Raw genomic sequence first — 144,179 nt, 5'->3', positions numbered from 1 at the left:
AGTAGAGACGGGGTCTCACTCTTGCTCAGGCTGGTCTCGAACTCCTGACCTCGAGCGATCCACTCACCTCGGCCTCCCAGAGTGCTAGGATTACAGGCGTGAGCCACCGCGCCCGGCCTATAGTATAGATCTCAATAAGATCTTTGCAAACACTCTGTAAAGATGCTACCTAAATAGAATTTGTGTTTGCCAGAAGCTTAACCACTGGCAGTCGGGGAAGCCTATGGGCCCCTTTTCAGAATAACATTTTTTAATGCATAAAGCAAAATACAAAGCATTACAAGGAAACCAAATATATAAAAATATGCTTATCAAAATATCAAAAAATTTGTGGTATAGTAATATATGTGTTTATTAATACATTTAGTAGCATAATCTAGCAGCAAGTCTAGTAACATTTGAATGGGGATAAGAATAAATGATATTTTAAGATAGCCACAACACCATAATAGGAGGTGAAATCACCTGTGATTTCTATGAGAAACAAATATACAGATACTGTTAATACTACTGTGGTTTGTTGCAAATATTTGTATTTAAAGGAAATGTTAAAATTCAGAAAGAGATTAGTAAAAATGAAGACATATTTTTTCCCATCTAAGTGTACGGATTTCCTGAATTCTGTCCACAGGCACTTGGAGGATGTCCATGAGCCCCAAATGAAGGACCCCTAGAACAGGATCACTTTCACAGAATTATGAGCATGGTTGAGATCAATTAAGTTTCTTTAAGTGTATGATTACATATAACCTCAAAGGCAGTTGTGAATATTTGTTTGATTCTCAAATGGAAATGTCATTCATTTATTCACGTATATTCTTACTTTTAATGTGCCTTGTTTCTGAAAGGAATTGAGGCCACCTGCATAAATGTATACAGCAAAATATAATAAAATTACAAGTAAGTGAATGAGGAAAAAGGAACAAAAAAATAGTATGAAAAGTAAGAGGTTATACAAAGTGTAAGTGGGAAGGTTCTATACTTTTACTAGAGTCTGATGACAAATTTGATTTTCAGTTTTATGACATTCAATGCAAAAGGTAAGAAATAATTTGGTATAGACAATCATCCTGTCTTCTGTAAAATGAAATGAGATGTCTGGCTCTTTCTCTACTGACCAGAGAAAAGTTTCTCCCATAGGCCTTGCCTCATAATGATCGTCCTAGTCCGCTCGGTGTGCTATAGCCAACGCCATAGACTGGGTGGCTTGAAGACTAGACATTTACTTCCCAGTTTGCGAGGCTGAACTGTCTGAGATAAGGGTGCCAGCATGCTTGGTTCTGGTGAGGGCCATCTTCCTGGCTTGCAGATGGTCATATTCTTGCTGTGTGTCCTCACATGTCAAATGGAGAAAGAGAGAAAGAGAGAATGCAAGAGCGTGATCTCTCCTATGTCTCTTCTTGGAAGGGCACTAATCCCATCACGAGGGCTTCACCCTCATGACTGCATCACCTGCCAAAGACCCCACGTCCAAATACCATTGCACTGGGGGATAGGACCTCAACATAGGGATTTTGGAGGGGACACAATTCAGTCCATAGCAATAACACACTGTGTAATAAAACCAACTTTTAAAAACTTCCTTTTCATTGGTCTATCTCTTATAATTTCTCAGTATAAATCAATGATACACATTTCTGCTGGCCCAGCTTAATATAGGAATGGGTCTTAAAATATCTAGTGTAAGTTTTTTAATCTTTTGGGGGTGTAAGGTATTATTTATTTTCATTTTATTTATTAATACCACCTCCTTGGAGGTGCTTAATCTTGAAATGTAGATTAGTGCTTTTTATTTTTTTTTATATGTCCTGGACCAATTTGAGATTATGATGAAAGCTATAAATGCACACATCACAAATTCCGCACACAATTTCATACATCGCAGACCTCCTGGAGTCCCAGGACTCAGCAAATAACTCTGGGATAGAGAGTAATAGATGTGCCTTTAAACATATTATATAAACGTTGTTTATTGTAACTGAATCTTTGGCATGAATTGAGGACCAGCCAGTTGGATTTCAATGCTCCTGACAAGTTCTGGAATGCAGCCTATTCTAAGCTGCAGATTAAACAAAAGCTTTAACAGCTTGGGGAGCAGGAAACCCATAGACACATTTAACAAAACACAACACTAGTATTTCAAGGCTGGAGGGATGCCTGCATCAGATAACCACAACCCTTGCGCCCTAAAATCTCCTGCCTCCTGAGTAACATCACAAATCTGCAGCTACCACCAGTGCTTGGCCCTAGGAGATGACCCTGCATGTGCACACTGCCCCTCCCCCGTTATTCCTCATGTCCCAGCTGAGTCCAAACTGTGATGTGGGGGACCAGGGATAACCAGCATAGATCCAAGAGTGTGTGGGACCTGATGCTTATACAATTTGAGGGAGCTGCTCTTTAGGAAAAATGATATGAAATTATAAAGAGTGAGTTGTAAGAAACTTAATATTTAAAAGATCAATATAAATAAATAAATATATTATGGTGACACCACTGCCCCACTGCAGTCCAGCCTGGGCGACAGAGAAAAACCTCATCTCTAAAAAAAACCCCAAACCAAAGCAAACCAAAACAAAACAAAACAAAACAACAAAAAGAAAGAAAGAAAGAAAGAAAAAAGAAAAGACATGACAGAACTGACAGTAAATTTCAAATTTTTAAAAGCTGACAAAAACAATCAACAGCACATTATTCAGCAAAATAACTTTCTTTTAAAACTAACTGTTTGACAGACCTCTAAAATAATTTTCCCCTACAGTTTTAGCTGCAGGCTTTTTGATTGCCTTTTCATATGACAATGATTTTATAATGTCATATTCTCTAGAGAACATAGAAAGCCAGCCTTTCCTCTAGGATAGTTGATCAGAATTGATTTTCTTTTCTATTGATAGTTTAGAAAAACTTCTTTTGGCTTCACAATTTATTCCTAGTCATGTAAACTTAGGATTTATTCCTCACTTTTTTTTTTCAATTATGAGCTTTAAAATTTAGAAGGGTTTTCTATAAACTTGTTTCTGGTTCTGTTTCAAGACTTGTTTTTCCTTTGCTATCCATAGATATCCAGTGTTGGGAGACACAAATCTTCTCATATGGGAATATGACCTCTGGTCCTGGTCCACTTGCCTACTGAGTTGGCACAGTGAGCAGCAGAGTTTCATTGGAAGTTATTCCTACACTTGGACAGCGAGCAATATCTATGCAAGGAAGAGACTGCAAGCAACGTTTAAGTGTATTCCATTAATTACAAAACAGGTGTGTCCCCATGTCTAGATATTCCTGCTCTCAGAACTCATAGGCCACAGTTCACCATCATGGGATCCTCCCTTTTCTTTCCTCTCTCCCTGCCTGCTCCAAGAGCAGCCTTCATGCAGCACATGCCATCTCTGCACCACTGCAAGAGAACCTTCTAGTAAGATTTTTTGGAGTACAGGCTCAAGAGAACAAGGCCTAGAGAGAAGGAGGAAAAATTTTTCTTACCATGTCTCAGAGGTAAAATTTTTCCAAATTTATTGACAATGGGAATATATATTCTCTTCTCAAAAGACCCCATTCCCAATTTCAGGGGTATGGTACCCATTAGATGATCTAATAGGGGAAATATCGTAAAACACACCTGTCCAAGACCAGCAGGTGAAAGCACCACTTGGAACAGTTTGAAATCTATTTTCATTCATCTACTCAGGGTGTTTAAGGCTATATGCACATAACCACAGAGTAAGATAAGAAATGATTTTAACTAGAAAATCTAAATAGAAACAACCATATGTTAATTTCAACTATAAGACTTTTTCAATACAGCACACAGAATATTTTAACTGTGATTGATATAACTTTCTAGTGTATGGGTCTAGATAATTGTCTGTGAAATATCTGCTTTGGTAAGTGGCTGAGTTAACTTGTTTTATGGATTTATCGATCACAAGCCATTTAAATGTGGAGCTAAGTCTAACAAAGATGGTAACTCTGGGTTTAGAGTTGTGGGTCTATAGCTTTTCTTTTCAGTAGTCAACAATGCAACTGCTCCATTAAAGCCACTCCTAACCCTTAACAATAAAAGCCAATGTTTCAAATATAAGAACTTATTTTATTACTTATAGAAGTGGAGTATCTGTCCATTTCATCCAAGAGAAGAGTAAGTTGCTAAGAAGCATGACATATCTGCTTGGGAAGTGCAGTGTTTATGTGTTTGACATTATCTTTTTTTGGTAGGGGGGAGTCTACTTTGCTTGTTGGTTAAAGAAAAAAAAGCCATGTCTCTGAATACCTACATTTAAATATTAATAAATTGAAAATAAATATTTTCAGAGGCTCAGTTAAAGAATCAGAGTAAGAAAGAATACTCTACGTTTAGCCTAAAATTTCTTCTGCTTTGAACTTTACCCACAAAGAAGCCAGGCCTGCGTTTTATTTTATTCTATTCTATTTTATTTATTTTTTGGGGACAGGATCTTGCTCTGTTGCCTGTGCTAGAGTGCAGTGGCATCATCATAGGTCATTGCAGCCTCAAACTCCTGGGCTCAAGTGATTCTCCTGTCTCAGCCTCCCAAGTAGCTGGGACTACAGGGGTGTGCCACCACACCCAGCTATTTTTAAAATTTTTTTTGTAGAGACGGGGTCTTGCTATGTTTCCCAGATAGGTCTCAAACTCCTGACCTCAAGCAACCCTCCTGCCTGGGCCTTTCAAAGTTCTGGGATTACAGGCATGAGCCACCACACCTGGCCCATTTTATCTTTAATAAAGCTGTAAAGTAGTTGTTCATCCCTTCTGGGAAGGAATACAAAACACCACAAACAGTTGTGGGAGAAATGCCCTCCTCCAGGCACAGGGGGTTGGAAAATGAGTGGTGATGTGGTATTAAGTTGACATTCACTTCAATTGTTTATAACAATTCTAGAAATGGGTTTTCATTTTTTAAGTAATAAGCCAACTGATGAATTTTATAAATTATTCAGGTACAGAATTCCTAAATTTTGGAAAAATAAATTGGAAGAGTATAGATTCATAATTTTGAAAGGAACCTTTTTTAAATTTTAAAGTCATAAACCCCTTTCTTTGAAGAACACTATGTCATGCAGCCGAAGTGAGCCACGAGTATGGAGCCGCCCACCTGGCCCAGGCTCTCAGCAGCCCTCCCCGGGTCTCTTTTCCCACCTGCATAGAGCCCTGCTTATCACTGGGCATAGGGTAGGGGCCCAATTTAATAAAGTGCTGATGGGAGGACTGGTAGTTAGAGATGTTAGGACACTAACCACTGACAATAGCATTTTAAGGCTTGGATAGTTCAGAACCTTTCTGTGAAAGCAGTAGCAGTATTTCTTATGTACTGTCTGGGGTGATAGACTGGGATAAAGAGAAACGCTGGCATCCCTCTTCCTTTGGTTACGTGTGTGTGTGTGTGTGTGTGTGTGTATGTGTGTAAGGCTAATGTTGGTAACCTCAATGGAGGTTACTCATTGTTGAAAGAAGAGACCCTTAACTGTTCTTCATTCTTGAAAGAGAGATTACACTCCATTTCCTTTGCTTTCTTTGGGTTTGAGTCATTTTTCCAGTTGAATTAGCAGGGCACAGTCCGTTTCTTACATGAACAAGTAAAGCATGTCCTCTTGATTTGAGATTATGTAATTGACTATAATAACTCATGAAATGTTTGGAAAGTTAGTGAAACTGTCGGCTTAAATTTCATTTAAATTGCTATTAAGAAGTTTTCTACAAACCAACTCTAAAAAGACATATTTTGGGGACCATTTGGGAAATGTGTTATGTATGTGAAAGCTCATTATAATATATCTTGTAATGCATTCTCAAAATTTTTTCTTAGAAAAGTTTTTATAGTTCTCTAAAATTAAGCCAGAGGATCCTGAATCCTATATTTTCTTACTGAGTTTTTAGTTCAAACAATCTTTACATTATGTCATTTATGTAGCTTTTTTCTAAAAGAATGTAGAAATGTTAAACAAGGAAATAAAATATTTGAGATACCCATACCCATTGAGCCTCAAAAAGTATTCCAGGTCTTGCTCTTGGGAGCACTTCTGTGATGTATGTGCTGGTTTTCAAACACTGAAAATATACATGTGAACTTTGACAATATTCTGCACCCTAGAACCTCATGCTCAACAACTGAGATAAGAAAAGAATGCTCTTCAGATCAGTACAGCTCATTAGGGCGCTGTCCAAAATTTCATACATGCCTGATAAGGTCAGTGGAACGGCAGGGCCTCTGCTGTGATGAAAGGATCTCAGTGTGACTTGCCGAGCAGCTCAAATATTAGCTATAATCCCCGTCCATGCAGAGCTCTAAGATTAGGCCTTGCAGACACAAAACTGCACGTACAGAATAACCCTTGCAATGTTAAAAATTTTCTAAATGAATAGAAGAAAGCGGAGCAGGAAATACACATCAGGAAATAAATGGGTACCTCTGGAGTTGGGGATTATGGGTGACTTTTAGATTTTCTCTGTATTAACCTTTTGTTTTGCATTTTTAAGTTTACTATAATGCAAATATGTCTTTGTAAATATCAGAACTACTTAATTTTCTAAAAAGTAGAATAGAAGCTGTAGTTATTGGCTGAGCCACCCTCCTAGTGAGGACATGGTGAGTGTGAGCCCTGGAATGTACCTTGCTCCATAGCATTGCCAGACCTGCACCTCAACTTGGGGATTAAAAATATGCTCATGGTAGTGGGGCTGAAATAGGAGCCTGGTCCATGCCAGAAGGACTGAACAACTAGAAATGTAATGACTTTGGACTAATAGGGCACGGGGCAGGGCGGGGGGCGGCGTGGTTGTGTAACATGCATTTGGGGTGGCACCTGCCGGCTTCTCTCACTTTAATGTTCCTTCTGTCTGCACCCGAAGCTACTGACATTGATATTCATGTTAGCAGTATTTTATGTGGTACACATGTTTTGGTCAAGAAGAGGCACAGAAGGAGTTTTTCCTGGGTGTTGATAGTTGCCACAAATGAATCAACTCTGGGAGTTTCCAGGGAGTGTGTTGGAGCACTAGGGTGGGCTGAAGAGGTGAAAAGACATGACACTGGCATCAGGGAAGAAGCAGAGAGGCACTGGCAGCACTGAGAAGTGGCTTTTGTGTTTAGCACTCTCCTGTCGTCTTTATGTCCTAGTCTTACGGCAGCCCTGCCCCCGCCTGCAGTGTTCCTGTCCTCATGGTGGCCTCTGGCTGATCAAAGCCCCACAGTAAGGCACTGTCAAACCTGCTTGCCCCGAAGGGCTCCCTTCCCTCCATTTCCCTCTTCTTCTCTGGCTTTCTTCTCTCCCTGTGCTTCGCTTCATCCTCATCAAATATATGCATCGCGCTCACAGCATAATTTAGACTCCAAAACTCTCAAAACTGAAAAGTTCGAGAGTAGTAACTTTTGGCTCCTTCATGTAGCTAATGATTTGGAAGCAAATATCTTGAACACTGTCAGGGAAGAGAATCTGTTAACACAACCTGCCAGTTAGGCTGCAGCCAGCAACTGATAATAAGAGAGTGTGTGTGGGTGGTCTCCTGGCTGTCAGAGAGCTTCAGAAAGTGCAGGGCACAGGCATGACCAGGAGCACTGCGTGGGTCTAAGAGCTCTGGGAATGAGGCGCTAAACTTCTCTGCAGTTGTGGTTTAGACATGTACAGACTTAGCTGATGGACTGAAGGCCCCCAAAGGGCTGGCCTGGAGGGAGAGCCGTGGGGCCCCTGGCCAAAGCCAAGACGAGCAAGGATGTCTAGCAGCGTGGGAGGCGGTGGCAGCTCCTGGTGGGAGGAAAAGGAAAGTGTGTGTCACTGTGGAAAGTCCTCATCCAAGTAATGAGCAGAAAGAGGGGCACACACATGCCTGTGTGTGTGTGTGTGTGCGTGTGTGTGTGTTTGTGTGTGTGGTGTGGGGTGTCTAGAGGGGGTTGAGGACAGTCCAGCAGCAGCCCATGAGCAGTGGACACCAGCCAGAGCAGCCAATGCCAGGGCAGTAGTCCTCGTCTGTAAAAACAGCATCAACTGCACAGGATTGTTATGAAAATTAAATATTTAATGCATGTGTAGCATCGAGCACATACCTGCACAAATTAAATGATTCTCAGAGCTTAATTACTGTCGGCTATTATTACTTTTAGCATTGGTGTTTTTGTGAGGTTCTTTCTCCCTACTTATCTTTTCTCTGTCTTCAACTTATTTTCACATGGTTACATAGTTTGATTTTAAACAACATAATAAAATGGACTTGGCCTTGTTTTTGTTTTTAAGCAGAGAAATTGCTTCTTAAGATGTATTAAAAAAGAGTTAAATTAAGCCAGAAGTGGGTTAAACGTCAGCAAAATTTTAAAAATAATTGTGTCTCAAAGTTGAATTTTTATCAACTAAAAAACTTGGGTCCTAGTGTTATTCTTTGCTTTAGGATGATTGTGAGAATAACTAATAACACTTAGGAGGTTAATATATTATTGAAAGTAGTAATTTTAACAGTTTTGAACTCATGTTCAAAGACATAATTGGAATAATTTTCAATAGACATCAGTCTTTATTTCTTAGGAAATTATAGTGATTAAATTAACCACAGGCAGCTTCTCTTATTATTATTTGAGGATAATAGAAGTCTGTTGAGGATTAGTGGGGAAAAAAATGAATGATACATGTTCTATTAAAGACTTCACAGTTGAAACATTTCTTACTACTCTCTTTCTTGCCATGATTTACGTATTCTAGGCATAATCATTAATGCAGCTTCCTTTACTGTATTTGGCCTAAAAACTAATTCAAATGAAGAATGAGAGTAATGCTTTTTCTAGGATTAAAGTGTAGATTTTTAAAAAGGAGGTGCATAGCCAGGTGTGCTGTCTCTTGCCTATAGTCCCAGCTGCTCAGGCAGTTGAGGTGGGAGATCCAGGCTGCAGTGAGCTATGATGGCGCCGCTACACTCCAGCCTGGGCAACAGAGCAGACCTCGTTTCTAAAAAAAATTAAAAAATAAAAGGGTGTATAATATGCCAATTCAAAAGAAAATAATGTTACACTTGAAGAACTCTGTGAAAACTGAAAAGAGTTCAGTTCCTTCTTTGGGTATTATTCAGGATTCTGTCTCTGCTTCTTTATGAAAGTGAACACTGGACAAGGACAATAATATTACACTCATTATTCAGACATTTTAAACTACTCTTTTACTTTGAAATGAGATATTCAAATCCCTGAGTGTTAGGGAAATTGTGCATGGATGCAGAATTAAATGGATCTTGATCTGTCATCTCAGCTTGAGGCTTGGTAAAGTGGTTTTTGTCAGTGGAAAATAGCACCCTATTTTCTTCAAGATCTTTCTGAACTCAAAATGATTTAGATGGTATATCTCAGTCTGATACCACCAGATAAGCATCTGCAGTCATCCTTACCTGGACTCGGGTAGTGTTGCTTTTTAAATTTCAATATTACCCCCTCAGTACCCATGACCTACGGGTTGCAGAAACATGTTTGTTTCTCTCTCTGGCTAGAATGTCTACTTAGAGATTCATGTTATTGGTTGTGACTCAAGTTACATACACCGATTCCCAAATTTTCTTGACTTGTCCCTAAACTAAACAACACTGGGGTTGTGAGGCCCAAGGGCAAAAGAAGATAAGAAAAACTATCAAATTTAATGTGCTAAGAAGTTCTTGTAAACATGCTGATTATTACATCATGAAATGCTGTTTTCACTGCTTTGAGAAGTAGAAGGAAGTGATATAAAATCTTGTTGTGGGGAGAAGGAAAGAGCCGGTACATTATTAGTTTAGTTGCACCAATGCAACTTTAACATTATCACTCACATTTAAATGAACACCCATTTACTTTTACATTGATTCTGGTTTAACTATTTATAATTTCAAATTATTATAGTTGTAAATGTTTAGGTAAAGCATAACATCCCATTACCTTATAATATAACACAACAAAATAAGAATGGTATGGTTCAGAGTTTGGACAATGAAGATTACAGGTTGCAAAAGAGAAAAAAAGTCTAGATTTATTTGACATAAAAATAGAGGGCTTCTTACTCTAGGGTGAACTTTACAGTATTTCTGTACTTACATTTTGGCCACAGAAGTAATCTTACTGGTTATATGAATTTGGATAAATTTCCATTCAAAAGAGAAAAAATGACAACAACAACAAAAAAACCCCTACCTCATGGAATTATAGTACAAATTGAATAAATTAATCCATATCAAAAGCATTTTGTAAATTGCTAACTGTGACACTAAATTTAGTTTCTAGCAGGCAATCACTAAGTGTTATTAAGCAACTGGAAGAAAATATTAACCCAACCTATTATGTGCTTTTTCTAACATGTAAAAAGAAGAAAAGCATTCCAACCTCTGTGAGTACCTCTGCCAAAAATGTTTAAACTGAATCTAGTTGTAAAGGTCCAATTGGACAAATCAAAATTGAGGGACATTATGCAAAGCAACTGGCCTGGACTCTGCAAAAATGTCAGTCCTAAAAGACAAAAGGAGACTACAGAAGTGTGACAGTGATCCTTGACTGGATCCTGGATTTAAAATAAAATAAATCCTCCACACTGAAAAGGGCATTATTGAGACAATTGGGAAATTTGGACTGTATATTAGATAATTGTATTATACCAACTTAAAATTTCCTGAGTGTGCTCATTATTATGTAATTGTGGTAGGATAATTGCTCTTAGGAGGTAGATGCTGATATATTTAGGAGGGAACCGTCTTTCTGTCTGCAAGAAATTCTCAAATGGTTCAGCAAAATATTTATACATATAGACAGAGCAAACGTGGCAAAATATTAATAATTTGGGAATCAAAGTATTCATTGTTAATTATTTATACAACTTTTCTATAGTTTGGCACATTTTGAAAATAAAAAGTTGGAGAAAAATTTAAAAAGTTAGAAATCCAAATACTTAAATTAATTGAGTTATTAAAAAACAGACCTTGAAATATGTCCTTTACAAATCATGTTTTCCTACCATCCTATTTTACTGTGAGATACAAATATATACATTAAAAAAAAGAAGAATCTGCATTTTTATAAATTTATACTTTTAGGCTACAGGGATTCTTATTACTAATTTGAAGCATTTTCCCACTGGCAAAATTCCAGGAAAACAGATGGAAGTTCTCAATCCATGTGCACATCGTTCATGGCATTTAAAAGTGAAGAAAAATGTATCTTGGGGGATTTTCAAAGGGTTAGAACATTACTTTCACTTTATCTTTTAGAAAACATTCAATTTCAGGGATCTCAGTTTAACGATTTCCCAATAACTTACTACCCAGGTCTTCTTTCCTAAGAGATAGAACTTCCTATCTCGTTCTCTGGGAGAGACACTGGGGAGTTGAAATGATGACCAACTTCCTATCTTATTGCCCCCTCTTGGATTCCATGTGGCAAGATTCTGATTTCCTGCTAGGAGATTGAGGCCAGGCAGACTGATGACATGCTTTCTTCTTCTTCGTCTTCTTTCTTCTTCTTCTCCTTTCTTCTTCTTCTCTTTTCTTTTCTTCTTCTTTTATAAAGGTCAGAGGCAACAGAACTGGACCAAGGAAGTTCCTAACTTTTTGGTACATAACTGAAAACGCTTTGAACCAAATTCTTTCTCTTAGTGATATTTGTGGCCCTAAAGGCCTAAACTCCACTTTGTTATTTTAATTTGTAAACCAAATTAGTAGAGCCTAGATACATGTATCCCTAGGCTAGGATTTATGCAGAAGGAAGTTAATAGTATTGATAAAATACCAACTATATTTGGTCCTCTGGAGATTACTTTTCAGGGGAGAGGGTGGTTTACTAAAGTTATTTATTAATTTACTTAATGAATTAATTTTTTTTGTCCCTCTTAGGGCAAGGAACATACTATAACTATCAAAGTACCATAGAACTATAAGGATGTGAAGAATCTATTTTACAAGCAACTGTGTGTGCTCATGCCCAAGTGTAAATTGAATGCTCTAGAAATGGAGCACTTACTGATCTAAACTTATTAATAATATAATAAAATATTTATATTTAATAATTATAGTATAAAAGTAAGATAATCTTAAGATGTTCCCACCTCTAAAGTTTATCCCTAATGATCTAAGCAAGTCTGGAGTTCTGTGAATACGTGTGTAATTCTTCTCATTATTTCTTTGATTTTCTCTTTATAAAATGATTTAAAAAGAATTACATGTCTTAGCTCCTCACCGGGACATTTATCTCTTCTTTGGTTTTATTTATTTTTTTAAGGTGAAACATAATGCTAAACCTGCTGGGGAAGTCAAGGGAAACATTCTTTTCCCAGCTATCTAGCAAAGACACATCTTTTTGCGACTCTATGAATATAACTGAAATTCTGGTTATTTTCCTGAAAGTATTAGTACATTAGTTTAAATGCTATTATTTGTCTATGATCCAGACAATAATCATTATTCTCCCCAGTGTGTACTTTCTACCATTTCCAATTATGTTGCAACTATCTTTGAAACATTGTTACTCATAACCCATTAGTCACTGTGGTGCTTTTTGGTGACTACTGCCCTTCTCCTTTTCCTTCTATAGTTATTAAAACCCATTGTCCTGGTTGTACAACTTACTGACATACAAATTAGTTTTGGTGTATACCTTAGCTGTTCAGATGTCTTCAGATGTATAAATTCCTATTATTTCAACACGTGTACAAAAGATGTGCGTTTACTGATCTGACAGTCCAGGGGACTCCTGCATTGCCGTCTGTGGTCAAGAATGCTTTATTTACCATCAAAATTGATGTTTTGTTGAGGAATTTTAAGTGATGCTTTTCATATTCATACTTTTCATTGATGGTTTACAAAATTGGCTACCCTAAGGAATTGACAAAAATGGGTGTGTTTAATGTCTTCAAAATTTGTCAAATACTTTTGCTCTGACTCTCAGATGAGGGGCCTTCCTATCATGGAAGGTATCTGGTAAGAGGCTTGTTATCAGAAAAAGGTTGTTGTGAGGGAATCTGCATTGATTGGAAGGCTGCATTAGATGAACTCTATAGTCTCTTGTTATATAAAACTTTATACTTAGATAGGATGATACCCAGCTATATCACTAATGACCGAATTGTATAATTTAGTCTTGGTAAGCATTATAGAAATTCTTGCCCTGAATCATATGAGAGATACAGCATAATGGTGCAAAGGGCAGGCTCTGAACTCAGATGGTTGGGGTTTGAATCTTGCCTCTGACACAACTTACTATTTGTGTGACCTTGGGCATGTTACTTAACCTTTATGTGCTTCCCTTTCCTCACCTGTTAAATGGAGGCAGGAATAGTACCTCCTAAAGCTGGTGCAAGGACTTAATGTGTTAATATGAATATAGCACTTAGAACAACATCTGGTACATCATTAAGTACTGAATAAATGTTAGTTATGGTGGTGGTGAATTGTATTGTCATCAGCCTGGGGCATCTGTGTCTCTTGGAGATTGTTATACATTTGGCACTAATCCTTTAAGAGTAGAGTGCATTTTGCAATGAATCCTATGAACTCCCAACCACTTAGCTCTTCATGTATCCTTACATACTGCCGTGGTTCCGCCTGAAGCCAACATGAAGGCGAATCCAGATTCTTTACTGCTTCCTACTTAAACTGACATTGTGGTATCACTTTTTTGATCACACTGTGGTGTCGCTTTTTTTTATGTTACAATTTCCTCCTCCCATCTTCCTCTCATCACCTCATGCAGGCCTTTCTACACCCATTCAAACACTTCTGGATCTCAGATTTTACGACAAAGGGGCTTGGTAAGATATTTTTCTAGCAAAGCCAAATGTTTACTTAGGAGGAAGTCTTGAACCAGCTACTAAGATGATAAAATGTCCTCCACCTTGACATAAAAGCATATTAACAATTTTCATCTTTACTACCATCATTAAGCAATAGCGAAGGAATCTTGCTTACCCAGTCACTCTGATATATTAAAGGCATAGTTCTTAGTCTAAGTGAGTGTAGTGGGAACGAACAGTTCATATTTAGTTCTCATTCACATGTGCCTCAATTGCTGGCCCTCTGATTGTTTCAAGTTCTGCACAGAATTCTTAAGTACCGAATAGTTGTCTAATTATTTTGACATATTCTTGCTGGGCTGTAAATATCGTAAAGATTTATGTGAATGCATTTTGAACATAAGGTTATATTTTTCCTATTATTTTTTACTTGCTGTGCCTATGAAAGTTATGTTCTAAGACCTACTTAATTTTGATTTATGTCACTAAGTGATTCAAGGTGTCAATGGACTTTTTCCAGAACACAAACGTGTGGGGCCAAGCCTCCTACCTCTAACTGAGAAACAACTTGGACTCCAAGGATTTCTTGGCTTATTTTAAAATAAACTCTATGTTAAAATATTGTATGTTGGCAATGAAGAAATAGATGACCACATATGTTTTCCTCTTGAAGGCTCGTAGTTTTTTTGTACAAAATATACCAATGTGAACAGGAACGATGACAGCTGGATTACAAAGGCAGAATTGGCTAGCTGAAAGAATACTGACGTGGAGATTATTGTTTGAAAACAGAACGTGCAAGCTTTTCAGATTATCTGTAGGGAAGGTTAACATTGGAGCTACTGTTTTCCTGGTGAATAATATTGGTGCTTTTTAAAAATTTTAGTTCAAAACCATGAGTATAGCTTCCTAAGGGACAGAGTCCAATTCCAAGAATAGTGAGGTGTTAGCTGAAAATCAAAAATATTCTGAGGTTATTTCCACAAATTAATAGGACATTTTCCCAGAAAATTTTCTGCATTTATTGTTTGTAGACAGTGGGGAAAAAGGGGGGGAGAGGAACAAGCTTACTCAGGGAGGAAATGGTTTCCTGTGGGCATTTTCATTTTCCCTTAGTTTGTTATCCTCAGTAGAGATATCAACGTCTTTCCTGATAAAATCACCTTCCAGCCAAAGTGTTAAAAAGGGCAACTAACTACCTTGGGTACATGTCAGTTTACCCTACACAGAAAAAAATGTAAACAAAACTTAAAGAGATTTAGAAGAGATTTTTGTTAATAATTAATGAGAAACAAGGAGCTCTTGTTAGGCTAGGCTAGGCTATGCCGAAATTAATCCTGAAGTCTCAGTGGCTTAACACAGCAAATTTATATGTCTTTTTCACACTACATGTTCGGTGCTGGTTGATGAGGAGGGCCAGGCTCCCCTACTCCATATAGCCACTCAGGGGTGCCAGCTGATGGAAGCTTCACCATCCTGTGACACCAGCATCTCAGTAGCTGGCTTCAGGGTTTGCAGTGACAGGGGAAAGGGGTGTGGGACACTCGTACTCTTCTCCAGCCTGGAAGTGACAGGCATCACCTCTGCCCAGACCCCATGGGCTAGAACTACTCACATGGCCTCTCCTAACTGCACGGGGCTGAGAGGTCTTCCTGGGGGCCTAGGGCAGGGAGGAGAACTAGATAGAGAGAGAGCTAATAATTTCTTCTTTGATGAAATTTGCTGTAAAACTCTCTTATTTGGCATCTATAGACAACAACTTTCCTTCCTAAATCAGTCACACTTATAATTCCTATGTTTTACTAGGTAGGCAAGTTGTTTTAATATTTTTAAGTCAACTTCACATTTTTTACTTAGAGACATTACATAGAAATAAATAAAACAAGAATTATTGAGGAGGAATTAGTGAAGGTATAGCTATAATCAGCAATGGAAAAATGTCTAGTAATATTTTAGCCCTTATATGTCTATGGACTTTATTTCTATTACACATAGTACTTTATTTTTTTCTTTTCAATAAAACCATAACTTGAAATTAAGTGTCACTCCAAATACAGTGAGGATTGATTGCAAAAATCAATTCAAGGTATATCAAACTAGGAATATAAAACTATGCTTGAATAGTTTCAATAGATTGCCTGTACTTTATTTGTACTTTCTTTTTTTTTTATTATATGCTTAGCTTTCTCTGAATCTTAATCTCACATTCTTTTCCATCTTGTATCTCATGTTTTTCTCTTTAAATTTCTTTGTCAGTTTATTAAAGTATTTTATCAAGCAATGTTTTCACACAGTAGACATAAAGAATAGACAAACATGTATAAAAATATGTTTATTTTGCTCTCATACTTGATTGTGTTTGACTGGATTTAGAACTTTATGTACAAATTTATTTTCACTCAAAGCTTCAAAGTCATTTCCCCAACATCCTTCAGCATCCCATGTTGCCTATGAGACAATCAGATGCCACTCTTGTTCTTGTTTCCTTGTAGATGGAAACTTTTAGAATTTTCTTTGTATCTTTGTAATTCTGAAAATTCACAAGACATATTCAGGTGTAAATCTTTCTAAATATGCCTGATGGAGCATGTTGTGCCATAGATGATTTTCCTAGTCTCCCTCTGGGTTTTGCTTCTTCCTGTTTTGGCTTCATTCTCCATCTATTCTTTCCACCAGGTGACCAAAATAGCCACTGCTAACACCAGGTTTGCAAAGCATTCATGGCTAACACCCCAGGAAAAAAGGACAAGTCTCTTTCCCAATACTTAAGGCAGAACTTCCTGATTAGCTTGAGTTGGTTCATGTTCTCTTTTCTGAATTGGTCGTTGTGGCAAAGGGGATAAGACTTTGATCCATCTACTTCTTACGTCTTACACCACTGGCACTCTGGTCCAAGACATTATCATCTCTTCCGGATCATTCATTCCGGTAGCATCTTATCTGGTTTGTCTGTTTATGTCTTCTCGCCCCTTCAGTCTGTTCTCAATGCCGGAGCCAGAGCTGTTAATGTGTTTGTCAGATCAGAACCCTGCAAAGCTTGCCTGTTTCTCTTCAAGGAAAGCTAAACTCTTGGACAATGGCTTAAAAGACCACCCATGATCTGCGTGCTCTGGCCTCCCCTGACTCCTGACCTCATCTCCTCCCACTCTCCTCCCACTGTGCTCGCAGCCTCAGCCACGCTGGCCACCTTGCTGCGTCTCACACAAGCCACATACGCTCCAGTCCCCACTCGGGCCTTTGCTGTGGCTGTTCTCTAGACACTGCTGCACCCTTGCATATCTACATGCCGTTTCCCCGACCTCTTGCAAGTCGTTACTCAAATGTCAGCTATTTAGTGAGATTATTCCTGTCCACCTATTTAAAATACTCTTCTGTATTTTATTTTTCTTCATTTATCTCCTTCTAATATACCATGTATTTTATATAATTACGTTGTTAATTATCTACCTCCATGAAATATAAATCGTATGAGGCAGGAAGTTTTCTCTATGGTGTTCACTGTTGAATCTTCAGGTCTAAAACTGTGCCTGGCAAGTAGACACCAACACATATTTGATGAGTGAATGAATGATTGGCCCACTTACGTCCCATGCTTACACCTGTGCTGGGGAGGTGGGGCCCATGACTGGGTGCCACAAAGAGAAGAGGCAGCTCCTTGAAATAAAAGGAGCTGGCCAGACACAAATGAATAAATGCCCCAATAAAAGACCTTCTGGTGAGCTTGAGAAATGGGAGCTTGTGCTCAACGAGGACAGGACTAATAGGTAGAAGAAAACAGTAGACTGAAATCTGACAGGCATTTTCCTATTTCTTTGATTTGGAATTTCAAGTGTATATAATTGTCTATATATTTGTAACAGTCTTCAAATGTTAGATGATGCGGTGCCTGGAAAAATTATGGGGCAAATAATTTTCTCTGATTTTTTGAATAATTTGTTTTTAATTTCAATTAGATATTTTACTTCCAATGACCCATATATGAAAAAATAAATGAGACTTAGATAAAGAATATTTCATTTATTTCAAGAAAGTAGGATTGCAGGATGGATTATCAGGCAATCTCTCTATAGTGTTAGATTTCTTCTTAACTATTTACTTACATCTAGATGAAATTTTTGAAGTTAGCAATTACAGGCTAAATAGTTGGCAGATTAAGAGCTATAACTTGGAGGGTTTTATTTGTGTCTAATTTTTCCCCCTCATTGTCCTTCTGGAATTCTGTCTTATAAATTTTTTCCCCAGAGCACCAGCTTTTGGTTTTAATAATCTTCTCTGTATTTTTCTATCTCATTGATTTGTTCCTTTATTTTTATTATTTTCTTCTTTGGTTATTTTTCTCATTTTGTGTGTTAAGCCCTTAGCTTATTTGTTTTCATTCTTTCTTGTCTTTTGATAAATGTATTTGAGGTATAAATTTTTCTCTAAAAATGCTTTAGTCACGTCCCTAAAAATTCTGACATATGTTTTCTTTGGTGATAAATTCTATTTATTTATATATAGAAATATGAAAAATTTCACATTTCATTTCCTTTTTAACACCCAATTTTTTTAGGAGTAAGAAATTTAGTTTACATACATATAGACTTTTTAAAGCTATGTTTTCATTATTAATTTCTATAGTTAAAGCTTTATATCCAGAGAACATGATCTGTATTACATTGAGTCTGTGAAATTTATCAAGGCTTCCTTTGTAATACAGTACTTTGTCAGTTTTTGACAATAGACAATGTGTGCTAGAAAGGAGGGCACATTCTTTGCTTTTCAAGTGTAGAGTTCTATGTATCCAGTAAGCTGAATTTACTAATTTGGTCATTTGGGTCATCTGCATCTCCCTTTACTTATTGTCTGCTTGAGCTATTGTTTCATGGGAGATGTGTGCCATAATCTTCAACTGTAATTGCTGTTATTTATTTCTTTTTATTTATTGCTTTATTTCTTTCTAGTTCTATGAGTCATGGTTGCTCGATATATTTTAAGGCAATATATTTGTATGTTTATGAAGGCTGTATTTTCTGCCTTTTTTAAAACAAGCTATAACATATTTCTCTTGTATATACATTTTTTTTGCCATGAATTTTTTATTTCAAATATTAAAAATTGTTACCACAGCTTCCCTTTGGTGTATGTTTGCCTGGGTATCTGTTTCTATCTTTTTATTTTTAACCTTCTGTGACTTTGTTTTCTGTGTTTCCTCTTTTAGATAACTCATTGCTAGTTCTCGCTTTTTAAAATAACTTTTATTGTGAAATATATATTCAGTGGAGTACATAAAACAAATTTAAATAGCTGGATAACTTATCATAAAGCATAAACTCTTGCAGCTACTACTTGAGTCAAGAAATAGAATACTGCTGAGACCCCAGAATCCCCTCTTGTGCCCCTTCCAATACATAATCCTTCCAAATCCAATACATAATCCTTCCTTCCAAAGATAACTGCTCTCCTGCCATTTGCTGTCATTATGTCCTGTGTTCCTTTATAATTCTGTGACCCAAGTACACTTCCCTAAACACTGTGATCTAGTTTTTCCTATATTATTATTTTATATAAATGGAATCATATTGTCTATACTCTTTTGTGTCTGGCTTCTTTCTCTCAATGTTATGTCACTGTGGATGGACGTAGTCTTTTTTTTTTTTTTTTTTTTGCGAGGTAGTCCATTGTACGACTATATCACAATTTGTTTATTTGCTTTCCTGTTGATGGACATTTGGGCTGTTTTTAACATTCTAGCTATTAATAAAGTGGATAGAAATATTCTTACACATGTTTTCAGTGTACATGTGCATGCATAATCTGAGCCATGGACACCTAAGAGTAAGGTGTATGGGCGTAGACTGTGCATGTGATCAGCTTTAGCAGATATTGCTGATTTTCCAAAATGGTTTCCCACTGGCAGTGTTTGAGTTCATTGGCTTTACAATTTTGATGCACTTGGAAGTGTCAATTTTTAAAATGTCACTATCTTGTTGGGTGTTTAATGTTGTTTCATTGAAGTTTTGCCTTGAATTTCCCTGACTGGTAATGAGGTTAAGGACCTTCAAATGTATATTGGCTAATTGATTATCCTCCTTTGTGAAATGTCTATTAAGTCTTTTCTCATTTTTTTCCTTTTGTTTTTTGCCTGTTCCTTATTGATTTGCAGGAGTTCTTTATATATTCTGGATATATAGCCTTGTGCAGGTTGTATGTTTTGCATGTATCGCTTCTCATTCAATTTGCTTGTTTTTTAAATTCCTGAGGTTGTCTTTTGGTGAATAAGACAATTTATACTTTTTCCTTTATGGTTAGAGCTAGTGGGGAAGTGATATTGTTTTCAATAAATGATACTGAGACAATTGGTTATTAACTTAAAAAATGAAACTTGACCCTTATTTGAGACCATAATAAAAAATCAATTGCAAGTATATTATAGATCTAATACAGAAGGCAAGACAATACAATTTCTAGAATAAAAGGTAGGATAACAACCTTATAACCATAGAATAATAAAAATAACAGCAAAGGAAAATCGCTAACCACAGTCATCTTTACAATATTGAGTCTTCCAGTTAATCAACATGATATATCCTTCCATTTACTTGGATCTCCTTTAGTTTCTTTCAACAATGTTTTATAGATTTCTTCATAGAAGTCTTTTACTCTTTTATTAGATTCATTCTAATGTACTTGAAATTTTATGATACTGCTATCACAAAATCCTCTTAGAAATTTAATTTTCATCTCTTCTGGTTGGTGTTCTCAAAAAAAAAAAGGAAATTTAATTTTCAAACTGTTGCTGGTATCTAGAAATTTTAGTGACTTAATATATTGACTTTGTGTCTAGCAACTTTCCCATATGCACCTTTTGCTTTTAATAATTCATGTGTAGATTCTTTCTATATGTAAAATAGTATAATATGAAAACACTGACAGTCTTAATTTCTTACTTTTTAATCAGTATAAATTTTACTAGATTTTCCCCAGTACTTCTGATACAATGTTGTTAAATGATGAAGATCATATTTGGTTTATTCATAATATCAAAGGAAAAGATTTTAACATGTTGCTATCAAATATATAGTGGAGGAAGTAAGGACCTCCTTACTTACTGAAAGTGGCAGGGTAAGGACCTCTTTGTTTTGCTCACGACAGGAATTTGGGGAGGAGTTGGTCTGGCAGTTCATCTTTCATTTGTGTGGCTTTAGCCGGGGTGGCCAGGACTTGAGGATCTTTTCAAGATCACTTCTTCATCCACACAATTGGAGCCTTGGTGTCGCTTGGCTTCTTACTCTCCTGGGTCTCTCCACATCGTTCTCTACAGCATGGCACTCTCAGGGGAGCTGGACTTTGTAAATGTCAATCTGGCTGCTGGACCACATTTCCCTTCCAGATCTAAAATCTTATGAGTTTGAGCCCATGGGGTTATATAAATGGCAATTAAACTTATCTATTACATTTAATTAAAAATCAATTTCTAATCTAAACTTTCGACATAACCATGTTAGTACTACAGAGTAAGGAAAAAAATAGATGATTTCTTATATTTTGTGCTGTCTGACTTTTCCTTTTGAGGTGAGATCTAGGGCAGGAGTGAGAGTGGCAGGTGCGTGTGTAAGTGGAAGGTGAGCATGTGGGTGGAGCACGGTGTGTAGGTGACATGCGAGTGAGAAAGTGAGGATGTAATGATGAGAGTGGGTAGACCACAGGAAGCTGGGGGGACCACAGGAAGCTGGCTGGAAAAAAAGAGAAGTCTTTGACTTTCCTTAATTAAAAGCAAGAACAAAACAACCCAAAGACAAATGGAAAATCTCAGACGGAAAGTCTATAAAGGGATGGAAACAAAAAATAAGCACCTATGTGTTCAGGGAAAGGTGAAGTAAAGTGGCTGGCCAATTGCAATCAGCTCTGTAATGTTTGTATCACTCCTCAGAACTTTATACGGTAAGATAGTCTAACTAAAAAAAAACAAAAACAACAACACAACAACAAAAGAGCAAACACTTCCTGGAGAAATAAGCACAAAATTTTCTTTTAGAAAACTTACATTTCCGTGTTTATGATTCTAGTATGTTCAAAAATTCTCTATTGAAATCAAAAGAATGTCAAATTGTCAAATTAGGGAGTCAGAACGGTGTTTTTATTTTTAGTTTCAGGCTAAATATTGTAGTTACGCGTTTTTCCACTAGGTGTCTCCTTGTACACATGTTATGATTTCAGAGACAGCTAATCTATTCCTGAAGGCATTAGCTTGTGTGGATTGTGTCACTAAATATCTCAGTTTTGGGGGGTATTGAAAAATGGCCTTAATTTAACAGTTCTTCCTAAAGGATGAATAGGTGTATTTTAGCTATATCTCTTACTCTTGCTTCAGAAAAATTTTGGAGACACTAACCCGGAATTGTTAGCAGATGCAAAATTCAGGTCCCTGTGGCTGCGTTGCTAGTAGGATGATGTGGACAGAAGCCTGCCCATTTAGGATTCTACCAGGAAGTCAGCCCCACAGGATTTCTGAATGAAGCCTCTGCTAGGATGAGAAATTCCAAACCAAGCTGTGTTTGGCTCTCCAATGTCTCTTTCCAAGAGCAATACACGCCTTGCTGATCAGATCCTTCCAAACCAGGCAGTGGCAGCTGATCTGTGATCCCACGTGTATCCATTTGGGCAGCCACATTATAACTGTGAGTCACGTTAGGTCTCTTCTGAATTGTCCACATTTGGTAAATAGCTTACCCCCTGTAACTTGTCTTTAAGTTGTTGCAGGGTCATATAAGTCAACAGATAGTAGGTGCCTACTGTGTGTGTGGCCCAGAGTTTCTGTAAGAATTATTAGATGCATTCGTTCTGTAAGAACGTAATGAGCTCTCCTGTTTACAAAAAAGTTACGTGTGCTGCTAAGGAGCTGTTGAAAAGGCAAAGATCACTTTGGGACAGCTGCTGATGACCAAAGGGCTCTGGACCTGGAGGCTGAAGATCTGAATTCACATTCTGTCTTTAGAACTTGTTAGTTCTGTACACTGCTTAGTCCACCTGCTCTTTAGGTAAGTTTCTTCATCAGTAAAAATGTAAGTAATATTACTTTACAGAGTTGCTGTGAAGACTTGGATAATGATCTTTGGCCGAATATGATTATAAGAGCCTCCAAGGGATGTCGCCGTATTCTTGGTAAACCTTTCCCTCTCTTCTGCCCAGCAGTTTGGCTCCTGTGGTCTCTACCTATCCTGTCTGGTGAGGCTGTGGGCACTACCTTTGCAAAACCATAAGGCCCATTAAAGTGATATTTTCTAATGAAAGGTCTAGCCAGCCAGAAGAGGAATTTTGACTGAAAGTCCAGAGCAACAGGTGCAGGTTGCTGGCAGCTTTTATGATTGTTTTTTTCTTCTTTGGCTGCCTCACAGCCAGCGATGCTCCCGTTGTGGGAGTAGGTGGGCCTCTGCTGCATGGGGCGTCCCTCTTCCCTTTGGTGTAGAGTACTGAGTGGAACTTTTGTTTGGCAAAGCTGAAGTAAACTGATTGGCTGCCTCTAGAGCACTGTACACACTGTCTGAACTTCACCAAGCACAGAAACATACTATTTCCCAAAGTCAGAAAATATGATTATCATTCATGTGGAGAAATTGAGGGATGCAAGTTGCAGAAAGGTAAGGGCCATCAGTGGCCATTTGTGTCTGGCCCACCGTAGAGCACGGCGTCTGCTCCTGCACTCTCAGGCAGGAGGGAAGTGAGCTGGGAATCAGGTGTGTTACTTAGGGGCCACCACAGTAGTGACCTGGTAAGACCCAGGGTGTGCTCACAGGAGAGACTGGAGAGGGCCTAATGTCTGATACCTTGCCCAGGGGCTACTGATGCTGCCTGTGGCTTCGTTATGGGCTTGGTGTCCCTTCTCTGCATGATGTGGCACCTTGAGGCCAGTACAAACCTTTGAGATGGCTCCTGGAGTTTCTATCACAGTCCCTTAAAATCGCACCTAAGCATACAGCTATTTGGATCTTAGAATGACTGGATCTTAGAAGTTCCTTGGATCTGGAGCTGGCGTAGGAGGAGGCAGATGTAGAGGTACATTTTATCTGCTTTGGTAAAACTGAACAAGGGCTGCCATGAGGGTGTGTATGTGTGTGTGTGTGTGTGTGTGTGTGCAAATGTGCTTTTGTAGGGCCTCTGCCTATATAAATAAATTCAAAAAGCTGAAAGTCAGTGTGCAGCCCTATTTTGAAGGGCCAGTGGGAACAGTTGTTCTCCAGGCAGACATGGAACTTAAGACAACCATGGGACAAAGTCAGCAATGTAGAAACAAGTTCTAGTGCCCTCTGGGGCATCTGGTTGAACCCATGGGCTGGTGAAGGGAGAGCACCTTGGCTGGGGGGACCAACACGGGGTGCATGTGGGCTAGTGCTGGACTCTTGGTTCTCGGAGGAGAATCAGCTCAAGGGTGGCCCACAGCCGGTCTCCACTTGCCCTGGCCCGAGGGCTTGCTGAGGGTGCAGACCATATCTTAGACATTTTTAGTACTGGAGGCCACAGAAGTGCAAGAGACCCTGTAGTTCAGTGACTCAAGGGAGCTTGCAGTTTGCTACCTGGTTATTACCATGGTAAAAAGGTCCGCTGGGAGCAGAGATTGACATTACTGGCTGAAAGAGGTTTTTGTTTGTTGTTGTTTGTTTGTTTTTGAGACAGGGTTTTGCTCCGTCGCCGTACTTCGTCATTGTCATCGTAGCTCACTGCAGCCTTGAACTCCTGGGCTCAAGTGATCCTCCACCGCAGCCTCCCAAGTAGCTGGGGCTATAGGCGCATGACACCACACTCAGCTATTTTTTTTCTATTTTTAGTAGAGATGGGGTCTTGCCCTTCCTCAGGTCTCAAACTCAAGTGATCCTCCAGCCTCGGCCTCCCAGAGTGCTAGGATTACAGGTGCGAGCCACCTCGCCCAGCCTTGAAAGGAGGTTTTTATCTCCCTTAGATTTGTGGATTTTGTGTGTGTGAGCCTTGATTGTCAGGGCTGACAGCTTATGTGGGAATGCATGAAGGGAAAGTTGGGAAGAGGCCTGCCAATCTCTTTAGATGATGTATTGCAGTATTTTAGTGCTGTTGAAAATAAAGTAATTTTAGGCATCATAGTTTCTCTGTTTTTAAAAAAAGCTGTGGTTCTTAAAACCATCTGGCAATTTATCGTCAAAGCGGAGAGAAGGCAGAAAAGAAATGCAATGACTAGGAAAGACAACAATAAAAAAGAGAAAATAAATGAAAGAGAAAGAAAAAATGAGAAATTTCTAAACCGAGTAGAAAACGGATTGAAATCAGAACGATAGTTCGAGCTTAAATTAAGAAGGAAAAAGCTTGAAATAATTTGGTTAAAGCTGTTTCCCCCTGCATAAATTTCCTGGACAAAGTAATAACCCCAGACTGCCACCCCGTACATCACTTTGCACACGCTAATGGTCGTGTTGCATTTGCTTCCTCCTTTCCCGCTCTGCCTTGACAAGAGTATCTCCTGCTAATTGGCAAAATGAATGGATTATTTCCTGTCCTTTGCTTTTATATATGAGCAAAGATGCATATTCTTTCCCGCTGTCCATGGCATTGCTGTGGCGGATCATCAGTGAGCAGAAGACGCCTGCTTACAGGCAGTGTGTTTGCCAGCTGTGCGGACTTTTGCTGCCATGTGTATTCCATGCTCATTGACGATCGAGACTTCTGCCTCCAGAATGACTGACATTTTGTTTCCTCTTTAGCTCTTTCTGTATAAGAATAATCTACATGGTTTGCCTGTGTTTGTGGACTTTCTATAAGTCCATGTGCTGCTCTGATAATGTCTTGTGAAATGCTACCATTCTACTTTTAAAGGATAAGGAAGTTATGAAGTAGTCTGTGGGTTTTAAAAATTTTAGTTCAGAATTGTTTTGTTTTCACTTAAGCCTTTGTGAAAAAGAGAGTCAACCTAACCCATATCTTCTTCCAATTGGAAAATCATCTCTAAATTATAATAAATTGTCTTCTCTTAAAAAATGTTTAAAACATTAGACGTGGTGCTTATTTTGCCGCATCATTTCAAATATTAAAATGCCTATTGGGGAATAACCAGGACAGTTACTTTTGGATCCATTGAACCTTTAAATTCCTTTAGTAAAATTTTTTCTTGGTTCTTAAAAAAATACCAATTATACTAACCTCCTTTATCAATAGAGCATTTGTTCCATATTGATGTTCTTGGTTTATTTTCAGGTTTTTGAATGATATAGGACCAGAGTCCATATTTCTGCCTTAACTAACTTACCAATTTCTAAAATTCCTAGAATGCACTTGGTTTAAGAAACAAAATGGAATGATTCTTCATTTGTATATATGAAGGAAAATCTCTTCTTTGAAATTAACTTTATTATTCATTTGATAAAGAAACATGTTTTCTACTTTTCAGTTACAGAGTTTATCAAGAATGCATTTTATTTCGTTTCTCAAACTTAAAACATATTAATGCTTTCATTGGTTTGGCAATGCCTCATGTTGTAGTGTGTTAAGAAATTGTTCTTTAAAGATGTTAACTGTCTTAAACCTGATAAAGATAATTATTCCCTTAAATTCTGGAACCAGATACCAAAAATGTTGCTGGGAGAGCCGGTGAGGGAGTTTAATGAACCTCGAAGTGTGAAAGCTATTTTATTTGATGAAACCTGGTATCACACTTGCTCAAACCCTCTAGTTGTGTTCTAATTCCATTAGTAAGAATAGTTTTGTGTAACAAAGCAATTTCTAGATAATTGCTCCAATTCTAGGTAATTGCTACCACTTACTGAGCACGTACTATGCCTCAGTGTTTCTCATATGATATTTCATCTAATTCTCACAAACCCCTGTGAGTTTGTTGTTATTATTAACAGATGGGGCATCTGCTAGTCAGAGAAATTAAGTAATTTCCATAAATTTCCACATTTTTAATAAATGGCAGAGTTGGGACTCAAATTTAAATCTGACTCTAATCCACATGCTTTAGTGCAATAGTTTTAAAACACATTGTTTGTGTTGTGTACCCATAAAATAATGTGGAACCCCCATACACCCCCTTATGCTGTAAATTGCCACCTAAAGTTTTCGTTGTACATGAAGTTGAAAAAGATGTGATTTATGGCATATTGCAAATATTGATGGTAAAAAAGATTACATTTCTCTTTAAACATAACCTATGCAGTATAAATACCACAGAGTTGAATACATATTTAAATTGCAATTAATTAAAAAAAACTTTTTGGTGACATAATTATCTAAGCCAGAAAAGATTTAATTTAGAGTGAGTTATTATTACAATTATTATTGGTACATAATTTAACAGGCAGCATGTATATGTTGCACATTTTGTCCAATAATGTTTTAAATAAAAGAGATAAAAATTTTTATTAAATATGCATTACTTAATGAGACAGATGACACTTTCCCCCCTAATTATGTAACATACTCATGGATGAATATTATTTATTGCTAGAATGAGGAAGAGTTCAGAACTAATTCTAATCCTATTATTGATTTTTATGTATGTAAGCACTTAGAAATATTTTTCACATAAGTAAATAGATGTGGCCGGGCGCGGTGGCTCACGCCTGTAATCCTAGCACTCTGGGAGGCCGAGGTGGGCGGATCGTTTGAGCTCAGGAGTTCGAGACCAGCCTGAGCAAGAGCGAGACCCCATCTCTACTAAAAATAGAAAGAAATTATATGGACAGCTAAAAATATATATAGAAAAAATTAGCTGGGCATGGTGGTGCATGCCTGTAGTCCCAGCTACTCGGGAGGCTGAGACAGGAGGATCGCTTGAGCTCAGGAGTTTGAGTTTGCTGTGAGCTAGGCTAACGCCATGGCACTCACTCTAGCCTGGGCAACAGAGTGAGACTCTGTCTCAAAAAAAAAAAAAAAAAAAAAATAGATGAGAATTGAGCACTTTTTGAACTCCTTTCAAGTTTATGACAAATATCACATGATAATCTATCACAACAATTACTTTTAAAGATCAACAGAAAATTCAAATAGGTTTTTTTTTTTTTTAATTTTGTTGAAAGCAAAGAACTGGAAACCTCTTGATTTACAAAAGTGTTTTGTTTTCCTGTCATTAGGCTCTCATACATTTAAAAATTTCTGGTAATACCAAAATTCTTTATCAAGGCATATCAAATAGCTACTATTTTTTCCTTCAACTTTTTTACTTATAGGCACTTTACTTAAACTGATATTCTCAGAAAGGGTTGGGAATACCAAAAAACTATTACTTTCAAAACACCTTTACCAGCATTGTTATTATTGTTATTTTTTTGACAAATTACATTTATTGTGTGCTTTTTATATATTTTCATCAAAACCTTGGAGCTACCTATTTAGCTTATCAACATAAGGATACCATTTGCCTTGGTTAACCTGGTTAGCTTAACCAGTTCTCATTGTCCAAACAATAATCAAATGTATTTGCATGTGTCTCCATAACTACCATTTCACTTCCAAATTTTTCCTGATTATGGCTATGTGCTTTGTATGGAACAGGAGAAACAAGAGTTGAGCTTAGATTATTTTGATGGTCCTTCTGCCCCAAATTAACTTTGGATCATTTTGGTAAAATTTTAGATTTCTTATATGTTGACTGCTTCAAGAAGAGAAGTCCCCAAACTCCAAAATTATTAACTAAACACTCACAGATAACCTCCACAAAGTGCCTCCTTCCTAGCTTTCTCCCATCACCCTTCCACCCACCATGCCACTGACTGCGTAGTATTTTTATCCATTTACTCTTTGACAGAAGGAAGTCTGACCTCAATATGGTTTCATTTCCATATCCTGCGAATTGGGAAGGAGATTTCTCATGGGATGTTCATGACGGCAATATTCCACAAAACAAAAATTTGGAAATTATAGACTTTCTTTATGGAAATTCATCTATAGTTTATTGGTTTTATTGTTTGTATATTTAATTCATTTACTCAACAAATATCTATTGAATCACCCTGTGTACAAAGACAGGGAATAAAGCAGTAAACAAGTGAACAAATCCAGATACAGCACCTGCCCCAGGTAGGTTATATTATAGTGAGGAGGTAGATATGAAAGAACCAACAACTGCAAAATTAATCATTCACTACAATGATGACAACATTTATGGATAAAAGATAAGGTGATATGAGAGCATATAAAAGGGGGTTGATTTCTCACAAGGATCAGGGAAGATGTTCTTGACTAAGTGACATTCTGTCACAGGGCTAAAGAACTAGACGGTATAAGCCATCTTGGGTGAGGCCTGTTGAGGAAAAGCATAGGCAAAGGTTCTGAGATTGGGGGAGATTGCATTTAAGGAATTTCAAAAAGCCAGTGAGACAGGGAGATGGAGAGAAAGAGACATGGGATGATCCAAAACAGGCCGGGGGAGGAGACAGAGTCCGGCTGGTGTAAAATCTCCCTTATAGGAGATTTTCATGACTTTGATCTTTATCTCAAGACCAATGGCCATTATAGGGGATTTAAGGACAGAGTTGAATAGTCAGATGTGCATTGAAGAAAACCTCACCATTGTGGGCCAGAGAGAAAGCTGGGACATCAGCTAGGATGCTCTTGCAGTGGTCTGAGAGAGAGGCGCTGGTGCCCTGGATGAGGACAGTAGCAAAGGGTGTGGGTGGAGTGGACACCCCTAAGGGGTAGCTAGGATGTAAGGAGGTAGAATGTGCACAAAAGAAAGATTCTTCAGGATCCAAGGAAGGCCTAATGTTAGTGGCCAGAGTGGTGCAGTTTTAACAAATCTCTATGCTTAGCAGAAGAATTAAAGGTGAATGTTTTCTCTTTGCTTCCTACCATCTCCTGCCAATTCTGTGCTTGTTTTATTTCTAGGAATCTGGCTGAGTGAGAGGATTCAGAACTCTGTTGAAATAAAGTCATCTGAGGGTATGGTCTATTAGTTTAAAAAATTATTTTAACAACTTTTGCCTAATCTGTGAGGTAATCTGTTCCCTTTGCTGGGCTAGGCACCAGGGCATAAAGAAGATTGGGTCTCAGCCACTACATTTAATGTACTCATTGTCCAACTGGGGAGGCGGAAATGCCCACAGAATCTGGTTACACTACCATGGCCACTGTGGAGTCATTTGTGAGCAATGTCTTGTGGGAAAGTCGGGATAGTACTGGAATGGTCAAGAGAACAGGCTCCGCAGTCTGGCCTGGAGTTCTCACACATTCACGTGCTAACTTTCTCATCTAAGTTGCCTAAATTTCATCTTCTAAGAAATGGGGCTAATTATAGTAAATTATTAATAAAGTGACTCTGACAATTATCTGGCATGATGCATTTAAATCATCAATGGGCCTAACACATAGCAACTGCTTAATAAATGCAATAAATTCAGCTATTATATCATTACAGGGAAGGGGCTGACTAGCTATCTGGGTGGAGTCAGGAAAGGTTTCACAGTGATGCTTTTTATATATTATTTAAAAGGTATACATAGTTGGCCTTTAGTAAATGCTTACTTAAGGAATGAGTATGTTTTATGGTAATAAAATAATTTATTGAGAATTTATTACATGTTAGACCCCGCTGTGAGTATTATAAAGATGTTTCTTCATTTAATTCTTATCGAACCCTAAGGAAGAAATACTATTGTTATTCCCAGTTCACAGATGAGAGTTCTGAGGCCTCAGAACATCAGTTATTTGTCCCAGGTTTTACACAATTAGTAAATTGCCAAATTGGGATTTAAATCTATTCTAGTCCAATCCAAAGCTGGTACTCTCCACTTCCACAATATATTTCATTCTTTACTCAAAAGTGCTGCTGAATTCAAACTAGATTTTGCTTATTATGTCTCCTCTTAATCAATGCATACTAAAAACACTTGCTATAAGGAGTCAATAAAATATTTATAGCATTTTATCCAAACATATTAATTTTACAAATAAATGCTTATTGTAGAAAATAAATATATAGGAGAATAAAAAGTAAATCACTGGTTATTCCAAGTTCCGTAATTACTATACGTATTTCTCTGAAAATATATTCAGACTTCCCCCCTGCCAGTGCATTGATATGTGAGTATGGATGTGTATAAATCTATCTTTTTATGACAAAAATTTAATGGGATCACTCTGTACAATTTTTTTTTTTTTTTTTTTTAGAGAATAGGGTCTCACTCTGTCACCCAGGTTGGAATGCAGTGGTATTATCATAGCTCACTGCAGCCTCAAACTCCTGGGCTCAAGCAATCTTCCTGTCTCAGCCTCCCAAGTAGCTAGTGCTACAGGTGTGTGCCACCATACCCAGCTAATTCCTTTATTTTTTTGTAGAGACAGGGGTACTGCTATGTTGCCCCAGCTGGTCTCGAATTCCTGGCTTGAAGAGATCCTCTCACCTCGGCCTCCCAAAGTGCTGGGATTACAGGCGTGAGCCACTATGCCCAGACACATTTTTTAACTTACTTTTAAATTAATAATATATTGTGAAACTCTTTTCATGCTTGGTAAGGTAGTGCTTAGCATAGTTCATGGCACATAGTAAAGGCTCAGTGAGTGTCAGCTGCCACTGTGACTGTCATCGTTATCATCGACAAATTGCCCTCCATCAAGTCTGTAATAATTTGATGTCTCAACATGTGAGAGTATTCTTTTCAACACATCTCCACCTCCAACAAACTTGGCTTCTATCACTTAATTTTTTTCTTTTTGCAAATCTTGAAGATTAAAAATGGAGTCATGAGGTTTTATTTTGCAGTTATTTTATTACTAATGAGGTTATGCATTAGTTATTTGTATTTTTATCAGAATTTTCCTTCTTTCCTTCTTCTATTACTTTACACTTTATTTTCTTACTGGCATGTAAGAACGCTCTCTATCTTATGGTTCTTCTATATGAAATGTATATTTCAGATATTTTCACCAGCTTATGATTTGATTTTTGTATTAATATTTTAGTGTTTTTAAAAAAATATTAATAAATAAGTTAAAATTAAGTAATTAAATTTATCAATCTTTTTATTATGGTTTCTTCTTTTGCATTTTACAGATAAATGTCTTATTCATACCATTGTAATATAATTTTGGCATTTTTGACATTAAACAGGGGTATCCATTCTTCATAATTTGGGGACCACTGGTGTAAGAAATGAAGTCAATCTGGGCATGCATCTGTACTTGTGGTGTCACTGGGAAAAGTTGAAAGGCTCTCTGCTTTAGGGAGAGTTTCAGTGGCTTCTGGATCTTTAACAAGTTCTTGCTTGTCAAAGTCTGAAAATATGAAGGTTTTTTTCCTTTTGTTTTCATTTGCTTTTCTTGAAACCACAGAGTGTCTTGTTTTTCAGGTAATCCACTACAAAGTGTGCTACATCAAAAGGGGCTCCTCTCGGTCTTAAAGCTGGGACTTCTGAGCCAGGGGGTTGGTTGCATTTTTGAAATTGGATAATAGCAATGCCTCAAATATTTCCACATCTTACATTGCATTGTTCATCATGAAGAGGAAAATATTTTCACTTCTCAAAAAATATGTATAATTCAATATTAAATGTGTAAGAATACTGAAAAATGTGCAGATGAAATTCTGGCTTATTTTATGAACTCAGTTTTAAACAGTTGGCTTATTAATTTCTGTAATAAAAACCATTTAATGAATCGTTTTCATTGTGAAATTCATCTGTCATAACAGGAATACCTTCTCCCCCCATCCAAAGAGATCTATGCTTTTATGAACACTTTAATCCCATATTTGACTGAAAATCTTTTCTTTTCCAGCTTTTTTTTCTACCAATCTGATGTCATACATGGCTACCGATGGCAATACTCTTGTAAGTACGCTTTGGAACACCTCAGGCTGTAGATGTAGTCAGCTTGATGAATGAGCAACATAATAGACAAGTTAAGTTTAGGTTTGGCTTGTTATTTATTTTCCCCATTTCATTGGCAACGATGGAATTAAATGACCTTGTTGTTAGGTTTCAAGGGTCTTACGGTCATCAAGCATTTAAGGCCTCTGGCTATTTCTTTTAAAGATAAAGAAACATAACCATGATTTTAATACACTGTACATAAATTATCTCTGTTTTAAGAAGATGCTATGATACTAATGTAGTCTCTTATGCAACCTCTATAGCAAAAATTCTCTTAATTGTGCTGAAATTGTGGATTTGAAAAAAATGTAGGGCCATAAGTTTTGCCTAAGATAGATAAGTAAATTGAGCAGGTATATTATCTCTATTAGATGAGGACACTTATGAGGGGGAAAATTAAGAAGTTTATATCCGTAACATGATGTTTCTAACAGAAAGGGCTGTAGAATCACGTGGGATTGTATGGTGTGCATCTTTTGGCAAGTCTAATGACCTCACAGCGGATGCATAGGACAGAGTTTTTGGAGAGGAGACAAAAGGAGAATCAGAAGTGGTTTTTCTGGTAGAATGTAGTGCATACTTCCTGCCAAATCGAGAATGTGGACAATGGTTTCCTGATGCAAATTAGAAGAGGGATGTCAAGGCAGGCTGTGGTAATAGTGAGGTAGAAAGTAAGTTAACTACACAGCAGCGGCCTGGAGGTCAGCGGATAAATTCTCTGCTTGTCTTGCTAACAGTTTCATATCCCAGAAGTATAGAAGGCACTGAAAGCACTTTAATTTTGGTACCTATAAGTAAGGAGGAAAAGTGTGTTAATGATGAAAAATGGTGGAAATTTTGAGAGCCAGGACTGCAGGAACCAAAAATAAAAAACACAAATTATAGTTAGTTATGTACAGTAGGAAATTTGCCATCTAAAACTTGGAGTAAAGGAACGTGTGATCCCTTGGACATGAATGGTGGGTATTTTTTGATAATAAAAATGTGAATAATTACAATGAAGATAAATAAGAGGAACAACTAAGAGAATACACTTGACCCTTAAACAACATGAGTTTGAACTGCACTGGTCCACTTATACACAGATTTTTTTTCTTCCAACAAATGCATTGGAAAATTTTTTTGAGATTTGTGACTATTTGAAAAAACTCAGAGATTAACCACATACCCTCTAAAAAATTAAGAAAAAGTTTGGTATGTCTTGAATCCATAAAATACATATAGATACTAATCTATTTTATCATTTACTACCATAAAGTAGACACAAATATATTACAAAAAGTTAAAATTTATCAAAGATTTTGCATACACAGACTGTACATGGTGACATTTGTAGTTGAGAGAAATGTAAACAAATGTAAAGATGCAGTGTTAAATCATAACTGCATAAAATTAACTGTAGTAAATACTGTACTTCTGTAATACTTTTTTAGCCACCTCCTGTTGTCATTTCGATGAGCTCAAGTGTTGAGAGTATGCGAGTATCCATATCCTCTTAAAACGCCACATGACACCAATCATTTCCCACAGTCAGTGTCTCTCCATTAAATTGCATATTGGAGTAAAAAGTGATCTCCTTCTCACGGTTTTTGTGTATTTTTCACTGTGTTTAATGCACTATTGTAAACCTTGAATAACACTATAGGATCCATGTGAAATTCTGCTAAAAGTGCTGCCAAGAAGCAGAGAAAAGTCATGATATGACAGGAAAAAGTTGAATTGCTTGACATGTACTGTAGGTTGAGTCTGAAGCTGTGGTTGTCCACCATTATAAGAGCAGTGAATCCAGCATAAGGCCCACTGAGAACAAAGAAAAGGACATTCATGAAGTTGTCGCTGCAGCTATGTCAGTAGGTGCAAAAACCTTGCCCTTTTTGCAAAATACTTGCAGCTTTTAGGTGGATGCAGGATTGCTATAGGAAAGGCATACCTGTAGACTCTAAAGTGATTTAAAGGCAGCAAATGAATTCCCAGATGCCATTAAGAAATGCCTGAACAGGTTTTTAACGCCGATGAAGGTGCCCTATTCTGGAAAAGAAATGCTGCAAATGACACTTATTAGTAAGTAAGACGAGCGAGCACCAGGATTTAAGGCACAAAGGGATAGGCTAACTCTACTGTTTTATGCAAAAGCAGTCAGGTTTATGACCAGGACTACCCGTACTTATTTCTAAGGTTTCCTACCCCCAACTCTCTCAGCCTTGAAGGGCAAAAATAAACACCAACTGCCAGTCTTTTGGTTGTACAACAAGAAGGCCTGGACAACAAGAACCTTTTTTCTGGATTGGTTTCATCAATGCTTTGTCCCTGAGGTCAGGATGTACCTTGGCAATAAGGGACTGCCTTGTAAAGTTCTTTTGATATTGGAAAGTGCCCCTGGCCATCCAGAACCCCATGAGTTCAACACCAAAGGTGTCAAAGTAGTCTGCTTGTCCCCAAACACGATGTCTCTAACTCAGCCTCTGGATCAGGGCGTCATAAGGACCTTTAAGGCTCATTACACATAGCACTCTATGGAAAGGGTTGTCAATGCTATGGAAGATAACCCTGACAGAGGGAACGTTATGAAACTCTGGAAGGATTACACCATTGAAGATGCCATTGCTGTTACAGAAAAAGCTGTGAAAGCCCTCAAGCTTGAAACAGTTAATTTCTGTTGGAGAAAACTGTGTCCGCATGTTGTACATGAATCATAGGATTTATGACAAAGTCAATCAAGGAAATCATGAAAGAGACTGTGGATGTGATAAAAAAGTGTATGTGTTGTGGTGAAGAGTTTCAAGATATGGATCTTGGAGAAGTTCAAGAGCTAATAGGCACCACACCAGAGGGATTAACAGAAGATGACTTGGTGGAGATGAGAGCTTCCGAATCAGTGCCAGAGGAAGAGGAAGGAGACGTAGGAGAAGCAGTCCTAGAAAAAAAAATGACAGTCTGACAGAAGGGTTCTGATTATTCAAGACTGATTTTGACTTCTTGTACAACATGGACCTTTCTATGATATGGGCCCTGAAACTAAAGCAAATGGTGGAAGAAGGATTGGTATCTCAGTATGGAAACATTTTTAGAGAATTGGAAAAGCAAAAAAGTGAGAAATTATGATGTATTTTCATAAAGTTACAATGATATGCCTACCTCTCCTGCCTCCCCTGCCACCTCCTCCATTTCTTCCATCTCTACCCCCGAAACAGCAAGACCAACCCCTCCTCTTCCTCCTCTTCCTCAGCCTACTCAATGGGAAGATGATGAAGATGAAGACCTTTATGATGATCCACTTCCAACTAATGAATAGTAAATGCATTTTCTCTTCCTTATGATTTCCTTTTCTCTAGCTTACTTTATTGTAAGAATACAGTTTATAATACATATAACACAGAATATGTGTTAATTGACTGTGTTATCTATGAGGCTTCCAGTCAACAGTAGACTATTAGTAGTTAAGTTTTGGGTAGTTAAAAGTTACTCCCAGATATTTGACTGGACAGGGGGTCAGTGCCCCTAACTCCTGTGTTATTAAAGGGTCAGCTGTAAATGTGGTTGCAGTTAAAGACTTTTGCTAAAAGCAGATGTGAAGGCATATGTACTGGCTGTTAAAAGAGGGTCCTATGGTCAACAGTAAAAGCAAATGAATATCACAGTTCTGTAAAAAGAGTCAGGAAGACTAAAGTTCAGAATAACCAAAGTTCATGAGATTTTTTAAAAAGAAAAAAATGCACGTGATTATAAGCATGTGTTTTTGTATTACATGGAACAAAGAAATAAAAAGAATTAGGATTGTCTGATCCTTGGGAAAGGTAATGCCATGTTTAATTCTTAACATTGCTTCACTCTTTCTACTGAAAGAATGTAACCTTCCAACTGGAAGAAGTTCATCTTACATGTTTAAGAAGAAATGGAAATTAAGGTAATAAGAGAACATTTAAACACTTTAAATTAACAAAGTCATTCATTCTTTGAAGAATTCATTTAATATTCACCCATTACCTATCCTTATTCTATCATGTATCAGGCACTGTACCAGGTAGGAACTGAAGATTTAATTGACTTTAGACAAGTTAAAATCTCTAAATCTTTAAATAAAAAAAGTATAAGCCAAGTGTGGTGGCACACACCTATAGTCCCAGCTACTCTGGAGGCTGAGGTGGGTGGATTGCTTGAGCTTGGGAGTTCAAGGCTGTAGCGATCTGGTTGTGCCACTGCGTCCAGCCTGGGTGACAGAGTAAGACCCAGTCTCTGAAAAACATAGATATACATATATATAACCCTGGGTATTGGAGTAATATCACAGATGTGATTACCAAAGGACTATCATATCATTTGTATAATTCCAATCTAGAGCCATTACCAGTGTAGTAGGCAACCTGGTCCCCCTTGGTCCTGAGCACAAATAACTTCTATCCTTCTTAGTGGGAACTCTGGCTATTTATGGATCTTTCTCATTTCATGAGCCATCTCCACTCCCAGACTCAATCAGCCAGCCCTCCTTGTGTGTCTATGTGCCTGTTATTTTTGTCTCACAGCCATCAGTGTCTGGGCAGTACTGCTGAACATTTAAGCATTTCTTCCAGCTGCTTTTCAGCAGTTACCCTACTTTATCTTTCCATTCAGAAAATTAGTTCAATTTTCTGCTGTCATTTGTTCTCTAAATAAAATGTAGCACAGGAGACCTATTTTTATGCTAGGTAGTTTCAGTAGGTTTGACACATTTGACCTAATCACATCCTGTATTACACTTCATTTCCACTAAACTAATGTTTATTGAGTTATCTGGGCTGAGCACTCTGCTTGGTGCTGGGGTAGAAGTAAAGAGCTTACCATCCCAGGGGGGGAAGGAATATACATTTAAGGCACTTTTGTTGATCTTAGTCTGATAGTTATCATTAAGGTTGGGATGGGAAATGGTGCTTAGAAAATTGCTGGGAATTTAAATCTAAATTCTAAGTACTATTCAAAATTTTATTATGTGTGTACTAGAACAGCATTGATCTTTTTTGCTAAGCTGAGTTGTTTGTTACCTGACAGTACTCTTTTCTTTCTTCTAAATGAAACAACAGAATTTTCAAAGCTGCAGTGTCCTGTAGAACCAAAAGTATTAAGACACTGAGCTCCACAAGTTCTATCTCTTAACAATTTCCCCATCTTTACAGCCACAGCACTCACCTCTCCTGCTCCTTTCTGGGCTCTTGCTTCTGCCCGGGTCCCCCTGCAGTCCACTTGCTACACAGCCACCAGAGCAAATTTTCTCAGACACCAGTCTGATAATGCCACTTGCCTGCTTACATCGGTTCAATGTCCCATTGTCCTTCAGGCAAACTTCATACTTTAAAACACAACTTACAAGGCCCTGTGTGATGTGACTTTGCCACTGTTATAGTTGTTATCTCCCCCTCCATGGTCGATGCAGACTGGACCATATCTGCATCGCTGTATCAGATCCTGTTATGCTCAGGTCTTTATCTTTCAAGTCTTTGATTTTTAAAATTTCAAAATATTAAGGGACTACAAATGTTTTTGTTATGTGGGGTGCTTTTAGTGTGCCCATCACCTGAACAGTGTTCATTGTACCCAATAGGTAGGTTTTTACCCCTCCTCCTCCCCTTTCCCCCTTCTTGATTTCTAGTGACCTTTAGTTCTCTTTATACTAGTGTGTGCCCATTGATTAGTTCCTAATTATTAGACAGTACACGTGGTGCTTGTTTTTCTTTCCATGCCAAAGATACTTTGCTTAGGACAATGGTCTCCACTTCCATCCAAGTTGCTGCAGAAAATATTATTTTGTTCTTTTTTATGGCTGACTAGTACTCCATGGTGTGTGTGTGTGTGTGTGTGTGTGTGTGTGTGTGTGTATCTATATACATACTATACTTTCTTAATCCACTCATGAATTGATAGGCACATAGGTTGATTTCACATCTTTGTCATTGTGAATTATGCTGCAGTAAACATTTGGATGCAGGTGTTTTTTTTTTTTTTTGATAAAATTACTTCTTTTCTTTGGGTAGAAACCCAGTAGTGAGATTACTGGGTTAAATGATAAGTCTACATTTATTCCTCTGAGGAACCTCCATACTGTTTTCCAAAACTTCTGCACAGCTAGGAAATAATCAACAGAGTAAATAGACAACCTACAGAATGGGAGAAAATATTTGCAAACTATACATCCAATAAAGGGGTAATATCCAAAATATACAAAGAATTCAAACAAATCAGCAAGAAAAAACCAAACAATCCCATTAAAAAGTGGGCAAAAGACATGAGGAGAAGTTTTTCAAAAGAAAATAGACAAATGGCCAACAAACATATGAAGAAATGCTCAACGTTACTAATCATTAGGGAAATGCAAATTAAAACCACAATGAGATGCCACCTTACCCTGTCAGAATGGCCATTATTAAAAAGTCAAAAACAATAGATGCTGGTGTGGATGTGGAGAGAAAGAAACATTTATTCAAGTCTTTGATTTTATTGACTAATGGGTTGCCTCCCCTGACTCCCAGTTGTGGGAGACTTGCCGCACCCTGTGTTTCTTTTGTACTCCATTTTAACACTCATATGCAGACCTCATTACCCATGTTGAATTGTCTATCTTCCACGTTTGGAAATGGTGTGGGGCTTGCTGGCCCTTGAACCTCTGGTTCTTGGCATGGAGGAATTGTGCCGCAATTGGTTGTTGAATAAACTAAAAATTTAATTTACAAATTGTGGCCTGGAAGAATTAAGATAACCACATTTAGGGTCTGGATCATAGTGCATTGGGAAATCTTCCATATAATTATTAGATTCAGTACAATCCCCAAACATATCTAAGAATTTGTTTATGTAGTCCTTGATAATGATAAGGTTTTCCTTGCATCATACTATGGTGCTAACAAAGTATTATACACCAAATCACTATTGCTTAGTTTTCTTTTATGATTAGTTTCTCATGAAAATAAATATTAATAACTAAATAATAAATACTAGCATGTGTGAATCTTCAGGGCTCGATTAGAAAGTTCTTTGGTCTTAGATAGATTTTAGTAACAATGTTTTAGCTAAGAATGGAAAACAGCTTTGATTTAAGGGTGACAAAGCTCAGAAGGAATGAGACAGATCATCTCTTTCACTCTTATACATAGTTCTTTTCCTCAAAGCTCCTAAAATTTTTTTCCCCAGAACAAAAGCTTATGCATATAAATCATGGTTACTTTGCTCAGTTTTCATGCTGATGTGGAAAAGTTTAGTGAATGTGAATGAATGTCTGGCACTATGGTTGGTTATTTGCTGTTGCCTGGGCTCTCACCTATTAGTTTAACAGCAAACTGGCACTTGCTATGTTTGCTTCACAAGAAAGCTCTGCATTCATTACTCACAAAACATATATTTCCTGGGATTCATGTGACTATGTTCAGTGTACAGCCCAGGCGTGATTTCTGCCTGCATGAGACCTGCCTTCTGTGCTCATGGCGTGAGTCTCAAGGATGTGGTGATATTCAGGGAGGGAGTGAGGAGTTTGTTTTTCACATTTCTGATCAACTAAAAAGAGCTAAAACCTTGGTAGTTTGTTTTTAGACTATATCTGTGCTGAGATAATGGTGCCCAAATTGCTCTGCACACAGTCAAACTCAGGAGACTATTGAACACATTTTCTGTTACAGGACTTCAGGAGGGAAGGGCACAAAAGCCATCTGGGAAATAGATTACTGGGTAAGATGGGAGGGGCTCATTCACTTCCATCCCCATGCCCCCACCCCTGTGTATTCTATATTTCTTGGGTTCTAGATTCTCAGTATTTGGAGTACCAGTTGAAACAGGATGCTGGAGAAAAGTACTATGTTATTAAGGAAATAGTATTTTAGATAAATAGAGATTTGCCCATCAAAGGTCCATTTTACCTTCAAGGAAACGCAAAGAATCAACTCTCTGTGTGGGTTCAAGTTTAAGGTCAGTCCATCCTATGGGGCTTTCTGTATGAATGTGGCACTTTGGGGGTGAGAAAAGCATTAGAACAACTTTTGTGTTGCATAACTTTGCTGATGTTATTTACTAGAGGAGGCATTTTGCAGCTCTGAGTAATCAAGCAGTAGATGGCTTTCTAGATATTTGTCAAATCTCCACTCTGTGCCAGGCACATAAGAAGGCATCATCCTTACCAAGGGCATCATAGGGAAGAAACATTGATATAAGATAGTCTTTTTGTTAAATATTTTCTGAGTGCTTACCATGTGTCAGTCATTGGTCGAGGTGCTGCATTTCTAGGGCATGACATGTTCCAGAGCAACTGATTCTAACTTGAAGTCGCTGAAGTATTTTCAGCAGTGTTATAATTGTTCAGTGGTGTGTTGAATGGGGTTTTGAGGATCTAGACTGTAGATGGGGAGACCAGCAATGAGCTGGTTATTGTTTAAGAGAGAACTGATATAGATCTAAGGCAGCAATAGTGGAGAGGGAGAGGGAAGAGACATTTGATAGACATTGGAAAGCAACCCAGACAGGTATGGTGATTGAGTCAATGTGTATGAGAAGGGAAGGGCCAGTCTGAGCTTACTCACAGGTTCTGGGTTTGGCAACTGGTTGGATGGTGTAACCACAATGTATGCACCACAGTATTCACACAGATAAACAGATGATAATAACTGTTTCAGAGACACCAGCAAAGCATGGTGGGAATATAGAGGATTGAACATCAGAGGAACATGTAATTAAACAATAGGATTAGAAGTCTGGCTGGCCTGGATCCCATTCCAGCTCTGCTGCTTAGTTATGTATGATCTGTGGAGGAGTTACTTAACCATACCATGCTGACGTTCCTCATCTGTGAAAAGGAGGACAAAAATAGTACCTACCATGAAGATCTTTAGAGACAACATAAATCAGTTATTATAGTGACTATACATGAAAAACACTGGGTGAATATGAGATCATTACAAGAACCAATTGCCTTCTAAAGTCAGAGAAGGCTTAAGGGGGAGGTGGCATTTGACCTGGGTCTCAAGGAATGAGTAAGCATTCATCAGGTGAAGAATGGGGGAAGGAAAATAAAGTATTCAAAAGTATGGAGATGTTAAAATGCCTGATCTTTCTGCAGAATAGAGAAAAGTTTAAGGAGATAGGAAATAGATAAGTTTTGGTGGTATATTGAGGCCAATATAGGAAGGGCCTAACTTATTTGCATTGTGAGTTTTAGATGGAATCTTATAGATGAAATGATTGACTTCTGTTCAAGGATGGTCCTGTGGGTTCACACTTTGACAGTCCATTCTTCTTCAAACATATAGTAGTGATAGACAAAGAGAAACAGAAAACCAAAAAGGGATAGTCTCAGAAACATGGTAATCATCTCCATAGATCAGAAATGAGCAGCAATAGCATGACTGAAGCCAAGGGCCCGATGGAACCTGATCTGGAAGCAGGGAGTAGGTTGACTCCTGCTGCAGGTTAAGGGGTTGGGGGTATAAAATGCTCCACTAAATGTGGAGAGAGCTACTCCTTGATGATAGTGGTTAATGGGGCTTCCCTAGTTGTGAAAAGGGCTAAGGATAAAAAGAAGACAGTTGCCAAACCACTGCCTGAGGTTACACATTGGGCAAGCTGTGGGCCTAGGAAGGAAGAAGTACAGACACAGGCTCCAAACCAGGAGTTGAAGCAGTCACCAGCTGGACCAGTGACTGGATATACAGATGCTCCTACTTACAATGGGGTTATGTCCTGATAAACCTGTCATAAGTTGAAAATATTGTAAGTCAAAAATGTGTTTAATACATCTAACTTACTGAATATTATAACTTAGCCTAGCCTACCTTAAATATGCTCAGAACACTTACATTAGCCTACAGTTGGACAAAATCATCTAACACAAATCCTACTTTAGAATAAAATATTGAATATCTCATGCAAGAGTATCACACTGCATATTGCTAGCCCAGGAAAATATCAAAATTCAAAATTCAAACTATGGTTTCTACTGAATGCATATGGCCTTTGCACTTTAAAATCATTGTATGTTGAACCATTGTAAGTCTGGGACTGGCTATATAAGATTCAGTACAATTAAATAAAGACATTATTGTTGGGCTAATTCTACATTAGGTGGTGGTAATCTCCAAATCACAACAGAGGGAGCCATAAACACAGAGGGAAAGAGAGAGACAGAGTGACAGAACACCTTCTCACACAGAGAAAGAGAGAGAGAGATAAAGACATAAAACCTTTCCATTAGCAATTCTGCAAATTTAAATTCTGTTATGAACTGAATGTTTGTGTACCCCCCCCCCAATTCATATGTTGAATCCCTAATCCCTGAAGTGATGATATTCAAAGGTGGGGCCTTTGGGAGGTAATAAGCTGATGAGGGTGAAGCCCTCATGAATGGGATTTGTGCCCTTGTAAGAAGAGACCACAGAGATATGATTTTCTCCTCTGCCATGTGAGGATATGATGAGAAAATTGCCTTCTGCAGACCAGGAAGAGCACTCTCATCAGACACCGGACTTGCCCATATCTTGATTTTGTACTCTCCAGCCTCCAGAACTGTGCAAAATAAATATTTGTTGTTAAAGCCACCCAGTCTATGGTATTCTGTTATAGTAGTCCAAATTGACTAAGAAAAATCCCAAAACACATTCAAAATAATAATGCTGAGAAAGACAGGCTATAGAATTAAAAATTAGAAGATAACTTCATTTTAAATAAATTTTTAAAACCTTGACTGAAAATTTAAGCTTGAAGTTCAAAGAATCTTTTAACAATTTTCAGAAGAAAATTAGGAACAAGTAATAAAGTATAAGTGAGTTTTGAAAAAACATATAGAAATATTAGAAATGAGAATATACTCCTTGAAATAGGAAGCTCAATAGATGACATAAACTCTACTTTGGGCACTTTCAAAAAGGTAATAGTAACTTGGAAGCAGATCCAAAAAATTTATACAAGACACAAATGGCATAGAAAGATAAAGAGATTAAAAATTAAGAAAAAGGAGCTAAGACATGGAAGAAAAATCACTCATCTCTAATATATATCTAATAAAAGTCCCAAAAGAAGAGAATGAGAAAATGGCAGAAAAGCACTATTGGAAGATCTGTGTTAATTTTCCATGCTTGAAAAAAGTTGTAAGATATCAAATCAAACATTCACTCTGAGGATTGAGCAGTATAAATAAAAATAAATCCATAACTAGCCATACTGTGATAAAAATCACAGAAAATCAAGGATGATGAAAATGTCTTAAAAGAGTAAAAAGAAAAAATAGATACAATGAATGACATACTGATAGCAGAAATCTCATCTATAACAATAGTTGCTAGAAGACAAATGATCAAAATATTCAAAGTGCCAGATGGAAATATTTTTATACCTCACCTCAAGTATCATTCAATTTTGAGGGCAAAATAAAGGCATTACAACAATACACATAGAGACAGAGAATTTACTACCTATAGACTTTTCATTAAAAGGATTATTCAAAGAGGTACTCAACTAAACAGAAAAGTGCTTCTCATGGGGTGATATGTAATAAATGAAACAAAGGCAAGCACAGAAATTGATAAACTTATGATTTCTGATTGATAAATAACAATTTAATCATAATACATTTATAATTGATGAATATAATAATCCTAACCTTTTATAATGGAAAATAAACATCTAGACTGCAATAAGAGAGTAGGAATTTAAGAAGGAGTTAAAATGTCCTGAGTTATATGTTGTATGTTATATGTATGATGAATTTGAAAATACTAAATTAAACATCAGAGAAATGACATGGAAGAAAGGGAAGAAAACAAATCAACCAACCAACCACACAAAAAGTTTGAAAATAAAAGGATGAAAATACTAACAAAGTTTTAACTACGGTAATAAAAATGAAAGTGATATAAAAGATTTGGAAAACAAAATGAATAATTTTGATTTAGTCTTACATAAAATGTTTGCAAAATTTGATTATGTAATGTTACAAATCTAAAAAATTTCAAGAAATTGATATCATAAAGATCATGTTTTTTGAACAAAATGCAATGAATTTAAAAACCAAAAAGAATAAAATTAGTAAGAATTCCCACATGTAAGACACCTACAAATACACACTAGAATATCTCATTGGATATAAAGAAATGATTTAGAATGGAAAACCAGGAAAATATAAGTAAAGTAGAATTCAGAGATACATTTATAGCCCTACCCATATTTTTGTTTTATGATGTATCTTTTATTTATTTATTTATTTTAATAGATTTAGGGGGTACAAACTTTTTTTGTTACATGGATAAATTGCATAGTGAAGAAATGTAGGCTTTTAATATACCTGAATAATGTACCTTGTATGCAATAGGTAACTTTTCATCCCGTACTCCCTCCCATCCTCCCCCTTCTGAGTCTCCAGTGTCCATTATGTCACTCTGTATGACCACACATATCCATTGCTTAGCACCCACTTATACATGATAACATGGTATTTGGGTTTTTTTGTTCCTGGGTTACTTCACTTACGATAATGGCTTCCAGTTCAATCCAAGTTGCTGCAAAAGACATTATTTCATTCTTTTTAATGGCTGAGTAGTACTCCATGGTATACATATATGCCATATTTTCTTTATTTACTCATCAGTTTGTCGGCGCTTCGGTTGGTTCCATATCTTTGCAATTATGCATTGTGCTGCAATAAACATTTAGGTTCAGGTGTTTTTTTTTTTTATAAAATGATTTCTTTTCTTTTGGGTAGATTCTCAGTAGCATAATTGCTGGGTCAGATGATAGATCTACTTTTAGTTCTTTGAGAAATCCCCATACAATTTTCCACAGAGGTTGTACTAATTTACATCCCCCCCTCAACAATATATAAGTGTTCCCTTTTCAGAGCATCACACCAGCATCTATTGTTTTTTGATTTTTTAATAATGGCCATTCTGACAGGGGGAAGGTGGTATCTCATTGTGGTTTTAGTTTGCATTTCCCTGATGACTAGAGTGATGTTGAGCATTTTCATATGTTTGTTGGCCATTTGTTTCTCTTCTTTTGAAAAATATCTGTCCATGTCTTTTGTCCACTTTTTAATGGTGATTAAAAGCAAATATAAATGAATGAGGTAAACATCACTTCTATGAATTAGAAAAAGAATAACTGTAAAATCAAAGAAATTTAAAGAAGAAAGGATAATGAATTAAGAGCCAAAATTTATGAAAGAGAAAAAATAAAGAAATAAATAGGTAGAAAGAGATATAGGGAAAGATTTCTGAAATTCTGAGATAGGAAACCAAAATGCATTCCTGGTTGCAGAGGACTAAAAATTTTATATATTGCAGGGGAGGATGAAGTGTCCTGTAAAGAAATGGGAATATTTAAATTTAAAGATGCACGTATCCTATGACCATGCAATTCCACTTCCAGATAAATACTTAGCCCTGACAGCTACCTATATAAATGCACAATGGAAGTTATACAAAATCGTTAACTACAATGTTGTTGTGTTGTGTAAATTGTAAAGAGCTTAAATATACATCAATAGATGAAGAGAGAAACTGTGGCATTTTTACTCACTGCAGTACTATATAGCTTTGAAAATGAACTACAGCAACATGTATCAACATGGAAAAACATTACAAAAGCACAATATCAAAAACTAAATGTCAGTGCGCCAAAACGGGCTGTGTCTGGGCCCAGAGGCTGCTCAGTGTTCTCGGTCAGATCAGACATTTTGTAACAATGGCTTGAGATAAATACCAACTATCTCGATAAGCAACAGGTTCGAATCTTGGCAGAGATGTGTATCCTTACTGATGAAAATTAAAATAAAATTGGGGCTGAGACCAAGAATTGTCACTTGAATGAAAACATTAAGAAAGGGTTATAGCATCCGGCTTTTAGTGTCTTCTTATTCAACATGGGAAATAAGCTCCTGCTGCAGCAGAGGTCAGATGCTAAGGTTAACCTTTCCAGATTGTTTTACTAATACGTATTGCAGCCACTGGTTACGCAATCCAGGCGAGCTTGAGGAAAACGATGCCCTTTGGAGTAGGGAGCAGCACAGAGATCTAAAATTCCCCTGGAAGAGCTTCCCCCAGAAGAAATTAATTATTTGACACAAATTCACTAGAAGGCCCAGTCTGACAGTGTCTGGGGTGAACATGAAATTGATTACATTCTGTTTGTGAGGAAGAATGTGATGTGGAATCCGGCTCCCAGTGAGGTTAAAAGCTATTGTTATGTGTCAAAGGAAGAACTAGAAGAACCTCTGAAAAAAGCAACCAGTGGTGAAATTAAGATAACACTTTGGTTTAAGATTATTGTAGAGACTTTTCTCTTTAGATGGTGAGATAACTTAAATCATTTGAGCCAGTTTGTTGAACACAAGAAAATACCTAGAGTGTGAATGTAGAGGTGAACGATTACTGCAGAATTTCTCTGCTTAGTAAACTTAGAATGACTTTTTAGAAAAATTTAGTTCCCTATTAGGAGAACTCTCGTATGATACATTGATAATTTTCAACTTGTGTAGAAAACACAAGTAATAATTTTGTATCATACGCCCCCTATATATGCTCTTTTGTAAAAGACAGTTATGAGAGATTATTATAAAATGAAAGAAAAGAAATAAAACTTAATTTAACCTATCAAAAAACCCGAAATGTCTAGATTAATGCTATTCTTTATAGTTTCTTTGAAATATTGTTTACAGAGAGTAAAAATGCAAGGGAATGATGAACATTACATTCAGGTAACCTGGGGAGAATGAGAGGGAAATGGAAAAAGGAAGGGCACACAGACACACAACTGTATATTTTATTCCCTCAAAAATAATGTCAAAAAGAAAAAAGAGGAAGAAAGAAATGTATAATCAATGAGTCAGAATACGAACGCAGTTGAGGTTTTTGATTCGGTATTGTTGAACTGCTTTCTAAGTATGCATCTGTATTTTACTGCAATGGAGAGTTTAAGCACAGAAGCTTGGTTTTGAAGGAGGCATGTGGTGATCTCTGTCCTTTGGCACATGCCCTCTTGTCACTCTCATGACTCCTCTTTTCAGGAAAAATTCTTGAAAGAGTGAGTAGTCTGCAGTGCTGTCTTTATCTCTTCTGTTCCCGTTCATTCCCCTCCACCCACTGGAATGGTCTTCTAGCCCCGCACAGTAATGAAACTTGTTTTTGCCAAATCTCTACTCACTCTTTCCTTTTTCTGTCACACTGACTGTGTTTAAAGGTTTGGACCCACCTTTCTCTTGGGTCTCTCCCTCTCCTGGGTTTCTTTATTTTTTCATTGGCTCTAACTCCACAGTCTTCTCACTAGGTTTCTGTTGCTTCTCTGTGATACATTGTTCTTCCTTTCAATTCTGATGTTGAGTCTTTGTTATTCTATTCATTCTGCAGATGATCTTGTTCAAACTCCAGACTTCTACTATTTATACATTAATGAGGAACATTGTTGTATCTTTATTCTAGATTTTTCTCCAAATCCCTAAACCCTTAAATACTACAATGTAACAACTATTTCCACTTAGATACCTCACATGTCTATAGGTGTAAATATGTTTATTACTGAGCCCATATACATATTTTTCCAACTGTGTTCTCTATGTTGCTGTCATTTATTCAATTGTTTAAGCTAGAAACGCTGGGATTTTCCCCGGCACTTTGCTCTTCCCTATTTCCTACATTCTGTCTTCCTCCTCCTCGTTCTCTCTTCTCTTGCCCCTTTCCTTCAGCTCCTTTTCTCTTTTCTTTTGCTTCCTTCACTTCTACCTAGTTCTCCTTTTTTAATTTCTTCTTGTTTCTTTTCTAGGCAGAAAGTGCCATGGTATCCAACTCTCCTTCCACTCTAGTCCTTGTCTGCCTGCGCTACTCCTTTACAAAACAGCAACAACCAGAGCAAATACCTTAACAGTCTACTACTTTGTGGGTTTTATTCTTGAAATACCTATTTGCATTTTGGTTTCGTGACTTTGGGCAAAATACTGAAGCTCCATTTGCTTTGGTTTCCACTTCTTTAAAATGGGTATAATAATAGTACTTAAGCCAGAAGGGTGGTTGCGACAATCAATATGGGTGTCTGAAAAGACTCAGAGCCGCACCTGGCACATGGGCAACATGATGTGAGTATAAGCTTTATGCAGATTTCTTAGCTATCATGGCTTTTGTTACTGCATCTGTTATTACTAGATTCTCTATTATCTGTCTCCATTATTCACTACTACAGATTTTCACTTCATATTAATTTATTAAGTAATATTTAAGGTGATTAGTCTTTCGAAAAAATTAAGCAAATTTTTCATGTATTTTCACGGATAAAATTTTATTAATTAAAAGCTTTACAATTCCCTTTAAAAATTGAGCTTAGTTTTCCAGGAAGGAGGAAAGATGTTTGTGGAGATGTCAGGCGTTTATGGAGAAACAACCCTAATGGTTCTGTCAGTGCTATGCAGATTTGGCCTGGCACTAAAATAGTCAGGAATTTCTGTGGCTTAGTGGTTAAAGCATTGGTAGCTCGAAATTGTCAGTGATGTGAGGATTAGGTAGCTTGGCATTGTCAATGATGTGAAAATTTGCAAACTGGCAAATGCTATTAATACAAATCAGGGCTCTTGCAACCAGAGAGACCATGTACCAGCATATCACTATATAATCTTTGCTAAAGGTCACGATCACTATGAAGTTTGATGTAATAACAAACTGTCTTCCTGTGAATTTTAATACATCAAGGGGTAAACGGTGTCTGCAAGATTTAACAACAATTGTATGGATTATAAGTCAATATAATAGTTACCTGTAATCTGGGTGTTAGTCCCATCATTCAACATCAAAGGAGGTTCCTTTGTATTTCTGTGTGTTTTTGGGTGATTGCTGGCCAAATGAAGTTTTGGAATCATCTTAAAAAAAGTAAAAAAAAAAAAAATATACTTCTTCAACAAAGAGGAAATACATATTTTCAAAGAAAAATTTCCCCCCAATTTTAGAACCAAGTTAGGGCAAGTGCAGATTTTTAGAATAATTCTTCAATATTACCTACAACATCCAAACTGGAAGAAAATTGTATGAGAAAATATTTTATTAGGCTCTGAATATTTATGACGATAACGAGTTATAATTTCTCTATTGAAAAACTTGTCTCATAAAATGCTCAACTGGTTGCCTGCTTTTTTTTTTCATTTACCTAGCTAAAAAACCACATGTAAGATCTTTTTGAAACTGACTAGTTCTCCGGTTCCACTTCCTGTTGTGAGGAGTAAAATGTATCTCAGACACAACGAAGTTCTCGAAGTGTTTTCATTCTCTCCTATAAACCAATTTAGGTTTCCAATGCAAGTACATATCAAATGAAACTGAGACTCCCTGAATTTGTTATTTCTGTAATATGCCGTCTGTTTCTGGCCAGGGGGGGCAGTTTTAACAGTTAATAATTTGTTTTAGGAGAAGTACTATCAAAGCAGGTTTAAGTCAATGACTAAGCACCTCTCCCTCCTTAAGAAAATAAAAAAAGACCTTTCTTTGAGTCGGGTGCTCACTTTGCTTGAGGTATTGTCCTTCTCATTCCATCCTAGGCACAAGAACCTAGCGTAGACCAAGGGCTGGTCTTAGGTGAAATTGAGACAAAGCTCACATTCTGATTTGGGGCTTTCCCTGGAAGCAGCCGCGGGGTTTGATGGTGAAGATGGACAGTCCCCTGGCCCACTGGGAGCTCACAGGGATTGGGTGGAGGAGACAGACTCGCGTACCCAGTCTGAGCGTTGGCATGAACGCCGCCTCCTGCTGCCTTTACAGAGCTTGAAGCTGTCCTCTAGGGACTTTACTCTCACTTGTTCTTTTAAAAGCTGCCTTTTTTGTTTGAACTAATGTAATTTCATCTTGCTCGTATGGGGCCCGAGCACTCTAGGAATGACTGTCTACAATTCCCATTTCTCCCTACTCCCCTGGCTCTTTGTTTGTGTTAAGCACTCTCTGGGGACCCCTGGACTGCAGATTTCCCAAGTTTTACCCGCTAACGTCACTTACTCTCTTCTTTGCCTTTAGTCCTGGTTCTCACTGAGCTAAGTTATAGCTACTCAGATATCATAGGTATTTGGGCAAAAATACTTTGCCAATGTGTACTAGTTGGATTTTATTGATTTCAGATATTGGCACATCAGAAAGACCTCCGAAAACGATTTGCGAGAATGGTAGGGATTTTAAACCAAGAGGCAGGTCAGTGTGGAGATATTTGTGAAGTGGAGCAGAGACTAGGACCTTTCCATAACCTGTTTGGATTTTAGTAACATGCCATGGTCATAACATGTCTAGCTTTGCTTAAAACTTAGGGCAATTATTGCCTTTGTCTTCATGGATGATTAATTTCTTTGTGGATAAAATTTTATTCTAACATTCATAAAATAAAAAGTCAGAGCGGTATTTTCCAGGATATATATTCTCCAAGAAACATAATTTAAGCACTTTAGCTTCATTATCACTGCTGAAGAAAACACAAGTCATGCTTATCATAAAAAATGATTATGAATTCTTTTGTTTATTAGATATGAAGTACTTGTTTATATCAATGATATATTATATATCATGTAAGGTAATATTGTTTAGTTCTCAGAGCATTTTCACAAATAAATCTTGCCAAATCTTTATGAGACCTATAGAATTAGAATTATTATAAATGTTTTCATTTTACAAATGAGGAAGCAGATTCAGAGATTGACTTCTTGAGTAACACAGCTACTGATTATGACAGCCATGAATTGATTCTGGGCCTCTAGATTTAAAAATCCTATCCTAATCCACCATATCATATTCCCTCTTCAAACATATAATAGAACCATATACAATAGCTATTAGAGCAATAATTAGATATGTAGAATATAAGCCAGGCACATCTAGAATAACTTATAAGATGCTGTTATAAGATTACACACCAACTTTTAGAACTGCTTTTCAATTGTATATTATTTTTTTCTGAATTCTCTACATGATAACATAAAAGATTGTCATTTAAACATGAATAAATTCAGCTTAGGTATTGTAGAGGAAAAAGGAAACTTCTTTATGCCAAAATTCTCTCTCTCTCTCTGTACACACACACTCACACACACTGCCATTTGAAAGCATTTTTTTTGTTTCCTATTTTTGCTGATAATCTGCTCTTTTACACTTGTTTAAAATGTATTGTGAATCAAATGTGTATTTCAGATATATTGTCTTATGTCTGACTTGAATATTTGAAAAGCTAGTACAAAATAGTAGGTGGTAACTAATTTATCTTCCATAAAACATGTAAGAAATATTCAGAGATACTTAAAAAGAGAATAAAAATTTAAATTTGGCTATAAATAAGAATTGAGGAGGATCCACAGTGATGGAGATATCACTAAAAGAGGTTGTGGAATTTCTTCTTCTGGAATATTTAATTCATGTGGTTTAAGTGTAACCCTGTGTGGTAGCAGGACCATGAATTTAATAGTCCCAAATGAACCTATAATATTTTGAGATGGTAACACTTATCTTGAAGGTTTATTTAAATAATCGGTGTTATTTAGAAATTGCAAGAATAGAAGCAGGATGTATTTTTCCTCCTCTCACCAAAATATAAAAGGGGAACTATTTTATGATTTTTTAAAAACTTCCGTGAACACCGCACTATCATAACCAAAGTGGTAGTGAGAGAGCAGCCTGTGGGTGGGAACAGGAAACATTAGTGATAAATGCTCTGTGACTTTTTTTTTTTTTCAGGTTCAGCTCAATGTATATTGATTCTCATTAGCACATTTTGTGCCTCAGCTCTGAGCTCCCCGTTAGCTCTGCCTGGAGAGTTTTTTTTAGATTCCATCCTGCTCATAAACACTGCCACCTCCTCCCTCCTTCTCTCTTTACAAATGTTACAACACAATCAGAAATTTCCTCTTTTCTTTCCTTCCTGCATTTTCAGCAGGTTCCCTTGCGTCAGAAGCCGAGGAAGAAAACTCAAGGTAATTAGATCTCTTTTGTTTCTTTATCCCCTTGCTCGTGAGTGTGGATTTTCTCGTGGATGCCTGCCTTGGGATCAGATTTTTGTCTGTTTTACCGCTGATATGAGGAGGTGGAGGGCAGATTAATTTGGGTTATTTTTGAATCGATTTGAAGAAATGACGACATGCTGTTCATTTGGATTAATCCCTCGTGGTATGTCAATAGAGCTTAGAAAAGCTGGCTGGGAGTCGGGAAGTAGCTGTGTTTTTTAGGTGGGCATTAACCCTTCAACGTCTCTCGCGTAACTACTGCTATTATTGTTGAAAGGAGCTGGGTAACTGCAATGATGTGCCTGCCAGCCTCAGGATTTTAATTTGTTCAACTTATTCTTGGTGAATGATATTCTTAGACTAATACTTGCATATTAGTCTCCCTGTTTCTTTGGCCATATCTTAAACCTTCTAAGCATCAGATGAATTTTTATAAATAAAACAGACACATGCTCCCCCCTTTTTTTGCATTAACTTTGCATAAATCTTAGTGGAAAACCCAACTCCCAGGAGGTAAACAATTAAAAGTTGCCTTTCACTGTGTCACATAAATCAGGGTAATACTTTAACTACCTCTTCGTGTAATTGTTGCAGGTCTTTTCACCATGAGTCGGAGGAGGATATCATGTAAAGATCTGGGACATGCTGACTGCCAAGGATGGCTGTATAAGAAAAAGGAAAAGGGGAGTTTCCTAAGCAACAAATGGAAAAAGTTCTGGGTGGTGCTGAAGGGGTCGTCCCTGTACTGGTATAGCAATCAAATGGTGAGTAGCTTTCTTCCTCCTGTTCTCAGCCTCTTTAACAAAAGGTGCATTTAAGATCACAGATGGGGTGATCCCCATGGGAAAGTTAATTTTGATTTCTGGGACTTGGAACCGAGCTAATAACCACATACGTTATAGACACCAGTTCTGGTCCAGTAGATATGTAGGTTATTCTATTGTATTTTATGGGGTAGAAAACCATCCTGCTCAACTACTCTTTAGCTGGGGAGGAAGGAGGTGTCGAAACTGATCTCCTTGCTGAAAGGGGCTTTCAGGTTCTGTTAATGTTACTGTTCTGAGAGATTCTAGTAGTTTCAGGGCTTATGTGGACATCACTTAATATGGGAACTTTACATTGTTAAGATCTCTCTACTAAAAAGGGAATCAGCTTTACAACTTATCGAGGATGTCAGTTGATTCAGTTCAGTGAAGCTATTTCCATCCCCCCTCCTTTACTGTCTTCTCCGTCCTTTCCTCTGACTCTGTTTATTAGGTGGGTTGGTTTGGAATCGCTAACCTGGGTGCCAGCTTTGTATTGGAGATTGTTGTCTCTGTGTTCTTTGGTGTGTTCAGGGATGGCATTACACTACTCGTACTCGGTCAACACTTGATAAGATAGTTTCCTAGTTTACCCTGTAATAGGCAGTACTCTGGTGTGGTCTGTTTCACAGGCTAGCTTCCTGCGGAAAACAGCTGGAAATGAAGTTATTGTTAGAAGGTGCGCTGGTCTTTCATGGCCTGAAACATATTGAAAACCGTGATGTTGAATAGTGAATGGGTAAAGACTTTTCCAAGGAGGAACTCTCACCACTAACCCCAGTGGAATTGACTGTTGATCTCAGGACAGCTTGAGTTTCTTTGCGGTATAGTGAAGATCAGCAATGGATATCCTTTAATCAATTAAGGGAAAAGTACTTAGGAATTGTCTATAAGCCAGAAAAATTCTTTTTCTGTGACACCAGTCTTTTGAAATGACTTGTGCATGCCCATCACTCAAGCAACAGAGCTGGAACACCTGCAGCTTTATAAATGCAAAGTAAGTGCTGCACATTGTGGACCAAAGTTTTAGTTGACAAATTTACATTCACTGGCCACTCATCAAAAATCTGTGTTCCCCACATGCCCCTGGGCACCGGCACCTATCTGTTAAAGACTTGCTTAAACTGTATTGGCATCCGATTTCAGTGCCCAGGAGCAAGCACACTCCCTGTCCGCCTCTCTGCTCCCCCTGTTCCCAAGCTTACTGCTTTAGCTTCACACTGTTCGAAACATGGTACAAAGCTCCTCACGGAGTTCCATAAAAATATGTTTTATTCTGTAAGAATTTGGTGAGTTTTAACAACTTTATCAAAGTTTTCAGGGATTCCCAAGAAAGTCACGAGGCAAAGTGTGCAGTTGCCCACTCTCTTCTTTTTTTCTCTTTTCTTCTCCCCACCTGGGTATGTTCATTCTTCATCTCACCTAGAATGAATACTTTTACTCAAATTAAGGCAACCTGGACTGTGGTCTTGCCTTCTATTATAAGGGAGTTTTCCTAAACAAAGATAGCTTCCTTCTTAAGAGGAATTAAGGTTAATATAAATTTTTCTTTCTTGTTTCATATTATTTTAGGCCCTTGCTTTTGGCTAGTTGTGACAAATGATATGTTCTGGGTGCTGTCTCTGTCTTCACGGAATTTAAAGCAAGTCCTTCTGAACCACATATGCTTACATATTGGGTTCCATCAGCTCATTTGGCTTATGCATCTCTTACAGGAGCAATGAGTTACCTGTTTTAGGTGTTAGGGACCTCACGCCTCCACAGGTAGCAGACTAGACTAGAGAGGAAAAGGATAGAGCCTCAAGACACACTCGAGCACTCCTATCCTGACTCGCTTTCATGCCAACACAGAAAGCAGGATTCAGGGTGCAAATCATGCACTTGAACACAGTTAGATTAGCAACATCCAGTGGAGAATAAACTTGCTGTTGTCTCAGGGGACTATAGGATTAAGTTAATGGTACGTAACAGAAGGACCCTTCCATAGAAGAATTCATTCCTTCTTTCTCTCTCTCTCTCTCATACACACACACACACACACACACACACACGCAACCTGATATCTTAATTATATGTTTGTTGTGACAGACAAAAAGCTACTCAGTGAACACTTAATTAGCATGTTGCTGCTATCTGTGTGAATATCAACTGTGAAATAAGGGCAAGCACATACCCTCAAGTTAAGATGATTTATTTACTTTCTGCCACTCAAAGAATTCAGATCCAAAAAAGATGCTCCCAAAGCTCCTAAGCCTGATGAGCAGACTTCTTATTCTACCTTCCATATTCCTTAATCTTGAGGAAGGACAAGCCCTGTCATTGACACTTTCTTACATAGCCTGACATGAGAGGCAACAGAGCCAACAGCATCTTAGTAAGAGCCACCTCTTACTGAGTGTCTACTCTATGCCAAGGGATAGACAATTCCAGGTACCTTTCACACCTGCTCCTATTTACTCCTCAAAAACACTCAGAGGTAGTAATTGTCTCTGTGTTTTGAAAGTTGGGAAGATTGAGATTCCAAGAGATTGTGTAAATTGTCCCAAGTCACACAAGTAGTAAGTGGAAGAAAACAGATTCACGTTCCAGTGCCTGTGACTCCTGAGCCCGTGATTGTTGCAACATGCCCCGCCTGACTCCATCGGGGGACCAGGGTACATGACACAATTGAGGCCACCCTGTGGTCTGCCTTCGACAGGCTTCTGAGAGAACAGCTCTAGAAATAAAATCTAGGGCAATTCTCCTTTGAAATCCCAAGTGATCTCCTTGCGTCCCTGTGCTTGTTTCTCTCGCTCCCTGACACTGCCTGAGGAGGCCACACCAACCTCACCTCTCTCCTGGTTTTGTTGTTGTTGTTATCCAGTAATTCATGCATGGTGTACCTTCTTTTTTACCACACGTTGCTGCTTCAGACAGTCCTACCCAATATCCGTTGAGAAAGGTCAAGTCCAGGGACTCATCTGCCATTTTTCACACCACATTTTATGAGCTTAGAACGTGACGCGTCACAGTCGATTGCATGCCAAGTCCCACGGAACCATATGCAAGTTTAACAGCCATAAAAACCCAGGCTGTGTAAAATCCTGGACTTCGAATCTACTGTCTTGTTTTGTCTTGCTCTTATGAGAAAGTGCAAGTTCATTTCCTGGCTTAAGAGAGTCTCCTTAAGAGGCACCTTTCGTACTTGCCCACACTCCCCACCCCAACCCCAGCTTCAGGGATGGAACTTCTTCTAATTCCTGTCATCATCTGGGCTGGCTCTCCCTGAGCCTTTGCATATGCTGTTTCTGTGCTCAGAAAGCTCTGTCTCCACGTCCTGAGGTCTTTCTCCCAACTAATCTCATCAATCTTATTCCTCCTCATAGGTCAAATTTTAGTTTCAGTAGCCTTCTTTGAGGTGGTCTTGCCTTATCCTCTGACCTAAATTTGGCCACCTCTGCTCCCTGAGCAGACTACACTTTTCTCATTATCATACTTGGCCTCTTTTTAGGTACCTGTTTGTCAGATCTGCTGTTTTCCATCACTGATCATAATCTCTACAGGGCAAGACCACAGGTGTGTCTTCAGCACCTTACTCAGTGTCTGACACTGGATAGGCACTCAAGTAATAGTTGTTGGTTTCATGAATAAATGAGAATTAGGAGTCATCAGCACTTACATTGCCCATGGGAATTTTGAGACACGGGGTCATGAATAAGTACTGGTTTTGACAGAAAATAACTTTCCAGTAAAAGATTTCCACCTCTATTCTTAAAAACAGATATGGGAGAAAGAGCAATTTGAGGTTTGTTAGAAAGGCCCCATTGATCCCAAATACATCTCGCACAGCTGCTCCCATTTTGCTAACATGTTATTAGGACTTTTGAGGAGTAGAGGGTGGGGGGTGGGCGTTCTAGTCTGGGGACTCATGTGAACAAAGGGATGAAAGTTACATGAGCTGTGCCAACCTACTGTGCTAGGCATTATATTGAATTTTCATAATAACCGAGCAAGATAGATTTTATTATTCTCATTTTTCAAGCGAGTTTACTGAAGCTCAGGGAATTTAAGTAACTCATGCAAAGTCTCATAAAGAGTAAATGGCAGAGGTGGGATTTAAAAGCAAGATTCTCCAACACCAAATTCAAGCTTTTCCCCCTAGGCTGCCTGGCTTCTCCATCTAGAGGTGATCCAGGGCCAACAAATGAGGCCTCAGACACACAGCACAGGAATGTGGATTTGATCCAGCAGGCAGTAGGGAGCCACTGCATGTTCTTCAGCCGGAAGATGATCTAGTGAAATTGGCACGTGAAAAACATTAACCTAGCAGCAATAAATAGGATGTATTGGAGGATGGGAGATCTTTCAGAAAGCCAGTTAGGAGATGGTGGGAAAATGCAGGCATTCAGACATGAACTCCTGGACTAGAGTACTAACAAAATTTTGGACACACTACACTAATATAAGAAAGGACAACGTATGAAGAGTGCTTGGAAACAGGACACAAAAAATTTGGGGCTAAAATAAGAATGCTTTTAGAGCCTGGGGAGACTGGGAAAATACTATGAAAATTGAGGGACCAAGAATTTGTGACAGACAAATGTGGAATTTCATTTTGATTCATTGTCATTTACTTTTTTGGTTTATTTTAGTTTTGTGCACTATTTCTTTGGATACATTTACTAGAAACTTGTGTTTTTTAGTTCCCATTTATTGTACCATTTGTGCTGATGCTGTAGCATCCACAGTTCAAGGAAGCTCTGGGGTGTCCTCTAGAAAAAGTGAATCACCCAACTATTTCATAAAAACTTTAGGCAAACTGATGAGGTTCGTAGGTTAATATTTGGTTGCATACTTATCATGCAGACTTTTCAGTTCTTTGCAAATCCGATCTGCTTGTGCAAATGTGATTGCGGTTTTCCTTGACTGTCTGAATGGTTCCACGTGTCTGAGGATTCACATTATCTACATCATGTTTTCTGTCTTTAGCTGCATGTGCACTTCATGCGAATTTTATAAGAGCTTAAATATGGAAGATATTTTTCTTGAAATCAGTTTTATGAGACTCTCTATAGCAAAGATCAAGCAGTTTTTAGATTGAGCAGAATTTACCCTGGTAGAAAATGTTACTTGAAAATCATGAGACGATTTTTCACTTCTCTTTTCATGAGATGACTGTTCTGAAAGTTTCAGTAAATATAGAGTGCCTTTAATTCAGCTTAAGAAAGATAAAGAATGGGTTAATTCTCCTTGGTAAAGAGATTAACTCTTCTGTACCTTTCATCAGAAAACATCTAATAGTCTATGTTTTGGAAAAATGTCTGAATGAGTTTACCATAGATTGGAAAAGATTCCGTAAGAATTTATGATACTTTAATCCTAGCTTATTATATATATTTTTCTTTTTCCCACTACCATGTAAGCACCTTAGCACATATTCTTTGCTTGTCTGATTTAAACTGTGTCTCTGGATCTTAGAAGTAGTAGGGACAGAGTAGGCATCAGTATTTTTTGAGGGGATGAATCATTGTATTACTTAATTATCAATTAGAAAGCATTGCTGAGCACCTGATATGTTCCCAGAGTTCCACCAAAATGAGAATTATGGGCTTCTGATTTATTTTCACTCCACATTCATTGTCTTTGGGATGCACTCAGAGCCCACAACCAGCCTCTGAGTGTGTCCCAAACAAAATGTCAATGTTTTAAAATGTTTCTTCAGTGAAGACAATTCAAACCAATTACTGAAACTGATGAACTTTTTGCCAACATGTATTTCTAGAATTTGTGTTAGAAAGGAGAATGAAGTAAAATATTTATGTCTAAACAGACAAATACGGTGTTTTAGCAGCTGTAAATGACCAGTTTACCTCAAGATGATGACTTATGGATCAAAGGGGAAAAATGTTTAACTGCCACTTGGAAACCTGAACATAGGAATGACTGATGGCTTTTTTGAATTCTGTTACTTCTGACAATATAATTTCACATATGTGGAAAAGATTTTTTAAATGGATGTTTGGTTTAATTTATTTATTGACTATGTTACTATCATTGTGTCTTAATATTTATTTTCCTTTTAGATTCCTGAATGTATTTTTTTTTTTTTTTTTTTGAGATGGGGTCTTGTCTGTTGCCCAGGCTGGAGTGCAGTGGTATGATCATAGCTCACTATGGCCTTAAACTCCTGGGCTCAAGCGATCCTCCTGACTCAGCCTCCCAAGTAACTGGGACTACAGGCCTGTGCCACCATGCCCAGCTAGATTCCTGAGTGTATTTCTGAAATAATGGTTTCCATGCTGTAGCTTTATGGTCAGGTCATCTGTAGTTAACAATAACTTCTGGTTGCTAACGCCACGTAATGTGGGAACGATTGCTTATGTTACCAATATTGTTTTCTTTTCAATTCTTTCCAAACTTTTCAAAAATAATTGTGAAACACCAAGAGCTAGGAAATGCTTGGTTTCTTTTGTCTTGTTCCCAGGACATAGTGATTTGCTTGGGCATTGTTGATTTGGAAGAGGATATCAAAGTTAGTGACATAGGTGGGGTATATTAGGGGATAGTCCTCTTAGCTCACATCAATGAAATACCCACTCAGGAGATTCAGCCCTATTCTCTTTTCTCTGGTGGACAGTGCAGAGACTTTTGTTTGGATTTCTACTACTTGTGTCTGTTTCAATGAATGAATTATTTATTTTTTATAGAATACATTGTCCTGCTTCTTGGAAATTTAAAGTAACTAAAAAAATACTTTAGAAGATTATACAATAGCATATGCTCATTATTGCAAACATTAGAAAATATAAGTAAGCTAAATTAAAAAGAAGAAGGACAGTGAACAGGCAGAAAGAAATGCAGGAGTTAAGATCATATGTGATTCTGCCACCATGGCATGATCACTGTAACCATCTTGGTTTCTATGTTTCCACACATTTGTTTGTATGTTTTCCAAAAATAAAATGATACTATGCATGATGTTACTTGATTTTCTCACTAAGAAACACATTATAAATATATTTCCATGTCAATACATATATATCCACAACATCATTTTTAATGCCTGTAGAGCTATATATGGATATACCATAGTTTTTCAATCCATAGAATTTAAAATCAGAAATGCCTTTTATTCTAAAATCCATTAAAATAGCTAAGAGGAGGTAGAATACACAAGTACACATGCTAACTTAAATATAAAATCATGTATTTTTAATTTATATGTGCATAAATGTGTGTATCAATATTAATATATAGGTACAAATATATTGACATGTATGTGTATAAATATATGTATATATGCATGTATGTATATAAGGTAGTCATTCTTTTAAGGAAGCAGGTTAGGGAATTGAATTTTGCCAGCATGCTATGAGGGACAAATGGCACCTGGATTCTCGTCCTGTACCTTATTATAAAGCTGCGAACCTATAAGTCAGTGATGTAACTCTCTATGCATCCATTTTTCTACAAGTAAACTTCGACTGAGAACACTATCTCTACATAATTCGAAGCTACTTTGAGAAGATCAAATGGAGCTAAAAGCAATCTTAAAAAGTCAAAAGCATACACACAAAGAAAAGCAATTTTATGTGTGCTTTAGAAGAAATGTGCTTGCATAAGTTGTGAGTTTAGGATGTAGAAGAATTGTGCTGTGGATTTGCAGACACCAGAGACGGTTTCTGTTGGCGACTGTGGCTTATCCTGGGCTGGAGATTCTCAAAATACACCTACTGAACTTGTGTAAAGGATGATTTCAAGCCACAAGACAGGAGACTAGACTAAAAGACACTGGTATTCGTTAATACTGTCATGTCTACCTCGGGGGAAGAGTTCAGGTAGCACGTCAGTGAGTGGTAAGTGTGTGTGCACTTTTCCCAAGCAATAGAATGAGAAGTGACCCGTGGGATAAGCTGAACTTTTGGTTAGACTTGAGGATTTTCCTGAGAAGTCTTTATTTGAAGACTTACCATCCCTCTGGAGCAAGCTCTTTTACGGGACAGGGCCCTGCTGCCTCTATAGACAAGCTAACTGATAAAACTCATCTGTCACCGTGGTGCTGTGTTTAATCTTCCATAAAGCTTGCTTCAAGAACATTTCAAAAGGAAGCCATATAGTGGAAATTTTTTTAAAAAATGAATTTTTTTTTTAAGGAGCCAGAATTTAGGGAGACATGTTTGAAACAATATCCTAAAAAAAGACACAAGGACATGGCATGCCGTAGTGGAAGAGATCCCTGGGTTCAGAACCAGGAAGACAGATTCTACCTGATGCTGCAGCCACATGACAGCCTAAGGCAAACCACAGGTCCTCTCGAGGCCTCCTGTCCCATATCTGTTAAACAGAAAAGTGAAGAGATGGCTGTTGCCCGTGAAAGAGATGGTGTTCATTAACAGAGCATTAACCACTGATAGTTTCACACTTTGAATCTTATGAAACTTACTGTAGCAAATGCATTTTCATCCTTTACTGACAAATAATGATTTCAGAGTAGTAGCTTTAAAATTTTGTGAAGTTCTAACAAAAGTTTAATCGTGATGAAATAGACATAACATAAAGTTTACCGTGTTAACCAGTTTTAAGCGCACGGCTCAGTGGCATTAAGTACATTCACGTTGTGCAACCATCGCCACCGTGCATCTCCAGAGCTCTTTTCACCTTGCAAAACTGAGACTCTGTACCCTTCAAACAATAACCCTCCATTCCTTCCCCCAGTCCCTGGCAACCTCCATTGTACTTTATGTCTCTGTAAATTTGACTACTCTAGGTCTTTCACATAAGTAGAATCATACAGTATTTGTCCTTTTGTAAGTGGCTTATTTCACTTAGCATAATATCTTCAGGGTTCATCCATGTTGTAGCAGGTGTCAGAATTTCCTTCCTTTTTAAGACTGAATAACATTCCATTATATGTGGATACCATGTTTTGTTTAAGCATTCATATCTGCTTGGGATGCTTCCACTTTTTGGCTGTTGTGAATAATGCTGCTATGGACATGGGCGTAAAGATATCTCTTTGAGACTCTGCTTTCAATTCCTTTGGGTTTATACCCAGAGGTGGGATTGCTGGATCACATGGCAATTCTATTTTAAATTTTTTGAGAACCAAACTGTTTTCCATAGTGGCTGGCTACACTATTCGACGTTCCCACCAACAGTACACAAGAGTTCCAGTTTCCGCACATCCTCACCGGCATTTGTTATTTTCTGTTTTGTTTTTGTTTCTGTAATAGCCATCCTAATGGGTGTGAGGCGATACCTTGTTGTGGCTTTGATTTGCCTTTGCCTAATGACTAATGACGGACCTTGAGTGTCTTTCTGTGCTTATTGGCATTTGTATATCTTCTTGGGAGAACTGTCTTTTGTCCAATTTAGAATTGGATTTGTTGTTGTTGTTGTTGAGTAGTATCTTAAAAATATTCACGAAACTCGTGAAAACAGCTTGAAGAGATTTGAAAGTTCCTGAAGTATTTAAAGACTTAATATACAGTGTGTGAAAGCAAGATTATGTGTTATACTTACTGTGATTTTAAAAGAATTAACCTTATTTTTATGACTCCTAAATCTCTAGTATGGAAAGGGAAGCTACCTGCTTTTAAATTTTCTTAACTGTTGTACCTTTATTTATTCTTCCCCGACTCCTGAAATAACCATGGATGGTGGATGCTCTTTATTAGATGGCAAGAGATATATTCATTCTGTAATAGTGAGATTTAGTCAAATTTCTTCCAATCCATTTAAAACGTTTCCTTCCTATTTATTGCTTTCTTCTTTTTTTTGCTATGCCACCGAAGAGACCAGCCCATCTACATGAAAACCATAGCACCTCTGGGGGTTTTAAGGCTTCTAAAAGAGCAGGGCAGAGCTGAGGCTGGATGGGGAAGACTGTGAACGACCTCATGTGTGAAGGCTTGTGTGCTGTGCTGAGGAGTTTACACCACAGAGTATAACACAAAATTCCTCTAAATCGTGAGGTTTCCATCTTAATTGTTTTTGAAAATGACATTTCAGAAGATAATGACTATCTTTGTATTTCCAACTACCTGAAAGTTCATTAGTAATTTCATTTTTCATAAAATATAATTCCTTAGGGAGAGAACAGAGGAATGTAGGTAAGATGACCAGCTAGAATGCCAGCCTCTCTTGGTCACCACCTAAGCAGGACCTAATGTGCTAGTGAGGTGGTCATATCCTTGGGTGACTTTTAGGAGGAAACAATAAAGGGGGACTATGTGCTGAGCAGTTGGGCTGTTCATGGGGACCTCGCACAGGAATGTTTTCTGCAGGGCAATGGCATGTTGGTTTAGGTGTCTGAGAAGCAGATCCCGAGAAGAGGATTTGGGTGTCAGTAGCTTATTTGGGAAGTGATCCAGGAAATACCTGGGAAGGGAGTAGGTAGGGAAGTGAGAGAGGGTGGGAAGTTAGCTAGTAAAGCTCTCTTTAGCAAGGAAAGTGTGGTTCTGGGTGACCAAAGCTTAATCCTGCTGGGGACTCTGTGAGAGCCTGTGAAAAACAGGTACCCTTGAGTTTTCATGCCAAGGGGCAGGGGAGCTGGGTGCTTCCACCCCGAGTCCCTTCACTTGTTGGTTGAGAGCTCATCCTGGACAGTGATCCCTGAGCGCCTCTGCACAGGTGGCAGAGTGGAACAGGGCAGCCAGAGGAGCCTTGCTGCAAAGATGCAGGTGCTGGCGGTGGGAAGTCTGGCCCGTGTGCCCTGGGTGGTCAGGACCTGGGCCTGTGGCGGCGTCACCAGGAATGTCCACCACCAGCATCTCCTTACTTCAGAGCCCCTTTCCTCTCCCCCTGTGGGAGCCTCGGTATCCTCAGAACCATCACAATTACCATGATAACATTTTTGCCTAGTTTTATAATTAATGCCAAGAATATCTGGGTTCTGTAGGAAATTGGGCCTTTCCATCTATTACCCCAAACATTTACCAAATGTTGTCTACGTAGAATATCTATTTCTAGGCATTTGTAAGAAGAAGGTCTCTCTGGGTCAAAGTCTAATTGTATTCATAGGGTAATAGTAGATAAACTCAAATACAACAATATTTTAATAAATATGTACCCCAAATAATGTGTGACGAATATAGTAAGCTTGCTAATATTATTGATCTCCAAAGAAATGAAAAAAAAAATTTTTTTTTCCAACCACTAATCTGATGCACAGAAAAGCAGGGAGAGTTGAGACACAGAAACAGCCCTCCCTATTCAGAGGACTCCGCTCACAAGGACTGGTCAAAAAACTCTATATTACATCGATGTTTCTTTCCGGGTTATTCCTTTTCTTTTGTTTTCTTTTTATTCCTTTTCCTGATTTCCTAGGCATTAGCAATAATAAAATCTTAAATTTTTTATGGCTTTAACAATTTTACAGTGTTATATACGTCTATGTTAATTCTATTTAGCCTCGAGAAGCTGGTTATATCTGCTTTTTCACTGTGAAGGTGCTGACTCAGAGAGGTTAAGTGCTCTGCCTAAGATAACACAGTGAAGAGGCTTGCGTCAGGCTCTTCTGATTCCAAATCCAGAGTTTGTCTTCTGTGTGGTGCATCCACTGCAGACTCTCTTTGCCTCCTATGTCAGCTCCTGGGCCTATTTCAGCTGTGCACAAGTTCTCAGCCTTATGATTTGAATTGCTTAACTGATTGCTCAGTCTTGGCCTGAGTTCTGTGGCTTCATTAATACCACATGGAGTTCCCACATTATAATGCCAATCTACTTTGGTGTTCTAAGTAAAGAACTGATCAGTTTCATAAATTCCGGCATTCAGAATGGGATTAATTTTCCTCTAAAGGCCATGACAATAGTACTACCTCACTGGCATAAATGTTCGATAAATGTTAGCTCATATTAGATGTTACTCGAGATAATTCTATTTCTTTAAAGAATTTCAACCATTCTCATTGCCAGACATGCTTCTTGTATCTCCAAAAAAAAAAAAAAAAAAAAAAGAAAGAAAGAAAGAAAAAAAAAGAACATAATCTTTTTTTTCTTTCAGAGCAGTGCTTGTCAGGGCCAATGCTGATAAGGGAGGCTCTGTAATACTTGCAGGAGGTAGATTGCCTGGGGTGCTAATCGTCATATTGCCTTTTCTGAAAGGGAGAGGGAGATGAGTTGCAGTGTGGTGGGTTCTATTGTATGGAGCAAAGGAGGGAAGCTTTAGATTCTGTGCAAGTTTGGGGGAGAAGTAGAGAAAAACTACCCAAACTATCTAAACTTGATAAGAACAATGTCACTACTACAAGTCCTTAGACTGTATGGCACAGACTATGTATAATCAAAATCCTGTACTCTGAGGTCTCTTAGAGTAATTATTATTTGTGTGGGGTTATATCACCGTGTTTACATTCAATGAGGTTCATTTGTTTCTATTTGCTTTTAATTTCAGCAGTTGCCTTTTTTGTTTTTGTTTTTGATTTTTTTTTTTAAATATCAATCATGTACCCAATTCCAGAGTCAAAGCCATGTAACAAGTTACCACCAGGTAAGTCTTACTTGTGTCTCTGTTCTCTATCCTCTTCCCACCCTCTCCTGTTTTATTTTTTTCAGTTTATTTTTCCATTGTTTCTTTTTACAAATACAGGCAAATGTGTACATTGAGTCATATCCCACAAAATTAGCATATTATGTATGTTGCACTGCACCTCACTTCTATTCCCACTAGAGCAGGGGTGGGGACTACTATGTACTTAATAATTTCAAAAAATGAAAACTATTTGTTAATTTTAAAGTTAACTAGCCTTTAAATGACTTTGTTGTGTCTGCTTTTGGTTGGAAAGCATTTGAATATTTGGTTGCAGCAGGGAGGTCCCCAGTTTCAGTTGATCCTCAACATGGGTATCAGTCATTTGTGACCTTAAGAGTGTCTTGATTTGGGTTAGGTAGGAGAATGTGGATTTGCAGCAATAAGTGTTGAAAAGCAAGAAAGTATTTTTCAGGCATGTTGCTGAAGGCATGAGCATTCTACTACATTTTTCCAAATTTCAATTGGATCTTTCTTAGCATCAAACCATGACTTTGAAATGTCATGTACTAAGAGCTCAATTAATTCCCTCGGTAGTTCCTAAGGTGCCTTGGTGATATTAACTAGGTGAGGCTGAAATGCTAATTTGGGTGTGATGTCATGATTCTCAAAGTCAGTGAACTTATCATAGTATTCTCCAATTAAGAGATCTGTAACAGCTGCATATTCTTCAAATGATTCGCATATATCATCCTGCTCCTCAATGCCCTTTGCCAATTGGGGAAAATGTTCATCCGAGAAATTTCCTTTTGAAGAAGAAATGTTTTGAAAAAGATAGCTTTTTTTGAAATGCTTGGATTTTTTGCCACATATACATAGACTTAGTTTTACCTTGCAAAGAAATATTCAAGTCATTTTGATCTGACATGTTATCACACAGAAATGCTGCATTCCTATAGAAATCTTCATTCAATAATTTACATTGCTGATTCTGTTCTTCACAAAATTTAACTATCTGTTCTTGCAGAGATGAAATTTTGGCTAACACCTGTCCCTGCAGTAGCCAACACACTTTAGAATGATATGGGAAATCCACACTGAATACCTCATTGTTCAATGTTAGCGTGTTATGAAATTGATGATGTCGTGTTGCATTTGCATGAATATAGTTAACAGTACTTATAACTTGTTGAAAAGTGTCACTTAAAATAGTAGCTTTAGCACAGAGATTTTGCTGATGCAAGATATTAATACAATGAAGAGAAATGAGAGCATCTAGATCTGTTAACAATTTTGTTTTACCTGTGCAACAAACGCTTCATGTTTTCCTGTCATGGAAGGTGGACCGTCTGTACATGCACTCACTAAATTTACCAAATTCAGTCCAACTTCACGACATTTATCTTGAAAGTTTTTTTTTTTTTTTTTTTTTTTTGAGACAGAGTCTCACTTTGTTGCCCAGGCTAGAGCGAGTGCCGTGGCGTCAGCCTAGCTCACAGCAACCTCAAACTCCTGGGCTCAAGCGATCCTCCTGCCTCAGCCTCCCGAGTAGCTGGGACTACAGGCATGTGCCACTATGCCCGGCTAATTTTTCTATATATATATTTTTAGTTGTCCATATAATTTTTTTCTATTTTTAGTAGAGACGGGGTCTCGCTCTTGCTCAGGCTGGTCTCGAACTCCTGACCTTGAACGATCCACCCGCCTTGGCCTCCCAGAGTGCTAGGATTACAGGCGTGAGCCACCGCGCCCGGCCTATCTTGAAAGTTTTTGAAGATATTTATTCCCCATCTTCTGTTTGCAAGAGTGCCCAATGTGAGTAACTCTTTGCAGCAAAGAAAATCTTCTGTTATGACCCAAATGAAGTATAACACCTGTAGCGAGTCAGTAGTATCAGTTGATTCATCCAAAATGATGGAATAATATATATTTTCCTTTTGAAGTATTGCATGAAGTTGTTCTGTTGAGTTGAAGGCTAATTCATGCTGCTGATCAGTTATGGTTCTCCTCGAAAGAGGCGGTTGTTTGTACTTTGAAATGTTATCAGTGTCTAAGCATCCTACAACTTCAACAATGCATTCTTTCACAATTTCTACATCACTGAATGGCTTCCCTTTCCGCCCTCCCCCCCCAGCATATAAGCTACTTTATAGCTTGCTCCTGTGGCATTATTTCTAGGTCTTATTGCTGCTTGAAAGAATTGTCTTTGCTTTGCTTTTCATTTTTAAATTTCTGCAATACAAACTTTTGTGCCTCTCCCTCTAATTTAAAATATTTTCGGTCATTATGAGTGATATGCTGATGAGCATTGAATTTCTTTAATGTTGATATTGCAGTATCACAGAGAAAGCACATCATCTTATCTTTAGCAGAAACAAGATAATATTGTAATTCCCAATCCTCATTAAAAAATCTGTTTTCTTCCTTCAGTGTTCTCTTGGTCTTCTTTGACATGATGGGCTGTTAAGCAGACAGAATTAAAAATATCATTGAGCTGTGCAACTATGCACAAATTCCACTTCAAACAGACCCACAGTGCACCATTGTCAAAAACTGATAACAGACTGGTGTGCTTGACCTGATGAACTCTTGCCCACCAGCCTCAGGTGGTTGTAGCACCAGTCAAGTGGGGGAAGTTAGAACTAAATCGTGAGCACAGCAGCTGTCAATTTAGCCCTTATGGCTTACTGATGTTCTAATTGTGCTGGTCAATCTGGGAGAATTTTCACTGAAACTTATTTTATTCTTTGGTATTTTAAATACATTCATTTTAAAAATAAAACAAAAATATAAAAGACAAAAATGTGTTAATAAAAATAAAAGGATGTGTTCTGTAAAATTTGGATTCAATCAAAAGGCCACACTTAAGAACCTAGAAGGCCACAGTTTCCCCACTCCTATCCTAGAGATTACTCTATATGTATGTCATTTTTCAAAGTAATTCATTGTGTGTGGATACCATAGTTTATTCCACTCTCCCCTGATGATAGATAGACATTCACATTCTTTACAATCCTTGGAAAATACAAATAGTGCTGCAAAGCACATGTCATTACTCATATTCTCCAAAGTATGTTTAGGACAGATCCCAGATGTGCAATTTCTGGATCAAAAGGGTAAATGCGTTTTTGCTAGTTACTGCCCCATTTCCTTCCATTGGGTTCCATTTTGCATTACCACCAGCAGTGTGTGAGAATGACTATTTCTCTGTGGAACTAGAACTTTAACAAGTAATTTTATCTTACCTTTTCTTCAATCTCAGTTTACTTTTAGCTTGTATTTTAGAGACTATAATTCAAATTTCTCTAGCGGTCACAAATCTGTGTGTACCATGAGAATTTAGTGACTGCTGTTCTAAGGTGGTATGACAATGGGCAACTCGGCTCTGTTTAGAATTTATGTTTTCAATGTGCCAGGGATTTCAGGGCAGAACTGAGAAAACAACAGATATATTTGGAGACACGGAGAGTTTTACAGCTTCTCCTGATTCTGATATTCATTGGGTAAACCTCTCTAAAGTAATTTCAAGAATTTCAAATCCATATTCACTTATAAACACAAAAGTATATTACAAAGAAATCTTTATTTTTTTAAACTATTTTTTCTTGAACTTAAGATTGTATTTATTTTAAGACCTATAATTTATTTAATAACAGGCTTTAGGGGGAAAATGTTACAATGAAAATATACATAGATTCTAAGGTGCCTTTTGGTTTTAGAATTACTGAAGTGTAAAACAATCAGGTTTTTAAAATCAAGGAAATATGGTTTCATTGAAAATAGAGAGATAATTGTACTTCTTATTTTTTAATCTTGAAATACATAATAATTCATATGTTACTGTTCATTCGTTTACGGTTTGGTTTTCTTTGACCTACTTAACCTCTGGAATATATGTCACTTATTTCTCCAGGTCATTTTTTCAACTCCCCTCCCAAAGAAAAACAGTCATTTTTCCTGTTTTGCAAAGTACTTGACATATGAAAAAGTCAAATGTGGTGTGTTGCTTCCAAATTTAAGAGTAAATTTGGTAAGACAAATTTGCACGGTGGCTAAAGTATGGTTTGAGACCTCTGGCAAGAGAATAAGGTTTTCATTACATTACGATGCAGAGGGAAGTTTGCAGGTACCCATACAGAACTTTCAGGAAACTTTTTAGAAAGTTAGGAACCATTGAAGAGGAAGGTTATCATTCAAGAGAGTTATTTTAGTTAATGTAACAGGCAACAAGAGATCTGAGAGGGGTGGGAGGAGGAAGAGAAGAAAATTGTCATTCCTTCAGGATTTGCCCTCTGTGATTGTCATTTTTGAGGCATGTTTTGCAAGTCAAATAAGCAAGGACCACTTTTGACACAGTTGTCTGTGATTTTGAATCTAGCTCAAATGTCTTTAGAACAATTTAAAAAAGGCTCTGCTTATAAAGAGAAGATTTAATAGGGAAACATTAAGGTGTCCTCACTAAAATTTATTTGGGTTCCAACTTGAAGGGATCTCAGCTATTTTAGTTATGCTGAAAAGGAATGTGCCCCTGTGAAGATTTACAACTTATCTTTTACATTGATTCATTAGGAAAACATATGTATATAGGTTTCACTTTTGTTGACTGATTTTGTTATTGTCATCACTTGAGATGGGCTTCTTGCACTGAAAATAAATTGTCTAGAGACTAATTATAATCTAAGTTGGGAGCCAATTCTAATTCATCTCCATGGAAGTACTGTTTTTACTTTGTTTTAATTTTTCTGTTTGTTTTGGTTGAGTAGAGGGCAGGATGTTGGAAAACATGAAATTGTGGAATTAATCATGGCTTTATCATTAAGGGCCTTTCGTCCTCTGCGAAGGCACCTGGACCTTACCCAAGGGCAAATGGGAACCATGCAGGGTTTCATTAGACAAGTGTCATGAAGAACATTCAACGTTCATCATGCAAAGATTTGCTATGATTGGGACACTAAATTGGATGAAAGGACAGAATTAGAGAGAAGGAGAACAGTTCAGGAGACTTTTGCAGTAATTCAAGAAACAGTTAGTGGTAAGTGGAAGGAGGTGAGAGGTAAAGGGTGGATTAAAGACCTGTGGCAGTGCAGCAAGGAAGCGACTTTGAGTTTATCCACATGGGTGCTGGCAACAGAATGGAAGAGTCAGGAATGTCTCCCAGATTTCCTGTTTTGGCAACTGGATAGAAACCAATATTGCTCATTGAAGTAGGGAACACAGGAAAAAGAGGAGCAGGCATTTTATGGAGTAAGATGGTGAGTTTGGTCTTGGGTTTGTCACTCTTGGGGAGCCATGGAATACCCACGTGAGCAGGTATGCTAGGCAGTTGGAAAACTGGGACAGGAGTTCCAGGGTTGAATCCCAGTCTGAGGAATAGATTTTGGATTTGTGTGTGCAACGATGATACATGAAACCATAGGAGTGTGCGTGATCAGCCATAAAGAGTATTATTAATAGAATGAGAAGAGAATAGTCTGGGGTAGACAGAATTCTGGAGAACCCTGACATTTAAGAAACAGGCAGGAGACGAAGACCCCTGCAAGAAAGCAATGAGTAGCTAGAGGAAAAAGGGAGCAGCACTAATGTGCTGTTAAAAAAGCCCAAACAGGAGGGAGGGAGTGGGCTACCGTGTCAGCTGGGAGAGTTCAGTTAAGTGAGGACTAAAAAGGGTAGGTGGGATTTAGCAGCACGTAAGTCAGTGGAGTTCGTGGTGTCTATAGTTTTTCTGGAGCAGTGAATATAGATGTGAATGGGAGGAGACAGTAGAACAAATGGTGAGTATAAGTGATTTTTTTTCTAAATCAATTATGGGAATTTATATAATATGTAAAAACACCTTAGCCTATCAGTTTTTTTAAATTGAGATGACAGTCGTATAACATAAGGTTAACTATTTTAAAGTGAACAATTCATGGCCTTTAGAACATTCACAATGTTGAGCAACCACTTCCTCTATCTAGTTCCAGAACATTTTCATGGCATTGAAAGGAAACCCATTAAGCAATGGCTCCCCTCTCTCCACTCCCTCTAGCGCCTGGCAACTACCAATCTGTGTTCTGTGGATTTTTTCTTCTGGATATTTTATATAAATTGAATTGTATAATATGTGACCTTTTGTGTCTGGTTTCTTTCACTTAACATAATGTTTTTAAGGTTCATCCATGTAGCATGTTCCAGTACTTCATTTTCATGGTTGAATAATATTTCATTGTAGCTATATGTGATAATTTGTTTATCCATTCATCTGTTGATGGGCATTTGGGCTATTTCTACCTTTTTTGGCTTTTGTGAATAGTGCTCTGTGAACATGCATGTATATGTTTCAGTACCTTTTTTCAATTTCTTTGGGTATATAGGTTGAACATCCTTTATCTGAAAATCAGAAATCCCAAATGTTCCAAAATCTGAAACTTTTTGGACACCAACATGATGCTCAAAGTAAATGCTCATTGGAGCATTTTGGATAATGGATATTTGGATTTGGGAAGCTCAATCAGTGCATATAAGCAAATATTCTAAAATCTGAAAAAATCCAAAGTCCAATACACTTCTAGTCCCAAGCATTTCAGATAAGGGATACTCAACTTTTATATTTAGAAGTGGAGTTGATGGAACCTAACGTAGTTTTTCAAAACTATACTTTCCTGTATGCTAATTGAGAATCCACACGAAGCATTTTTTTGTTGTTCTTGTTTTGAGACAGCGTCTCACTCTGTTGTGGCATGATCATAACTGACTGCAGCATTGAATTCCTGGGCTGAAGCAATGTTCCTGCCTCAGCCTTCTCAGTAACTGGGACTACAGACATAAAATACTGTGCTGGCTATTTTTTAAACTTTTTTTGGAGACAGGGTTCTTGCTATGTTGCCCAGGCTGGTCTCAAACTCCTGAACTCAAGCAATCCGCCCGCTTCAGCCTCCCAAAGTGCTGGGATTATAGGCTTGAGACATGGTGCCTGGACAGCGTTGTGCATTGTACAAAAAGTTGATTTACACAGTCTGTGTTCTTTGTATACTACCATCCAGTAATTAAGCAGCCCATCAAAAGATAAGTTGAATATATATATATATATATTCAACTTATATATTTACTTGGTGTATACACAAAGGCATATATAATTTTTAAAGAAGGAAGTACCCACTAGAATTGAGTTTTGAGTCTCATAAAAAGAAAGCATTTCAGGTGAAGAATTTGGTTAGATCAAATCATGTAGGTGACAGAAGATGGGCATAGGGTTGAATGTCTCATGGTTTATTTTTTTCTGAAGAAAATAATGCAAGTTGCACTCTAGTTGGCAATAAGAGAAGGAACAGATTGATGAAGTGAAATAAAAGCACCGATGGAATTAATTTAATAGCTAGCCAACTTTTAAAATTAAGATTGTATTTTCAAAATCAATTTCTACTTGTCTTCTGATAACCACTGACTCATTTATGTTTAATCTTGTGGATTGTATTTCTCTACTCACAGACACCAGTGTAGATGAAAGGAAATTTGAGCTTGATCTGTGACAAACAATCTAGCTGCTCTGTGGCTCAGTTAAACTTTATTTATAAAATATAGATTAACAAATTCTTAGAGAGGTGTGACAATGATTACATTTCCTATAATATTTTTGATGATTTAAAGTGAAAGTTATGTTATGTCCTCAAAAGCATCATTTTCTTCTGAAGTCTTTCCTATGTAGAGAGAACTCCTAGGAATGGGTTATGGGACTGAGATTCTGCAAACCATGGCTCTGTAGCTGAATCCCCAAGGCACTGTCTACAGACTTGGGAGAGGAAATAATGTTTGCTGAGTGTCTGCTAAGTGTTTTATTTATCTGACCTCATTTAAGTCATAACAGCCAGTAAGTGGTAGATCCATGAGAGGAATGTGGTTTGGCTACCTCCAAAGTCAGGGCTCTGACCACAACATCAAGAGTGTTAATTGGGTTTCATCTTCTGTGCTGGTTTATCGGAGCAGGATGCTGAGGACTCTGATGGGTTATCCGTGTTTTCCACAGACAGGAAGGGGGCAGGGCAGGTCCTATGCTTGCCATTGTTGTCCTTCCCTAAGCTCTATCATGTTACTTCTCATGGAAAGATCTGGGTGCCTTATCAGGAGAATTTTAATTTATCTCATAAGTTTCGTATCTGGGGCAAGTCCATGGTTAATTCATACTGATTGAGGGAGGTATCTTTTGATTCTCCCTCATTTCACTTTTACCGTCTCTGTTCCATGTGTGTCATCTAATCAACTAAACTCTAGGATTGATGCATTTATTTCTATTCGTGGTATGTATTTGTTTCAGGCAGAGAAAGCTGATGGATTTGTCAACCTGCCTGATTTCACTGTTGAAAGAGCATCTGAATGCAAGAAAAAACAGTAAGTTTTCTCTCATCCTCCACAAAACTGAGCTACGATAATATCCCTTCATAATGTTCATCAAGTGATGTGGTGATTTAGAAGTGAGTGAAGGAAACACTCAAATGTCTGAGAGTTTTGAGCATTATGGGTTGGCACCCTAAATAGTAATGGAAACATTTAACCTCTCGTTTTCTGGAATTTCATTTCGTGAAGCAGATGGGTTTTAAAACCCCCATGAAGCCTTGGCATGGAATGTTGTTTATGACTGTGTCTGAGATGGAATAAAAACAAGCTCACATCCAGGACTGGCAGGGAGGTCAGATGTCAAGTTTTTGTCCTTGTAAAGAGAAGAATGGATAGTTAAATAAGACTCACCAGAGTTGCGGATATGATAGCAGGAACAGTTTCTCTTTTTCAGTTTATGGAGCTGTCAAAGCACCCATGGAATTAAATTCTCTGAGATGTCTTAAGCTTGGGGATTATACCTTGATATAATTTAAGTCCATCCAAAAGATTTGAGAACTGACAGGGACCAAAGAAGTTGTCAGGTCATGGTCCTTGTTCGAATGAGAAAGAGACAGCCCAGTGAGTCTGTGGCCTGCCTAGAGCTCAAGGGGGAGCTGGGTTTAAACCCAAGTAACCACAGTCCTAGCCAAGCACATTTCCCATGATAGCATCCTGCTGTCTTTTGCATATGTGTCCTCATTCACCTTTCTCTTATTATTTTCCTCTATCTTTGACATCTTTTCCAGTCTTATCATAAAGGGGCATTTCCTTATTGTCCTATGTTACTAGTTGCAGCAATTGATTAGTTGTTTTCTGCTAAGGAAATGAATAAACTGGTGTTAGCTTTAAGTCTTTGCCTCTCTGCAGTTGCACATCTCCAGTGACACACGGGCAGTGTTCATTGTTGTGGTTTTTGACTGGTTACTTATAAAAACCCTGACCCGTGCTACAGGACTTCCGGTCTAAATGGTGAAATGGAAACACTTTATTGCTTGTTATCTGTAATGTTTTATACTTTTCTTTTCAACTAAAATCGACCTGGTATTTTTCCTTTGCTAATAAAAGTTTCCTTGGATAAGGTTTCTGATGTGTTATCACAATGTGGAAGTTCCCTACCTGATTATTCTCCTGTAAATAAAATTCTTCTGTGCATATGATTGAATTTGAATAAATACTTTGCTTGATGGAGTTGATCTGAGTATTTTGAAGTGATACCTTTATCACTCTAAATTTTAATTTATTGTGTCTTTATAGCAAACCAGTTAGCAAGTGAGAAGGAAAGGATATGCCTCTGTGTTTTCAGGGGACACTATTGGGGGGCTAAGAGTCCTGTTCTAAATGTCCTGACATAATAAATTGACCCTCAGCTCGCTATGTGAAATAGGGACTAGACAATAGGTATTTAATGTGACTAAATCATTTTTTTTTTGTAAATTTACAAAGCAGACAAGCTTATAAAGCTTATATTTGACTGATTTGCTTTTAGGTTCATTGATGACTACAAACACTAATTTCTTATACGTTTGTGCCTTTCCCCCTTTTAGTGCTTTTAAGATCAGCCATCCACAGATCAAGACCTTTTATTTTGCAGCTGAGAACATGCAGGAAATGAACGTGTAAGTAGAGGAAATCAGTAAATCCAGCCCTCATGGGAGTATATTACTTTGGTCAGGTATTAGAATTTTAAGCATGTGTTCATATCAATTACTGTTTTATTTATTTCTATTTAAGAATTAATTTCTTTAGAAGTTGTAAGGTCTTCTTGCTTTCTTCTCTACTATTTGGAAGCATTTTGGAGAACTGTGCATATCAAAATGGCTATTTTAGGAAGAGGTGGTATGATTCTTCTGAGCGAACCCCTGAGTTGAGAAAGAAATAGACAGAAGACATAAGAAAATGTGAAAATGAGACTCTCCAGCACAAGGAGAAAGATTTGAAAGGATTATGTAACTGATTTCTCAGCTTTCTACATGCAAAATCTCCCCACAGCATTTAACATGTGCTGTGTGATTATCGTGATGATTCATGTGTTTATCTCCTCTCGGGGGATCCTCCTGAACATTTTGCAAACTGTCCATGTTCAGAGTATGTCTAACTTAAAGTTTTAGATGCTTAGCTCCATTTCTGGTTTGCTTTGCTTAATTAAGCGGGCTATATGCGTGGAATACTACCAGCCCTACACGGTCCCCTGCTGCTCTAGATTCAGATGTGATGACAATGGCTGTTACTTGAAGCAGGCTGAATTTAAGGTGCCGAGCTGAGGCATCAGAAGGCATTCTATTCAAGTTAGCCCTATTCTCACAATTCTTAGTGTCTCTTATTACTTTCCCATCACCAGTTGAAAATATGTGTATGGAACACCTACTGTGTGCCCCAGTGCAGCAGATGCTGGGCAATAGCAATTAAAAGACCACACATAATCCCTCTATTCATACAGTTTATGCTCAGTTTATTTTATTTATTCATAATGATTTTCTTACCTATATGCCCTGTATAATTTTTCTTTACCCTCTTGCTCTAGAAAATTAAAGCAGCTACCCTTTTGCCCTAGAAACAAAATACAGCTGCCTTTCACCAAATATGCAGACACACACACACACACACACACACACACACTCTCTCTCTTCCTACAGGACATCCGGTCAGCAGCCCTGTCCAGCTAGAAGCATTGTCATCTGCCCCTTGCACTCACGTCCCCACCACAGCCCTTCAGATGCAGGCAGAATGGCTTTGTACCAGAAATTTGGGAAGCCCTGTGTTAGAAATGACAAGGGAAGGAATTAATTGAGTCTTCCAAACAAGTCACTGATTTGATTGGACAAAGAGAGAGATTGTTTCTACTCTTTTTCTGATTTTAGCTTTTTTCCCTGTGGCTTTCTTAAGCATCTTAGAAATATAAGAGCAGGTACACAAGAGGAGAGGATTTTAAAATCTTCACCATTCCAGCTCTTTACTTATCTTTTTAATCTGCAATGGTAGCTAAATCCTGCTGAGTAGCAAGACCCTACTGTGTAAGCGGCGTGTGGGAGGAACAAGGTCTTGACCTCTGGTCCTTGGAGCCCTGTGACAGCCGAGCACTTAGTCCCCAGTAGTCTGTTCTAGTCTTTAATGGTGGTGAAACAGTGCTGCCCCGCCCCTTCCCCAGTGTCCCCTGCCATCCCTGGCTTTTTCTCTCTGTAAGTGCCTTGCATCTCTGGCTTTCTTCCCCGGCCACATGCTTCCACTCATCCTGTGGCTGATTCTCTCAAAGTAGTCCTCTCTCCAGCAAGAGGCGAGTGAGACTGTTTACCAGAAAAACAATTGTTTCTGAGCATTTTGTGACCTAGTGAATTTCTCCTACAATATAAAATACATTTTTAAACCGATAAAACTGTGAGACCCTCCCCCCCTCCCCCGGTCGTCTGAATCTGTTGTGTTTCAGGCAGATTTTCTCTCTAAATCACAGTCAGAGTGTTCACCTGCCGGCTTCCCTTCCTCACCTCCTGGCTTCCCTTCCTCACCTCTGTGTTTGTCTACATTTCCGGTCCATTTAGCTTTGGCTCTGTGTTTTCCCGTCGCAGACGCATATCGAATGGCAGAGGTTGCATGGTAGAGTGGCATGAGGATTAGCATCGATGTGATACATATAATACTCTATCTTGTTGGTGGTTAATCAAAGCCTTTCACAGTTATCGAAACCAAGATCTTACTGCCTGTCTATGCTGTGAAGACCAGTTAATTTTACTTGAAATTCTGTTAGTGGTTATCTTTCCAGCTTACAAACAAGATATAAATTGAAATTTGAACTCGAGGTATTTTAACCCCATGTTTTTGAATCTCTCAGTGACATTTATACTTGAAAAATGTCCATCTGTCCACTCATAGGTAAATGGTTCATTTTATCTGTGCCTGAAATTTATCGTAACTTATTATATTTATAATATCATTATGGAGTTTTATTATTCCAAAGATGACTTTTTCTAATAGTCAACAATGAAATTTCTCCCTCATCCCACAAGACAATGCAGATGATATTTAGAGATTTATTTTGCCATAACACCTGAAGAGCCTTCTTTCTTACTGATGCAGCGTGTTTGAGCCAGTCCTGGGTATTGCCCAGAGAGATGCAGGGGTGTAGGAGAGTGAGGGTTGGCATTGGCAGTGATGAGTCCTGTTTTAGAAGTTCACCTCCTTGGGTAACTGCGTTTCTGGATGGTGATATTCCTCTCAGGGACGATGAAGGGAAAGGTAATTAAGTTTAATAGAAACTCCACATGTTCTGCAATGATTCTCAATTTAAAAGTACAGGGATAAGTAATTCAGGTAAGGAAAGAGTTGGTTTCTAAGCAGAGACGGTAGCTACCTTTTTCAGTGTTTGTGGGAAAAACACTCTTGTTTTGTACATTGATTTCTTAACACTTGTTCTCCTCCAAAACACACACAATATTCACATCAAGTTAAAATACAACAAACTCCCAGGAAACATCTGTCATCTTTTATGTAAATATAAGTCCTTTTGTACATCCATCTATTTAGCCAGAAGTTTTCCTACTGCCATAATGTTTAAAAAATGTTCTTAGCAAAGAAAGTACTCCGAGCCGGTGTCAGTGTGTCCTAGAAAGAAAATAGTCAAACAAGTTTCTAAACAATCACCAGGTTTTCACAACAAGTAACTAACGGTTGCGATGGAAGGACAGGAGTTTTGGGTAAGGGCTGAGAGGAATCTTTTCTTTATTGTCAATGCTCTTCCGTTTTGCTATATTTCCATGTTCTGAAATGAAGCTTAGAAATGCCCTTTCTTGTTTCAGACACTCTCAATTCTAAACTATTTTTTGTCTTTATCTTTTTAAAAATTTTTTTCCTATTTCACTTTTAGATGCTTTTTTGGGGGGAGGATCAGCTTATACAATTACAAAATCAGATGTAAGCTAAAAATTGTTATGATATTTAAAAAAGTGAACCAATAAATTTATTGTGTTTTGCCTACTTTTAAATGTTTATTTTAGTTAAGTAATACATAAAACATGTTCATATAAAAAATATCAATACAGAGGTAGAAAAAGTGAAAAATTTCTCATACCCCTGCCTTGACTTTCCAGTTCAACTACTCTTTCTAGGGTTAACCACTTTTAATAGTTAGATATGTAATAATTTTCTCTGTGTACCAATTTATGCACATACACAAATATATATTAATAGTTTTTAAAGTACATTAGATCAGACTAAACATATTGTTCTGTACTTGCTCTTTTCAATTAACGGTATGTTAGGATTTTTCCAGGTTATTACAGAACCCTCCTCCCCATTTTAGCCTTTTTATTAGCTTTGTTGGAACATAGTATTGATAAAATCAATGTCATAAGTTATTTATCCATTTTCCTATTAATGGACGATTATATTGTCTCGATGGATTTTTTTTTTCCCCTACAAGCCTTTTTGGCAATTAGAATTCTTCCATATTTATTTGTATACACTAAAGTGTGTTTGTGTAGGATTAGTATTTATAATTGGAATTGTTGGGTGAAGGATATGGATGTCTCAATTTTGAATAATATCATCATATTGCCTGCTCAAAATCAGCTGTGTCAATTTTCATGGTCAATTCAACAAAAGATGAGAATGTTCATTTTTCCGTTTTCTCCTAAATACTAGAAATCAGTATTTTTAATTTTTTTCTATCTAGTGGTGAAAATATTTTTCTGTGTTTGAATATACATTCCCTAAAATACTATTAAGACTGAGAATTATTTTCCTGTATTGTTTAGCCATTTGCATTTTTCTTGTAATTTTTTTTGTCCCTTTATTTTGTCTATTATTCTACTGAGACTTGATAAACATCTTTGGGTTCCTATGGCATAATCTGGGCTCTTTATTGGTCCAATTTTAAGTGGCCACTAGATAGCCCGTGTTTATCGTGGTGCTGAAGGGAACTCCTTAAAGGGAGTTAGAGCTCATCTTCCTTCTTTAGAAACTCCTATTTTGTTTATTTTTAAAAATCAAATTTATTATAAATTTCCTGTTATAAAATAAGGGATATGGCAGATTGAGGATTGGGTAAGGATTCTTAATCAGGTGGCAATTGTAGACATGGGAATGTGCAATATTTATGTCCTGGTGTAAGTGAGGCATACTGCATTGTTCATGAGGTATTGCAGGACTAGGAGAAATCAAAAGTATAAATGAACGGATGAATGCATAGCATTGTTATTGTAATTTTGTCAGTATTGGCTGACTTGGGCCACTGTTGAATGCTCTAGTTTCTCAAAAAAAAAAAAAAAAAAAAAGAATATAATACAATACGGAGTATTTTAAAGAATACAGAAAACTGGAAAGAAGTGGGAAATAAATCATCTAGATTTTCACTGTCTCAAAATAATGTTTTCTGTGTAACTATAAGATTATATAGTTAGGAATATATGAAATAGACATACTTTGTGTCTTATCTTTTAAAAATTTGTGTTTTAAAATATGTTCCTAACTAAACCCTTGAGAAGGAACTACAGTAATCTGAAATCTTAAGCCAAGTTTGAGTTTCTTAAGGTATGTCTAGTTCTACTTTTGTTATTGATGTTTAACTGGAATTCATTGTCAATAAAATGGTACATAGGACATTGTCGATTTTTACCTTACATAAAATTCTTCAAGGAATTAAAATTTCCTTCAGTTTAGGACTATCTGTCAAATTCTCACCAGATATTTTACTGATCGAGTAAAAATATTCCTATGATTTTTTTCCTAAAATAAACAGACATTATTAAGAATTACAGAGATAACACCCAATAACTTTAATGGCCAAGTTACAAAACACAATGATAAAAGATTTGATGGTTGCTGAAGATTTCAAATGCACAATTACAGAAGAAGATATATGTGTTTGTATATTTAGAATATCTAATTTAGCTGCCCACATTAACCAACAGGACTATAGGCCACCTCACTTCTTGTCTTATAAAGGGTACCTCTGTAAGTAAAGTATTATGAAACCAAAGGCCTTAGATGTCAATGCCAAAAACTTATGCTGTTTCTGGAAATGTTCATGCTGGCAGTAGAATTATGACTTACTTTCATAACAAAGTCTGGCACAATATCCTCCTTCAAGGTCCAGGAGGAAGGTAAATGGGTAGTGAACCAATGTCTTTGTTCAAACATTTACTTTCTATTTGAATTTTAGGTGGTTGAATAAACTTGGATTAGCTGTAATCCATCATGAATCCACTCCAAAGGATGAAGGTATGTTCTATTTTAAATTTCTGAAAATTCAGCAAGAATATTAGAATAAGTTGAAATAGGATGAAAAAGACAATGTCAGGTTCTATGTATAGTCTGATCCTGATGAAGCATACTTTGGCATTTAAAATGATGTGAGAATATGTGGAGACAGACAGATTCACCAGCATGAAACAGAGCTTCCCATGCTGGCTATGAATGCTTTTCACACTTCACCCACACTTGTGCAGCTGTGGGCTTCACTGACATCTCTGTCGCCAATGCAAATGTTTGATTGCCCCAGTTGCTGAATTCTTACTCATAGACACCATCTCGTCGTGATCTGGTCAGATGACTTTCATCCCACTATTTCCTGAGATCTTAATATTTCCGCCAGATGTGTGTTGAGTCTAAGATTGTGCTAGGAACCTGAAGGTCAGATTGGAACACAGGCCTTATTTTTAGCTCAGTCGGTAGCTTTCAGGGTCCAAAAGCTCATAGAGTCTAATTCTCCATAATGATGCAATTACTCCTTAGTGTGGAGAAGAGGGGGGCTTTGGGTCCCAGGGCCACAGAGCTGATAGTATGTCTGAAATGCTCAGACCACATAAGACTCAGAAACTGGAAGTGGGGAGTTACATCTTTTGATTACAAAATAATAAAGTCTTAGATTCAAAAATGAAAAAGTGGCAACTTGACTTTAAAACATTAAAGGAATACAATACAATACCATGAAATCAGTGTCCTATCTTCTTGGTCCTCTTTTCCATGAAATAAGCAACTATTGCATATTTATAGATTGTGAGGGGTGAACAACTACACACAGGACTTCTTCTTGTCCTGGCATTTAAGGCCTTCCATCACATGGCCTCAGTGACCCTTCAGCTTTGCTCTCTACTGTATCCCGTAGGGCTCTCCCCACACTTGGCTCGGCCTCCTCACTCGCCCTGGTCCTCCCTTTGCTCTCCGTGCACCGTTGATGGTTGAGTTTTCCTGCCAGTTTCAGCTCGTTAGGATTCCTATGATTAAAATTAATCACTAGTGATTTTATGTTCTCTTAGTATATGATTCACACCTCTTTTGAGGAATTATTTTATTTTCCCTGAGCTATGGTTGGTCCTGTTTCTGCGTATTGAATGCTGTTGGATGGCAGAAGCCCTGGGGTGGCCATTTATTTTCCCCCTTATGTAATTCCCTTGCACCAGGTAGTTCACTGGATATGGACTTTCTGAAGTGGCTCGCAATTGCAGTAGCTAGACGGAGAAAAACCTCTGCTCATGCATTATGGAACAAGTGATGGCAGCATTGAAACATTAAGCATTTTCATTTTTGTTATAGAATGTTACAGTGAAAGTGAACAGGAAGATCCTGAAATAGCTGCGGAGACACCACCCCCTCCTTACTCATCCCAGACTCAGTCTCCTTCGCTATGTGCCGAGGTAAGTAGTCTGCTGGTTATTGATCCAATGTGTGGACGTCATTCCTTCCAACTGGGAAGAAACTACCTTGACCAATACATTTTTAGAATAGGCTAAATTAAGGTACCTGCCAAAGAGCAAGTGCAGTTTTCAGGGTGCTGATTTTGAGCCTTCTCCATAGCAACCCACTAGTGTGACAAACTCGGTCTGTTCCTGTGTGACCCACAGACATGTGCTCAGAGGATTCACGGGAGTGCAAAGGGCTTCTAAGTGATAGGCCAATGCTTGCAAAGGTTTATTTCATAATGTTTATGCCCTACTTGTTCTCTGAAAGAATTTAAGTGCCTTGCCTAGATGAGTGTACTATAATAATGCAAAATAAATTTAAAGAAGATGAAAAAAAAACCCAGTATGAAGAGAAAAGTAGAGTGAGAAAGATAGCAGGAAGCAGGAATGGGGTCAGTGCATTAAAATCATGTATCGAATGAGTTCTGTATTCACTAGAGAGGAGTCCAAATTTGGTTCTAAGCTTTGGAAGCACCTAATGTAAGTTCATATTATTAATGGATGTTGAGACCATGGGGAGTCGCTTCATATTTGGATGCACTTAGTGTTAGAGTGATGGCCCTTAGAAAGGGTGAAACAAGGATCACTGGGGAAGTTGATTTATGGTTTTACACCTGCCATGTACCAGGACTTATGTAGGTGCTTTAAATATATAATCATTTAATCTCCCAAATAGCCCTGAGAAGTAGTATTGTTTAATTTGCATTTTATGTGACTGCTAATGAGACCAAACATCTTTTTGTGTTAATTAGCCATTTGGATTTCTTTTTTGCAAAGTATCCGTTAAGTCTTTCGTACATTTTTAGTTCTCTCTTCCCCTCCTCCTCCTCTTCCTCGTCTTCTTCTTTGTCTTGATTTATATAATTTCTTAATATATTATTCTATGTATTAGTCCTTCGTCAGCTAAAAGTGAGCTAATCTCCCCTTTTTTTTTAAACTCTGTTTCGTGATTTCTCTTTTTGAACAGATGTTCTTGATTTTAATGTGTCATATTTATCCATCACTTCCATTGCAGTTAGTGCCTTTTTTCCTGGTTTAAAAAGTTGTTTTCTATTCCCAGATCAAGAGGAAGTAGACATAACTGTCCTCCTTTTATGGTTGAGGAAACTGAGGTTCAGAGATGTGGAATGGCATAGCTAAACACTCGGTGGACACAGTGCCTGAGTTGGGAATCCCGTCCTATCCAGCCTTATAGGACACGTTCTTTCCACTGGGCCATGACACTTGTCCATTCATAGACCCAAATGAGGACAGGTTCTGACAGGTTACTCATTCACATCCCAGACCTCTTCTGCCAGAATTTCTATTCCGTTTGATAATGTTTTCGTCTTTATGTTTTGTCAGTTTCCTTTTAAAGTATCAAATTGATCACTTAAATAATGACCTCTACCATTTTTTCACACTTTCAGTGGAGAATTTTGGTACTTTTCTAATTTATTTGACTAGCAGCCAAGATATGAAATAAATATTTGTTGAATGAATATATTATTAAAATCTCTATAAAATATGATTAGCCTTAATTAAGCAAGATATAAATAAAATTAAACTTTGAATATGGTAAAATTTAGACCAATTTTTGAACTTATGATATATTCCTGTTTAATATATGCATAACTTTTTCCTTACATGATCTTTCTCCTCTTTGAAAATCAGTTGCTGAATTTATAAAAAGCATTTATTTTCTTTATATCACTCAAAATTAATGCTATCTCTAGACCTTAAAGTGTCTCCCAGGTTTTAACAACTTTCTTGTTGAATTACCCTTTATTGCTCGTAAAAAAGTCATCAACTGTACAGACTAAGTCTTCAGTATATGTTCTTTGTTGTTGATTTAATAAAGAATCATATATTTTTGTTTTGGTTCTCTTTGTCTCTTTCTGTGTCTGTTTCTTTCTCTCTGCCTTTGCCTCTGTCTCTGTCTCCTAATTTAACTTGTAATGCGCAAATATTTGGTTGGTTCTGCCTCCATCTCTTCCTCAAATTCCTTCTCCCTCCCACGGTGCCCACCAATGTAACTGCTTTGTGATTTATTTTAGTTGTAGATATTGGGATTTTCAGTTTTATAATGGCAAACTAGGGTCACAGATTGCTAAGGGCATTGTCAGGCATCTTGAACTCTACTTGGTGAAAGTAAAAGCAACCAAATTGTCTTCTTGGATGAAGGTTCACAGCTCAGTTGCAGTGACAGTGACAGTCTAACCTGACGCACAGCAGAAACCCAGGGAATGCTCGTTTTAAAGCAATAAATGAAAGGATGCTTATGAGACCCACAAGTTAGGTCACTGAATTCAAAAGAATCTTTACGCTTTCAGAATCATCAATCAAATGCTTTTTCTTAAAACTTCTAAGTTGAGCATCTTTTGGCAAGCCACTAATGTGAACATTTTCTAAAGAAATATATTGGAAATAGTAAGATAAATGTTGAACAGCTAGAGTTATTTTTCCCTTAGCAACAGGATGTGTTCCTCCTGCTCACATATTCCTCGGGCAGATTTTGTTTTTGTTTTCTCCTGTTTCTGAAAAACAGACATGCAAGGCACTTGGTTAAAATATTTAGGCTTTTTATTTAACCAAATGAAAATTTTAAAAATATCATAGTAACTTTTATCTTGAACATGAATTATGTTATTGTTTGGCTCAATATGGTATAGGCTAGCTATGACTTAGATACATGAGCCTGTGGGTAAAAATAATTTTTTTTCCCAAGTTCTTGCCTTAAAAAAAGTATTTTGGGTAATGAACTTTCATTTTGTGATGATGAACTCAACATTGTGTAAAAATAGTATTTCGGAAAACTATCACAAAAATTTTAAAATCTTGAAAAAAGTTAAGTCAGTGTCCAGTTGCTCCAATTGCTATAGAGTAAAGGTAAGCTGTGGAACTTCAGCACCAGACCAATTTGCAATCTGCGTCTAATGGGCTGAACCACATTCCACAAGATAAGAAAGAACACATCAGGATCTGTCCTGAGTGAAGACCTTTTTTTTTTTTTTTACTCTTTCTTCTTTGGAAGGCCTCATGATATTGATAGACTGATAGTGGGAAGGACAGCCATCTATTCTTAAAGAAGTTAGAAATGGCTGGGCATGGTGGCTCACACCTAATAAATCTTAGCACTTTGGGAGGCTGAGGCGGGAGGATCGCTTGAGCTCAGGAGTTCAAGACCAGCCTGAGCAAGAGCAAGACCCCATCTCTACAAAAAAATAGAAAAATTAGCCAGGCATCATGGTGTGTGCCTGCAGTCCCAGCTACTGGGGAGGCTGCGGCAAGAGGATCACTTGAGCCCAGGAGTCTGAGGTTACAGTGAGCTATGATGATGCCACTGCACTCTAGCCAGAGTGGCAGAGACTGTCTCAAAAAAAAAAAAAAAAAAAGTTGCAAATGGGGAGCTTTTTGACAGAGCATTTCGTGCAGAGCAAGATATTTGTGGAAGTTGTGGAGGAAATCCCAGTAATCAGCCAAAGCACAGTGGCTGTTCCACACCCCTCTCCTGCCTTCCTCTCCTGCTCCCTAGTTGAGGCCCTCATTAGCCCTTGCCCGAGTTATTGAAATAATAGTTATTTTTCTTTCCCTGTCTCTAATTGCTCCCCCCCTTAAAAAACTGTCTCCAAATTAGTCTTCCTAAAGTGAAGTTCTGGTAATATTGATTCACCTGCATAAAACCTTCCATTGAATCCTCATTGCTTATCTGATTAATTCCTGACTCTTTGGCTTGGTATTTAAGGCCCTTGGACTTTCTTCAGACTACTGTTACGTCTTGTGGCTGATTTCTCCTTTGCCATAAGCTGGAGAAACTGCCTATTTCCCAAAAGCTTTCCAGACTTTCCTGCTCTTGCACCAGTAATTAGTTATAAAGTTTCTTCACTTGCAAAACCAGTTGCCTCTCACCCCAACCCCAATTTCACCTTTTCAGTATTTTTCCAGACTGCTTTACATGTGTCTTCCTTCACGACAGCTTCTCTAGTCCTCTATGTCAGGATAATTTTGCCCTCTTCTGAGCTCTCTATATTTCTGTAGAGCTTTGTTTTTTGATGCTTTTTCACATTGTTATCATAATCTGCCTTGTTTTATAGATTTTGTGTATCTGGTTTATTTCTCTAATTAGTAATTTCTTACTGTCAGAGGCAGTATCCAATATCTTTCTGTTTACCCACAACATTTTTGACTGTGCCTAGTACATATTTGAAGCTAAATAAACATCTGATGGACAGATGGATGGGTGAGTGGGTGATTGTTGGGATTTCCTGCACAACCTCCACAAATTTATTGCTCTGCACGTATTTCCCCATGTGAATGAGAAAAATACTACTTGTCTAGTGCTTTTGCATGGCTTTGAGAAGGATGGTTTCATTTGACTCTCACAAAAAACCCAGTGTTAATTTTACAAATGAGGAAGCCCAGTTTCAGAGAAATAAATGTAACTATCGTAAGTAGCACTTACAAGCTATTTATGTTTTATTAAGACTATTCTTGCGTGTTATATCCTTTACATCTCTTGGTAAATCTGAGTGCATCAGGCTGCTGATATTTTTGTGGGTCTGCCATGTGCCAGGGACTGTGGCAGATATGGGGATGCTGAGCTGAACCAGACCATGTCTCCTGCCTGGAGCATCTTAAGTTCCAGGTTGAGAAAGAGGGCCAATAAATTTATAATTCAAACAAATTGTCCCAAGGACTGATCAATGCTATGAAGAGTATAAAATAGGGCAATGTGCTAGGGGATGGGGGTGGAGAGGATGTTGCTCTATGTACCCCTGTCAGGGAAGACCCTGCTGAGGAATGACATTTCAGTTGAGGTCCAAGTGATGGGAAGGAGGTAGCCAACCAAAAGTATGCTCAGGGAGAGCCTCTGAGGCAGGAGGACCTGGAGATGTGCTGAAGGGACAGAAACAAGGCCAGTGTGGCTGGCAGGGAGTGGATGAGTGGGGAGGAGATATAGCTGGAGTGGTCATTAGGGGTCCATTGGGCCTTCTCAGCTCTAATGAAGGCTATCAATACTTCTCTACTTGTGATAGACAGTTATTATAGGTTTTTCAGCAGAGGAATATTGTAATCGGTTTTAAGTTTTAGAAATACTCTATATGTTGTTTGGAGGATGAGCTGGGGCAGAGAGGGAGGCAATGGGGGAGGCAAGAAACTAGTAAAATAGGACTTCGGGGTAAAATGACTTCTCCAAGGTCCCTGGATACTAAAGATCAGAGCGATGAGTGGATTCATTGCCCAAGGTCGTGCAGAAGGCCATTGACAGAGGAGGGAGTATATGATACAAGGTCTCCTGGTTTTTAAAGTCATGTAACCATAATACTTCCTAGGGCTTAACAACAATTGACTGGTTTGTTTTTATTAATATGGCCAATTAAGGGAAAGAAGCTATGTACTTTACTTCCTTTTTTATCATTTGGTTTTATTTTGTCTCATCTTAAGTTATGCCTGTATTTTCTTTTTTGTTTCCATACACTTTCAGTAATGGTACTTCAGATTTCTCTGCTGACTCACTTCTTCCTAATTGTAGGCTTTTGGTAGCCATTTTAAACTTTTTCACCATGTCAAACTTGTGTTTCGAAAGGAGTTTTTTAAAAAAGGATTTTTAGAGCTAACTAACATTTGAATTAAGCATCTTCAATAAAAAATACTATTTAGAAAATGGGAAAAAAATCAGTATTAATTTTTAATTTAATCATATAGTCCCTTAATTAAAACTAAGATCTTTAAAATATATTTAATTTTCTCATTAAAAATGAAATATTTAAAACCCAAATGTTCTGAAATGACTGAAACCACATACAATTATTAATCTCTAATTAAATTATTAAGATAATCTTATTTGAGATTGTGAGAACATTTTGTGAGACTATTTGCATTGTAATTGGTACCAGTAACCCTAGATCCTGGGATTAGCATAACTCATCCACACCAACTTTATGGAAAGTTGCAGGGAACTCCTCAGTAAGAGGCTGAATTACTCTGGGTGCTTTTCTTAACATAGCTGCATCTCTAGACCATTCTTTGTTGGCATTAATTTGTTAGCATCTATGTTTCAGGTATAGATGCAAAAAAATAGAGATGCAAAAATGATTAAAAACAGCCTGTTCTTAAGTAGCACACCAAAAAAAATTAAACCAATCCATAATTACCATAGAAGTAGACAACTAAAATAAAATGACATTCCACTTGGTATGCTAGAAGCAAGCCCAGGAGCACCAGGCAAAGGTTTCTAACTGGCCCTGAGGCTATCAGAGAAGGCTTGTTGGAGCAGCTGGTGTTTGAGCTGACACATGAACGACAGGCTAATCTTAGCCAAGCAGAGTTGGGGAGGAGAGAAGAGACTGTCACTCCTTTCTACCTTCGTTTGATTTGCTTTGGGGAGTTTTATGAGTATATTGCACAAATGGTTCACAGAGGCACTGAGCTTAGAGTTCTCTGCCTGACACTGGCTACTAGTAGCTACAGACTGTTAGACATAACAGAGCATGCCTTGGCACTGCACTCTCTACAAAGCATGTTCCCATACTGAATCCCCTGAAACAGAACTCCAGGTTCACTTCGATTTGCATTTTGTCAATCTTTCTTTCAATGAAAACTCCTCCTAACCTAATAATATATATAGTGTTTTTCTCATTTCATTTTTCCTCCTCTTCAGTTCTTCTCATTCTTCTTTCTCTTTCTTTTTAGTTTTGCTCACTCTTCTCCATTTGAAAATCAAATGTTTGAGTGTTACATGGTGCCTAGAGAAAATGAGAAATTGAGAGCACTGTGTTTGAGTCGTACCACAAACAGGAATATGCCTCACAGATGTTGCTGATGCTGATTTACCAGATCTTTCCTCGGTCCTTGAAGCAGAGTTTTGAGAGTCATAAAACCTTGCAGAAAGTGTTGCAGCAACTGTGTATACAGTCTCTTGCTCAAACAGCCCAGTTTGCTATAATCAAATTAAAGTAGTAGCAGCAGGAGCTACAGGAAAAGCTCATGCTTGGTCTCTTTTCTAAAAAGGAAGCTGATCACATGGAAGCTCAGTTTTACTAAAATAGCTCACAATAGGGGAACGTGTCTGGACTGGGCCAGAATAGATATTTTTGTTAATATTTATTTTGTAGATCCTGCTAATGAGTAAACGATTCCTGGTGTTTATTTGGGCAGTTTGGAGGTTGTGCATTCCCTTGTCTAGATAACTAGACTTTCATTTAGTGAATTGCAGAACTTTGATTTCTTGGTCGTTAAATGGTCTGATTTAAGGTAACCAGTTTCCAGGCTACTTAACATGTTCCTCAATGGCAAATTTTCATGTCTGTGCCAATATGTTATTACTGGAATGACATATGTGATCACCTAGTATCTTAACTAGACATTTTAATGTCATGTTACTTAAAAACAGATTCATTGATTATTTGACAGTCTATGGCTAGTATGCAAGCCGATTGGGCACACCTTGGGTAAATATTGGCTTTTTCCATCAAAACTCAGAGCTTAGCACCTACAAAATTCTTGAAGCCGTATTGATTTGGAACAAAGTCAACATTCTGAGTTAGTTGCAATGATTCTGAGGGTTTTGGAGAGGATCCTAGTTTGCTCTTTTGACTTCTTTTAACAATCTCCTTCCTGTCACTTCCTTGGAGTTTTGAATGCTTGAAATTGACAGGAATGTCCAATAGGACAGCAGTCCCCAACCTTTTTGGCACCAGGGACCAGTTTCATGGAAGGCAATTTTTCCACGGACTGGGGTGGGGACGAGGGGATGGCATGTGATGGGGAGCAGTTGTAAATACAGATAAAGCTTCACTGGCTTGCCTGCCACTCACCTCCTGCTTGCAGCCCGGTTCCTAACAGGCCATGGACAGTACTGGTCCATGGCCTGGGGGTTGGGAACCGCAGCCGTAGGATGATGTAATAAAACCAAACCATACAATGCCATGTCCATCTTATCTGCCTTTGGAGATACAGGGTGGCTCACAGAGCGCTGGAGTCTAGATATTTGGATTTTATTGACCATCAAAATTAAAAATGGAGGAACAACATAGAGTTGTTGAATATTTATTTTGCTATGGAGGACATTAAAGAAAACTCCATAAAGACAGCTTTTATATGCTATCACTATTTTTCAAAAGAAGGTGTGTATTTCAGCATCAAAATGTAACAAGGATAAAAGTTTCTTTCAACATCAAAATGTAACAAGGATAAAAGTTTCAGAATAAATGTAGTCCTTTCTGAGAGAGTGTTCTTGCTGGTGATGTTACCTTGATGTTTTCTCTGTGTCCTGGTGAGAATGTTGCCAAGGATGCCAGGTGCCCTTGGAGTGCCTGTTAGGAGCTGCTATCAGAAGATTCTGTGTCCTCAACCCGCTTCTCATCGTCTGTGGTGCAGCTTTTGGTTTCTCTTTAATAAATTAGGAGGCTAGGCCGGGCGCGGTGGCTCACGCCTGTAATCCTCGCACTCTGGGAGGCCGAGGTGGGCGGATCGTTTGAGCTCAGGAGTTTGAGACCAGCCTGAGCAAGAGCGAGACCCCACCTCTACTAAAAATAGAAAGAAATTATATGGACAGCTAAAAATATATATAGAAAAAATTAGCCGGGCATGGTGGCGCATGCCTGTAGTCCCAGCTACTCGGGAGGCTGAGACAGGAGGATCGCTTGAGCTCAGGAGTTTGAGGTTGCTGTGAGCTAGGCTGACGCCATGGCACTCACTCTAGCCTGGGCAACAGAGTGAGACTCTGTCTCAATAAATAAATAAATAAATAAATAAATAAATTAGGAGGCTGGAAATGTATTCTTGTCTTCTTTGGTGAAACTTTATTAAAGTTTTTAAATTATTGAAGAGTGAATGAATTAACATTCACCTAACCTGTGTAGTTATAAGCTGATGCTGTTACATGCTGAAGAATATATGAGCAATATTCAACGGCTTACATACCTACACTTTGCCCGCATCACTGAAATCCACTCAGGTAACATGATTTTGCTTCCTGTCTGGCTCTATCTTTGTCTTTCTTTCTCCCAATCACCTTTCTCAAAAGTTTTTGCTCCATAAGTGTGAATTCAGTGATAATTACAAATTATTTTTTGTTAAAAGTATATTTCAATATTTTAACAGATTCCCCAAAGAGGCCTTTTAAGTTTCTGCAGAGCATTGAAGAACGTGGTAAACCATAGTACGGAGACTTTTCAGGTCCTAGAACAGTGAATTCAATATTGTACAAGTCAGTTTTGGAGAATGGCGTCCTAGTGGCTGTCAAATAGAAATAAATATCATACGTTTACTTTTTCACTCTTTTATCATTGGTCACTTTTTGAAAGAACCCTGGGGCATCTCTATTGAAAATGAAAAGTAGAAATGATGTCTACATCATGATTTCTTTTATTCTTTTTTGGTTCTATTTGTGAAAAATAGGCTGCACAGCAGGCATCCTCATCCTCACCCAAATTGAGTGAAACATCGTGTTCTTTGTCTTCCCTGGAAAACTCAACAAAGACACCCAGCAGTTCTTCTTCCTCCTCTTGTAAAGAAAGACAGTCCTGGCTCGACATAGTTAACAGTTCATCTGCTGCTGAAGATTTGGGACAATCTATAACATTTGCTGTGCAGGTTCATTCACCTGTACCCTCAGAGGCAAGCAGTCTCAAGGCCCTGGAAAACAATGTTGTCACATCAGAAAGTGGATTTTTGAACTCTTTATCTAGTGATGACACTTCTTCCTTGAGTAGCAACCAAGACCATCTAATTGTCCCAGATAAACCTACTGGATCAAAGACGATGGACAGAGGTAAACTGAGAAATTGTTTATTCTTCTTTAGAGAATGAATATTTGCATGCATATGGAACTCTGTTGTTAATTTGTAACAAGAATGGTTAAACTCATGAATGATGATTCAGTAATTAAGCAGTCAGGGGGGCATAAGCTCAGGGGCTGCTTTTGTAGAGGAGTTTGCATGTGGACAGCTCCAGCTACCAGGCCACTATTTACTGCTATGTTACTAACCAAATGCTTTAGAACTATGACACATGTGATCATAAACTAATGATACTTTCCCACCAAGCTGAGAAAAAAGCTTGCCTCTTGAAGCAAGGATTTGTTCTGTAAAATTTGGATTCAGTCAAAAGGCCACACTTAAGGATCTAGAAGGCCACATGTGGCCTTAAAACTGCAGGTTCCCCTGCCCTGCCTTGTGCTCTGGAGCTTGTGGTAGTTAAATCAGGATTTTGTAGCCTGGTATTTATAACATCGCCTCGATGGTTCAACATGAGCTCAGAGCAGCCTCCTTTCCTGGGACATGCCCACAATGTCTGCTTCCTTGCCAGTTAGCTCCTGAATGTGCTTGTGTGGTTTACAGGAAGATGGACAATTTGCATGCACTAGAACCTTTAAATATAGAGGAGAGCACAGCTTATGCTTTTGAAAACATTTTAAGTCTTAACAAAGGAAAAAGTTAATGGTGCATAGAAATTAATAATGTAAGTTTTTTTAATACTCTGTGATAATTGGTCCTTATCTTCTATTCAGAGCTAACTTCTTTTTATTACTATTCAATCGTGATGTGTCTTTTCTGATTGTGCTTTATTCATTCTGCTGTAAAGCAGGCTCACCTGATAAAAGATACTGAACAGTGAGAGAATAATGAGCTCCGTTTGTATTTATTGGGATACCATTGAGAGAAAGTTGACTTGCTAAATTCCCATAATAACTGGCTGGAGTTGCCTACTGATGTAGATGACTTCTCTCCCCTCTCTTCCAGCCTAAGCAAGGAATTTTTCTTTAAGTTCTCAAATTTTCAGATGTATTCTATTAATTTAATTTTTGGTAACAGAGTAATTTGGCCAAGGATCACAACTCCAGACCAAGTTGTGGGGGGGTGTGTGTGTGTGTGTGTGTGTTGTATTTGAAAATATGCAAATTTGAATACTCAGGCTGGTACTAATTCTCTAATTCATCACAGTTGTCACCCTCTCAGAGGCTTTACCTGAAGATGCTTTACACAGTTGAGTTATCCGCCTGGACTCTGATGGCGTTTTTGCTTGATACACCCAATGTAGGCCAGCTCTCTATGTTACATTAGAAAAACTGGAGTGAATGAAGCCATTGGCAATCTAAGCTACTTCTGTAGGTGAATGAGGACGGTAGGGAGAGAAATAAACAGCACCATGGAGGAATTACAGGGGCATGAAGATTGGACTGTGAGGAATGGGAAGAGGAGACTAGAGCTGGCCTCAGGTTTGTAAGGTGCTGTCATGTAGATAAAGTATCGGGCTTAAATGTATCTCCTTGGAAGTACAAAACTGAAGTCAGTGGTGCAAGTAGAAAGGAAGGAGATTTAGGTTCAGCATAAGAAACTTCTTTTTGACATTGTAAATTTTTCAGAATAGAATGGGCTCCTTGGAAAGTAATGCATTCCTTATTGTTGGAGGTGTTTACTCATTCTGTGGCAACCATTTTCACTGGCTATTAATCACACATTGCATATTGATCACAATTTTTGTTTTTGCAAATATATACTGAAGAGAGAATTTAAGTATCTTGAACTAGATGACCTTTAACTTTATCCTTAGAGGAGCCTTCCAGGTATAGGCTCGATGCAACTAAGGAAAATAATAAAAAGTACTACATCTATTATCTTTCTGCTATAAACTCTTACTTTAATCATTGGGTCATAAGTAGAATTAAAAAAGTTTCATGCACACATACACCCCCCCCACACACACACACACTCCAGGATGAGCATAGCTTCAAAAGCTTAATAGAGAATAACTTTCCATTTGCATTCTTTCCTGAGAGATAACCCTGCAGATTGAGAGTTTTCCCCTAGGACCAAAACTGAGAGTCACGGGAAGATTTATGCAGTTCTTGCTCATGTCTAGATGCCATTCTGGGAACATGTGTGTTGTGGAGCCTGGCAGGGTACCAACAGCTCTTTTAATGTAAGAACAAAGAAAGCTGGTGGTATTGAGTTTTGAGTTACACGCAGAGTGACCAACAAAATCTGTGTGCTTCTTCAAACAGCTTGATGTGAAGACGTTCTTCTTAGTAAAAAGGAAAAGAAAATGAAAGTATTTTTTTCCTTACTGATTTGTTGGCAGTTGCCATATGTTAGAGAATTTTTGCTGATGATATTCTCCTGCTGCTGGGGATTTGGTTAAATTCCCAGAAGAACTGAACCATATAAAGTCATCTCTATGGAAACAGCAACCCAATCTTTACTTGCGTTTGTGATGATTTGCTGTTGAGTAATCAAATTGCGTATTGTGCATTTTTTTTTTTACACGTGTGTTTATGTGTTGGAGAAGAGGTAGCTTTTTCTTTTTGTGACTTCTAAAAATTGTTTTTGAGTTATCAATCAAAAAAATTCTTGAAATTCCTGTGTCTGAAATATTGTTCAGGGTGTTTTTGTGTCAGGGATTGAAGTCTCAACATGATCCAAAATAGGAGTTAGGATTTTAGAAGATGAAGTCTCAGTCTCGAGATGCATGTGCTGAGGAAAGAGGCTTTTATCCTAGACAAGATTCTTAAAGGTTAATAACTGAGTTCTGAAACAAGCAGACAGCATGTATATTATAGCCTTCCTTTTATATATATAGACAATGAAAGAAATATTTTTGCAGTTGGTATGCAATTAAAATTGTGGTTGCTAGAATTTTATGCTGAATTTAAATATCCTTTTAGACATTTCTTCCTGTAGTGTGAGCTATTAAAAAGTAAAAGCAGGGTGTTAATTGCATCCTGTTGCCTCTCTACACTGGGAGTTGCAGAGCTCTAGGGATTCTTCGCTGGGTCTTCCACAAAGCATGGTGGGGAAAGAGGTGACGGGGTTAATGGAATGTTCGTCTCAGCTCAGTTGTACTCTGTGCTCTTCCTTTCTTTTGTGAAAGGATTTTTGGCCCCTGACTCATGCCCATGGGATAACAAGTCACAGGGCATGTCTCTACACACATATGGACGACACACACTACCTGCTGACAGCGTGGAGACAATGTCACTTCTGCTCACTCGACGAATGGCGTAACCGTACCCCGGATGCTGAAAAGCTGCATGTCAACTACTAAGACTAATACCTACTTTATGTAAATAAATTGCCAAGTACAAGTATAGCAACAGTGTATTTGGGAGTCACATAGATAAAAAGCTGAATAAAAAACAATGAAGAGACAAGCTAGAGCATACATGATTTTTCAGAAAAGTGACATAAATGAGCCAGATTTTAGGATTTAACAAATATTAGGAAAAATTGTACACAATCCGAGTGTGCACAGTACAGATGCTACATTATTCTAGCTAGCTACTTTGAGTGTTGCTGTAGGAACCGTGTGGCGTGCCTCCTCAGGAAGCAAGCAAAGAGTAAGAAAGTGGACTCGTTGAGTACCTGACATGTGTGTTGTGCTAAAGTGAATACAAAGATGAGCAAGACACAATCTGTGGACTAAAAAACCTCAACACCTAATGAGGCAAGTGGGAAGAATTAGACACATTTAACAAAAGAAAGTGGAATAAAACAGGTGCCACAAGAGAGATGTAAACAGAGTACTCCAGGGATTTAAAAGAGAGCAGGAACTAAAGACAAGATCACATCTAAGTGGGAGGATCTGTGTGTGGAGAGGGGAGCGGTGGGAAAGGGGGTGGAAAGGAAATTTGGCCGATGTTGAATACCGGGCTAAGCGTTGGTTAATTTCGATAGATAATGGTTGACTATTTCCAATCAGGATAATCACATAATTGGAATGGTGCTTTAGAAAAATTATTTTAGCTTTAGAATGTAGGGTAGCGTTGAACAAGGGGAGACAGGAAATAAGAAGATTTAGGGAGCTTCTGTAACAGCGGAGGTGGCAGTGGAAACAGGAAGGAAAGGAAAGAAGGATTCCATGGTGTGCATGTCAGGGTGAGGACGGATCTTGGTCTCAGTATCCTTAGTACTTAATGTAGTCCCAAGAATATTTCCTGGTAATCCTATTTTTTCAGCTGTAATTTGAGAAGTGATCTGAAACTGGGAATACGTATTTAATATTGAGAAAACCTTTTTTTTTTTTTTTTATTTTATTTCATCTTGTTATGGGGGATACAGAATTTCAGGTTACATACGTTGCTCCTGTTCCGCCTTTCCCCCCAAGCCAGAGCTCCAGACGTGTCTGTTCCCCAGGTCGTGAGAAAACCTTGAATATATATTTGTTAGCCTCGATGACATTGATATCAGGTATGGATATTCATCACCTGCTCTCGCTGCTCCTGTGTCGAGTGGCCAACGAGCCCTCTTTGTTTTCATAGTTATGCTGATTGTGTTACCTGCACATTTGTGCAATATGACTAGGTCCTTTGTAGTACTCAAACTTTCTATCTCATCTTTTTCTTCTTCCTTCCTATAACTTTTCCTGAGGCCAGGAGTTAGCAGTGGGAGGTGGTGGGAAGTCACTGGGGCAAGGGTTTTGAAGACGGTGACAAGTGTAATCTGGACTTTGGAGGCACGTAAGCTTAGAGTGGCAATGACAGTTTGAAAGAAGGAGGAGGGGTTAGGGAGTTGGAGGACACAACTGAAGATGAAAGACATAGAGGTTCAAAAGACAGAGAACGCGAATAAGTTAAAAAAGGAATCTTGTACTTGGAAAGACATAAATTTAGAGGTGAAGATTTTAGGTGTAAAATGGTTTTAAGAGTTGAGGAGGGGGTATTCAAAATGATCTGCTCTGAGTATCAAGTACACTGGGAACACCACTGTGCATGGCCACAGAATTCCTGCCCAGAACACCACGTTTATTCCAGAAGGAAACTGCATCTGTCATGACAAAAATAAGTCTTAGAAGTCTGTCATGTTGGACATCCCCTTTAATGCTATGCTACCTGAATTGTGTTTTATCAACAGTTTTTGAGTACTTTTTGTTTGTATAGGGTATGGAAACAGCACTGAAAGAAAAAATATGGAGTATTTTCATATTTGATGGTAGGGTTGTTTCTAAATTAATGTAACTTTGGGACAAAGTAACCTGCTGTGGGTGTCTCCCCTTGTTGGTTGGGATGCGAGGCAGAAGTTCTTGTGCTTATCATGTGGTCTAGTGGTGTAGATGGTTTAGAAAGTTATCAGAAAGGTCTTCCATTTTTCTCTCTCTTTCTTATAACTTCTTGTGTTTGATTAAATTCTTGGTTTCTGAATTCATTTCATGATTCTTTTCATACTTATATGCATCCGCATTTCTCCTGTTTCATGGGGATTGTGTATTACAGTATAAAAGAATCATATAAATAGAAGAGTATTATATATCTATAGCTAAATATTTTTTTCGGCTTTTCCTGACCTAATTGACAGAATGAAAAAACAAAACATACATCTGTATGTGTGTGTGTCACATGTGTATGTATATATATAACGTACACAGACACTCACATATATATTTTAAATATATATTATATATCTTTGTTTTATTTTGCAGTGCCTTGATGGCCAGTGTGATTAAACTTCTTTCTCAGTGTTTTGGCCATTTGTTTATACATATATACAGTTCATTCATTTGTGCATTTTTAGTTGGTTTCTTATTGACTTTTAGGGTTAATTTATTATGAATAGTCACACTTTATAATGGCTATTATAAATATTTCTTCCTGTTTATTTCTTGTTCTGAAAATTTTGTTGATAGTGCCTTCACACAGAAATTTTAAATTTTTATGTAGTCAACTTTGTCATTATTTTCTTTTTGGCTTTTGGGTTTTGTGTCTTCCTCAAGAGGGATGTTCTTACCTCAATTTATGATAATATTCACAAATATTTTTCTATTTACACATTTTAGTATTAAAAATATAGCTTTTATTTATGACTGTATCTAACTTATTTTTAAGTGAATATTCAATTGCCCAATGCCATTTAACAGCTTCTTTTCCCAGTGATTTGTATCATCTTTACACTATCAAAAGTCCTATATGTATATGGGCTTGTTTTTCCAGCTTTTATGTTCTTTAATTGATTTTTTTTATTACTCTGTCAGAGTCTACCTTTATAGCATGCTTTGATATTCTGTAGAGCACAATTCTCCTTGACACTATCTTCCAGGTAATCTTCTGAATTTGATTTTCAAGTTTTATTTAGAATATCACATTTGGATTTTGATCAAAATTTTCTCGAATGTTTAGAATTAATTCAGTGAGAAGTACTGTCTTTAAAGCATCAAGTCATTTCATCTATGAACATGGTATATCTCCTATGTAGGTCATGTTATGCGAGTACATAGATGACACTAGATAATAATCATACAGATAAGGCAAAAAAGGCTCCATCTTAAAAAGGTAAGAGCATGTATTCGCTCCAAACCTTCATTTTCTGCCTAGTGAAACTGAGATGAGGTAACTTCTTCCTTCCTCTTGACTCTCTGCTCTTGTCCTGAAGTACTCCCCCCATAACACCATCTCTTTCCTATTTCTGAATCTTCCATTTCTATCTTTTGTGTTCGCTTGTCCCTATCATAGATCCACATGGTTGATGGCTCCCACAGGTTATGGGGTGACAGTTGACAAACTTATCTACAATGCATTGGATTTGTGTCCCTGAGTTTAGGTGATTTTCCAGCTCCCTCCCCCATTTCTTTCCCATTCAATCTCATAAATTACACCTCATAAATATATTAAAAAAAAACCTGACCAAATGTCTTTTTGTGTGTGTGTGCCAATGTTTTCCGTTTTCTTAGGATGTGAGCAGATATAGAAATTTTATGTCTACTTTAAATATTTCACTTAATCCTGGGTGCTCAAATATTTGGGAGAATAAATTTTTAAAACAAATGGAATATTTGTTTTAACAGTGTAAAGCTACTTACCAGATGGTTGAGCAATGGATTCAACCTAAGATTATTTCAGAAAATCACTGCTACAAGATACAATAATAACAAAACAGAGGAACTATATTAAAGATCACCCAATAAAATAAGTTTGTTCTTATCAATAAAAGCAATAATATAGTAGAAGAGTATTGAGTTGTCTTAATTAACAGAAACATTAAACAGACAAGAGAGAATAGGTACATGACTCTGGCAGAGAAGGTAAAACAGAAAGAGAAAAATGAGGGAAATCAAACTGAAACTACTCATCTCTCAAACTCACAAGAGTATAGGTGAAAATACTAGCTCTATACCTGGGTATTCTCTCTGTTTTTCTTCTTCATCTGATTGTTCTTCTCATAGAATTTATTTTACCTGTCATTTTAAAAAATCACCTCTTTCCCAACCAGAGTTCTCTAAACTTTGCATTTCCATTTTCTAAGCACTCATACATTTGTTGTGTACATGGCTACAGTCATCTTCACGTGTTGTGTACGACTCTTGTCTTTTGCTCCTGATTCAAACTGGTTCATTATCCCTGAGGGTCCAGTTCAAATGCCCAAGCAGAGAAGCTGATTGTCTGGTCTGTGTCCTAGATTGCTGGCCAGCTTATGAGTATCCTGTCCTGGGGTCTGGTGCCTTGTGGCCTTGTGGGAACAGAGTTCGAGGTACAAAATCTGGGCACCGCAGCAGCGGAGGCTCTCAGTGGGCATCGTTCCCGTTGGAGACATAATAGTGCAAGCAGGGATCTGAGCTGTGCTTTGCCCAGTCCAGCCAGCTACCATCTGGCTGTACATTGAAATATGATTTGAAATATGTAGTCTTCACTGAGCTTTATTCAAAAGAAACTACATCAGATATATTTACGGTATAGCTTAGTATTTAAGAAAATGAGTTTTGGCTTCATAACTTAGGTTTGTCTCTTTGTGACTTTGGTGAAAGATTTTTATTCTGTGCCTTGATATCCTCTCCTTTATATCAGGGTTAATAATACTTTTTTCGTAGAGTTGTTAGAAGATAATGAGATAATTTGGTGTAACAGTTAACTCACTGCCTGTCACATAGTACAAACTCAGTGTATGATAGCTCTCTCTACCAGCTGCAGCAAAAATAGGAGATTTCTCTCTCAACATTACACTATGCTACTGTTGTTGGTCAGTAGTCTCCTTAAGTCTAAAGTGAGCCATCCAAATTTTTTGTCATTTAATAATTTAAATCTTTCTGTCATTATGATTTCAAGTCTTTTACTATACTGTATTGTAGAGTTGTCAAAATTACTAATTGGATAAAGCCTGTAAAATTCTTTTGATCTGTTGGCATCAGGTACTATATTAAATAACACTTGTAGAATCTTAGAGGGTTTGTCTAATTGCCAAATGACTATACGGTTTTTCCTTTGTGACAAGTACCTTCCATGGTCTAAATAGAAAATAGATAACTGCATTCTAGAAAGCAGAAGGAAAGACCAAAAATAAGATAGTGGGGGAGGTAAAGTTGAAAATATAGCTTTTAAAGAGATAATCTGCATGCAGTGCTCTTGACAGCCAAATTCTGGGCCTACTAGAGCTGCCTGTCTTGTCAGGAGCAGACAATAGCATGGGGTATGTAGGAGGAGGAGAAGGGAGTAGCACATTCATTTGGCATGATCTTGGAAAGGAGTGAATTTCTGTTAGTTAAAAATGTTTTTTTCTTATTTGCTATTATCACCAAGAAGGAGCATATATATATATATATATATATATATATATATTTTTTTTTTTTTTTTCTGAGTCTAACTAGTCACATAATTGATCTAAGTTTGGAGAAGGTTTCCTAGTCTGACCCCTTGAGACATTCTGAGCTAGTCTAACAAATGTGAAGGGTCACCAACATTTACCCCAAATTCCTACCAACTCAATATATGAGGTACTGATGCTTTAGATCTGGGCATACTCCTTTGAGCAAAGCCAGAAAGCTAGATTTTCTTCCCTTTTTTTTTTTTTTTTTTTAAATTAGGACATGGCACAGAGAAAATAAATGCTGCTTTATGGACAAATCTCAACTTGCTAGTAGTAACTCTAGTCTTTTTCTCTTCCAATGAGTTGAGGCTGGCGTTGCATGAAAAAGTGCTAACAGATAATCTAGTTTGCTACTCAAAGTATGGTCCATGGACCAGCAGTTCTGGCATTGCCTAGGAGCTTGTTAAATATTTAAAATCTCTGCACCATCCCAGATGGTCTGAGGCAGAATCTGCATTTTAACTGGATCCATAGGTGATTGTTTGCCCATTGAAGTTTGAGAGCACTGGTCTGGAAGCACACAGGCCTGCACGATGTGGAGCTGAACTTTTATTCTTAACTCCATCACTGATTTGCATTTTGAAAATATTACTGGTTTTAAGAATCTTACATTTTCTCATTCATAAAATAAAAGTAGTTTTCATCTTCTTTGACAAGGCACTTGTGAGGCGAGATGAGATAGACTATAAAGTACCCTATGTGGCCATGGGGATCAAAGTCCTGCCATTTTATGTAGGAAGACTAAGCTCTACATCTGAGATGAAGGATAAAAATTGCATTGGAAACACTTGACTGTCAGACAAAATTCATTTATTTTGCTTCAGAAAACAAGAGAAGTGGAAATAATTAACTTGGCTTCCATTGTCAATGGGAAAGGAATGACTGGTCTTTTCTGCCAACCGTTTTTTTCTTGATGTTTACGATCTGGTGACAGAAATAATCTAGTGTTTCTAATATGAAATCATAATTTAGAAAAATATTTACATAAATAAATTAAAGGGAAATTTAAAAAATATCACTTTACTGAAAAGCTTCTCGGGGGCTCAAGGGTGGACAGAAGGCATTAATAAGCCCTTGCTAGTCTTAGTACAGAAACTAGGAAGGACATGCACACATTTACTCTGGAGTCAGGCAAAAGCTGTGTTTTGTTGTGCCCTTGTGCCCTATGGGTCCTTTTTTGTCCTATGATCATATTTATTACCTGCTTCTATTGTTATTGAATGTTCATTTATGGCCCTATGAAGACCTAAACACCAGACATTGGCCACAGTAAAAACAATATGATGTCCCTGACTAGGCTGTGGGATGTCCCTGGAATATTAATAATATGTTGTATGTTTCTCAGATTATGACACACAAAAAAGCCAATAAGGGTATTTTTTGACTCCTAACATCACCGTTTGTTATTTTGTTGTCCTTATATTTGTGGGTGATTCTGGAATTAGGTTATTAGAGGTCAGAGAGATAGTCTTTCAGTTTCAGGTTTTCTCTGAGGAGAGGTGGACGGTGAGAGGCAAGAACCTCCGTGGTGATGTGCCTTTCACTTCTCCCAAATTTTCCCAATAGCTTTAATCTTATCTGAACATGCTGGTTCCTTACTGTTATCTTGTTTCTGGGTGAATTCAAATAGAAAATGTTCCTCTTTTGAACATTATATGTGACTTTTAGATGAATTCCGTATTCACCGTCAGTGACCACAACAGGTTCATTTTACCTGTGTGCTAATTTTAGTAATTTTTAAAAATCTTTTATTTATATGTATTTATGGGGTACAAGTGCTGTTTTGCTCCATTGATACATTGCATTGTGGCGAAGTCAGGGCCTTCAGAGCCTCCGTCACTGGAGCAACACACATTGTACCCACCCATCATCCACCCCTCTCCCCCCGCCCACCCATCTGTGTCTCCCTTGTCCAACAGTCCACAGAGTTTTACAGTTTAATTATTTTGTGGATGATCAAGTTATATACACACACACACTCATACCCCACCAAAGTTTAAGTTAGGGAAAGAAAATGGGGCGGGGGAGGAAGGTAGCCTCTCTTATTTTTTTTAACATAAAGATAATATATTTTCATAGAAATGTATTAGATAATAATAAAATTATCCAAAAGGGGAATCCTATTTATATTTCATTTAGGAAATACACTCTATGCCATGTTATTCCAAGATTCTAAAATTATTTCCATCTTTGCTGATTTAATACTATTACATCAGATATGTATCTTAATATAATAATTTTTATCCTGACATAACTACAAACTAAATGCAATGATAAAAACTAATTTTATTTTCTATCACAATCTTCATTTAGCACAATTGAGCTGCTTGGTGAACATAGAGACATATAAAGAAATCATTCAATTTATCTTTGTTAGACACTGGTTTGCTTCTTAAAGTTTGTTAAACATATATTACTTAATTTTAAATTATTGTGGTATTGAAAGATACATATTTAGACTTTATTCAAAGTAAGTCCTACCTGGCTAGCTGTCAAAAAAAAAAAAAGAAAGAAAAAAAGACATGTAACATTAGTGTCTTTGTGTGTCTGAAAACTCCCAGAGTCCGCAGTCCTAACATGCCCTCTAAGAGTCACTGTCTTTCTATTTTATTTTCTTAAAACTTTCTGATGGCTCCAGCTTGACCCCAGAACTGTTGCCATGCTTATTATCTCTGGTGTGTATCATTAGGTTTTATGACAATCTAATAAATGGCTACTTTATTGAGATATATTTTATATACCATAAAATTCACACATAAAATGTACAGTTCATGGTTTTTAGTATATTCACAGAGTTGTGCAACTGTCACCATTGTCCAATTTGAGAACATTTTTGGCACCAAAAAAGAAACCCCTATACATTAGCTGTCATTCCCTATTCTTGCTTGTCCTCTGAACCACCGAATCCTGGACAACCATTATTCTACTTTGTGTCTCTGTGGATTTGCCTAATCTGGACATTTTATGAAAATGGAATCAATCATGGAACAGGTGGTCTTATGCGACTGGCTCCTTTTACTTAGTAGAATGTTTTCAAAGTTAATCCATGGTGTAGCATTGTGGGCAATTTAGTATTTCATTTCTTTGAATTACTGACTAATATTCTCTTGTATGCATATGCCACATTTTGTTTATTCCATTCATCTGCTGATGTACATTCAGGCTCTTCCCACCTTTTATCTGTTATGAATAATGCTGCTATGAACATTCATGGACAATTTCTGTGTGAATATATGTTTAAATTAAATTTTTTTCTTCTTCTTTTTTTAAATTTTGATAGAATTAGAGGGTACAAATTGAATTCCATTACATGTATATATTATACAATGGTGAAGTCTGGACTTTTGTACCCATCACCTAAAAAATGTACGTTGTACCCCATAGGTAATTTTTCATCTCTCACCTCTTCCCAACCTCCCTCTTTTGAGTATCCAATGTCCGTTATACCACTCTGTGTGTCCCTAAGGAGCCATAGTTTAGCTCCCACTTACAAGTAAGAACATGTAGCATTTATTTTTCTTCTCCTGAGTTACTTCTCTTAGGATAAAGGGCCTCCAGTTCCATCCATGTTCCTACAAAAGACATTATTTCATTCTTTCTATGGTTGAATAGTAACCCATGGGGGGTGTGTGTGTGTGTATGTATACACTCATATATATATATATTCACACACACACACACACACACACACATGCGCGCTCCATATTTTCTTTCTACTCATCAGTTGATGGGCACTTAGGTTGATTCCATATCTTTGCAACTGTGAATTGTATTGTGATAAACATATGAGTGCTGGCATCTTTTTGATATAATGATTTATTTTCCTACGGGTAGATACCTAGTAGTGGGATTGCAAGATCAAATGGTAGATTTACGTTTATTTCTTTGAAAAATCCCCATGCTGATCTCCATAGAGGTTGTACTGATTTCTATTCCCACCAACAGTGAGTAAGTGTTCCTTTTCACTACATCTGTGCCATTATCTATTATTATTTGACTTTTTAGTAATAGCCATTCTAATTAAAGTAAGATGATATATTTTTGTGGTTTTAATTTGCATATCTCTGATGATTAGTGATGTTGAGCATTTTTTCATATGTTGGCCATTTGTATATCTTCTTTTGAAAAACGTCTGTTCCTGTCGTTTGCCCACATCTTAATGGGGTCACTTGGTTTTTTTCTTGCTGATTTGTTTTGAGTTCCTTGTAGATTCTGGATATGGATATTAGTTCTTTGCTAGATGTATAGTTTTGCAAATATTTTTTCCCATTCTGTAGGCTATCTATTTACTCTTTTGATTATTTCTTTTGCTGTGAAGAAGCTTTTTAGTTAATTAAGTCTCATTTGTCTATTTTTGGCTTTGTTACATTTGCTTTTGGGTCTTAGTCATAAATTCTTTGCCTAGGCCACTGTCCAGAAGAGTTTTTCCTAGGTTTTCATTTAGGGTTTTATGAATTTACGTCTTGCATTTAAGTCTTTAATCCACCTTGAGTTAATTTTTGTGTATGCTGACAGATAGAGATCCAATTTTTTCCCTCTACTTGTAGCTACTTACTTTTCCCAGTACCATTTGTTGAATAGTGTATCCATTCCCTAGTGTATGTTTTTGCCCACTTCATTGAAGATCAGTTGGTTGTAGGTATATGGTGTTATTTCTAGGTTCTCTATTCTGTTCCATTGATCTATGTGTCTACTTTTATGCCAATACCATACTATTTTGGTTATTATACACTTGTAGTATAATTTGAAGTCAGGTAATGTGATGCCTCCAGTTTTGTTCTTTTTGCTTAAGATTTCTTTGGCTTTTCTGGCTCTTTTTTTGGTTCCACATGAATTTTAGAATTATTTTCTCTAATTCTGTGAAAATGATGTTGGTATTTTGATAGGAATTGCATTGAATCTGTAGATTGCTTTGGGCAGTATGGACATTTTAATGATGTTGATCCTTCCGATCCATGAGTATGGAAGGTTCCCATTTTTTTGTGTTGTCTATGATTTCTTTCATCAGTGATTTGTAGTTATCCATGTGGAGATCTTTCACACTCTTGGTTAAATTTATTTCTAGGCTTTTTTTTTTTTTTTTTTGCAGCTATTGTTAATGGGATTGAGTTCTTAAATTGGTTCTCAGCTTGGTCATTACTAGTGTATAGAAATGCTATTGATTTTTGTATGTTGAGCTTATAACCTGAAATTTTGCTGAATTTATTTATCAAATCTAGGAGTTTCTTAGAGGAATTTTTAGGGTTTTCTAGATATAAGATCATATCATCAGCAAACAAACATAATTTGACTTCCTCTTTTCCAATTCAGATGCCCTTTATTTCTTTCTCTTGCTTGATTGCTCTCCTAGGACTTCCAATACTATGTTGAATAGAAGTGGTAAAAGTGGGCATCCTTGTCTTGTTCCAGTTCTTGGGGGAATGCTTTCAACTTTTCACCATTCAGTATGATATTGACTGTCAGTTTGTCATATATGGCTTTTATTATTTTGAGGTGTGTCTTCTATGCTGAGATTTTTAAAGGACTTTTAACATGAAGGGATGCTGGGATTTATTGAATTCTTTTTCCACATCTATTGAGGTGATCATATTTTTTTTTTAATTCTGTTTATGTGGTCAGTCACATTTATTGATTTGTGTATGTTGAACCATGCTTGCATCCCTGGAATAAAACCCAATTGACTGTAGTGAATTTTTTTGATTTGCTGTTAGATTCAGTTTGCTAGCATTTTCTTGACAATTTTTGTGTCTGTTTTTTTCAGAGATGTTGATCTGTAGTTTTCTTTTTTTCCCCAACCTTTCTTGTCTTTGGTATCAAGAAGATATTGACTTCACGGAATGAGTTAGGGAGGATTCCCTCCTTCTCAATCTTTTGGAACAGTTTCTGTGGGATTGGCAGCAACTCATCTTTAAATGTTAGGTAGAATTTGGCTGTGAATCAATATGGTCCTCAAATTTTATTTGCTGGGAGATTTTCTTATTACTGATTCAATCTTGCTATCTCACTACTCATTACTGGTCTATTCAGGAGTTTTGTTTCTTCCTGGTTCAATCTTGGGAGGTTGTGTGCTTTCAGAAATTTATGCATTTCCTCTAGATTTTCTAGTTGGTGAGTGTATGGTTGTTCATAATAGTCTCTGGAGATCCTTTGTATTTCTGTGGTATTGTTGTTATGTCTCCTTTTTCATGTCTGATTATGTTTATTTAGATCTTCTCTCTTCTTTCCTTGGTTAGTCTAGCTAGTGTTTTATCAATTTTATTTACCTTTTTGAAGAACCAACTTTTTGTTTTGTTGATCTTTTGTATTTTTTTTTGTCTCTATTTTATTTAACTTTGCTTTGCTCTCTGTTATTTCTTTTCTTCTGCTAGCTTTGAGTTTGGTTTGTTCTTATTTTTCGATTTCCTTGAGGTAGAGTGTTAGGTTATTAATTTGTGATTTTTCTACTTTTTTAATGTAGGTACTTAATGCCATAAACTTTCCTCTTAGCACTGTTTTTGCTGCATCTTACAGGTTTTGATATGTTGTGTTTTCATTTTCATTTGTTTAAAAAATTTTTTAAATTTCCTCCTTTATTTTTTTCATTGACCCAGTGATCATTCAGGAGCATGTTGCTTAATTTATATGTGTTTGTAAAGTTTCTGAAGTTCCTCTTTGTGTTGATTTCTAGTTTTATTCTACTATGGTCTAAGAAAATTCTTGATATGATCCAGTGAGAATGACTTTGATCTTTTAAAATTTGTTAAGACTCATTTTGTGGATTAAAATGTGGTCTATCCTAGTGAATGTTCCAGTTGCTGATGAAATGAATGTATATTTTATAGTTATTGGGTGGAATGTTCTGTAAATGTCTGTTAAGTCCATTTGGTCTAAAGTGCAATTTAAGTCTAATATTTCTTTGTTAATTTTCTGTCCTGATGATCTGTCTAGTACTGTGAGTGGGGTGGTGAAGTCTACCATTATTATTATTTTGCTGTCTAACTGTTTCTTTAGTTCTAGTAATATCTGTTTTGTAAATATGGGTATTCTGATATTGGGTGCATGTATATTTAGAATCGTTATATTCTCTTGCTGAATTGATCCCTTTATCATTATATAATGACCTTTTTTTTATGGTTTTTGATTAAAGTCTATTTTATCTCATATAAGTATAGCTACTACTCCTTACTTCTGTTTTTTGTTCGTGTGGAATATCTTTTTCTACCCCTTTACTTTCAGTCTGTATGTGTCATTATGGTAAGGTGAGTTTCTTATAAGAAGCATATAGTTGGGTCAAATTTTTTTTTGATTCATTCTGCTGATCCATAGCTTTTAAGTGGAACATTTAATCCATTTATGTTTAAGATTAATATTGATATGTGAGACTTTTTTCTTTTCATATCGTTAATTGTTTTCTATTTGTTTTATAAATTCTTTGTTTCTTTTTCTCTTTTTGTCTTTGTGTTTTGCTGAACTCCTTTCATGATGCCATTTAACTCCTTTCTCTTTCTCCTTTATGTGATTGTCTTATTAGACCTTTGAATTTTATAATTTCATGTGTTTTTGTAATGGTGAATATTGACCTTTTGTTTCTGTGTTTTAGACCCCTTTGAGCATTTCCTGTAGGGTAGATTTAGTAGTGACAAATTCTCTAAGCATTTGTTTGTCTGGAAAGACTTTACTTCTCCTTCATTTATGAAGCTTATTGTGGCAGAATATAAGGTCATGGCTGACAGTATTTTTTTTCCTTTCAGCACTTTGAAAATGCCATCCTATTTTCTTTTGGCCTGTAGGGTTTCTGCTGAGAAGTCCTCTGTTAGTCTCATCAGGTTTCCTTTATAGCTGACTAGATAGTTGTCTCTGGTTCATCTTAAAATTCTTTCTTTCACTTTGATGTTAGTCATTCTGATTATAATATGCCATGGTGAAGTCCTTTTTTCAAAGTATTTGCCAGGGGATTTTTGGGTCTCCTGTATCTGAATGTTTAACTGTCTTTTTAGTCCTGGGAACTATTCATTGATTATTTCCTTGAGCAGATTTTCTAAACTTTTTGATATCTCTTCCCCCTCAGAAGATGAGAAACTGTGGGGAGTGAGGATCACTTAGATCTCAGTCTTACAGTAGCTCATGGAAGAGCAGTGGGAATTGTCCTAGGTGTATGTAGGAGAGCTTGGGCTCCTCTGTCCCTCCTTAGGTAGGATGGACTGTAGCCATATCAGCTTGAAATTGGTTCAAGAGCAAGGTGTAGCCCAGTGTTAAACTCTCAAAATGGTGCCTTGGGCATGGGACCAGTGAGGCTTGGGCCCCACCTAGGTAAGAAATGTGGGCAAGAAACTGTGGAAAATCCCATCTGCTCACATCTTAGTCTGAACAAAAGCCTACAGCAGGGTGGTGGGGACCTTCTCAGGGGTATGTGGGAGCATATGGGCTCCCCTATATCTGCTCCTCAATCTACCCTCAGAGCTGCACAGTGACTGCAGGTGCAGCCACAGTTCCCTGGTATCTAGGCTCTCAGAATGACATCTGGCTCAAGCTTCTCTACGCTCAGATGCCTGTGGGATTTCATGTGGGTTCCCTTTCTGGAGCAACATCTCTGTGCAAACTCTAGGTTGCTTCCTATGTTAGGCCCAAGACCTGCATAGGTGGGTGGGTGGGTGGGGGGTATTCTCTTGTAGCTGAGATGGTAAAAGCTTGTCTTGAGAATGTGCCTTGGGGGCTTCTCTCTTACTGTTTTCCTATGCCCAAGAGCTTCTCCTACCTCTTAGCCAGTCCGTAGTTGGGCAAGTTGCCCTGAACCCTCTCTTTACCCACTTTTTGTGCTTCCTTTTGCTTCCTTGGTGAATCCTAGAGTTCTCCCCTAGACAATCTGTCTGAAATGGAGAATCTGCTTACTATTCTGGTTCTTCTCTGTGGAGGAGGCACATACTTCCTGTGTCTAGTTGGCCATCTTGATCCCATCTCCTGTGTGAACATATGTTTTCAGTTCTCTTGGGTATATATCTAGGAGTAGAATTACTGGGTCACATGGTAACTCTATGTTTAGCATTTTGAGGAACTGCCAAACTAATTTCCTAAAGTGGTGGCTCCATTTTACATTCCCACCAGCAATATATGAGGGCTCTAATTTTTCCACATCCTCACTCACACTTACTACTGTCTGTCTTTTTAATTTTGGCCACCCTGGTGGGTGTGAAGTGGTATCTCTTTGTGGTTTTGGCTTCTGTTTCCCTAATGAGTAATGATGATGAACATCTTTTCATGTGCTTATTGATGAAAACCCACTTTTGATGTTTGCGCACAGCTTGAACCAAAAAGTCTAATTTTCTTCAGATATAGTTTTGAATATTTTTTCCCCTTTTTTGAGACTGTTTGGTAGAGAAAAAAGAGGTTTTACTGACAAATGTTTAAATCAGTTACAAAGTTACTTCCACATCTCTGCTTTCCATTTTATGAAAGAGTATTTGGAATACTTGTGGTGACTTTCTGGGGTCCATTGGGGAAAACTAATTCTTACTTAAAGATTTCTAGTCTTAGAAGAGTAACCTATAAAGTCAGTGAAGTTTGCTTGATTATGTGCTTTTCTCTCCCCTTTGGAGAAGCTAATTGTTTTTTTAGTTTCTTTTAATGCCATACTTTTTATAGAGTCCTCTCTCAAGCTTGCTCTCAGGACAGAAAGCAAAACATATAAACATTAAGGAGTACCTGGTGGTAAAAGAAATTTCCTTGTGTATCTTTCCCAAGATTATTTTCAGGGTTTGAAGGAACGAAGGACTAAAGTTCTTAGTGAGAAATTAGAGCAACATCAAGAGAGCAAGGTTTTCTTTGGTACCCTCTTTGTGTCATTTGAGACCCTTTCAGGTGCATATGATTGAACACCACAACCCAGAGTAACTTAACAAAGGTGACAGACTGGCTCCCATAGGCTGAGAGGAGTCCACTGGTGTCATCAAGATCTGTGTCTCAGGATTAATTGGCTCCATCATTATTATTCTTGGGGTGATTCTGGGAAGCTTCCAGCAGCTCACATCATCACAACGTTCAGTTTAAGAGAAAAAGAGAGACCTGGGTGTGGTGGCTCATGTCTGTCATCCTAGCACTTTGGGAAGCCAAGGCAGGAGGATTGCTTGAGCTCAGGAGTTCAAGACCAACCTGAGCAAGAGTGAGATCCCATCTCTACTAAAAATAGAAAAATTAGCTGGGCATCATGGTATGTACCTGTAGTCTCAGTTGCTTGGCAGGCTGAGGTGGGAGGATCCCTTGAGTCCAGGAGTTTAAGGCTGTAGTGAGCTACGATGATGCCACTGCACTCTACCTAGGGCAACAAAGTGAGAATCTGTCTCAAAAAAAAAAAAAAAAAAAAAAGGAAAAAGAAAAAAAGAGAGACACCTTCTCTGATACCCAAAACCAAAGCTCCAGAACTCAGTTTTCCTGGACACCCCAGCCTGATCTAAGACACTTGCTTTTCTCTGAATCAATGACTGTGGCCAGAACAGTAGAGCTTTCATTGGTTTAGTCTAGTACGTGTAGTCCCCCTGCACCCTGTGGTGGAGTTACTTCACTGTGTGGCAAGATGGGGATGATCACTGCCTGCTCAAAACCACAGATCACAGGCAGATTTCTCCTCTCAAAGGGTAGTTCTGAGAGGGACATTCAGAAGTCATCCAAGGCAATGATTCTCAAACTTTAGAGTGTGTATGAATTTACTAGGGCTTTCCTGTCCCACCATTGTATTTTAGAAGCAGATATTTGTCTAGTTTCACAGGTTAAAAGAAGGAGAGGAATTTTGCCCCTGGAGGAATCATCCACTGAGTCTCACCTTGGGCTCACCAATACCTGATATATATGATATATGGATGAGATTGTGGTCTTAGAGCTGATGTTGGAATGGGTTAAGACTTTTGGAGATGTTAGGATGGTGTGAATGTATTTTGCACTTGAAATTTGGGGAGAGCATAAGGTGGACTGTTACGGGTTGAATTATGTCCCTCCAAAATTCATATGTTGAAGTCGTATACTTCAGAATGTGACCTTATTGGGATAGGGAGTTGTTACAGATTTAACTAAGATTTGCCGGGCCTCTACTCCAATATGACTAGTGTCCTTTTAGAAAGGGGAAGTTTGGATACAGGGATACGCACACAGGGAAAACACCATGCGAATATTGGAGTTATGCAGCCACAAACCAAGGAACCACCAGAAGCTAGGGGAGAGGTCTGGAACAGTTCCTTTCTTAGTACCTTCAAAGGGAGCATGGCTCTGCAGTAACAAAGTGCCACAAATTGAATGGCTTAGCAACAAAAATTTAATTGTCTCACAGTTCTGGAGCCTAGAAGTCAAAGATGAAAGTGTCCACAGGGTCATGTTTTAGGACCACAGTATTGAATGTTCTTTCCTTGATTTTAACCAGGTATATTGTTATTGCTTTGTTTTTTAATAGAAGAAACAAAAGCACCTGAAGATGATGAAATGGAGAAGCTCTACAAATCCTTAGAGCAAGCTAGTTTATCTCCTCTTGGGGACCGACGACCTTCAACCAAAAAGGAGTTGAGAAAGTCCTTTGTTAAACGGTGCAAAAATCCATCCATAAATGAGAAACTCCACAAAATCCGAACATTGAATAGCACATTGAAGGTAACAAAATTTCAGATCAGATGAACTCTTTAGATGTGGGTTAAAAAAAATGGTGGGTTTTGCAGAGAGATGCATGCTAATCGCAGTGTGTTTGTGTGGGTAAAGTAAATAAAATCTTACAAAGATCTTATAAGTGAGATGACCTTGGCGTTCTTTTTTTTTTTTTTTTGGAGACAGAGTCTTACTCTTTTACCCTGGGTAGAACACAGTGGCGTGTGTCATTCATAGCTTACTGCAACCTCAAACTCCTGGGTTCGAGTGATTTTCCTGCCTCAGCCTCCCAAGTGTGTACTGTAGGTGCACACCATGACAGCTGGCTAATTTTTCTATTTTCAGTAGAGACAGGGTCTTGCTCTTGCTCAGGCTGGTCTGGAACTCCTGAGCTCAAGCGATCCTCCCGCCTCGGCCTCCCAGAGTGCTAGGATTACAGGCGTGAGCCACCGCGCCCAGCCAACCTTGGCATTCTTAAAGTACTAGGACATTCATGAAGTAGTACCTGAGGCAGTTTTCTACAATGGGCCTTGATTTTTACATTCACTCTGACATAAAATTTCAAATTTTAACCTCTTAGATGGCAAGGGTCATTTATAATTTGTTTTTGTAATCTTTGTACCTAGAATAGGACGTGGCTCAATAAATATTAATTAGAGACAGAGAGCATCAACTGGTGAGAATAAACAGTAGTAGAAATAAGATCTTGGTTTTTTTTTTTCTGATTCATTCAAGTGTGCCATTCTTCTGTACTACATCTAAAAGAAAATTTTTAAATTTCAGCTACAGCAAAGACTTACTTATTGTCAGCTGTAGGCACTGCAGCTAAGGGATGCCATGAGAACCTGGCAGGGGGAAGAAGTATGTACTTTGCAGTAAAAGACCAGCAGATGTTTTCACAATGGGAATAGGGACAGTGTACAGGACGTACTGAAGCTATTTTCAGGGCCTGCCATAACTGAAATGGTTCTTCATAACAATAGCGTCCTGCTTTCACATTAGATCACAGCATGAACAGGAGGAGGCCAGGATACTTTGTAAAACAGTCCTGAATTAGCAGAAAATTCATAGATTTTGAAAAGCCTTGGTAGATACTGCAATTTAATTCTATTCTGTCCATGGACTTTTACATTAAGAATTTGAGTCCCTTTCCAGAAACAAACGTCAGCAGTCAAAAGCTCTTACTCAGACATCCCAGTTAGTCAGTGGAAGACCCAAGCACCCTAAAAGGCTGCAAAAATGAGTCTGGAAAGAAAAAGGAAAAGTGTATTTTGATTATACAAAGAAAACAGAAATGCAGAGAAATTCCCTCATATTTAATGATGAAAGCTATTCCCAGCCCTCATTCCATAGTATGTATAGAGTTGATAAATATGTTCGGTCATTCAGTGTAATGTGTCATGGTGTGTTGGGATTTTACTGTCTTTATCTGTCTGTGATAGCTGATATGAGTGACTAAAGTTTCCACTGAGTAAATATTTCTTGAATCTTACTATGTACCAGGCACTATTCTAGGTCACTAGGATCATTGAATTGATTCCACTGGGAAGCAGAAAACAAAAATGTAGTTAAAATGCAATGCAATGAGTATTATAGCTTATACATGTACAGGGTGCTTTGGTGGCCCAGAGGAGGGAAGTGGCTGACTGGGGGCATTAGGGATAATGTCATGGAGCCCATGAGTAAGAAAGAGATGACAACTATTAGGAAGGGAATAACATTCAAGGGATTGGACTATGTTGGATGATATCAGTGGGTGATATCAGTGGATGACATGTTGCCATCCATGTTGGAAGAAACGGAAAGTTAGAGACCAAAGAGAGCCTGAGCAGTTCGGGGCATTTGTAGAAGGAGAAAGACTGTGGCCTCAGGCTTTCTGCAGAGTGGCAGACTCAGGATGCTAGACCTTCAGTGGACCAAACCCTGACCTGGCCCCGGGGAGCCCATGTTTGTGAAAAGAATCCAAGATTTTGCCATCCCATGTGGTTTTCTGTGACCTCTTGCCCTCCATGCACTGTGGCCATGTACTTGGTAAATCCAGAAGCTTTTGCTCTTCTTCCAGTGTGTATTAGTTATCTAGTGCTAGGTAGCAAAGGACCCCGAAGCTTAGCAACTTCAAACAAGAAGCATTTATTATTTCAGAGTTTTTGTGGGTCAGGAATCTGGGAATGGCTCCATGAAATGCTTCTGCCTCCAGGTCTCTCACAAGGCTGTGGCCAAGGCGTCAGCTGGGGCTGTATTCATTCCTTCACTTAGAGGGATCTGCATGTATGCTCTTGCACGTGGTTGTTGGCAGGATTCAGTTCCTTGCAGATTGTTGGACTGAGGGTCTCAGTTGCTCTCTGCTGCTGGCCTGAGTTCCTGGACTCACGGGTTTCGTCATAGGGTGGATCACAACTTGGAAGCTGGCTCCCCTCTGAGTAAGTGAGACTGAGAGTGAGTGAGCCTGGTGGGTTACAACCCATTTCAGTAGTGACATCACATTACTTTTTCAATATTCTATTCAGTAGGAGCAAGTTGTTAGGTCAGCCTATTTTCAGGGAGGGTACCACACAAGGGCCTGAATACCAGCAAGCAGAGAAGGTTGGGAGTCAGTTCAGGACTGCCTACTACTCCCAGATGAAGAGCGGTTCTCTTTGGACATTTGTGGGAAGCAGCACTTTCTGTAGATGCCTTAGGCCCACACGGGTGTAGTGCTGGGTGTTGATGAAATGTAACAGGACCCCATGCCATGTGGCCCTATTAACCTTAGGAGGTAGGAGGACATGTTGATGGGTGAATTGGCTTTGTTGAAGAAACAAAACAAAGACAAAGCACATTGACCTATTTAATAGAAACAGATAATTTGGTACATGTATGTTTATTCATGTTGAAAGGCTATAAACTGTTTTTAAAATTCAGAGCAGTCAAGAGAGTAGTTGCCTTTGAGGAAGAGGAGAGATTGTGACAGGGAGGGGGCACAAGTGGAGCTTGTGAGTCCTGGGTGCGGGTCCTTTTTTGACCTCAGTAGTGGTTACATGGATGTATTCAAATTGCGATAATTCTTCAAGCACACAATTTTCTAGTAGTGCACTTTTCTCTATGTATATTTTATTGTAATAAAAACATTTATTTAAAAAAACTTAAAAGCTTGAGTGTGGACAAGCAAAGATAACAGAGTTTCATGCAGAAACAAGGAAACTGTTTTAACAATAATGTTTACATTAGCAACAGCCGTGTTCCATAAATAAAGAAAAATGCCCATGCTGGGATTGTGCTGGAACGAATGCTCTTCAGGGAAATTCTTCTAGGAAGTCAAGCAAACTATTATCTCATATTCTAAATGTAGATCTTTAGGAATTTCTGACAGCTCAGCATTCACTAACTTTTCTCTAAGCCTGTTTTTATTTAAAAATAAATGATTAATGGGTCTGGCAGAAACTCAGAGTTACTCTGGGCTAAGTCAAAAGAGGAATGAACTCTCCCCTTCTGTAAACTGCTCTGGTAGAACACGTTTCCAATGCTTAGGTCTTGAGTCAAGCCATGTACTGAATATTTGGAGTAAAAATGGAAAGTACAGCATTCTCTCTTTCACAATATTTTTGGAACCTCTGCCAAACCTTGCTTGCCTGCCAGAAAGCAAGGCGGGTGCCATGGAAGTACTTCAAAGCCTTCCAAAAGCCTCCTGTGACATCCAGGAGCAGCAGAGCCACTGTGTGAGGCTCTGAGACCCAGGGTGTCTGGTCTACGAAGGAGCTTGGAAGGTTCTGTTGTTTATTTCATTTCCTTCCTCTGTATTCTTGTCTATAGTTGTTTTTTTTTAAACTTATATCCATAAAAGAACTAACACAGGTTTGAGCCAAATGGTAAGAAATTTGAATTGTTTAGAGCCAAAAACCATAAGAGAATTGTTAGCCTAATGCTCAAAGTTGAAGAGACCCTTTTCTAAAACTTTTATCATATTTAAAGAAGTGGTTAATTCATTTTTACCTTTTAAAATCTATTTCACAAATTTTTGTTAATCTTCAAAGATCTTAGTTTTTTCAATAAAATATTAGGATCTCCCTCGGAAGCAGATGTCTAGATTTCTTTAGAACCAAATAAAACTCCTTAAATAACTTCATATTAATAGCACTATGGTGATATTAAAGGATGAAAGCTTACTTTTTGGATAAGATTTTTTTTTTGAAGCACAGATATTGAGAACTCGGAGAAAAGAAATTTGGCCCTGCCTGGCTATAAATAATCTCTGTCCTCACCCACTTAACCTTCCTGTCCTCTGCTTCTGGGTCCTAGCCCAGCTGCTTGTTAGCCCTCGTTAGTTCCTTTCCTACTGTGCTATTTTTTTCTCCTGCCTGGAAGGAAGTCCTCCTATCTTTATCTGTCATCCATTTCCCTACCTCTTATCTTTCTATCTACCTCTCTTATCTTTCTGTCTATGTCTATATAGTTTTCATTTGTTTATGGAGGGGCTTTCTTCAGACTCTAAATTGGGTTCAAAATGCAAAAGAGATTAAAAATCAAATGGGTAATCAGTTCATTCGCTCATTCCTTATTTCATATATTCATTTTGTCAACAGACATTTAGTGAATGTCTCCTATGCATCAGTCATTCTTTCAGGCTATTGTGGGCATACCAAACAAAAAGGATGGCCATCATGAAGCTTATACTTCAGTAGGGGAATAAACAAACATAATTATTAAATTTTATAGTATGATAAGGGTTGGTAGATTTACAGATGATAAATATAGATAGGTAGATAGATGGATGACAGAGAATGGAAAAGAGGTGGGATGGGGAATATTAAGGGATTGATTTTAATTAGGAAAGAGATTAAAGTCCTCTTTGAAAGGTAGAATTTGTGTAAAATCTGAAAAAGGTAAAGGAATGAGTACTTTCCTCTTCTCTTGAGACAGAGTCTTACTCTATTACTCAGGCTAGAGTGCAGTGGCATCATCAGCTCATAGCAACCTCAAACTCCTGGTCTCAAGTGATTCTCCTGACTCAGCCTCCTGAGCAACTGGGACTACAGGTGCATGCCTGCACACCCATCTTTTTTTTTTTTTTTTTTGGAGAGAAGAGGTCTCACTATGTTGCTCAGACTGGTCTTGAACTCCTGGTTGGCCTCAAGTGATCCTCCCACAGTGCTAGGGTTACAGGCCTGAGCCACTGTACCCAACTAGAAATGAGTCTTGAGGTTGTCTAAGGCAGAATATTTCAGGCAAAAGGAACCAAAAAGCAAGCACCTTGGGGTGGGAATGTGCCTAACGTGTTTAAGGAAGAGCAATGAGTTCAATGTGGCTGGAGTGTAGCGGGGATGCGGGTGGCGAGAGCATCACTGGGCCAGGGGAGCATCTAGGGGTCATGTTGTATAGGGCCTTGTTGCCGTTGTAAACGTTGGCTTTACTTGCAATGAGATAGGAAACTTTTGAAGGTTCTGAACAGAGGTGTGGCATGGTTTGACATGTTTTGAAGGTAAAACCATCAGGATTTTCTGGTGGATTGGGTGTGAGAGAAAGAGTCAAGGATGATTCCAATGTCTGTCTTGAGCAACTGGAAAGATGGAGTTGTCATTAGGTGCTTTGTTGAAGATTGTGGTTGGAGCAGGGTTTGGTGGCTATTGGGAGTGAAAGGGAGGTGCAGAGAATAAGAGGAACTTAGTTTTGGACATGTTATATTTGAGATGCTCATTAAGTGTCCATGTGGAGCTGCTGAAGAGAAAGTTTAGACAAACAAGCATGGGGGCCAGGGGACAGGTAAGGGGAGATATAAATTTGGGACTGTCAGCATGTAGGGAGAGTAGGAGAGATTACATGAGATTACCAAGAGCATGAATATAGATAGAGTAGAGACGAGGATAAAGGCTGGAGCTCTGGGACACGCCAACGTGAAGAGGTTGAATGATGGGAAGGGACCAGCAAAAGAGACTGAGAATAAGTGGCCCTTGTGGGATGAGAACTGTCAGGAGAATATGTCACAGAGGCAGCATGATGGAAGTATTCAAGAAGGTGGAATAGCCAACATTTTAAATGTGTGTCATTGGTTACAGGAGAGGCAGGGTGAAATAGATTGTTTACTCTATTAACATTACTGGAATGCGTACTGTTTTGATGGAAGTTTAGAAGTCTCTTCTTTGAATAAAGAGATAGCTTATATATTTATTCTCTATACATGTGTTGCATAAATCTGATTTATTAAAAAATAAAGATAATTTAATAAGTAAAAGTATATACTTCATGTTGTTTTATGTCTTAGGTAAAGCATTATGTCCCAGTTTTACTCAGTGAATTTTTGATGGTTAAAGACATGTTTATATATAAAATTATAAGTTGTAAGAGGAAGAATGCTGAAATAATGGATTGATCACAGAAGAGCAACGTACAAGACCCTAGCTATGTGCTCAGTTCTTCCACTAACTCTCCAGTAGGATATGAAACATTTTGGTGGCTAGCATATGTAAATGGACATCCTGCCATATCTGTTAGGCTTGGTGTAGGGATTAGAATATTAATGTGCAAAAACACTTTGATAATTTTATAATCAATGTGTATGTGTATTTGTAAAATGGTGGTTGAAGAGGGTTTATTGAAATTAAGAAACTCACAACATCCCCCTTCCCCTCATCTTTTTCTCCTTGGACAGTGTAAAGAACACGATCTGGCCATGATTAACCAGTTGCTGGACGATCCGAAGCTGACAGCCAGGAAGTACAGAGAGTGGAAGGTCATGAATACCCTGCTGATCCAGGACATCTATCAGCAGCAGCGGGCTATGCCTGCCCCTGAAGACACCCCCCAGGAACTCAAGAAACCACCGTCTTCAGCCTGTGTTGAACATTCTATTTGAGAAAAAGCCAGGATTCTCTCCTCTTACATTTTACCACAAGCAACTCTTCAGGATGTTGCAAGAACTTACATTTTTCCCTTAAAAGGAAAACTGAAACCCAGTCCCTGGAGCATCAACTCCACCTCTAAAGATGAAACTTAGATGAAGACAATCACCAAATACAGCAGGTCTCCTCATTCCAATTGTAACACATCTGTTGACATTGGAATGATTGAGTTTAATTAAACAGACATTTTCTGTGTTCCTACTGGGAGCGCACGGTGACGCTGGGCTCTAGGGGGGATGTGAGAAATATATCTCCTGTTCCTCGCTCTCATGAGAATTACAATAATCTGTGGACAAAAAGCAAATTTTACCGGGAATAATTATTCGTAGAAACATTCTGTTTTCCTGAAAGAAGAATGTACATATTTCACCTGGTTGGGTAGCTGAGCACCCCAAATCATTTTTTGAGTGGAGCAATGTTTTCTATGGCAGCAACTGGAGCAGGACAATGTGGTATCATGGAACAAATATTTCTTGACTTTGGTACAGAAGGGTGGTGCCTTTTCCACTTGTCGAGAAATACTTTATAGACAGTGGTGCGTGGGAGCCGAAGAAGGAAGCGTGTTCTATATTCCACTTACTCAGAAGACAGCTTGGTATTTTCACACTTTACCCAGGCTGGGGGATCTGATTAAAGTTTTTTTTCCTCACAACTGCTAGAGAAACTATCTCCTCACAGGTGGAGACCTCGACTCCCTGCTAGCTTCCCTACACAGCTATAGGAGATAGTTAAGTCCAGCGAGGAATGTTTGCTGCTTTTGTCCTTGGCTGTGGTGCCTAATTACAGCAGAATTTACACCCAGGCTTCCCTGGGATCAATATTGACAAGATGATTTTGGCATCTGAGTTGTTTTAATATCTTTACTGAAAAATAAACCCCAAAACCACAAAACCTTAAAAAACAAAAACAACAAAAGAGTTAACACATGATTGTTTTATTTTTGTATGTTTATGTGTCACTTTGTGTGCTATGTAAATAGCTATCTATAATGTTTGTTATTTAAATATATTTATAGATGTTCAAATTACTAGTCTTTTAAAAGATGATATACTATTATATGTTTTGCTCAGTATATACTTGAAGTATATACTTTTTGCTTGAGAAAAATAGAAATACCGTTGGTTCACTGGAGCTATTGTGTTGCACTATAATGTATGAAGAATGCTCAGGAAATCTTGTGGGGAAAATATTGGGGCATGTATTTAAATAATTTTTCATTTTATTCTTCCACCTCCTCACACACCCAACTCTCCCAGAGTTCTTAGATTTCTCTATCATTGGTAAGTTACTCTCTTAACCAGAAAAGGAATTTTATCTTAGGTTGTACCTTCTATGAAATAAACTAAGCTTTATGCCATTTATGCCTATAAACCTTAGACCAAATGAAATATAACTAATGTCATCTTTGACTAAAGACTAGTAGCAATTTGGGGGTGTTGTTAAAGAAAGTCTGTAGTGGAAAGATATGAAAGTTTCACTTAATCACCATGAATATTTCTCACCATGAGAATAACCACAGCTCACCAAGAACCTGTTTTGACCCTACCTGCCCCCACCAAATCGCTGATGTGACACATTTTGTTTTATAGCTTCAAAGTGTGGCTTGACATTCAAATGGAAATAACCCCTGAATTGTATCTGCAAACTAAGTGGAAATAGTTGTTGAATATTTCCCCAGGCTTTACTAAGAAGTCTTAATACTCTGTAAACAAAAAACAACCTTAGAATTATGAAAGGAAAAAAAAAAAAAAAAACAGGAAGCAAGTTGTAGTACTAGAAGCTTCTCGAAGCTAAAAGGCCGTATCAGTCCATTTGGCCCAGCAGAAACTTAGGTACTACACCAAGGGAAGCTTGGAAGCACCTGATACAGTCACGTCCGGTCTGCAGATTGGTCCCTGATGCTTTGATTTGAGAGGACAGTGCTTTAACCTCCTTACTCTGGAAATTATCGTTGCTCCTTTCCACGATTAGCCACTATGAGAAGGTTGATTGTTTAGGATTCACAGTGTGCACAGTGTTGAGGGAAGGAGAAATGATAACGGCGGAAATAACAGTATGACACAGAGTGCTCTTCCACCCATTTTTCTTTGGTTTGCAACATCAACCTGTAGGCTTCCAAACGGTTTTTCCTACACTGAAGAGCTCCAGAAACTTTTGACCCGGGCATGTGAATACATTTGACTTTCCTTTGGCTTTTCATGAATACCTATTTTAACTGACCTTTTGGCGTAAACTCCTTTAGTACCGTTCAAACTTAAAGGCAAAAAAGAACCGTGAGACTACTTACCCAAGCCTTTAAGTTATTTTTCAAAGACACTTCAAGAAAGCTAGTCTAGAAGTTCCTGCTTGGATCGTTAAAGGTTACTTTGCAGTCTCCCAAAATGAATGTTAAACTGCACAATTTTGTGCCCTGCCCTTCTGGACCCAAGCTGCTTGCTCATTTTGGTTTTCCCCTCTGTAAATGCCTCTGCTCCGGACCAGGCTGGGCTAGGAAGGAGGGGGCTGCGTCAGCCGTGGCCGTAAGAGGAGGGAAGGGGGACAGAGAGGAGTGAGAGGAAGAGTGACACCAATGGAGGAGGGCATGGGCTGGCCTCTCTTGACCTCAAGTCACTTTTCTGGTCCAAAGAATGTTGGGAAAACTGAATTACTTCCAGTTTATTGCTTGCTAGTCATCTCTGAAGTAGATTCAGGGTAGTTTCAAGGGGTCTAAGGGAAGACTCCCCTACCCAGTCCTATAGCCCTAGGGTCTGTGCAATGACGCAGAACTGTGGCTACTCAGGAAGGAAGTGGAGAATCTGTGAGCATAAGTGGATCCAGAGCTGTGGAACCTGTGAAGGATTAGGGTCTAGAGAAGATTCCTTTTGGGGGCTGTGGAGAGGACCTCTTCTCTCTGTCCTTAGCCTGCGGACCCAAACTGCAGCCTGCCACGAGACCCTCACTGGTTGATACGTTGCAAATACACACTGAGGCCGATGGTCAGTTCTGCATTTGAAGGGCATCTGTTGCTTTTAAGAATCCTTAGTTTTTCCACAGCAGCTCAAATCTCGGAGTAGGATCAAAGGCCTAGAAAGAAGTCCAAAGTACAGGATTACAAAGTCTCCAGAAAGCCTAAGAAAGAGATTGTGTTTGGAGTCAGATTTCCATGTGAAACCCATGCCTTATATTTTACACAGCACTTTGTAGTTTGCAAGTTGTTGCATTTCAGGGCCCCACCTCTGCCCCTCCTGCTGCCCTGTGGTCTTTCTGGGGCGATGGTGGATTTTCTTTGTTTTTTTTTTTTTTTTTTTTTTTTTTTTTGAGACAGAGTCTCACTCTGTTGCCCAGGCTAGAGTGAGTGCCGTGGCGTCAGCCTAGCTCACAGCAACCTCAAACTCCTGGGCTCAAGCGATCCTCCTGTCTCAGCCTCCCGAGTAGCTGGGACTACAGGCATGCACCACCATGCCCGGCTAATTTTTTTTTTCTATATATATTTTTAGCTGTCCATATAATTTCTTTCTATTTTTAGAGGTGGGGTCTCGCTCTTGCTCAGGCTGGTCTTGAACTCCTGAGCTCAAACGATCCGCCCACCTCGGCCTCCCAGAGAGCTAGGATTACAGGCGTGAGCCACCGCGCCCGGCCGATGGTGGATTTTCAGTACAGTGAAGTGCCTGGCCCAGAGCCCCGAGTGGTGAAGCTCGAACTGAAGCCTGAGTCTCGGGACTCAGCCCCAGCCTCCTGCTACCTCGGGATGTTGCGGTCAGAGCAGAGCCCGTTAGGGAAACACGCAGTTCGACTTGGAGTGTGTGCCCCACCGCACAGGGCTCAGCACACAGCTGGCCGTGGTGGGTTTTTTTGCTAAGTCATCCATCTGAGCGCTGAGGGGGTCTCTATTCTTTGAGAACAGTCTCTTACTAAAGGTCCTGCAGCGACCTGCCGGTGGGCTGTCTGTGAATTGGAGTTTAACCTAATCGCTCCGTACTTCCTGTATTTCCTTCTGTACATTATACTGTTTGTGAGGTGTTGTGAACCCCTTGGACGAAAGAGGTATATGTAAAGAAATGGAGAGTGTTTATTTTGTTTTCCTTTTAAGGTGCGTGATGTCAGATGTCAGAGACCCAACTTAGTGATTAGGGTTAGTCCCTTGACTTTATTCCCCCGATTTCTTCCCATGTAATTATGATAACTTTATCAGGTAGCCTTCAAATTATGAGCCACGTCACAGAGAAGAAACAGATGAAAAGAAAACATATTTTTTAAGTCTTTTGAAGAGAGGTGCTGTACAACTTCAAGCCATATTTAAATTCACGGGCACATATCTCTTCGTAAGAAAGACACTATACCAATATTTTGATATAGCCACACAGACGATTCAATGAGTAATTTAGGTATAGAAGATGCCTATCCAAAAGTCACTTTATATTGAAAAGCTGCCATATCCAAATGAAGTTTTAGGACATTTCTCCTTCGGTCTAATAGAATATGATGTTCCATTGAGGTCTTCCAATTTTTAGTACACTTATTTCACAAGAGAAACCAAGTCCTAGAACCGGGAGGTGTGCCTGGGGATTTATAAAACATAATTAACAATAAAAGCCCCTGAAACTACATTTTTCGCAGCCTGCTTGAAATGGACTGGGGCAGGGAGTAACTCCAGCCGTCAGGGGAAGCTGCCATCTTCTTGACTGAGATGTGGGGTAGCCACGTGTTCGTCTGTGTTGTGAGACAGGGCGCAATCTCCCTGCCTTTTTCTGCACATCTTTATTCTTTCCCATTCGACTTAAGTACCCCACAGAAAACATTAAAAATGTATTCTAAATAAAAAAGTGTTTTCACATTTCTCTTGCTGTGAGGAGACTTAACTGCCCTGTGTTCATATTTCTTTACTTTTAGTCCAAAGGGGAAGCATGCCCCATACAGACATTAAACACCCTGTAGTAAACATGGGGTTTTCAATCACCGTGTATTTTGATGTTCTTGCATGACGGGGCTGTGACGTTTCGCGCTGCATGGTGTTCGGGGGCGAGATGTCAATGTGGAAATGATCCCTTAAATTTTGCTGTGCTTTCGTTCTTTGTCAACCACCCCTTAGACTAAACTGAAAAAAGAGGCATGGCTCATCCCTCCTGCTTTGTGTTTTTGAGGTTGACTTGTAAGATAAAAGTAAAAATAATAAAAAATATATCTAGTAAAACGACATGGAAAAAAATTGAAATATGCTACTGGTGTTCATTTTCTGCCTTGCAGTGTTACTTCCTCAAAGAAAAAAACTTCTACCTGGGAAGTGTTTAATGGCTGCTTTTTGATCTTCAGCAAAGGTTACAGTGCCCTCTGGTGGCAGTCACGACTAGGCCCATTTTTATTTTTAAATAAAAGATCTAACTATATTTGGGGAATGTATTTCAGCAATGACTGATGTGGCCTTCTCCAGTGGTTCACAGTTTACAGGCTTGCTGGTACGATGATATTTAGATTTTTCAAAAATTGCCATTGGACCACACAATTTGACCTGTCTTACCATTACTAGGCACCCATATTTGGTTCAGAGAAATTTAAAAAATTGGAGATTATTAGAGTTACAACCTGTGACACACAAATTCCTCAAAATACATAAAATATTTATCTGAAAATGAACAAAGAATATACTGAAATAGCCTAATAAATTGCCTTGCTTTTGAATGCACTGATCAGAGGAGTTAGCCTGCGTTCGAACTTGACTCACACCTGCCTGTTGTTGTACACACACGCAGTTTTTATTTCCCTCCCCCCCCCATTCTCACTTCTCACGCTGAGCCCCACCCTCTGTGTTCTCCCTCTTGCCACCACCGAATATTTCTAGGCTTCCACGTGGAAGTGGTAAAAATTATTTTAGACCAAAGGGATTAGCAAAAAGCATAGATACAGGGTGTTTCTGATTTCTAGAACAATCTTGTATTAATTTTCTGTTGCTCCTGTAACAAATTGCCATGAATTTAGTATCTTAAAAAAATTTATCTTACAGTTCTGGAAGAACGCATTCCTGTGGAGGCCCCGGGAGAGCATCCGTTTCTCTGCTCCCTCCGGCTTCTAGAGCTCAGCACGCTGCTTACCTCTGGGCCCTCCCTCCATCTCCCGATCAGCAGTGTCCTCCTTCTCTGGTCGAAGCCCCTGGGCTGACTCCTTTAAGGACCGTTGCGATTAGAGTGGGCCCACCTGGACAATCCAGCATCAGTTTTCCACTCTCAGGGCAGCTGACTTACAGCCTTAATGCCCCTTTGGCACCTACCCGCAGGTTCCAGTGATTAAGATGTGGACGTCATCCTGCTTGCCACAAATCTTCATTTTAAATATCCGGCTCATTTCCCATGAACCATTGATATCACCTAGAAATTCCAGGATTTCCAAGTATAACTACAAACATGAAAATCCTTTTTCATACTATGTGACTTGAATTTGATGTTTGCCATAGGAAAACATCTCCTTTATGAGGAGAAAAACATGACATTCCTGGCTTTTAAAAAACCATGTGTACAAAGGTGCAACAGGGACACTATTTTAATAACTGGAGCAAGTTTTCACAATGCTTGCATTTAAAGACAAAGCATTCAAATGTCACTTTTGAGAATCAAGCTTCATAAAGCAAAGGGTAACGTAGGCCTCAGAATCTTAGGCTTGGGGCAGTGTCAGGCTCACAGACGGACTGGCCAAGACTGCGGCTTCCTTCCCCGTGAAAGTGGAGGGGGCTTTTCAGAGTGTTGATGTTGAAATGTACTGTTTCCATAGGTCCTGACCTGTGCAAACACAAACAAACTTGTGTTTATAGGTAATTCCTTGAAGCTAGGCTGCTAGTTTTGCCAGTCATGCATTTGGGAAGTCAGAAACACTGGGCCACGCCTGGAGTCTCCTCTGAGCCTGTCTCGGCAGTTCTATCCAGAGTCAGGGGTGTAGGGAATGGACAAAATTCCTGGGCAAACAGGGTGCCTGGACATATAGCAAGTTATTACCCTGGTGCCAAAAGTTACCGTTGCAGATACCGTTGATGCCCTGCTCACATCCCTTCACCTGGCCAGAGCTTTCATTCCCCAGTTGCTGTAAGTTTTCACAGTTAATAGTTCCCTTTTCCAGAAAATTGCCCTCAGCTAAAGGAGAGCCACCTGGGCAAGGAGGCTAAGCTCATCCTCCCCAGTCTGTTGCTGGATAAGTGTGTTGTATTTGGGTGGAATAATAAGGGATGAGATTGTGACATTAATCAGGGACCAAATTATAAAAACTGTGATCATGTGAAGGAGTTTGGATTCATCCAGGGAGCCACTGAAAGGTTTGAAGCAAGGAGCTGGCATCTTCACATTAATATGTTAAAAAGATTTGGCTGCTGAATGAACAGATCGGATGGGCACAAGGCCAGAGGCAGAGAATGTAGTTATGAGGCCTTTGCAATCATCTAATAGCGATGATGGTGACCTGACATACAGTAGAGGGAGTGCGGTGGACAGGAGGGAATAGATTTAAAAGACCTCAAAGACATGAAAGCCTCAAAACCTGGGGCAGTTAGGATATGGAAAGAACGAGAAGTCAAGATCACTGCTAGTATTCTGGTCTATACACAGGGGAAGTGGAGTCACCTGATTCATTGAGAAAGTAAACAGAGGAGAAAAAGAAAATTTTCAGGAAAGTAAAAAGTTTGGTTTAGGGCATCTTGCTGTTCACTAGAGAGGTAGCACATGTCATTATTAGGGTACCTGGCTCTACCACTCTAATGCTGTGTGATCTTGAGAAATCACTTAACCTCTCTGTGCCTAAGATTTTTCTTCATCAAGATGCCTATTGGATTGCTGAAAAAAAGTAAATAATCACACACACACAGACATAGTAAGTGCTTAATAAATAATTGCTATTAGGATGATTATTTTGAATGGCCTATGGGCTATTCAAGTAGGAATATTAGATAAATAAGACATATCCGAGATTAAATATTAGTTGTGAGAATTTAAAGGCACCATAGGGTTTATTTAGTCCAACACCTTTATTTTAGAGATAGGTATTGAAATGACTCCCCCAAAGTCACACTGTGGCAGAGCTTAGTAAAACCCTGGATGCCCAACTTTTACTTGTCCCCACATTACACTGTTCTCTGCTCTCAGGGCAGATGGCTTCTTTACATGTGGTAGACTGAATTGTAAGTCTCAATTCTTCCCCTTTTCTTGCATCCACCCTGTTGTATGGTCGCACTGTAAGTGGAGTGCACTTCTCAGCACCTTGACTTTGGGCTTGGTCAAGTGACTTGCTTTGACCTATGGCAGTGAGACTATGCTAGTTCAGAGCTTAGGCTTTAAGAGGACCCGTGTACTTCCTTCCTCTTACTGGCTATCCTGCAGCTCCAAGTAGGATCAGAGACCATGAAGCAGAGCTGCTGCAGCTGAGTCACCTGCAGCAAGAAACAGAGCTTCCCAACCCAGCCCAAACTGGGTGGACAGAATCCCAGTCTATGCACAGATTTGTGAATATATGCATAGTATTGAAATTTTTGTGGCGTTTGTTACACAGCATTATTGTGGAAATAGCTAACTGATACAAGCATTGATATGACATGCTTATTTTTGTGGGAAAGACTTAACTTGCTCTTTTCCAGACACCCAGATTCTATCAGTGCTTTGCTTCTGCTAGGAAAAGTAACAGCTGATGGGTGCTGACTAGTGGGTTATCAGGCCCTCCCAGACTCAACTGCAATTCATTTACCTCTTAAAAGAAAATCCCATTGTCTTAGTCTGTTTTGTGCTGCTATAAGAGAATACCACAGACTGGGTACTTTATGATGAACAGAGATTTATTGGCTCTGGATTCTGGAGGCTGGGAAGGCCAACAGTAAGGTGCCAGCACCTGCTGAGGGCCTTCTTGCTGCGTCATCCTAGGGCAGAAGGCAGAAAGGCCATGAGACAGAGGGGGTCTAAACTCATCCTTTTAAAACAGCATTAATCCTGCCCTTGAGGGTAGAGACTTCATGGCCCAATCACCTCTTAAATGTCCCACCTCTTAACACTATTACGATAGCAACTAAATCATAACATGATTTTTGGAGGGGACATTCAAATCATGGCAGCTATCTATTTGTCTCCAAACTCCTCTTCCCGATAGTTTATACAAGAGAAGGCAATTTATATTGTTACATTCACTCTATGGTCTTGTTAATCTTTACTTCCTATCTATCTCTCCTGTCCTGAAAAAGGATAAATTTATTATCAAATTTTGTTATGGATAATAATCTTAATAAATGCAGATGAAGAAGGGAGGACTGTGTGTTGGAGTGGTCAAAGAGGGCTTCATGGAGGAGGTGTGTTTTGAACTGGATTTTGAGGTATTGATATAGATGGAGCAAGTGTGAGAGAGGGATAAGGTATGCCAGTCTGGGATACAATGGGACAGAGGTGTGAACTCAGAAAAATACAAGGTGTATTAATAGAAACATAAGCAGTTTTGCTTCCTGCAGAAAAGTGCTCAAAAATAATATTAACTACCTTTTATTGAACATGTATTATACCTATGCATTTATGTGCATATATGTATGTCTATGTTAGAGACCATGTCTTTTTTATATGTTAGCAATGAGACTCTATTAGTTTGGCTGGAGTTCCTCTACTCTGGGCAGAGAATGTTCAGGAAGCTCAACACAATCCCTGATTGGTACAGAACCTAGGAGAACTGTGAGATAGAAATGGCCCACACTTGGGGTTCAAATAGGTCTCAGCTATTTGGTGAAATTGGGGGAACCTCACATGAGGCTGGACTCAAGAGTGAGAGGAGTAGCAGAGCCCATGGACAGTAAGGCTGGAAGTCCAAGTCCTGCAGACAGGGCCACAGGTTGGAAGGGACAGATTACAGCTCCAGAGTGAGAGAGAGTTGGGCTATTTGCTTCTTTTCCGTATTTCATGTGTCTGAGCACCCTGGGAAGGAGAAATCTAGAGTGTTGCAGGTGCCACAGGTCTACACAGGAATCCTTGTATAAATCTTGGTCATGAGAGACACAAGGTGAGGCTCGTCGGCTGGGAAAGCTTTGTAAGGCTTCCAACTTCAGACCACAGGGATGCTGAGAATTCCACCCCCCACCTTCCAATAAAGGCCTCCAAAAGGGAATAATTCGAGAAGGAATTAACAGAAAGATCTGGACTTTCGGACATGACAGATCTGGGGGATATATCACTGAGACTTAGGAATAGGACTAACCAACAGAACATTTTTACTTACCAGCAGATAAAGACTAGGCTAAGAAGGAGATTTACAACATTAATGCTTGTTGCCCATGTACTGTGTGTGAGAGAGTGTGCTTTATATACCTCATCTCTTTTATGTGAGGTAGGCTTTCCCCTTCTGATAAATGAGAAAACTAAATTAAGGCTCAGAGTAGTTACATGCTTTGCCTGGAATCGTGCATCCAGTGAGAGTGAGAGGGGGATCTGATCCAGTTTGAGAGTGCCACACCTTAACTGTGAATGGATCACCAGGGGGTGTGAGTCCAGTCTGGCTTTGGCTCTATTACTGAGGCTCCGACCAAACTGTACGTCTAGCAAGAGCGGGGACCACGCATAGGTCATTTGTTCATTCTGGTTTCTACAGCATCTAGTACTGGCCCTAAATTGCCATGTGACAAGTAATTATTGAGTTAATTTGACGATATACAAACAGGATCTGAGTAGTTAGGGCGTGGCAAAGAGTCTCAGTCTGCAGGAAGTCTGGGGAAAGGGCGCCCTCTCCTGGAAGGTAGTCAACGCGGTGGTGCGTGTGGACGTGGCGCCCCCTGTGGGTCAACCTAGTGCATGTCTGCTCAGTGGCCTCCCTTCGGCTTTCTGGGGCTGCACGTGATTCCTGAGAGCCCCAACCACAAGCAGCTTCTCAAAAATAAATGGCTAAGTCTTATATTATTTTTAAGGTTGATGATGAAATAAATCATGGGCCTGAGAAGTGTGGAAGCTCGAAAGTTCTTAAAGTCTTACTTCCTCTGGGGAGGATAAAAGCTGTGGTTCTTTTGTTGTGATAATGACGGACTGTCAGTGTCTGTCGGTTTGCCTGACTCCGCTCACAGCATAAATGCTGGTAATTGCTAATTGCCTTGAGAAGAGAACTGACTCATAGCCTGAGAGTGACTTGCATATCAATGTTTCAGGCCCTCCGTGCTAGTGTTACCGTGAGGGCAGGGAACACGTTACTGGAGTCAGCGCAGTTGCTTCCTCAACGGCTTTCGGTTTAGACGGATCCAAGTGTGATTTTTGCCAAGAGATAACATCACTAGGAAATTTAAACTGTGGGCAGTGGGATTAGTACCCCTTTTTTTCCAGGCATTTTGGTCTGCAGATCATGTCTTCCGTTTCATATGCAGTGGAGAAGATGAAAAGCATTTGATCAAATTTCTAGCAAGCTAAGGGCTGATTTAAGTGGCTGCTCACACTTGCTAGGGGTGTGAGTGTCTCTAACTCTGATTGCTTCTCTGGAAATATATTAGCCAGCCACCAATTCATGGCTGTGTGTTAGACTCAGCTGCAGCCGCAGTGGCGCCCTTTCTGTCGTTAAGGATAGTTGTAAGCTAAGAGGAGTGTTGCTCCCAGGGCCCACAGGTCAGGGGGCCCTTTCCCATGCCAGTGACATGGGACCCCCAAAGCGCCACTGCTATTGATTGCTCCATCTTTGGGGCACTGTAGCTGTTCCTCTTAGTGTATTTTCTGGTTTTTTAATGTGCTCTATGTTCAAAGAAAGAGTTTGAGATGCACCATAAAGGGGAACCATTTATAAATCGCAAAAGGGAGGACCCTGCTGCTGACGGCTCGCTCCAGTCTCTCCAGTGCTTTACACATCTCATCCCCTTCCCATCTTTCCTGCCGGGGTCTCAGAGCAGCCGCATGAATCAGGAGTCATCAATTCCAGGAGGCCCCACTTGACTGCCCCCCTCCCTCCCTCCAATCCCTCCAAACACACAGGCAGCCTCCTAATCCTTCCACACACGCAACCCGGGCAGCACGCAGGTGACACTCACCTGGGGAATTTTTAAAATGTCCCGATGATTAGGCCCCACCTCCAGACACTTAGCTGATATAGTTCATCTGGAGAAGGGCCCAGGCATTGCATTTTTTATTTAAAGCAATCAGGTGATTCTAATGAATAGCTGGGCTGAGAATCACTTCTCTGTGAAGGCATTATACAATACTAGCATTATCAAAAAACTTATAACTGCTTTTTTTCTGAAATCTTTCTATATGCTGTCTAATTTAATCCTCATATCAATTATTAGTGATTTTGTTGTAGCAGAAATAGGCTCAGGAAGTAGCTTGTTGGCAAGTAGAATAGGTGAGGGGTTACACCTGGTCAGTGTGACGCACAAATCTCAGAATTTTAATTACTGCTAGATTAATTGTCTTTGTTTTCTACTGGGCTCAGAACTCTGTCAAGGAGAAGACTAAGTCTTCTTGTCTATTTTTAGTGCTTAGCATTACGTCTGATGGCAGCTGGAAATGAATGAATACTGAACATTCTTCGTGAATGTGAGGACCCTACAAGGGAGAGATGGGTCTCAGCCCTGAGTTCCAGGTCTCCAGAGTTCTTTATTCTCCCATGTCTGGCTCATGGCATCCCTGTTCCTCTAGTGTCCTCCTTATCCTATCTCCTGATCCTCATTTCATACTTACTTCTTTTATCTTACCTGTTAATTTTTCTAGGCTAATTGTGGCTGAAATGGTTTTTCCTTCTGAACTGTCATGCCACATGAAACTTACAGTATTTGACTTATGACTGAATCTGTACCATTCCCTTGTTCTACGTATAAAGACCATACACTTTCATTTTGTTCTGTAGGATAATTGGAGTGAGATTGTAAACATCTCCAGAATCTTCTGTTTTGAATTTCTGAGAGCCCCCAATGTGGCTGCTGGTATGGAGTACTTGCTAATTGATTCCGGTTTATTCTGTCTAAATGATAGAAAAATATTTATAACTGAGTACGTAAATGTTTATCTCATTATTTAACCATAAAACAATTTGTTAATCTCATACAAGGCATTCCACAGAGAGCAAGCATATTTGGAGTAACAAATATGTTTTAAAATAATAAATATATCCCTATCTTACCCTTTCTCTTTATCATTGTGCATAGCTGTAATATTCTTTTTTTTTTTTTCTTTTTTTTTTTTTTTTTGAGACAGAGTCTCACTCTGTTGCCCAGGCTAGAGTGAGTGCCGTGGCATCAGCCTAGCTCACAGCAACCTCAAACTCCTGAGCTCAAGCGATCCTCCTGTCTCAGCCTCCCGAGTAGCTGGGACTACAGGCATGCGCCACCATGCCCGGCTAATTTTTTCTATATATATTTTTAGCTGTCCATATAATTTCTTTCTATTTTTAGTAGAGATGGGGTCTCGCTCTTGCTCAGGCTGGTCTCGAACTCCTGAGCTCAAACGATCCGCCCACCTCGGCCTCCCAGAGTGCTAGGATTACAGGCGTGAGCCACCGCGCCCGGCCTAGCTGTAATATTCTGATAAGCCCACCTCTAGCTTTATTTTCCTAATCATGGACTTTTATTTGTATTTCATAAGCATGTCACCTATATGCTTGGGGAACAGTTTTTGAAGGCAGTATTATAACATGGAGGTTAAGATCATAGTTTTGATACATTAGCTGGGTTACTGTGGACAGCTCATTATCCATATACCATCTCAGTCTTGGTTTCCTCATCTGTAAAATGGGATACTAGTAGTAGTACTTCCTGATAAGGTTGTTGTGAAGATTAAATGAGATAATAATTATGAAGAACTTGGTGAAAAGAATGTGTTTGTACTTGACGAATGTTCATAATGTCATTATAAATATTTTTATGATCATTAAAGGTATTAAAAAGTGAGTGCCCTTCAAAGGCACTTTCTATCCCAAGTAGTACAGGGCGCTTTTTTGGGCAGCTGCCTGCTACTCTGCTTGCCTCACTGTTTCACCCCTCCATTGTAAGTCACGGATTGGAATCCCTTCTAAGCTCCATCCACATCCTATGGGTGGACCCCAGAGAGCAGCTGCCAGCTTCCGCCGTGCTCACTATGGGTGTGAATTAAGGAGCTGTACATTTGTGCTGTGCCTGAGTTTTGGAATGTCTCAGGCACTGTCTGTGGGGATGCTGGGCCACTGAGGAAAGAGGGCTCAGGGACAGGGCTGAGGGGCTGAGGAACACGGTGGGACATGAGGTTCCCTGGCCATCCTAGAGAGGGAGTGTAAGGTGGATAGGAGAGATTCAGATGAACTCAGCTTGCAGAATCCTTTGGCTACATCTGACATCTTTGTCTAGATTATTCAGCAGAAATTTGATACCATCATTTTACTACAAAAGTCAAGGATAGCCCAATATCACAAATTCTCATAGGGGTTTCTCTTATTTCTCTCTCCTTCTACCTTGGGCAGTGTGTTCTTCATATTAAACATTTAGCCTCAGAATGAAGCTGTGGTGCAGTCAGGAAGGGGAGGGGCAGGAGAACGGTGGTGGAGAGATGGAGACATGGTAGCCCAGGAGAGCAGTGCTAGGGACAGGCTGTGGCTCAGGCAGAGCCTCGTGTGTGATCTGTGAGCTGTGGCTTCTCACACCTCTGGGACAGCCAGCACCGAACACGTTCATTCAGCTGTTTTTTTCCACATGACCAAGCAGACCTCTCTGGGATGTGACATCTCAGGCTTTCCAGATGAGCAGAGCTGAACTGTGTCTTTATGGGTCCTGAACACCCAAAAGATAACGACCCCCCTGCCCTTTGCTCCCCTTCTATGTGTAAATCAAAGTAGTGAAAATGCACAACACAAAAAGGGACAATCACAGTGAAGTTTTGAATTTTTTTATGATGTTTCTTTAGGGAATATGAAATATCAAATGCTTTCAACTTTCTCTCCCTGTCTTGATGTTTTTAGTGTATTTGCTTTGGTTTTACTCCCAGAAAAACACATATCTAGTTTCAATGGGAAATGGGTGCTGCAAGTACCAGGCTATGCTAGGAAAGTGTTGAATGGACCTCACATCTACTGCCCCCACCCCCTGGGAGCCTCTGTGTCTCCCTGCCAAAGCTGAGAGGTTCTGTACACCTGGGGATAAAGCCCAGAGGAGTCAGACACTGTGGCTGGTCCAAGCCTTTTACAGCCTTTTCAAGCTGTCCATGGATCCTGTCACTAGGAAAAAGGCAAAATTAAAAAAAGAACTGTATCCCCCAGATCTAAACAGAGGTTAAGCCTATCAGTATTCTTTAGGATGGGTATATAGACTTAAAAGGGAAAAAGAGAAGATATCTGTTCTCAATGCTTCTAGTTATTCTGACCTATTTTGCTTTTGCAAAACACATCTCCAATGCACTCCAGGATACATATAGAAAAAAAAAAAAAAAAAAAAAGCTTTGTCAGGGTATGGACTATAGACTTGACCTAGAGAAATGGTCCAAGTCTCAGTTGGCCACAAGGCTGCCCCTGGGAGTCCTACGACCCATGAGAGCTGGGTGGGAATTAAAGAAGGACTCTGAGATCTTCTCTTCCCAACATGAAATCTGATTTAAATAGATAGTTCTTGTCACCTATTTTTTGATAATTGAGTTAACTACTATTCTCATTTTCCCTTCACAAATAGTGGTTTTCTTTGAATCTTGTCCTAAAAATACATACGAATTTTAAACTAAGCTGCACAGCTAGCCAGTTTCTGACAGAGAACTCTCCGTACTTTGGCAGGTTGGCCTGATCGCTCCTGCTATCTGGGTCAGAAGTTTGAGGGCAAGGAGTCTGAGTCATGGTTGAATATCTTTTAACAAGTTGTTGTTTTGTGTGTGTTTTATTGTACACAGTGTGGCTTCTGGTGTATTATGTCTCTGGCACTTTCCGTGCTGAGTTTGTTCTCTGTCTCAGCCTGGGGACTGGAGAAAAGGGGAGGGGTGATGTGGGGTGCAGGGCAGGTGATTCAGGCACAGCACCACAGCCGTTGTATCTGCTGTTACCTCCCAAAGAATCATGTCTTCCCTGTGGACAAAGCAATTCAGAGAGGGTAGCACTCTCCTGCCTCTCAAACCAAGGCTTGCATTCAACGTTGGTGCATCAGAAAGAAGTACCTTGTTGGCTGTATTTACTGTATCACATGGGGAGGTCTCTCCCCTCAACACTAGGTATGAAAGTACTCCTCCTCTGCTTTGGGGTTCCAGAAGGAATAACTCATTTCCCAGTACCTAGGTATGAACATAACTCTAAATTTAGGGAAGGTGGATGGGAATTTAGGAGGCCGGAGTAGGGCAGGGATGCTGCCCCCTGGTGATCTTGCAGAAACACAGATCTAATCATCTGGCTTCCCTGCTTTAAGCTCACCATAGGCTCCCCATTGTACACTGAATAAAGCACATACTCCTTGAGTGACATTCAAAGTTCTTTAAAATTTGCCTTCAGCCAAACTTAAAGCTTCTTCCATTGTGTAGCTTTCAAACCCTGTGCCTCAGTTAACCAAACTATAGGCCATTCCTAGCAGGCAGCACTTTAATCTTAATCAAAATCCCTTTGGCCATTTCTGTAGAAAGTAACAAGCTAATTCTAAAATTTGTATGAAAATCTAAAGGGTTGAGATTAGCGAAGTCAACCTGAGGACAAAGAACCTAGAGGACTTGTGCTATTGGATAGTTAAGCCTCATTGTAAAGTTACATTATCTAAGACAGAACTGATAGATCAATGAAACAGATTAAACAGAACAGACCCACACACATAGGGTTACCTGGATTATAGCGTAGGTCCACGACAATGAAGTGAAAAAGGTACTAGATCAATTGAACGTCCATATGGAAATTACAGTGAACATTGTGCCTACTTCATATCATATGTGGGAACAATTTTCACAGAGATTATAGACTGTGAAAGGTAAAAGCTTCTAGAAGAAAACAGAAGAATATCTATCTTTGTAGTAGGCAAAGATGTCTCTTGAACAGGACATAAAAAACACTGTCATTGAAAATTAGACTATATTAAAACCCATAACTTTCATTAATCCAAACACACCTTTAAAAGAGTAAAAACAAGTGATAGAGTGGGAAAAGATACTTCCAATATACACAATCATGCACCTTAAAGTGTTTTCATGTTGAGACTGTTTCCACATTCAAAAAAATCATACCTAACAACTTATGAGTATGTTCTAAATTTTGCCTTATTGAACTCTTTGTTTCTTGCAAAGAATTTCACTGCTTGAAATAGCAATAGCACATTTTATTACTAAAAAGTAGACTAGCAGCGAATTTAGCTACCTATATTTTCAACTGTGTAATCTACAGTGTTTTTTTTTTTCCTCTGTATGGATTGGCTGGAATTCTAGCTTAAGGAGTCATGGTTGTTAAGGGTTTAGAGACACTTTGGTTCTAAAAATAGAAATAATTCATGAAGAAAAGCCCACTTCTTTTACTCATTTTGAAGTGTTTATTCAGTATCGAAGTCATCTGTTAGTCTAATTTTTAGGGTATTTGCCTACATTGCAATATTTACTTAGAGAATACTCTTTTAAAATATGTCATTTATTATGTAGGAATGAGAAAGACAACAGAAAAATCTGGATTTGTATCACTATTAGAGTTTTTTTAATTAGTCATATATATAATCATATATTACATGCAAGAAAATCACAATGCAGCCCAAGATGTTTATGTATTCTGGCACATCAAGAGTAATACAATGCAAAAGTTTGTAATTTTTACATACAACTGTATTAAACAGTCAAACAGTAATAATGTAAAAATAATTTAGTGATATGCTGTTTGCTGCACAAGTCAACATTTTGATCTGCACATGATACACAAGAAAATTCCCAGACCATCAAAATGAAAACAATGTTGTATATTTTCAAACCTTCCCTTTTGTGCATCACCACAGCAAACAATACATGAATTTGTCTCTATTTTCCTGATGGCAGGGGCACAGAGGTGAAATACAGATTCCCAGGCAAATATTTTTGAAAGGCAGATGTGGAGAAAGATCTTAAAAACACACTCAGGAAGCATGTTGTGCACATTGTTAAATCTACAGATTTCGCAATATGTTATGAAAGATACTAGTTTTCATTCACTTGGATACAAAATCTGTAAAACAGGAACTATTCTAGATGTGTGTGTGTGTGTGTGTGTGTGTGTGTGTTTTAATGCTACCAGTTGGCATTTCTCTGTGCTCTTTAGCAACTTAGACTACTGTAAATTAAAATGTTACTCTGACAAAGAAGCTGAATGCATGTGAACAGAAGCAGGACTCTAGCTTTTATTTCACCCCCAACACTTCCAAGGAAATGGATCAATTCTGCTCCTCTCAGACCAAGGGGTACAAGCCACTAGAAAGAGACCACCAGGTGGAAGGGCGGATTGCTTATGTTAGGTTTGACTTGAAGCAATAGAATAAAGAAGAAACAATTCAGCTGCCATTCCTATTGTGGGGGAGAAAAGTAGTTTGTGGGAAGGAATGAGTTTTAAAATATTTGAACTTAATCAACCATAAAATAATCTCATTTAATCAAACAGATTCTTTACAATATTTTGATTTCCCCCCCACAGAAACATTATAAATATCTTTTAAAACTAAGTGTTATGTTACCTGAATTTCAAATGCAATTTAAAACGTGCAGCACATCTTTTCTTTTCTAGTGGAAATTATCTTTGGATAGCAAAAATGTGTCATTAATGTTACAAAAAATTTAATGACAAGTGACAGAGCACCTAATGTTTAGACACTTTTTTTTTAAACTTGTCTATTTGCTACATTTGATAGAGTAGATTTTTAAATTTCTTTTTATAAAGCTCCACTTGCAAAATGGTTTCATTTTTTTCATATAACAAAATGAAAACAGTAAGATCACTCATTGTTTTAAGCTTCAGAATTTTAATTTAAGTAGGTGAGAAGTTCAGAAATATATTGCCAAGGGAAGGATGACTTAGTGGAGCCTGGCATGTCCCCTTTAATTCCCATTAAACTAATGGGACTTTATAGGTCAATATAAATTCCCTTTATATATTCCATTTACACTAGTAGAAATATTTCTACATAATGACATATCTATTTTCATATCATGATATTAATTTTATTATATAGATATCTAATTGGCATATAAGGGGAATATATATATACACAAATGTTTAACTTAATTCCCATTAAATTAATGAAAATTTCTATTCCAATATTCATGTAGCTGTGCTCATCACAGAAATTATTATGGTATAAGTATTAAATTATAAATGGTAGTATTGAATTTTATTGATTTAGGATTTATGACAATTCAAACTTTACAGTAAAATTGATGGTTTGAGCGGAGATAATGTAATGATAATGTAGTGATTTTAATGTAAGAGAGAAGGTATAGTTGAAAGCATATTCTAGTTTTTATTTTAAGTTTACTTCTAGAGTACAAATTATTATTATTGATTCTGTACTTGTGATTAAGGAGGCAAGCCTTTGGTAAATTTTATTTTATTGATTGCCTCCTATTTTGATCACAGTTCCAGATAATTCCCAAGGGTCCATGTCATTATGGGGTGTGTGTGTGTGTTGGGGGCTGGTGGTGGTTCTTTTGAAGTAGCTTAAAATGCAAAGCACATGACTGATAAGAGAAAATTCAACCAAACCAGCCATTTAAAAAAAATCGCAGGGGTCTTCTGAATCTTTTATTTATTTATTTATTTTTTTCAGGAAATTTAATGGGTGAGGTGAGTGTTGTAGGCGGGGAAAGGGCACATCTCAAATCATGGTTGGGATGTAGCAAGGTCTTCTGAATCTTGAGAGGCTGCAGAGCTATTCCCAACAGCCGGGGAAGTCACATGTTTATCAGACCTCGAACTAAATAGACGTGTTTCAAGGATATATACAGAACTATTTTCTGAATGAATGTAGACGTTCTTATGAGAAATAAAATACACATCCAAAAGTATTATTGACACTTTAGTTTTTACATTATAGATTTTTTTCTAACAGTGAGCACTAAAACTCAGATTATATTTGTATGTGGAAGTCTTCAATATTACGTAATGTTGACATGAAGTTCTTATGTTTCAAAATACTATAAAATACAGATATAGGTCAAAATTCCTAATCTCTTTGGACATAGTAGAGTCAAATTGACTTGTGTTTATAGATCTAACCTAACATTTATTTCCTATTTTTCACAAAGGTCTGTGTGCATTATGCAAAAACAGAGCTAGAAGAAACACTTCTAGATTTTAAATTTATGTCAGAAATAGCATAGCTATTACCTGGCAATTACCATTTACGGATTCCCCTCTCCTCTCGCTCATCCCTGAGTGAGGTATAAGGTAGCCTTTTTCCTCCCGATGTCTTTATTCACTCAGTTTCCAGCTGTCTCTAAGTGAGAAATCAGCTAGAGAACGATTGATCTGACAGCTTGATCGCTTCAGCTGTCCTCAGGATCAGTGAGAAAACAGTAACCAAGTTGATCTCCTAATTTCCTACTGGATAGTTCAGCCTTTTTATGAAAAAGATGAGACTTTAAAAGAGATTCCCATATTTTTATGATACATGCATATCCATGTCCATGGGCCAAGCAATATCCTGGCAAGTCCATTGAGGTGCCAGTACCACAATGGACTGTCCCAATTTTTAGAGTTCATTGGAATTTTGTTGTAGTGAATATTGCTTAAAATAAATGGCCATCAACCATTATTAGGAATTGTATTATATTTGGTTCATGGCTTTAGTTATAAGATTTAGTTAGAAGGAAGCAGTTAATCATGAAAGAGAAAAGGAATCGTGTAATCAGGATGAACTCCACCTTCATTTTGTTCCTCCAATAATGGATGAAGTTTATGAACAAAACAAATCACTGGGCAGTTTGCCAGGTAAACACAAGTTTTTCTTATTGTTATTTTTCTGCAACCCATGTAGAAGTTATGTGACTGATTCCCAGGTAGCGAGGGGATCCTGAGAACATTTATCGGATTACTACTTGCAATACTGAGTTTATAAGTCCTAAAAATAATCTGTTTTTTGAACCTAATTTATATAGATGCAGTAGCATGCATGGAAAGTACCCAGCTGGGTAGGAGGCGTATTGGTTTTCTCTATTCCTTTGAGAAATAAGGGCCGTGAATTTCCATAAAGCAAATGAGTTTTAAGTTAATACAGCAGCGATCAGTAACAACTCCCTACCGAGTCAGAGCACTGGGTGAGCCTGGGGGCAGATGGGAACAAGTTGTCTACCAGCCAGAGAGTAAGAGAGTAACAGAAAGCCTTGTCATTTTCCTGTTTTCTGAATGGACCCCTGCAGAGGCAGGAACAGGCATTAGGAATCGGGTTTACCACCTGCAGAGAATCAGCCCTGGGTTTCCTGAGCTAGTCAGGATATTGGAGATTGAGTTCTGACTGGGTCTAAGTCAAGATGATGGAGAGAAGAGAGCTCTTATTTAGTGAAACGGGGCATGTAGGTGGCCCACCCGGATGTCAAGCCATGAGTATGAATGTGTCTCAGTTGGCGGTGCTGACGTCCTACACTGGTCTGGGCGTTCTTATTCTGAGGAGAATGCATCTGTGTGATGACAGACATTTCAGGGAGAAGTACAAAATCTTGAACACAAGAACAAATAAACAAACAACAATAAAAAAGCCAAAACAAAAAAACCTAAAAAAACAAAACCGAAAACAAAAAAACCCCTAAACCCCAAACTCTCAAAGAGTAAGCAAATGAAGAATAGCATTCAGAAACACCTAGGGGGACATTTTATCCAAAGTCACTTTGTAAATGGGACCTCTTCTCTTTTGAAAGTCTGTAGCAGTCAGAGTTCCTAGACAATAATGTCTGCTGATCTCAAAGCATGATGTCTTGGACCACAGCACAAGAAAAGCCACGTGTCACTACAGCAGGAAAAGTATAGAATTTAATACTGCATCTCAAGGACCTGCTGAATAAAGGACACTTCATGCACATGGCACTTTTTATTTGGGATAAGTCAGAACTCTAATATGTCACTCAAAACTCAGCAGGATCCACAGGTTCACCTCTGCCTGGGCATCGTTTGAGGGCTTGCTGAATGCCATACACCTGTATCTAAGTCTTCCTAACTCAGAGCTGTGAGTACCTGCGGAAGCTAAATCTACGCAAGGTGCTTGCAGACTAAAAGAGGCACCAGCTGATTTCTAGGCTTGGTTGTTTTGGTGTCACAGCAGGGCAGGGTGGTGGCATTGCCACCGTAACATGATACAGAATATGAAAAGCATCTCTGCAACCCAGAAGCCCAGCTCGTGGGGGAGCCAGGAGAAGGACAGCCTCTGAAGCACCCAAATTTTGCCAATATCATGTAGTGTTGGGGCACCTCTGCCCTCCTGGAATTGGGGGAAAATGATTGCTATTCTCCTTCTCAGAGGTTCTTTTTTGTCCTCCTGGACAATGAAATCACAGCCACTAAGTCATGAAAATGTAATCTCCTCTCCCTTCTCCCTGGTATTAGTTAATTAAAGCAGTTTTACTACGGTTACAGTAACGAAGCTCACTCATGTTGTGCAGTGTATAGGGCTATGTTCAATTTTACCCAGACTCATAGGAAAGTGGTTGTTTCATCTCATTTTCTCTTTTCCTATATCCTCCTCAGTTTATACCGCTTCTCTTATTTCCGCTTGGTATTTTGTAACCCTGTGTAATGAATATTGAAAATTTTCTAACCTTGGTGGGTAGTGCAAATTAAATACAACATTTATGCATTTGAGGCAAAGCAGCAGAAGTTTCTTTTAAGAGATTTAAAAGTGAAGGAATGCGATAGCCTGTTTTCAAGATTTTGGGTCCTTTCAAAAATTGAACTGCAAGGTAAGGAGAAGAAAGTTCTAGGCAATATTTAAAACAACCTTTTTCTGGAAGGTGTTTTGTTGTGAACATTCCTATATGGTACATGAGACAATATCAAGGTGAATTTTCCCCACTGGGCTATTTCTCTAAAGCCTAAAACAAATACTTATTTTTGTCTATGAATATGCTTATGCTAGGAATGTTATTCATTGGGATTTAAGCAATAAAACTTTTTGAATTGCACAGGTTTAGATTTCATGCACACGGCTTGGGGTGAGAAGCAAAGCAAACTATATTTGATTCATGAAATAGCTTTGAGTAACAATAAATCATTGAGAGGTACAGATAGAGGCTAATTCAGTTACCACAAAAATTGTGAGTATCCTCCTACATGAGATACAACTAATATTACCATTCTTTCAGCACCAAAAATGAATACATAGCATCTGAAAAATATAAATAAATCTGTGCTTACCTTGAAACATGGGGATGTTCTGATTAATGTTGGGTAATTTTTACACTGACAAAGAAATGGTATAGTTTTGTGCTATTCCCACAAGGACAGAAGTTTTCCTGAAACCCAGAGCTCTAAAACTATCTAGTGAGCTACTTGTGCTCAGCTGTGGCCTTTGGTAGGTTCTGTTTCTGATTTGATAGATTCTATAGAATCTTTACAACTTTGAATAGATTGCTATCTGCTCTACAAAGTGTCTGAGTACCTTTTAGAGATAATTTCTTTGGTAGTAAGGCAAACTACTTTTCTTTGAATGGCAGTGAGGTATGTTGCCAAATAATTCCAATGATAGGATGATCAAAATGAGTAAGCTCTTGCCTTCCTTCCTTCCCCTTTATTGGTTCTACTTGGCTCTTAACTTACTTTCCCCAAATAAATAATCAACCTTCTGCATGGTCTCAGACCTAGTGGTATGTTTGAGGAGCATCTTAATCAATTGCAATAGAGTTTTATTTTAGTTAAAAGTATGTGAAGTTCGTTTGGATGCAAATGGATCAGAGACTTACTAAGTTTCTGAAAGTTGAGAGAAAAAGGAGAAGCTCACTCCTTGTGCCACAAGAGATCATAAGACTGTTTTTCCTAGGTATGGGCTCTGGAACTTGGGATATTAGAGCTCTAAATATTACTTTCCAGGTGAGTCGGCCGTGAAATGCAAACCTGAACTACTCAAAGTGCAGAGGAAGAGGTAACTTTCCCAATTTCCTCTGTAATTTTGTAAAGTTGAAGTGCAATTTTGAGTGTGGATTTTAATGATGTTCTCATTTAGTTCAAGCTTATCGAAAATGCAAAGTGAGTTGAAAAAGTGTATTATTAAATTTGTATTAAATGTATGATGGGAAGAATCCCCAGAAAATCGATCTTTCTCTGACTGCCTGCCCAGAATCTAGAATCATCTTTTCATATATTTGAGTCAGGAGGTGCTTTCAAAGATTGATATATTTAATTTTAATGATGTCTGAGCTCTTAAAATTCCTTTAAAATGCATACACAGCATTTATTCAACGTTATTTGAAAAGTAGCTTGTTACAAAAGCAATTTCAATCCACCCTCAACCTTCTTTTCATATCCTGAAATCTCAGTGTCAACAGTCCTTACATTTGTAACTCAAGTGCCTAGGACACAATAATATCATTTAAATTAAATTGAACTTGACCCAT

The 144,179-nt window shown here is 38.3% G+C and overlaps 1 protein-coding gene and 1 pseudogene across 1 annotated transcript; both read left to right on the top strand.

Annotated features, from left to right (window-relative positions):
* Nucleotides 1–34,555: 34,555 nt before the first annotated feature.
* LOC138396008 (isopentenyl-diphosphate Delta-isomerase 1-like) lies at nucleotides 34,556–46,834 on the top strand (annotated as a pseudogene).
* A 371-nt stretch (nucleotides 46,835–47,205) lies between these two features.
* Nucleotides 47,206–119,729, top strand: IPCEF1 (interaction protein for cytohesin exchange factors 1). Its single transcript, XM_069489098.1, has 11 exons — nucleotides 47,206–47,235; nucleotides 48,297–48,311; nucleotides 52,416–52,455; nucleotides 53,080–53,249; nucleotides 74,027–74,100; nucleotides 75,633–75,704; nucleotides 81,239–81,297; nucleotides 82,612–82,712; nucleotides 92,139–92,511; nucleotides 112,719–112,912; nucleotides 119,526–119,729. Exons 1-11 carry the CDS (start codon nucleotides 47,206–47,208, stop codon nucleotides 119,727–119,729), a joined length of 1,332 nt encoding a protein of 443 aa, XP_069345199.1.
* Nucleotides 119,730–144,179: the final 24,450 nt, after the last annotated feature.

Source organism: Eulemur rufifrons, chromosome 15, assembly GCF_041146395.1.
Source record: "Eulemur rufifrons isolate Redbay chromosome 15, OSU_ERuf_1, whole genome shotgun sequence".
Classification (NCBI taxonomy): Eukaryota; Metazoa; Chordata; class Mammalia; order Primates; family Lemuridae; genus Eulemur; species Eulemur rufifrons.
This window is presented reverse-complemented; position numbering and strand designations above follow the sequence as displayed.

Excerpts from the sequence above, each read along its gene's own strand:
- IPCEF1 (XM_069489098.1), top strand. The coding sequence starts at position 47,206 with ATGCAAGGGAATGATGAACATTACATTCAG. Across the intron at positions 53,250-74,026 it reads ACTGGTATAGCAATCAAATG|GCAGAGAAAGCTGATGGATT; the intron begins GTGAGTAGCTTT and ends TATTTGTTTCAG. Across the intron at positions 81,298-82,611 it reads ATCCACTCCAAAGGATGAAG|AATGTTACAGTGAAAGTGAA; the intron begins GTATGTTCTATT and ends TTTTTGTTATAG.